Source organism: Phocoena phocoena, unplaced genomic scaffold (assembly GCF_963924675.1).
Source record: "Phocoena phocoena unplaced genomic scaffold, mPhoPho1.1 SCAFFOLD_227, whole genome shotgun sequence".
NCBI classification, from domain to species: domain Eukaryota; kingdom Metazoa; phylum Chordata; class Mammalia; order Artiodactyla; family Phocoenidae; genus Phocoena; species Phocoena phocoena.
Window position 1 is genome coordinate 1 of NW_027077439.1, and position 140,742 is coordinate 140,742.

Sequence of the window (140,742 nt, forward strand, 5' to 3'; positions counted from 1 at the left end):
AGGGACCGTGAGGGATAGTGACGGACAGTGAGGGACCGTGACGGACCATGAGGGACAGTGAGGGGACAGTGAGGGACAGTGAGGGACAGTGAGGGATAGTGAAGGACAGTGAGGGTCTGTGAGGGGACAGTGAGGGGACTTGAGGGACAGTGAGGGGCCGGGGGCCAGGAGGAGACACAGTGGGGACAGCGAGGGCACCGCGGGGCCGGCCCGCCCACCTTGAAGAGGGTCACGGTGGCGCTGTAGCACACGCTGAGCAGGAAGAGGGTGATGAAGATGGAGATGGTCGTCCACAGCCCGTCCAGCTCCCCGTCTTGGGCGTCAGCACAGGCCTCCTCCTCTAGCAGCAGCTCTGCAGAGGGAGGGCGGGGTCAGTGCTGTGCCTGCCCCCGGGGGCGGGGCTGGGCTCGTGGGGCCTCGCCGCGCGGCTCCCAGTGTGGCGCGGTGGTGGCGGGATGCCCCGGGTGGGCCGGGCCAGAGGCACCTGAGGACAGCCGCTGAGCACCGGCCCCAGCCCCCCATTCCTCCAGCCTGGGCCCCCGTCTCGGCCTGGCCAGTGGGTCCTGCTCCCTCCCCTGTGCTGTGCGCTGAGCTGGCGCGCTTGCGGGGAGGGTGCCCGGACCCCCCGCAGGACAGTGGCTCAGGCCCTGGCCGCCTCTCCCGCTGGGGGCCAGACCCGGAGGGCGGGAGTATCAGCAGAGCACGTGGGCTGTGGGCCCAGGGAAGGGGCAGCACAGTGCTGGTCTCTGTCCCGTGGGAGCTGGAGGGTGGGGGCCAGCCTGGGGTCTACGGTGAGGGCTCGTGAGACCCAGCTCTGTGGTCGGGTGTGCGTCTGTGCGGCTGCCCTGTGGGAGGGCCCGTGTGCAAGGCCCGCGTGTGTGCACGCGTGTGGGTGTTGTGGAGGGTGCACTGCACACGTGTGTACGTGGGCAGGTGAGTGCATGTGGATGAAGGCGGTGGTGTGCCGGCTGGTGTGGCTCAGTGGGGGGCTTGTTTGCAATGGCTCTGGGCTCAGTGTCCATGGGTGCGTATGGAGGGTCCCTCCCTGGGCACTCAGGGCTGCTTGCCTCTGCCCCTTGTGGGCACAGGGATGAGTGTCCCCACGAGTGCACTGGTGGCAGGGACAAGCAGGGCAGAGCCACCTGGCCTGAGGGGGGGTCCTGATATCCTGTGCCCGACAGTGCAGCAGGGCCGTCCCCCAACCCTGGGTCGCATGTGGTCCCCGTGAGGGCAGAGAGCCGGCACGCGGACTCTGGAGCCGGGGACAGGAATGTAGGGACGAGGACGGCCAGTGTCCCACTGCTTGGGCTGGAACAGGGGTGGGAAGAAGTGGGTACTCATTCTCCTGAGGGTCTCTGGTGGGCTTCTCCCATTCCGGGCACACACTCCAGCCCCAGCAGCTGCCGGGTGGAGGGTGGCCAGAGCAGCTGTCCCCTCCGGGAGAGGCCCTCCCCGGCCTCGGGCAGCCCCCAAGCGGCCTGCGCAGACCCGCACACTCTGGGTCCGGCCCTGAAGGGGGTCAGCTCTCCCGCACTGGTGGTGACAAACTGTGAGCCAGAGCCGGGTCCGCCCCTGCCCCATGCAGGCCCGGCGTGCCCCAGGGCTCTGCTCGGAAAGAACCATGACAGCATTGCGGGGTCCCAGGGCGGCGCTGGGTGCTTTATTTCATGGCGCCCGGGAGGAATGTACACAGGGCTGGGGCTCAGGCGTCCTCGCTGGACCCTGAGAGCCCACGGGGCGGGAGGGCTCGCTGGGGCAGCACTGCCGTGCGGCTCATTTACCCGAAGACTGGGTGATGGACTTCTGTGCGTTGTGATTGCGTAGAGCCTCGTGCAAAACCACACACGTGTAGGTGTCTCCCTGCTGCCAGCTCTTCTTGTCCACCCTGAGCTTGCTGTACAGGAAGAAGGACCCGTCGGCATCCAGCTGGGGTGGGGTCGTGCCATAGTTGCCCTGTGGCTCCGGATTCCCGTTTCTCTGCCACTCCACGTCGATGTCGCCCGGGTAGAAGTCGATGACCATGCAGGTTATGCTGACGCTGACTGAGCTCTTGGCCAGCTCTTCCTGTGATGGGGCCAGTATGTACACCTGCGGCTCCCGGGGCTGCCCTGTGGGGAGAGGTATGGCTGTTAGCACGATGGTCACTGCTCTTGGCCCCCAGGGACCCTCCTGCGCCCGTCCACCTGACCCACCTTTGGCCTTGGAGATGGTCCTCACGATGGGGGCCGGGAGGCCTTTGTTGTTGACCTTGCACTTGAACTCCTTTCCCTTCAGCCAGTCCTGGTGCTGGATGGGCAGGGCGCTGACCACACGGTAGGTGCTGTTGAACTGCTGCTCCCTTGGCTTCGTCTTGGCCGTGCGCACCTCTACATCGTCCACATACCAGGAGAACTGGACATCGGAGTCCTCCTTGCTCACATCCACCACCATGCAGGAGACTTCCGGTTTTCGGGACATTGTGAGGATGTCCCTGGGTTTCGGGGGGAAGATGAAGACGGACGGTCCTCCTGGGAGCTCAGGGACTGGTCGGGGAGACATGGTGGGGGGTCAGCCCCTGGGTGGACCTCCTCTTGGGCACCCATCCATCCCTCCCCCCCAGTGCCACAGCTGGTCAAGGTCCACCTCCAAGGGGTGGAGGGTGAGGCCGGCTGACTTACGTGGACATTTGGGACACCTGGAACAGGGGTTTGGGCCGTTGATTTCTGCAGAGAACAGACTGGAGGTTACTGGGGTTGGGGATAGACTGGGGCTGGGCTTAGGGCAGGGACAGGTTTTGGCAGGTGAGACCTGTGCCCACCTCTGTGGCCCCAGGGGCTGGGGGAGGCGTCCAGCCTGTGCCCACCCTGGACCTGGTGGAAATGCCCAGAGGACCCCCTCCCTGAGCCTGGGAGGCCTTCAGGTGAGGGAGAGAGACAGGCCTCCCGTGACACCCTGGGCGGGATTCACCATCCCTGGTGTGCGGTCCGTTCAGGTGGGAGGGCTGACCCTGAGCCTGTCTCGTAGTGGGCACCCTCCCTGTGGCCCGTCCTCTCACCGATGCGCTTGTCCACCGTGGTGCTGCTGGCCGGGTGGGCTACGTTGCAGGTGAAGGTCTTGCCGGACGAGATGCTGGCAGGCACGGTCACAATGCTGCTGAGAGAGTACAGCCCCGAGGACCCTCGGACGGATGGGAAGGTGTGCACGTTGCTGGATTGGGCGCCTGAGTTCCAGGTCACGGTCACTGGCTCAGAGAAGTAGCGCGAGACCAGGCAGCCCACGACCACTGTGTCACTAGGTGTGTCCCCACAGCTGTGAGGCAGAGCGTAGACTTCCGGGGCCGTGGCAGAAGCTGTGAGAGAGGAGGCCGTGTGACTGCCAGGGCCTCACCCCTGCGAGGGTCCGGGCAGGGCATCAGGCGTGCAGGCCTGGGGCACCGTTGAGCCCAGAGACTATGTGCTTCCAGAGAGTCTGAAGACCAGCGGCCCAGCATGGCTGTCTCCCACCCCAGGTCCCTGCGTCTGCAGCTGTGGGCTCCAGGCACAGCTGGGGGCCAGTGCTGGGTGACCACTGAGCCCAGGGTCTAACAGATCCCCGGGGCCCCTACCCTCCTGTGGGTGTCTGGCCTGATCAGGCCCTCGGTCTGAGCCCTGACCAGTGGCTACTGCTCCCTGAGCCCACTGCCCTGCTCTGCTCCTGTGCCCTTGTCCTGGCCTGCTCTTTGCCACCCAGGGCCCCTGTGTTCTGGATCAGCTCTGCCCACTGGCATCCCGGGAGCCTTGCACTGCCCCTGGCCTTCTCCGCCTGCAGGGTGCTAGCACCCCAAGCCCCATTCCCCGGCTGGACCTGTCCCCTCTGGCCCTGCTCTGCGCAGCCCAGGTATGCAGACCCGTCTGAGCCCCCAAAGAGCCCCTCGTTTCCCCTCTGCCAGGTCCACTGCCCTGTCAACCCCACCTCGCTTCTGCACATTCACTCCTCCTGTCCCAGCTCCTAGTCTCCTGGAACAGGGTTGGGACCTTGGATACAAGAACTGCGGCCCATTGGGGCCCCTCAGGGTCGCCCATGCCCCTTCAGCCCCAGAGACCTGCACTCCCAGGTTCCCTCTCCACCTGGCCTTGCCATCCACAAAGCCCCTCCCAGCAGATCAGGGCTCCCTTTTCCTCCGCCTTTCTTCCTCTAACTCTGGCGCACCTGGGGCAGCCCCTGCCCTCGCAGCCCCCTGCTGCCCTGCACAACCCCGCCTGCTCCCCTGAGTTCTTGGGGTAGCCCCCTGCGCCCGGCCTTACCAGCCCCCTGAGCTCCAGCGGAAAGGCTGCTCTCCTTTCTCAGGGCACTCAGGTCCCCCTCATCTAGATGCTCCCTCACCTGCCTCCACCCCTCATCCTGGCCCCTCAGCTGAGTGCGGGCTTCCTGTCCATCGAGTGTCTAGCCTCTGCCCATCTGCGCTCCGGTTCACCATCTCAGGCCTGAGTCGTCCCTGCCCTGTGCCCCTTCTCTCCTGCCCTGGGCCCTCCGCACACCCCAGGGGGGCCCCCAGCCCGCTCTCCTGTAGGACTCCCTGCTCTGCCCCCACTGCCAGCTGCCCTGCGTCCTGCCCTCCCAGCCCCCTAGGCTCAGGTCTCTGGGCTCAGCTCAGGGATGCTGTATCCTCATGTCATCTGCTCAGCTGGCGTCAGACTGCCTACTGTCCCTGGAGCGCGGGGCCCACAGCACCAACGGTCCCTGCACCCTATGACACTTGCCTACTCACCTGCTCACCCCAGTACCTGGTCTGCTGAGGTCCTGGGCAGGTCCCTGTCCTCCCAAACCCCTGTTCACCTGCACAAGCTCTCCCTGCTCCCCAAAGCTCCCAGGGCAGTCCCAACCCCTCCCAGGCTCCTTTTCACCTGCACAAGGCGTACCTGCTACCCCAAAGCTCCCAGGCAGCCCCCTGCCCTCCCAGCCCCAGGCTCACCTACACTAGCTCTACCTGCTCCCACATGCTCCCCGGCAGCCCCCCGTCCTTCCAGCCCCAGGCTCACCTACACTAGCTCTACGTGCTCCCCCAGCTCCCAGGCAGGCCCCTTCCCTCTCAGCCCGAGGCTCAGCTACAATAGCTCTACCTGCTCCCCCAAAGCTCTCAGGCAGCCCCCTGCCCTTCCAGCCCCAGGCTCAGCTACACTAGCTCTACGTGCTCCCCCAAAGCTCCCAGGCAGCCCCCTGCCCTCCCAGGCCCAGGTTCACCTACACTAGTTCTATCTGCTCCCCCAAAGCTCCCCGGCAGCCCCCTGCCCTCCCAGGCCCAGGCTCACCTACACTAGCTCTACCTGCTCCTCCAAAGCTCTAAGGCAGCGCCCTGCCCTCCCAGCCCCAGGCTCACCTACACTAGCTCTACCTGCTCCTCCAAAGCACTAAGGCAGCGCCCTGCCCTCCCAGCCCCAGGCTCACCTACACTAGCTCTACGTGCTCCCCCAAAGCTCCCAGGCATCCCCTGCCCTCCCAGCCCGAGGCTCAGCTACAATAGCTCTACGTGCTCCCCCAAAGCTCCCAGGCAGCCCCCTGTCCTCCCAGGCCCAGGTTCATCTACATTAGCTCTCCCTGCTCCCCGAAAGCTCCCAGGCAGCCCCCTGCCCTCCCAGCCCCAGGCTCACCTACACTAGCTCTACCTGCTCCTCCAAAGCTCTAAGGCAGCGCCCTGCCCTCCCAGCCCCAGGCTCACCTACACTAGCTCTACGTGCTCCCCCAAAGCTCCCAGGCAGACCCCTTCCCTCTCAGCCCGAGGCTCACCTACACTAGCTCTACCTGCTCCCCAAAAGCTCCCAGGCAGCCCCCTGCCCTTCCAGCCCCAGGCTCACCTACACTAGCTCTACGTGCTCCCCCAAAGCTCCCAGGCAGGCCCCTTCCCTCTCAGCCCGAGGCTCAGCTACAATAGCTCTACCTGCTCCCCCAAAGCTCCAGGGCAGCCCCCTGCCCTCCCAGCCCCATGCTCACATGCATTAGCTCTAACTGCTCTCCCAATACTACCAGGAAGCCCCCTAACCCTCCCAGCCCTGTGCTCACGTGCAGAAGCTCTACCTGCTCCCCAAAAGTTCCAGGGCAGCCCCCGTCCTCCCAGCCCCAGGCTCACCTGCACTAGCTCTACCTGCTCCCCCAAAGCTCCCAGGCAGGCCCCTTCCCTCTCAGCCCGAGGCTCAGCTACAATAGCTCTACCTGCTCCCCCAAAGCTCTCAGGCAGGCCCCTGTCCTCCCAACCCCAGGCTCAGCTACAGTAGCGATACCTGCTCCCCAAAAGCTCCCAGGCAGCCCCCTGCCTTTCCAGCCCCAGGCTCACCTACACTAGCTCTACGTGCTCCCCCAAAGCTCCCAGGCAGCCCCCTGCCATCCCGGATGCGGGCTCACCTGCAGAAGCTCTCCCTGCTCCCCCAGAACTCATGGGCAGCCCCCTGCTCTCCCAGACCCAGGCTCACCTGCATTAGCGCTACCTGCTCCGCCAAGGCTCCTGGGAAGCCCCCTACACTCCCAGCCCTGTGCTCACCTGCAGAAGCTCTACCTGCTCCCCAGAACCCCTGAGGCAGCCCCTGGGGCCCTGCCCTCCCAGGCCCAGGTTCACCTACACTAGTTCTACCTGCTCCCCCAAAGCTCCCCGGCAGCCCCCTGTCCTCCCAGGCCCAGACTCAACTGCACAAGCTCTACCTGCTCCCCCAAAGCGCCCAGGCAGCTCCCTGCGCTCCCAGCCCCAAGCTCACCCGCACAAGCTCTACCTGCTCCTCCAACGTTCCCAGGGAGCCCCCAGCCCTCCCAGCCCCAGGCTCACCTGCACAAGCTTTACCTGCTCCCCGAAAGCTCCCAGGCAGCCCCCTGTCCTCCCAGTCCCAGGCTCATATACACTAGCTCTACCTGCTCCCCCAAAGCTCCCAGGCAGGGCCCTGCCCTCCCAGTCCCAGGCTCACCTAGACTAGATCTACCTGCTCCCCCAAAGTTCCCAGGCGGCCCCCTGCCCTCCTAGCCCCAGACTCAGCTACACTAGCTATACCTGCTCCCCAAAAGCTCACAGGCAGCCCCCTGCCCTCCCAGCCCCAGGCTCAGCTACACTAGCTCTACCTGCTCCACCAACGCTCCCAGGCAGCCCCCTGTCCTCCCAGGCCCAGGCTCACCTACACTAGCTCTACCTGCTCCACTAAAGTTCCCAGGCGGCCCCCTGCCCTCCTAGCCCCAGACTCAGCTACACTAGCTATACCTGCTCCCCAAAAGCTCACAGGCAGCCCCCTGCCCTCCCAGCCCCAGGCTCAGCTACACTAGCTCTACCTGCTCCCCCAACGCTCCCAGGCAGCCCCCTGCCCTCCCAGGCCCAGGTTCACCTACACTAGCTCTACCTGCTCCCCCAAAGCTCCCATGCAGCCCCCTGCCCTCCCTGCCCCAGGTTCACCTACACTAGCTCTACCTTCTCCCCCAAAGCTCCCAGGCAGCCCCCTGCCCTCCCAGGCCCAGGTTTACCTACACTAGCTCTACCTTCTCCCTCAAAGCTCCCAGGAAGCCCCCTGCCCTCCCAGGCCTAGGTTCACCTATACTAGCTCTACCTGCTCCACTAAAGCTCCCAGGCAGCCCCCTGCCCTCCCAGGCCCAGGTTCACCTACACTAGCTCTACCTGCTCCCCCAAAGCTCCCAGGCAGCCCCCTGCCCTCCCAGCCCCCTGCTCACCTGCTGCCTCCCTGCCACTTGTCCCTGGAGCTCTGGCCCTCAGCACCCCTGCCCCTCTGGCCCACCCCCGAGCCCTCACCCTAGTGCAGCTTCCGTCCTGCCTCCTTTCGTTCCCGGGGCTGAGCTCTGTTCCCTGGAGTCGCTAGGTGCCCACCCTGTCTCCGACCCCTCTCCCCTGGCAGAGCCCCTGTCGCACCGTGGGCCCCTCTCAGAGGAGCTCCTGGCCTTCCGAGCTTCACCCTCTTTCTCCCACCACCCCGGCATCCTGCTCTGGTCGCTTCTCCCTCCAGTTGCTGGGTCACCTGCCCTCTGCCTCCCCGCTCCCGGCCCCCCAGGCCTTGCTCCCGGCCCTCAGGCCCTGGCTCCCCCCGCCCCTTGTGTAGCCTGTTCAGCTGCGTGCTCAGCCCCTCCCCTGTGCGGCCAGCTCGGGGCACACAGGAGCCCAGGCCAGCCCTGCCTGCTGTGCTCCCGGCGCTCCCGCTGTCTTGGGCCCCGGCCCCAGCCCAGAGCCAACCGCCACCCCGCCTGCCACTGCCCTGGGACTCAAGCCGGCCCCACTGTCCTGGACCGGACCCTCAGCCCCCTGCCATGGGGGGGGCCTTTCCTTCCCCTGTGCTAGCCACGATCCTCCCTCTGTCCTCGCTCAGACCCACCTGTCCATCCTGACCTCGTCCTCAGCCCCAGCCCAGCCCTGTGCCTGCAGCACATCTGGCTGAGCGAAGCCCTGAGGCTCCCGTCCCCCAGCCCATCACGGTCCTTGAAGGCCAAGCAGCCCCACCGAGCTCTGCCGCCCCTGGGTTTCCAGCCCTGTTGGTGTGGACACGCCCCTGCCTGGGCTCCCTAGTCCCTGCCCTGGGCAGCACGTGAGCCCTGGGCAACCCGCCTTCCCCGTGCCCGCTGGGCTGCTCCCGCCGCTGTGTGGGTCCCCGAGGCCAGTCTTCCCTCCGTGGCTGCATTCCACTGCCTGCCCTGGTCCTCTCAGACCCCACTCACCAAGGCTTGGGGTGCTGGCCTCACTCCCCTGCAGCCCAGGGCTCCACGCCCCCTCCCTGCTCTGGCCCCAGGCACATGTGGCTCTTCAGGGCTGTGCTCTGTGTCTGTAGCCCTGTTTACTAGGACTGGTAACCAGTTCCTGGAAGTGTGAACTCCTTGCCCACAAGCCTGCAAATATTAAGAAGTGGATTGAAACCGTGTGGCACGACTTGCTTCCTGAAGTTCCCTTTTCTTCTGGGTGGTTTCTGTCTCAGAGGGCCTGGGGGAGTCCAGATGCAGCCGGGGTGTCTCTTGTGGGTGTGTGGGGTGTGGTGAGTGGTGCCCTTGGACCCAGGGGACAGAGTGCACACCCCAGCTGTCACGGCTTTCCACGTTCTGCAGGGATTATGCCTGGTTTGCCCACCGCAGCCCGGGTACCGGGTCCCTCGCTTGAGCCCTCTGGGTGTCCCTACCCTGGTGGGCACCTCTCCTGACCCTGGAGAGTGTGTGGTTGGGCGCAGCCTGCATCCCAGCCCCTGCCTCGTCCTGCCTACCTGCCGGGGTGACCTCCCCTCCAGACCTCTGTCTTCCACCTCTTCCCTCCTCCTCTCCGTGGCTCCATCCGTGGCCTTGATATCTGACCAAAGGCCAGTGTAACGTGCACGGTCAGCGGGCAGTTGTTATTCCGGCCACAGCTGTCCCCCAGGGGACAGAGTTCACGATGGTCACTGGAGCCTGAAAATGGCCCTCTAGGTGAGAGAGAGCGTGCAGCCTGTCCACTGCTGTGTGTGGGCTGAGACTGGTCGTCCCATCTTTGGGGGACACTGACCCTCATACCCTGTGGGCGCCCCCTGGGCTGTCCCGTACCTTCAGCATTAGGTCTGGGATTGGGGATCCCGAGAGACACTGTAGCCCCCAACCCAGAAGTGCCATGGGTGGAGGACTTGTTCTCGGAGAGACAGCAGTGAGCAGTCCTGAAGTGGGATCTTAGTTCCCTGCCCAGGAATTCAACCCGGGTATCCTGGATGAAAACCAGGAATCCTAGCTGCTAGACCACCAGGGGCCGGAGGCTAGAAGGTAAGTTGCCCTGGCTCTTGCCCTGTTTGAAAGCAAGAATGTTTCAAGGAGGCAAAAACTAAAAAGCAGGTATAGTTTCTTATTAGAAGCACAGCACAACATGTGGGCTAGAGAAGTAGCTTATTGAAGACAGGAGGAGGCAGAAATACTCACCTGGAGAGAGAGGGTGTGGACGTCCTCCCTGATGAGAAGTGAAGGGGTGCTCGGCTCGTCTGTACAGCGCGGCTCTCCCGGATCTCTGTCTTCCTCGGGCCCATTACCTCGCTTCTTTACCCACATCTGACCTGCCCTGGGGCCCTCCTGACAAGTGTGTATCTTTTTGACAAGAAAGATTCCAACGCTGGCTTCCCTGGTGGCGCAGTGGTTGAGAGTCCGCCTGCCGATGCAGGGGACGTGGGTTCGTGCCCCGGTCTGGGAAGATCCCACATGCCGTGGAGCGGCTGGGCCCGTGAGCCATGGCCGCTGAGCCTGTGCGTCCGGAGCCTGTGCTTCTCAACGGGAGAGGCCACAGCAGTAAGAGGCCCGCGTACCACAAAAAGAAAAAAAAAAGATTCCAACGCAAAGGCTAACGGGAAGTTTGACAACACATTATGGGCTGGCACGCCCTCCCTTTTTGACCCCCGAGGAGGCTTCCTGCACATGTGCAGTCAGGGAGCTTTCCCTGACCTCAGGAGCGATAGACGTGGTCGTCTTATCTCTTTACTCCAGCAGGGCTCAGCTCCTGCCACTGACTTTGTCCTTGGAGTGTCAGGGAAAACAGAGCTCCAGTTTCCTCTGCTTGGCAAGCTCCAGCTGCTCAGCCCAGGGGCCCATCTATCTCTTACCCCAAATCTCCCCTGAGAGACGTGAACCCCGTGATATTTTATTGGGAAGATGAAGGGTGAACGTCTGTCTTCTGCAGCTTCTTCAGTCTGGCATGGGGCTCGCAGATGCTACCTAGTTGGGGGTCATGGAGCTCTTGCTCCATTCTTTTTTTTTTTTTTTGCGGTACGCGGGCCCCTCACTGTTGTGGCCTCTCCTGTTGCGGAGCACAGCCTCCGGATGCGCAGGCTCAGCGGCCATGGCTCACGGGCCCAGCCGCTCCGTGGCATGTGGGATCTTCCCGGACTGGGGCACGAACCCGTGACCCCAGCATCGGCAGGCGGACTCAACCACTGCGCCACCAGGGAAGCCCAGAGCTCCGTTGTGTTAAGGGGCCCCAGGGTGACTTCTGTTGTTATTTTGGCGGGACCCGTTCTGAGGAGTGGCTGGAATCTTTGCATTATTGTCATCTTGTCTAGAAGACTGCTGTGTTCTAGAGAGAACAAGCTAAACAACTTGGTTAAAAGAAGGCAGGGGTCAAAGATCAGTAAAAGAATTATTGTAACCAGGGGCCCGAGTAGGAGTAAGAACCAGGTTATGTTTCATAACAGTTTTTGATGGTGGTCCAGGTAGTGTCAGCGCTTGGGTTACCCTGTCCAAAGGAATGGAGCACTTGGCATGGTTATATACATTTTTTTAAAAGTTTTTTTTTCTGATGTGGACTATTTTTAAAGTCTGTATTGAATTTCTTACAATACTGCTTCTGTTTTGGTCTTTTGGCCGCAACGTCTTTTTTATTAGCCCATTGTGATTGATGTAGGTATAACAGACCCAGTTAGAAGTAGCTGGGCAACCTGAATGTTAATAGACAAAATCGATCTCCTTTCTTTTCAGGAGAATAAGTCTGAAAACCGGTCTGGACCTGGCATTTCGAAGATACTTGTAGCCAGGTGGCCACTTATCTGGTTTTATCTAAGTAGGTTTTAAAGCTTAGTGTGGTATTAACACATAATTTGTCATCATACATGTTTTTTCATCTTGTTACCATCTGATCTAAAGCAATTTCATTGTCTAAAATGTAGCAGGTACAAGAGGAGACCTTGCAGACATAAGGTTGCAGTTACCAGCTGCCAGCTGATGTTGTCTTGAGAATAGCTGATGGCCTCGAATCTGACACAGCTCATAAAACTTAAGTTCTCAGCAATACAAGGACTGTCTCAAATCACACCCATAGTGTCACCTAGTATTACCTTGGATGTCTGAACCACAGTTCTTCCATCTCGACCTTCCTTAACAGCCCAAACAGTCGTCACCATGAATGACTTCAGTGTTTTTCTAGTATGAGAAGATGCAAGAATCTGGGTTCTTAAAAATCCTCACCTGGGAACATCTATCTGAAGGCCTGTTCCGTCAGTTTCTCCCAGAGCACAGAGGGCCTCTTTCCTGAGCTCCACCTTGAACTACGTGCAGGGGCTGTTGATGGTTGGCAGCCGTAGTGGCTCGTGATTTAGTCCTGGCAGAGGCAGGCAACAAGTGCCAGTCTCCAGCTGGCAGGGCCCCTTCATGGTCATGAATCTGACCAAGGTTTGGGGGGCATTTCACGACCATTTCGTCCCACAGCGCCAGGAATGCTCATCCCCAGTTCTGGCAAAGATTTATTTGACAGGCCACTCAGTGTGCTGCCACTGGCGTAGGCCTTATTAACAGTAGCCCAAAGTCTCTGGACCACCTGTCTTCCTAGTCTCTTACGGTCCAGGAAACTCTTCCCTCTTTGTGTTTCTTCCCATACCTAGAGTTACACTGTTCCAGTCATCGATCTCGTATGGGACTACATATTATCATTTTGTCAGAGGCTCAGTCACACATTTGGTAATGTAAGAAAGAATGATTTTGTAAAACAGGCAATAAAAATAAAATAGCTAGCAGTATTTGTAAGGTCATAAGTAAGAAGGTAAGTCAAGAACTGGCATTAGGTACAGCCCAGTATCTCCCCAGGTTGTCTCACTCAGTCTGTTTTTTCTAGTATTACTAGGCTGGTTGCTTTAAACGTAAATGACCGTAGCCTGGTGTTACTCTCCTGTTTGTAGATAGTGGAGATCTTTATCCAAAGATGATTACAGAAGTTAAGCTTCAGAAACAAACTCAGAGTGTCCTTTTAATAATTTAATTAAATCCTGTAGCAAAATAACATAACATCAAGGGACCATCTGGGAAGTGGGTTTTAGTAAACACCGTAGTTAACAAATCTAGAATTTAATATTTAGTGAAACATAATCCTCATTTTCTTCGCCCCTAAAGTACCCTCATCTCCACTAAACACAGCCAACTCAAGACTAATTTGTTTTTAAAATAAGTCTGGCCCATTGACCACATAGGCTCCTCCACACTGACTCTGGTATAATTCCTCAGAAGGAGTCCAGACTGAATTCACAAAAGGCCCCTCAAGGCCAAGAAAGCCATGCCAATGTCCTGCCGTCACATTTTGCCTGGTGGATCTCTCTCTTCTAGAGGTCCCCCAAATATTTGGAGATTCCTGTACATGTCGGGAGACAGTCTTTTTTAATTTACCTGATAAGGCTTCTCATAACCGAGTGTCTCCAATTTCTGGAGGGACAAGGCAGAGAGAAAAGAAAAACGTTTTCATTTTACCCACAGGTGTAAATCACCTAATTGCTGTAAGCCATAAGTAGCTTGAGGAGAAGGGCTTCTCTATATCTGAAAAACAAAGATTAGAAGCCAGTAATATGTCAGACAAAAGTCATAAAAATCATAATCCTATTTAGCAGTTCGTTGGATCCCATGTAATTAGTTTTGGTTTTGTTTGAGTTCAGTTTTTCCAATAGTGTTACTGACCTTGCCTGATGGTTGAGGGTGATAGTGACGGTGATAATTTTAAGAAATTTGTAAGGTTTTTGGTTAAGGCTTGTATGATTTGTCCAGTGAAGTGGGTGCCTTGATCACCGGAGATTATAGAAAGTGTACCCCCAGTGGAAAACACATTTTCTAACCATTTCCTTTTTCATTGTGAGGGCATCAGCCTTGCAGCCAGGGAAGGCTTTAACCCATCAAATAAAAAATGAGGCTTGCCAGGGAGCCGGGAAAAGCCAAGCAGCCAGCCATCTTGGATTCCCCATAGCCCTGACTGTTTAACTTACAGTTACTGTTGACCCGTTCCAATTTCTCTGATTTTGGAGTAGACCACTGCCATGCTACAAGGACATCAGGATGGCAGAAGTCTGACAATGAGGGGTTAATCTTTTTGTAGAAGTGGAATGAACTTTGTCTGCATGTGCCATAATCTTTACAGATTCTGTTGTTATTACCTTTTATTTGACAATGCTTCTCCTGTAATTGAATCTGTCAAATAATCCCAGTTAGTTTAATATATATTTTTGGAGATGCTCCAGGGGCCCTCTGAAGCACCTCAAAGTTAGCTGGAGGTCAGAAGAATTTTAATTAGAATTTGACTCTTGGGAAGTTTGTTAAAAATATTGAAAAGTTTTAAAATACCGAGTCAAATAGAACCATAGATCATTGTGAAATAATTCTTATTCACTCAACCAAAGTGACAAAAGATTTTAAAAGCAAATATAAATCACTTAAAGTCAAATAAATTCATAAAATCTGTCACCAAAGGCAGCTTTCCAAGGAAACTTTATTCTCTTAACAGAGAGAGAAAACCAAATTCCAGTCTTCATATCTTCTATCACTGACAACATATATTCTACTTGCTTCACACACCGAAATGTTTCCCTTATCCTTTTTTTTTGAATATTTATTTATTATTTATTTGGTTGTGTGGGGTCTTAGTTGCAGCAGGCAGGCTCTTAGTTGTGGCATTTGAACTCTTAGTTGTGACATGCATGTGGGATCTAGCTCCCTGACCAGGGATCGAACCCAGGCCCCTTGCATTGGGAGCGCAGAGTCTCATCCACCATGCCACCAGGGAAGTCTCTCCCTCATCCTTTTAGTAGCTTTAATGATGTATTATAATTTTTAACCCCTAAAAACCTTAACCTCTAGTGAAAACCAAGAAGAAAGCAATTGTGAACTGTTTGTCATGTTGGCATTTTCTGATTAGCGACCTTGAGAACGTATTCCATAACCTCTAAAAACATGCAGTTTCACAAAGCACAATTTCTTTTCTCAGTGTGGTACAAGGCATGTGTCTAATAAAGCGAAACATCTTTAGTTCCCCTCTTGTAAGAAGACAAAAGGTAAATTTAGATTTGTTCAGCAATCAATATTCCAGTATTTTATCTTAAAAATGATTTAGACATTTAATGAGTTCTTCTCATTTGACCTGATTTAGCAAAGCTCTAAAGTTTCAGGTTGCCAAAAATCTGAAAAAACGAAAACATAATTATTTCCAAAGTGTACAAACGTTGTAAGAGATTCAACACTGAATATTTCCCAGATCATGTGAACCTGAAATTTATTTAGCTTAGTATCTCTTCTATTTAGAATTGCTTGATTTGTAAGTGCTTACTTTTAAAAAGCCAAGTAGGGCTTCCCTGGTGGCGCAGTGGTTGGGAGTCCACCTGCCGATGCAGGGGACACGCGTTTGTGCCCCGGTCCGGGAAGATCCCACATGCCGCGGAGCGGCTGGGCCCGTGAGCTATGGCCGCTGAGCCTGCGCGTCCGGAGCCTGTGCTCCGCGACGGGAGAGGCCACAGAAGTGAGAGGCCCGCGTACCGCAAAAAAAAAAAAAAAAAAAAAAGCCAAGTAAATAGAGCTCATTTACAAATTAACCTCCGCGATATTGTCCAAAGACAAAGACACGTAACTGAGGCATAAATACATCCAGACGGAGATCTCATAGTTTCCACTTGAGGTTTAAATGCCTCTTTGTCTCTCTCTTTCTTTTTCTTGGCTTGAAGTTCTACTAATTAATCCAAGGCCGAAGTCTCAGGCGAAGTGGGCTATGTCTGTATTTCAAGGACAGCATAAGAGTTAATTTCAAGTTTTCCCCTAGGCATATTTTTGTCCTCTCAGGGTCAGAATTCTGAAAAAAAGTGTTTTAACAAGCTAGCTTTCTCTAACTGCACATGCAAAAAGAACCAGTTTTGTAATTTCAAGTGAGTTTTACCTTAACCAACTTTCTCTGGAGTCTAAAGAATATTGTGGCCGTCCAGTGTCAAAAAAAATCGTCTTTCTTTTTCTGTAGTCATAGTTTCATAGCTAAAATATAGACCAAATATTGCTCAAATTGGCCCTAATAACAGGGGCAGGCTGGCTGATACACTGTCCCATCAGGGGTTGTCCCTCTGGGGAGGTGGGGGTCTTAGTTTGGCCAGAAGAATCTGGAGGGAATTTGCATGAGTGGGAGAAGCTTGGTTTCCCCCCTGAGAGCTGGGTGCAGGGTGGTGGTGGTTAAAAGAGGATCGTTTAGAATGTCAGGAGAGTTTTTTTTTTTTTTTGATTTCTCAGGCGTTTGATTATAGGAGCCACATTGAGCAGGGTTATGATAAAGGGCCATAAAGGCCTGAACATCGGGAACCTCAGTACATTTTGCCATCCTGTGGCAAAAAGATCTAACTGTAAGAGACACGTTTTAGGCCATTTTCCCAACCCCCAACTTATATAAAGGCCAGGCAGTGTTACAGCAAAACCTAAGCTTCCCCTTTCTCAGCCCATGTGGCTTAGAAAGGGGATCCTCCCATGTTGAATAACCTGCAACGAGAACAGTGCTCCTAGAAATGAAGTCCAGCATCCTGGAAACATTAGTAGGAGGCGCCGGAAGGGGACTCAGAGCGTCTGGATTTCCTTTGACCTCAGTGCTAATGGGATGTGGAGTGTCCTCTACTCCCCCACTGATTTCTGTTCTGTTCTTCTTTTCTTTTTAAATAGACCTTTACTGGAGTATAATTACTTCACAGCACTGTGTTAGCTTCTGTCACACAACAAAGCGAATCAGCCATGTGCACACACGTGTCCCCATATCCCCTCCCTCTTGAGCCTCCCTCCCACCCTCCCTATCCCACCCCTCTAGGTCATTGCAAAGCACCGAGTTGATCTCCGTGTGCTATGCTGCTGCTTCCAACCAGCCAACTATTTTACATGTATACATGTGTATACATGTTTTTTTTTTTTTTTTTTTTTTTTTGCAGTACGCGGGCCTCTCACTGCTGTGGCCTCTCCCGTTGCGGAGCACAGGCTCCGGACACGCAGGCTCAGCGGCCATGGCCCACGGGCCCAGCCGCTCCGCGGCATGTGGGATCCTCCTGGACTAGGGCACGAACCCGCGTCCCCTGCATTGGCAGGCGGACCCTCAACCACTGCGCCACCAGGGAAGCCCCTGTGTATACATGTTGATGCTACTCTCACTTCGCCGCAGCTTCGCCCTCCCACCCCACGTCATCAAGTCCATTCTCTACGTCTACCTCTTTATTCATGCCCTGGAACTGTGCCCATCAGTACCATTTTTTTTTTTAGATTCTCTATATATGTGTTAGCATATGGTATTTGCTTTTCTCTTTCTGACTTACTTCACTCTGTATGACAGACTCTAGGTGCATCCACCTCACTACAAATACCTCAATTTCGTTTCTTTTTTTTTTTTTTTTCGTTTCTTTTTATGGCTGAGTAATATTCCATTGTATATATGTGCCACATCTTCTTTATCCATTCAGCTGTCGATGGACGTTTAGGTTGTCCCGTGTCCTGGCTATTGTAAATAGTGCTGCAGTGAACATTGTGGTACATGACTCTTTTTGAATTATGGTTTTCTCAGGGTATATGCTCAGTAGTGGGATTGCTGGGTCATATGGCAGTTCTAGTTTTAGTTTTTTAAGGAACCTCCGTACTGTTTTCCACAGTGGTTGTATCAATGTACATTCCCACCAACAGTGCAGGAGGGTTCCCTTTTCTCCACACCCTCTCCAGCATTTATGGTTTCTAGATTTTTTTGATAATGGCCAGTCTGATTGGCATCAGGTGACACCTCATTGTAGTTTTGATTTGCATTTCTCGAATAATTAGTGATGTTGAGCATCTCTTCATGTGCCTCTTGGCCCTCTGTATGTCTTCCTTGGTGAAATGTCTATTTAGGTCTTCTGCCCATTTTTTAACTGGATTGTTTGTTTTTTTGATATTGAGCTCCATGAGCTGTTTGTATATTTTGGAGATTAATCCTTTTTTGTTTCACTTGCAAATATTTTTTCCCATTCTGAGTGTTGTCTTGTCTTGTTTATGGTTTCCTTTGCTGTGCAAAAGCTTTTAAGTTTCATTAGGTCCCATGTGTTTATTTTTGTTTTTATTTCCATTACTCTAGGAGGTGGGTCAAAAAAGATCTTGCTGTGATTTATGTCAAAGGGTGTTTCTCCTATGTTTTCCTCTAAGAGTTTTATAGTGTCTGGTCTTACATTTAGGTCTTTAATCCATTTTGAATTTATTTTTGTGTACAGTATTAGGGAGTGTTCTAATTTCATGTTTTTACATGTAACTGTCCAGTTTTCCCAGCCCCACTTATTGAAGAGGCTGTCTTTTCTCCACTGTATATGCTTGCTTCCTTTGTCGTAAATTAGGTGCCCATATGTGCATGGGTTTATCTCTGGGCATTCTGTCCTATGCCATTGATCTATATTTCTGTTTTTGTGTCAGCACCATACTTGTCTTGATTACTGTAGCTTTGTGGTATAGTTTGAAGTTGGGGAGCCTGATTCCTCCAACTCCGGTTTTCCTTCTCAAGATTGCTTTGGCTATTCGGGGTCTTTTGTGTTTCCATAAAAACTGTAAAATTTTTTGCTCTAATTCTGTGAAGAACGCCATTGGTAGTTTGATGTGGATTGCATTGAATCTGTAGATTGCTTTGAGTAGTACAGTCATTTTCACAATGTTGATTGTTCCAATCCAAGAATGTGGTATATTTCTCCATCTGTTTATGTCATCTTTGATTTCTTTCATCAGTGTTTTATAGCTTTCCAAGTACAAGTCTTTCGTCTTCTTAGGCAGGCTTATTCCTAGGTATTTTATTCTTTTTGTTGCAATGGTAAATGGGAGTGTTTCCTTAATTTCTCTTTCTGACTTCTCATCGTTGGTGTATAGGAATGCCAGAGATTTCTGTGCATTAATTTTGTATCCTGCTACTTTAACAAATTCATTGATTAGTTCTAGTAGTTTTCTGGTGGCATCTTTAGGATTCTCTATGTATAGTATCATGTCATCTGCAAATAGTGACAGTTTTACTTCTTTTTTTCCAATTTGTATTCCTTTTATTTCTTTTTCTTCTCTGATTGCTGTGGCTAGGACTTCTAAAACTATGTTGAATAAGAGTGGCGAGAGTGGACATCCTTGTCTTGTTCCTGATCTTAGAGGAAATGCTTTCAGGTTTTCACCATTGAGATTGGTGTTTGCTGTGGGTTTGTCATATATGGCCTTTATTATGTTGAGGTAGGTTCCCTCTATGCACATTTTCTTAAGAGTTTTTATCATAAATTGGTGTTGAATTTTGTCAAAAGCTTTTTTGCATCTAATGAGATGATCATATGGTTTTTATTCTTTAATTTCTTAATATGGTGTATCACATTGATCGATTTGCGTACATTGAAGAATCCTTGCATTCCTGGAATAAACCCCACTTGATCATGGTGTATGATCCTTTTAATATGCTGTTGGATTCTGTTTGCTAGTGTTTTGTCGAGGATTTTTGCCTCTATGTTCATCAGTGATATTGGCCTGTAGTTTTCTTTCTTTGTGACATCCTTGTCTGGTTTTGGTATCAGGGTGATGGTGGCCTCGTAGAATGAATTTGGGAGTGTTTCTCCCTCTGCAATTTTTTTGGAAGAGTTTGAGAAGGATGGCTGTTAGCTCTTCTCTAAATGTTGATAGAATTCGCCTGTGAAGCCATCTGGTCCTGGACTTTTTTTTGTTGGAAGATTTTTTTTGTTGTTGTTGGAAGATTTTTAATTACAGTTTCAATTTCATTACTTGAGATACGTCTGTTTATATTTTCTAATTCTTTCTGGTTCAGTCTTGGAAAATTGTAACTTTCCAAGAATTTGTCCATTTCTTCGAGGTGGTCCATTTTATTGGCATATAGTTGTTTGTAGTAGTCTCTTATAATCCTTTGTATTTCTGCAGTGTCAGTTGTGATTTCTCCTTTTTCATTTGTAATTTTATTGATTTGCGTCCTCTCCCTTTTTTTCTTGATGAGTCTGGTTAAGGGTTTATCAATTTTGTTTATCTTCTCAAAGAACCAGCTTTTAGTTTTATTGAACTTTGCTATTGTCTTCTTCATTTGTGCTCTGATCTTTATGATTTCTTTCCTTCTACTGACTTTGGGTTTTCTTTGTTCTTCTTTCTCTAGTTGTTTTAAGTGTAGGGTTCAATTGTTTATTTGAGATTTTTCTTGTTTCTTGAGGTGAGATTGTATTGCTATAAACCTCCCTCTTAGAACTGCTTTTGCTGCGTCCCATAGGTATTGGGTCATCTTCTTTTCATTGTCATTTGTTTCTATGTATTTAAAAAATTTCTCTTTGAGTTCTTCAGCAATCTCTTGGTTATTTAGTAGTGCACTGTTTAGCTTCCATGTATTTATGGGTTTTTTTTTTTTTACAGTTTTTTTCTTGTAATTGATTTCCCATCTCATAGTGTTGTGGTCAGAAAAGATGCTTGATACGATTTCAATTTTCTTAAATGTTCTGAGTCTTGATTTGTGACCCAAGATGTGATCTATCCTGAAGAATGTTCCATGTGCACTTGAGAAGAAAGTGTATTCTGCCACTTTTGGGTGGAATGTTCTATAAATATGAAACAGATCCATCTGGTCTATTGTGTAAGTTAAAGCTTGTGTTTCCTTATTTATTTTCTGTTTGGATGATCTGTCCGTTGGTGTAAGTGGGGTGTTAAAGTCCCCTACTATTATTGTGTTACTGTCGATTTCTCCTTTCATGGTTGTTAGTATTTGCTTTATGTATTGAGGTGCTCCTATGTTGGGTGCATAAACACTTATAATCGTTATTTCTTCCTCTTGGATTGATCCTTTGATCATTATGTAGTGTCCCTCCTTATCTCTTTTAACAGTCTTTATTTTAAAGTCTATTTTATCTGATATGAGTATGCTACTCCAGCTTTCTTTTGATTTGCATTTGCATGGATTTTTTTTTCCATCCCTTCACTTCCAGTCTGTGTGTGTCCCTAGGTCTGAAGTGGGTCTCTTGTAGACAGCATATATAAGGGTCTTGTTTTTGTATCCATTCAGCCAGTCTGTGGCTTTTGGTTGGGACATTTAATCCATTTACATTCAAGGTTATTATCAATATATATGTTCCTATTACCATTTTCTTTTTTTTTTTTTTTTTTTACCATTTTCTTAATTGTGTGTTTTTTTTTTTTTTTTTTTTTTTTTTTTTTGCGGTACGCAGGCCTCTCCCATTGCAGAGCACAGGCTCTGGACGCGCAGGCCCAGCAGCCATGGGTCACGGGCGCAGCCGCTCTGCGGCATGTGGTATCCCCCCAGACCGGGGCACGAACCTGTGTCCCCTGCATCGGCAGGCAGACTCTCAACCACTGCACCACCAGGGAAGCCCTTGGGTTTGTTTTTGTGCGTCTTTTTCTTCTCTTGTGTTTCCCGCTTAGAGAAGTTTCTTTAGCATTTGTTGTAAAGCTGGTTGGTGGTGCTGAATTCTCTTAACTTTTGCTTATCTGAAAAGCTTTTGACTTCTCCATTGAATCTGAATGAGATCCTTGCTGGGTAGAGTAATCTTGGTTGTAGGTTTTTCTCTTTCATCACTTTAAGTATATCCTGCTACTCTTTTCTGGCCTGCAGAGTTTCCACTGAAATATCAGTTGATAACCTTATGGGGATTCCTTTGTATGTTATTTTTTGTTTTTCCCTTAATATTTTTTCCTTGAATTTAATTTTTGTTTGTTTGCTTAATATGTGTCTTGGTGTGTTTTTCCTAGGGTTTATCCTGTATGGGACTCTCTGTGCTTCCTGGACTTGGGTGACTATTTCCTTTCCCAAGTTAGGGAAGTTTTCAACTATAATCTCTTCAAATATTTTCTCAGACCCTTTTTCTCTTCTTCTTCTGGGACCCCTATAATTCGAATGTTGGTGTGTTTAGTGTTTTCCCAGAGGTCTCTGAGACTGTCTTCAATTCTTTTCATTCTATTTTCTTTATTCTGCTCCTTGGCAGTTCTTTCCACTATTTTGTCTTCCAGCTCACTTATTCGTTCTTCTGCCTCAGTTATTCTGTTATTGATTCCTTCTAGTGTATTTTTCCTTTCAGTTATTATGTTGTTCATCTCTGTTTGTTTGTTCTTTAGTTCTTCTAGATCTTTGTTTAATATTTCTTGCATTTTCTCAATCTGTGCCTCCATTCTATTTCTGAGATTCTGGATCATCTTTATTATCATTACTCTGAATTCTTTTTCAGGTAGATTGTCTATTTCCTCTTCATTTATTTGGTCTTATAGGTTGTTACCTTGCTCCTTCATCTGTGACATATCCTTTTGCCCTCTCTCTTTTTTTTTAATGAGTGGGATTGTGTTCCTTTCTTACTGGTTGTTTGGCCTGAGGCTTCCAACACTGGAGTTCGTAGGCTATTGGGTAGAGCTGGGTTTTGGTGCTGAGATGAGGAACTCCGTGAGACCTCACTCTGATGAATATTTCCTGGGATCTGAGGTTCTCTGTTAGTCCAGTGGTTCTGACACGGGGCTCCCACTGCAGGAGCTTTGGCCTGACCCCAGGCTTGGGTACCAAGATCCCGCAAGCCACCTGGGGCAGCAAAAAATAAAACAACAACAACAAAAAACAATAACAAAGTAAAAAATAAAATTAGGCTAGGAAACTAACAGATATGTTGGGAAGAATATAACAATAGAAATATAGATGAATCAACAACTGGAAGGTACAACAGTACCACAATAGTAAACAAGAGGAGGAGGGGAAAAAAAGAAGGTGGGGGAGACCTTGGCTGTGGAGGGCGGGGCCTAAGCAAGGGTGATGGTTGGGCAGTGGGTGGGGCCAATGCTCAGGACCCACAGGGCTGGAAAAGGCCCTGGGGGCTGTGGGAGGTGGGGCTTAGGCTCAAGGAACAGAAGGGGCCCAGGTGTGCTCCCCACCCCTGGTCTCAGAGGGCAGGGACCTCGCCTGGGAGCCCAGCAGGCTTCCTGGGCCCGAGTGGGCACGGCAATCGTCCTCCTCTCCTGTCCTGCTCCTCCTGGATGGCCCCTCCCGCCTGCCTCTCCTGATCCCCCGGCCTCCCTCCTATGCCCCCAGGACCCACGTGGCTTGGAAGGGGCTTTGGAGGGCAGGGGACCTCACCTGGGAGCTCAGCAGGCTCCCCGGCCGAGTGGGCCAGGCAATCACCCTCCACTCCTCTCCCGTCTTCCTCTTCCCGGAGAGCCCCTCCTGCCTGCCTCTCCTGATCTCCCCCACCTCAGGGGCACAGAGCCTGTCTGGCCTCCACTTCTCCTCCCTCCTCGGTCCCCCTACGTCCGTCCTACTGGTTCACTCTGGGGTTCCTCCCGTCTCTTTGGGGGTCACAGTCCCCCAGAACCTGCTGGCAGGAGCCCTTGTTGTGGGGAGATGCTAACTCTGCGTATTCCCCCACCTCCATCTTGACTCTGCTCCTTCCCCCACTGATTTCTAACAAGATGTCTCTGGTCATCCTTGGTACCTTGCACAAGGTGTCCTCCTTTATTACCTGGAGAGGACATTTGGACCAGTGTAGAGCAGTTGCCATGATGTTTCTGGTGGTGGTGGGTGGGGATCGCTTGTCTATCCTTGAGACTGAGCACTGCGTCCTGCTTGAACGTGGCCAGACTAATAGGCTGAGCGTCGCGGTGTATGGGCTTCCAAGGCCTGGAGTGAAGGGGGGAACTCCTGGAGGAACTGCAGTTGGCCACTCTGGAAAGTGCCATGGGGGTCAGGACTTGAGGATTTTATCTGACACTGACAACAGTGGGCTTGCCTGCGGCGAGGGTGCAGTTAGTCCTTCCTGAAGAGGGTGTTAAAGTATTAGGTAAAAAAGAAACCTTGCTGTGCAAGTAAGGTGGGAAAGAAAATCAGAGGAGCATGGGAGAGACAGTGAAAGTCAGGAGTCTCCAGCCAGCAGTTTGGACGAGACCAGCAGTTTACCTTGAACTTCCGGGTTTCGGAGAGATAGCAGTGAGCAGTCCTGAGGCAGGATCTTAGTTCCCTGCCCAGGAATTGTACCTGGGTATCCTGGATGAAAACCAGGAATCCTAGCTGCTAGTCCAGCAGGGCTAGAGGCTAGAAACAAAGTTGCCCTGGTTCTTGCACCCTCTGAAAGCAAGAGTGTTTCAAGGAGGAAAAACTATGAAAAGAGGTACAAAGTTTATTATCAGAGACACAGCACAACATGAGGGAGAGCTCATAGAGAAGTAGTTTATTTATTTAAGACAGAAGCAAGGCAGAAATACACACCTGGAGGGAAAGGGTGTGGGCGTCCTCCCTAATGAGGAGGAGAGCCGTAAAAAGTGATTTAAACACTTACATCGGACAGTCCTTTCAGGTCTTTGTTCTCCTCTGGCCAATTATCTTGCTTATTTTCCCACATCTGACCAGTCCCAGGACCCTCTCCGATAAGCATGTGCATCTTCTTGCTGAGATGGATTTCAGCCCAAAGGCTAAAACAGGAAGTCTGACAACACCAGAGGGAGTGAACATTGTAGGAGAAGCCATTAGATGTGGAACAGGATCGGTGTCACCATCTGGACAGTCAGTCACTGGCTCTGCAAGCTGCACTCACAACTCCCTGGTGTTGCCCACAAAGCACACGGATCTATGTAAGCTCTGCTTAACTCTGCATTAATGAAGAGTCTGGAAAAAACCTGCACATGACCTGGCTCAATCCTGACTTGACCCGACCTGTTGCAACTGAGTCTCCTGGGCCCACCCCTGCTCACCTCTCTATTTGGCACTTCCTTCTGTTGTTGCGGAGGACACCCACACCTTTTCTCTCCAGGTGCTGGTGTGGCCTCCATGTGCCCGGATCTCACGCCCACTGTCCCGGGATCGTGATGGTTGCTACTTGCAGGGCAGAGACCCGGTGCCCGTTCCACTGTTGAAGTTCTGCTTCCAGAGGACTTTTTACTTATTGCTGGGCAAGTCCAGGTTGAATCCAGAAAACACAAGCCCCTGGAGGCCTTTCAGGCGGGAATTGATGTCACCCAGGAAACCAAACGTGTATAAAATTGTAACAAGAGCAGGCAAAGTGCTCTCAGGTGAGATGGTCGCTGAGGCTCAGGGGGCCCAAGGAAGCTGATGATCTTCTGCCCCAAGAGGTTGCTCAGACCTTGGACAGGAACACTTGCTCAGAGTTTCAAAGAAATGTCCCTCAACGTGATAAAGTCCACATGTGACAAACCTACAGCTAACATCATTCTCAATGGTGAAAAGCTGAAAGCATTTCCTCTAAGATCAGGAACAAGACATGGATGTCCACTCTCACCACTTTTATTCAACATAGTTTTGGAAGTCATAGCCACAGCAATCAGAGAAGAAAAAGAAATAAAAGGAATACAAATTGGAAAAGAAGAAGTAAAACTGTCACTATTTGCGGATGACATGATACTATGCATAGAAAATCCTCAAGACAGTACCAGAAAGCTACTAGAGCTCATCAATGAATTCGGTAATGTTGCTGGATACAAAATTAATACACAGAAATCTGTTGCATTTCTATACACTAACAATGAAAGATCAGAAAGAGAAATTAAAGAAACACTCCCATTTACTATCATATCGAAAAGAATAAAATACCTAGGAATAAACTACCTAAGGAGACAAAAGACCTGTACTCCGAAAACTATAAGACACTGATGAAAGAAATCAAAGATGACACAAACAGATGGAGAGATATACCATGTTCTTGGATTGGAAGAATCAACATTGTAAAAATGACTGTTCTACCCAAGGTAATCTACAGATTCAATGCAATCCCTATCAAATTACCAATGGCATCTTTCATAGAACTAGAACCAAAAATTTAAAAAATTGTATGGAGACAGAAAAGACCCTGAATAGCCAAAGCCATCTTAAGAAAGAAAAATGGAGCTGGAGCAATCGGGCTCCCTGACTTCAGACTATACTACAAAGCTACAGTCATCAAAACAGTATGGTACTGGCACAAAACCAGAAATATAGATCAATGGAACAGGATAGACAGCCCAGAAATAAACCCACACACCTACGGTCAATTAATCTATGACAAAGGAGGCAAGAATATACAGTGGAGAAAAGACAGTCTCTTCAATAAGTGGTACTGGGAAACTGGACAGCTACATGTGAAAAAATGAAATTAGAAAATTCTCTAACACCACGAACAAAAATAAACTCAAAATGGATTAAAGACGTAAGTGTGAAACTGGATACTAGAAAACTCCTAGGGGAAAACATAGGCAGAACACTCTTTGACATAAATCACAGCAAGATTTTTTTGACCCACCTCCTAGAGTAATGGAAATAAAAACAAAAATAAACAAATGGGACCTAATTAAACTGAAAAGCTTTTGCACAGCAATGGAAAACCATAAACAAAACAAAAAGATAACCTACAGATTGGGAGCAAATATTTGCAAACCATGCAACCAATAAGAAATTAATCTCCAAGATGTATATACAGCTCATATGGCTCAATATAAAGAACAAACAACCCAATAGAAAAATGAGCAGAGTATCTAAATAGACATTTATCCAAAGAAGACATACAGATGACCAAAAGGCACATGAAAAGATGCTCAACATTCCTAATTATTAGAAAAATGCAAAATCAAAGCACAATGAGGTACCACCTCTCACCGGTCAGAATGGCCATCATCAAAAACTATATAAACAATAATGCTGGAGAGGGTGTGGAGAAAAGGGAACCCTCCTACACTGTTGGTAGGAATGAAAATTGATACAGCCAGTATGGAGAACAGTATGGAAAAACCTAAAAATAGAGCTACCATATGATCCAGCAATCCCACTCCTGGGGATATATCCAGGAAAACCATAATTCAAAAAGATACACGCACCACAGTGTTCATTGCAACACTGTTTACAATAGCCAGGACACGGAAGCAACCTAAATGCCAATCAACAGATGAATGGATAAAGAAGATGTGGTACATATATACAAAGGAATATTACTCAGCTATAATAAAGAATGAAATAATGCCATTTGCAGCAACATGGATGGACCTACAGGTTACCATACTAAGTGAAGTTAGTCAGACAGAGAAAGACAAATATCATATGATATCACTCATATGTGGAATCTAAAAAAAATAATTCAAATGAACTTACATACAAAACAGTTATAGACTTCACAGACATAGAAAACAAACGTATGGATACCAAAGGGGAGAGGGGAGGGGACGGATAAATTAGGAGTTTGGGATTAACATATACACACTACTCTATATAGAATAGATAATAACCTATAAGGGAAAAGAATCTGGAATAGATACACATATATGTATAATTGAGTCACTTTGCTGTACAACTGAAATGGACACAGCATTGTAAATCAACTATATTTCAAAAAAAAAGCCCCGACACTCCTCGTGTTGTGGTTTGGGTGCCCTTCAGGGTGCCTGCAGGCCCGGCTGTGTGACCAGTCCTGTGAGGAAGAGGAGGGCAAGACCCTCTGTCAGCATCCATGTCTGCGTGGTAGAACACTGTGGTCGAGCACAGCTGTCAAGCACGGCGCTACCTGCCATGGTGCTGCTCTGGCCTCGTGGCTGTCCTGCCAACCTTTCTCTGCTCATTTCCATGGGCGATCACCTCCCTGCCCAGGCCCGAATGCCAGCTTCACCTTTGTCCCTGTTGTGTCCAGGTCTCGGGATGTATTTGGGGCTGTCACTGTGACCCTGAGCTATTGTCACGAGACCTTGTGTCTCCTAAAACACTGGAAACGTTTTAACGGGAAAAGCAGAGGCTGTTTATCTGAGCTGCTGCAGCCAGGGAGCCGTGCCCAGCTGGCTGGGCCGCGACTCGGGCAGCAGGAGAGTGGGTGGCTTTGAGCTTTTATTATGTGTATGTGGCTTAATTGTTACTATAAACATATAACACTATGCCCATGTGAGGGCCTATAACATACTTATTATATCATGTGTGTGTTAGCATGTTAAAATATTTTCTGTGTATAGAAGGCTTCTTTATAGGAAAAAGAGTGCCTCTGGTGTCCTGATGGGGGCTGCGGGGCTGGGGAAGCTGGACGGACAACAAGACGTAGGCACCCCTGCGATGGCTGGGACACGTCCGGTTTTGTCTAGTTAGTCCTCAGTCAGAAGCGAGGACAAAGACCATGGAAGCCATGGGTTATTGATCAAGCCAGGCCATTGCAGGGGATGTCACAGGGCGGTTGTAGGGCTTCCTGGGCTGTCACTAGAGATAGAGGTCTGACTTCCTGCAGGTCTAGCACAGAGGGTTAGGTTTAGGTTAGCATGGAGGGAGCAGGCTGCTTCCTGGGCTGGATCCTGGGATGGTGGCTGGGTGTCCTGGGCTGTTGGCTGCATTCTTGGGTCAGAGTTCCATCTTTATATATGGTTGGTGTAAATTGAGTATCTCACCACAGCCCTGGCCTTAGTGTCTTGTGAATGAGAATGTTCATGAGGCCCCCTTGGGATTTATCCCGTGCATCCCCCCTCCCCCGCCCCAGCACAGATCCCCAGGGCATCCTGCCCGCCTCCGGAGCAGATCCCCAGGGAGTGTCGGTGTGAGGGGGCAGAGCAGAGCAGGGCTGCGCCCTTGACCTTGTGTGAAGTGCTCTACTGCCCCTCTCATGTTCTATTGGAACCAAATACTCGGGCTCTCTGGACAAGCCTCAGAGTTGCCCAATCCTGGGTTCTCTATGCCTGACCCCAGCAGGCTGCATGGTCCGTGTCGGAGTCCATGGGACGCCTGGTTTCCCAGCGCAGATGGCGGCTCTCAGAAGGGCCTTTGCCACAAGTGGACTCTCCTGTCAACAGAGTCTGGGCACTCGTATGCTGGGAAGGAGACCACCGGGCCCTGAAGAATGGTCTTAACTGCTCACAGGCCCTCAGAGGCCAAGAAGGTCACTCACCGCCCCTAGTTTCCTCCTTATTGTACCTTTCCTAATAATTGAAACCTTTTCTTCCTGTTATTGGCCACCCGGTTTTTCCTTACAGTGCAGGACCCACTGCTCACATTTCTTTCTTTCCATTGGTTGCCGAGTGCTCTTTGTATATGAAGGAGTCCTGCCCTGTGTCCCATGTGCTCATGTGCTCTGCCCCGTTTCCATGGGACTTCAGAGCCCCTTGTGGGCGGGCTTCTCCAGCTCTTTACCCTCAGGAGGGGGCTCGGCCCATGCCCACCACTGTGCTTGGCCAGCCGGCCCTCTCCCTGGTGCCTGTGGCTCCTGCCTGCGCGGCTCCCAGCTTTCTTCTCGAGGACGGTGGCGGCCAGCCCCAGACAGCTATCGCTTGTTCATCGGGACGTCCGGGCAGGCTGGCGGGATGGGGCCCGAGGACTGGCCTGTCTGTGTGAGCTCAGTGGGTGGACGGCTGGGTGGTGACTGGGGCCCCAGGAGGCTGATGCCGGCCTCCACCCTGGTGCTTGTGCAGCTGTGTTCCTGCGGCCTCCTGCACTGACCACTGAATGAGCCCCTCAGGGTTTGCCCACGGGGAGTGGGACTGTTGCCTTTACCTTCGTGTGGGGAGGGGCGGTGAGTCTGGGCTGGAGGCCAGTGGCGCAGGCGTGGTGGAGCCTGAACCGGGGTCTCAGTGGGCATTGAAGGACTCGAGGCGGAGCCTGGCTGGACACTTGGGTCCTCGGGGCCCAGAGCGGCCCTCTGCCCCCTTCCTTCTGGCCCCTTGTCCACATCCTCTGGAGTGGGGGAACCTCCTGCTCCCAAGGGACCACAGGCACCTCCCCAAGGTACGCTCAGGTGGCATGGGATTCTTTACTTTAAGGAACTTTAAAAGGAAAAGTAAAGAGAAAGGGGTCGACCTGATTCTGGCAGTGGATCAGCTGGAGGATGGACTTCTGTCCTGCTTCTTTGAAGAAAGAATTTAGGAAAGAGACCAAGATTGTGAAATAGAGACAGTGTTTACTAGAAGGAAGGTAAGAGTGGAAGAGCACGCGGGGAACTTGGAGTGAGTCATGTGCCGTCGGGGTGGCTTAGGTTGCTTACGTGGGGACGGTTTTCCAGGTGGTCTCTGGCCAATCATCGCGGTGTCAGCAGGAGAGTGGCTGCAGCTGCTCAGCCTGGAGCCCATCTATCTCCTACGTCAGGACGAGGGCACGGGGGATGTGGGTGGGTGCTGCAGGGCTGATTTGGCCACACTGTGGACCCCTTGGGAAGCGCCTTCTGCTGTGGGACCCTGCCTCACAGCCTAGGGCCCTGCCTGCAGCCCTGGAAACTCCCCTGGACCTTCCCCAGAAGGTCTTCTCTGCATCCTCATTCTGCACGAACGGTGCCTGGGGGTGGACAGCAGGGAGGGTGGGCAGGGGGCAGGAGCAGGGCATGGGGGGCAGCGCACTTGGCCCTGGGGGCACTGAGGGCGGGACTGAGCCTGGGGAGTGAGCCCGTGGCTCGGCTGGGCTGGACTCAGACGCTGGATCGGGCTGGTTGGGACTCTGAGTCCTAGATCTGGCTCTGGGCTCCAGCGTGGGCTGGGCCACGGGCTCAAGGCCGTCACTGTGTTTCAGGGGTTGTTCAGTCAGAATCGGTGTGGGCCTGAGCTCAGGGGCCTGGGAGAAGCCTGGGGTGGTCAGCACCCACGCCCAGCCCAGGTCTCTCTGTGGAGGGAACAGATGCTCTTCTGGGACTTGCCCCAAAGTGGGGTGGTGTGGGGCTGTGATAGGCGGGCCCCCTGTTGCCTTCGACCTTGGGGCTAGGCTGGAACCTCTGGGCGCCCGTGTGTGTGTGTAAGACACAGATGGAGGTGTGTGGTGGTGAGGTGAGGCACTGACAGGTGTGTGCGGAGCTCATGGTCTGGGGGGCTCTAGGGGTCAGGAGGCAGCCGGAGGCTGATCTCAGGCTCACACAGGGGCAGCCCGAGGGGCTCAAGGGCAGGCGTCGGCCACTGGGCTTCGGGGTGCTCGGGGGGCATGGAGAGGGGAGGGATGCCGTGTGGTGTGGCACTGCTGGGGGAGGAGGATGGGAGCCCTGGGGCCCCGTGTGGGGCAGTTCTCCAGGGGCCCAGAGGCAGCCGTGCCAGGGACGGGGCTCAGCTAGGAGGCCGTGGGGCTGGCCCTCGTGTGACCACCCTGGCGTTCGTGCGGGGCGGGCCGGCTAGCGGCTGCTCGTTGGTCTGGGGGATGGAAGCGAGGGGCAGGGCCCAGGGCTGGGCAGGCGGTGCTGCCCTCAGGCAACTTCAGCCTCTTGGTCACCTGTTTCGGGGGAGGGAAGCGCAGGGTGTGGGCTGACCCCCAGGTCCGTCACCGGGAGCCCCCATGGAGCCCAGCAGGCAGAGGGGGTCCTGTGCCGGCGTGCCCAGCGAGCCTGGCAGGGTCCCCGAGGGCCAGGTGTTCTCCCGGACACTGCTGTGCACCCCTCGGCCATCCTGTTTGCCGCCCCTCCCGGCCTCCCCGTTTGGTGCAGGGACCGCTGAGCGATGCAGTCCCTTCCTTGCATACCATTCTCTCTGTCTCTGCCTCTGTCTGTCTCTGTCCCCCCACAGGAAGCTGCACCGGCACATCGGATGGCCTTGGGGTGCAGCGTCCCTGCTGACCAGACTCCGGCTGCCGGTCTGGGGGGCTGTCCTGCTAGTCCCCTCGCCCTGAAAGGCTGCAACAAACACAAGCGTGGCTTCCAGCAGCCCAAGGCCGCGTCCCCGAGATGAGCCAGCCCTCCTGAAACGCCGGCCTGAGGGAGCCCAGCACGGCCAGCACCCGACCCGGACCCTGGCCCACTTTTTTGGAGCTTTTACTGAGAAGGGCCGACAGCTGTGGATCCTGACTCTGCCCTCTGGGGAGGGTTGTGTCTCCTCTGAGGTGGAATCACCAGGGGGATGGGTCCCTGGTCTCCGTGAGGGCGGAGTCCTGACCCATCCCTGCATCCTTGCCGGCCGGCGGGCACAGCGGCCTCATCGCCTCTGCACGGCCACCCTTCCTGGTCCCTCACCAGAGCCTCTGGAGCCCCACTCCTGCTTCTCCTGTGACACACTGGTCACCTCTGTGCAGCCAGCTGAGCTCAGTGCCACCCGACCCCCTCCCCTCCTGCGGTCCTTCTCACTGCCGTCTGTCCTGAGCCGTGAGCCAGGTCTGGCTCTGCTCCCCTTTGGCAGCCCCTCCCCACCGCTGCCCCTCCTGGCCTGGCGTCCCCCCGGCCCTCCTTTCTCGCACCCAGCTCGGCTGTTTTGGGCTGAATTGTGTCCCCAAATTCCAGCTTTGAGGACCGGACCCCCAGGACCTCAGAATGTAACTGTATTTGGAGATGGGGTCTGTAAAGATGTGGTGATGTAAACTGGGGTCTCTAGGGTGGGTCCTAATCCAGTCTGACTGGCGTCCTTAAAAGAGGAGGACATTAGGACGGAGAGACGCACAGAGGGACGACCACGTGAGGACACGGAGAAGACGGCGTCTACACGGCACGGAGTCAGGCCTTGGGAGAAGCCAGCCCTGCACCTCCAGGATCTGGGATTCCAGCCTCCAGGGTGTCAGACAGTGATGTCTGTTGTCAAAGGCCCCCTGTGGTGTCTGTTACAGCCTCCTGTGCAGACACACCCAACACGTGCGACTTCCCCGTGGCTCCCCCAGGCCCCTGGCTCGCCCCTGCACCCACGGGCCAGGTGGGAACCCCAGCTTGGGTGGTGGCATGGGGGAGACTGGCTGTGGATTTCACGAGGGTAGGCGGCGTGTTAACCTAGGGAGACTTCTCAGCGAGCTAGGCCGATTGTAAAGAACGCTTTATTGTCATTAAGAAAATGAAGACACAGCGAAGAGCATCAGTGGGCCCCACGTTCAGGAAGGAGAAAAGCCTCCCGAGCTGCGATCACGTGGCCCTTCTTTCCAGTCCGGGAGCAGCTCCACCACATGCGCATGCTGACTGCGCTTTTCCGCAGAGACCGGAGAGTTGGTACCGGGCCCTGAGGCGGGGGCCCGGCGTCCGAGGCTGGCCCTACGCGGGTCGCGTCTCTCACCCCCACCCCGGTGCAGGCGGAGCTCCTGCTGTACGTGCCTCAGGCCTTTGGCTGCAGGATGGGCTGGCATGCCTTCTGCCCTCTTTTCCGGGAGCCCCTCCAGCTCAGCCCGCGGGGCACCAGGTCAACAGCGTGCTCCCCCGGAGGCCGGTCTGGCTGGACCTCGTTGCCTCCCGCGCTGGGGCTCCTGCAGCGGCCTCGGGCCCAGGCCCTGTTCTGAGCAGCGTCCTCGGTGGAGGTGACCTGAGGGACTGTTAGCGGCACCTGCAGAAGCTCTCCTGCTGGCAGAGGCGGGCGGCTCCCCTCCAGCATCTGGCACAGGCCCTCCTCCCGGCGACCCTGCGTCTGGAGCCCGGCCGGGACAAGATGCAGGGGCCAGGCCCTGTGCAGAGGCCCGGACGCCGGCCTCCTCCTGTTCGAGGGGGACCCCCCACGCTGACCCGGGCGTTCCCGGTGGTCCCTGGGGCCCCGGAGGTGTCCTGCGGGGACATCAGCTCAGGTTGGGCATCACCTGCGGTCCCCTCGGGTCTGTGAGTGGGGTGGGGGCAGGTTGTGGTGGCCACGAGGCCAGAGGCCAGGGATGCAGGTGAGGGTGCTCAGAGGCTGGCGAGGTCAGCGGGCGGAGGAGAGGCCTGGCGCAGGCTGAGCGGCACAGGGGGATAGACGTGGTCCTATAGGTCAGGGGCAGCCCAGGACGCAGCCCGTAGTGAGCGCTAGGCACCCTGCCCGATCATGTTCCTGTAGTCGGGGACAATCGTCCGCTTCAGCTCCACCACCGACGAGAAGATCCACTTCACCTGAGGGGCGGCTAGGGTGAGCGCAGGCTGGAAACCACCCGGGCCGCCCCCCGCCCTGTCCCCATTCCCCGGGCCGACAGACAGCGAGGAGTTCCGGGGGGACAGGAGGCCATGATGGGGACAGTGTGGGAGAGTGAGGGACAGGGAGGGACAGTGAGGGGACAGTGAGGGACAGTGATGGACAGTGAGGGACAGTGAGGGGACAGTGAGGGACAGTGAGGGACAGTGAGGGATAGTGAAGGACAGTGATGGACAGTGAGGGACAGTGAGGGGACAGTGAGGGACTGTGAGGGATAGTGAGGGACAGTGAGGGACAGTGAGGGACTGTGAGGGGACAGTGAGGGACAGTGAGGGACAGTGAGGGACAGTGTGGGACAGTGAGGGACTGTGAGGTGACATGGAGGGACAGTGAGGGCCCGTGAGGGGCAGTGAAGGATGGTGAGGGACTGTGAGGGGACAGTGAGGGACTGTGAGGGACAGTGAGGGCCCATGACGGACAGTGAGGGCCTGTGAGGGGACAATGAGGGACCGTGAGGGCCCACTAGGGACAGTGAGGGACAGTGAGGGACTGTGAGGGGACAGTGAGGGACAGTGAGGGACAGTGAGGGACAGTGAGAGACAGTGAGGGACAGTGAGGGGACAGTGAGCGACATTGAGGGACAGTGCGGGACAGTGAAGGACAGTGCAGGACAGTGAGGGACCGTGAGGGACAGTGAGGGCCTGTGAGGGACAGTGAGAGGACAGTGAGGGCCCATTAGGGACAGTGAGGGACAGTGAGGGGCTGTGAGGGGACAGTGAGAGACAATGAGGGACAGTGCGAGACAGTGAGGGACAGTGAGGGACAGTGAGGGACAGTGAGGGACAGAGTGGGACAGTGAGGGACAGTGAGGGACAGTGAGGGACAGTGAGAGACAGTGAGGGACAGTGAGGGGACAGTGAGCGACATTGAGGGACAGTGCGGGACAGTGCAGGACAGTGCAGGACAGTGAGGGACCGTGAGGGACAGTGAGGGCCTGTGAGGGACAGTGAGAGGACAGTGAGGGCCCATTAGGGACAGTGAGGGACAGTGAGGGGCTGTGAGGGGACAGTGAGAGACAATGAGGGACAGTGCGAGACAGTGAGGGACAGTGAGGGACAGTGAGGGACAGTGAGGGACAGAGTGGGACAGTGAGGGACAGTGAGGGACAGTGAGGGACAGTGAGAGACAGTGAGGGACAGTGAGGGGACAGTGAGCGACATTGAGGGACAGTGCGGGACAGTGCAGGACAGTGCAGGACAGTGAGGGACCGTGAGGGACAGTGAGGGCCTGTGAGGGACAGTGAGAGGACAGTGAGGGCCCATTAGGGACAGTGAGGGACAGTGAGGGGCTGTGAGGGGACAGTGAGAGACAATGAGGGACAGTGCGAGACAGTGAGGGACAGTGAGGGACAGTGAGGGACAGTGAGGGACAGAGTGGGACAGTGAGGGACAGTGAGGGACAGTGAGGGCCCATGACGGACAGTGAGGGACTGTGAGGGGACAGTGAGGGACAGTGAGGGACAGAGTGGGACAGTGAGGGACAGTGAGGGGCCTGTGAGGGGCAGTGAGGGACGGTGAGGGACTGTGAGGAGACAGTGAGGGACAGTGAGGGACAGTGAGGGCCCTTGAGGGACAGTGAGGGCTTGTGAGGGACAGTGAGGAAAAGTGAGAGCCCGTGAGGGACAGTGAGGGACAGTGAGGGCCCATGACGGACAGTGAGGGCCTGTGAGGGGACAATGAGGGACCGTGAGGGCCCACTAGGGACAGTGAGGGACAGTGAGGGACTGTGAGGGGACAGTGAGGGGACTTGAGGGACAGTGTGGGACAGTGAGGGACTGTGAGGTGACATGGAGGGACAGTGAGGGCCCGTGAGGGGCAGTGAAGGATGGTGAGGGACTGTGAGGGGACAGTGAGGGACTGTGAGGGATAGTGAGGGACAGTGAGGGACAGTGAGGGACTGTGAGGGGACAGTGAGGGACAGTGAGGGACAGTGAGGGAGTGTGAGGGGACAGTGAGGGACAGTGAGGGACAGTGTGGGACAGTGAGGGACTGTGAGGTGACATGGAGGGACAGTGAGGGCCCGTGAGGGGCAGTGAAGGATGGTGAGGGACTGTGAGGGGACAGTGAGGGACTGTGAGGGACAGTGAGGGCCCATGACGGACAGTGAGGGCCTGTGAGGGGACAATGAGGGACCGTGAGGGCCCACTAGGGACAGTGAGGGACAGTGAGGGACTGTGAGGGACAGTGAGGGACTGTGAGGGGACAGTGAGGGACAGTGAGGGACAGTGTGGGACAGTGAGGGACTGTGAAGGACAGTGATGGCCCGTGAGGGACAGTGAGGGACTGTGAGGGCCCATGACGGACAGTGAGGGCCCGTGAGGGGACAATGAGGGACCGTGAGGGACCGTGAGGGACAGTGAGGGACAGTGAGGGACAGTGAGGGACAGTGAGGGACTGTGAGGGGACAGTGAGGGATGGTGAGGGACAGTGAGGGACAGTGAGGGCCCACTAGGGACAGTGAGGGACAGTGAGGGACAGTGAGGGCCCATTAGGGACAGTGAGGGACAGTGAGGGACTGTGAGGGGACAGTGAGGGACAATGAGGGACAGTGCGGGACAGTGAGGGACCGTGAAGGACTGTGAAGGACAGTGAGGGCCCATGAGGGTCAGTGAGGGACTGTGAGAGGACAGTGAGGGACAGTGAGGGACAGTGAGGGCCCACTAGGGACAGTGAGGGACAGTGAGGGACTGTGAGGGGACAGTGAGGGACGGTGAGGGACAGTGAGGGACAGTGAGGGCCCACTAGGGACAGTGAGGGACAGTGAGGGACTGTGAGGGGACAGTGAGGGACGGTGAGGGACAGTGAGGGACAGTGAGGGCCCACTAGGGACAGTGAGGGACCGTGAAGGACTGTGAGGGATGGTGAGGGACTGTGAGGGGACAGTGAGGGACAGTGAGGGCCCTTGAGGGACAGTGAGGGACAGTGAGGGACAGTGAGGGGATAGTGAGGGATTGTGAGGGATTGTGAGGGACAGTGAGGGACCGTGAAGGACAGTGATGGCCCGTGAGGGACAGTGAGGGACTGTGAGGGCCCATGACGGACAGTGAGGGCCCGTGAGGGGACAATGAGGGACCGTGAGGGACCGTGAGGGACAGTGAGGGACAGTGAGGGGCCGGGGGCCAGGAGGAGACACAGTGGGGACAGCGAGGGCACCGCGGGGCCGGCCCGCCCACCTTGAAGAGCGTCACGGTGGCGCTGTAGCACACGCTGAGCAGGAAGAGGGTGATGAAGATGGAGATGGTCGTCCACAGCCCGTCCAGCTCCCCGTCTTGGGCGTCAGCACAGGCCTCCTCCTCTAGCAGCAGCTCTGCAGAGGGAGGGCGGGGTCAGTGCTGTGCCTGCCCCCGGGGGCGGGGCTGGGCTCGTGGGGCCTCGCCGCGCGGCTCCCAGTGTGGCGCGGTGGTGGCGGGATGCCCCGGGTGGGCCGGGCCAGAGGCACCTGAGGACAGCCGCTGAGCACCGGCCCCAGCCCCCCATTCCTCCAGCCTGGGCCCCCGTCTCGGCCTGGCCAGTGGGTCCTGCTCCCTCCCCTGTGCTGTGCGCTGAGCTGGCGCGCTTGCGGGGAGGGTGCCCGGACCCCCCGCAGGACAGTGGCTCAGGCCCTGGCCGCCTCTCCCGCTGGGGGCCAGACCCGGAGGGCGGGAGTATCAGCAGAGCACGTGGGCTGTGGGCCCAGGGAAGGGGCAGCACAGTGCTGGTCTCTGTCCCGTGGGAGCTGGAGGGTGGGGGCCAGCCTGGGGTCTACGGTGAGGGCTCGTGAGACCCAGCTCTGTGGTCGGGTGTGCGTCTGTGCGGCTGCCCTGTGGGAGGGCCCGTGTGCAAGGCCCGCGTGTGTGCACGCGTGTGGGTGTTGTGGAGGGTGCACTGCACACGTGTGTACGTGGGCAGGTGAGTGCATGTGGATGAAGGCGGTGGTGTGCCGGCTGGTGTGGCTCAGTGGGGGGCTTGTTTGCAATGGCTCTGGGCTCAGTGTCCATGGGTGCGTATGGAGGGTCCCTCCCTGGGCACTCAGGGCTGCTTGCCTCTGCCCCTTGTGGGCACAGGGATGAGTGTCCCCACGAGTGCACTGGTGGCAGGGACAAGCAGGGCAGAGCCACCTGGCCTGAGGGGGGGTCCTGATATCCTGTGCCCGACAGTGCAGCAGGGCCGTCCCCCAACCCTGGGTCGCATGTGGTCCCCGTGAGGGCAGAGAGCCGGCACGCGGACTCTGGAGCCGGGGACAGGAATGTAGGGACGAGGACGGCCAGTGTCCCACTGCTTGGGCTGGAACAGGGGTGGGAAGAAGTGGGTACTCATTCTCCTGAGGGTCTCTGGTGGGCTTCTCCCATTCCGGGCACACACTCCAGCCCCAGCAGCTGCCGGGTGGAGGGCGGCCGGAGCAGCTGTCCCCTCCGGGAGAGGCCCTCCCCGGCCTCGGGCAGCCCCCAAGCGGCCTGCGCAGACCCGCACACTCTGGGTCCGGCCCTGAAGGGGGTCAGCTCTCCCGCACTGGTGGTGACAAACTGTGAGCCAGAGCCGGGTCCGCCCCTGCCCCATGCAGGCCCGGCGTGCCCCAGGGCTCTGCTCGGAAAGAACCATGACAGCATTGCGGGGTCCCAGGGCGGCGCTGGGTGCTTTATTTCATGGCGCCCGGGAGGAATGTACACAGGGCTGGGGCTCAGGCGTCCTCGCTGGACCCTGAGAGCCCACGAGGCGGAAGGGCTCGCTGGGGCAGCACTGCCGTGCGGCTCATTTACCCGAAGACTGGGTGATGGACTTCTGTGCGTTGTGATTGTGTAGAGCCTCGTGCAAAACCACACACGTGTAGGTGTCTCCCCGCTGCCAGCTCTTCTTGTCCACCCTGAGCTTGCTGTACAGGAAGAAGGACCCGTCGGCCTCCAGCTGGGGTGGGGTCGTGCCATAGTTGTCCTCTTGCTCCGGCTGCCCGTTTCTCTGCCACTCCACGTCGATGTCGCCCGGGTAGAAGTCGATGACCATGCAGGTTATGCTGACGCTGACTGAGCTCTTGGCCAGCTCTTCCCGTGCTGGGGCCAGTATGTACACCTGCGGCTCCCGGGGCTGCCCTGTGGGGAGAGGTATGGCTGTTAGCACGATGGTCACTGCTCTTGGCCCCCAGGGACCCTCCTGCGCCCGTCTACCTGACCCACCTTTGGCCTTGGAGATGGTCCTCACGATGGGGGCCGGGAGGCCTTTGTTGTTGACCTTGCACTTGAACTCCTTTCCCTTCAGCCAGTCCTGGTGCTGGATGGGCAGGGCGCTGACCACACGGTAGGTGCTGTTGAACTGCTCCTCCCTTGGCTTTGTCTTGGCCGTGTGCACCTCTACATCGTCCACGTACCAGGAGAACTGGACATCGGGCTCCTCGTGGCCCACGTCAACCACAACGCAGGTGACCCTGGGTGTTTGGGATATTGTGAGGGTGTCCCTGGGTGTCGGGGGGAAGATGAAGACGGACGGTCCTCCTGGGAGCTCAGGGGCTAGTCGGGGAGACACGGTAGGGAGTCAGCCCCTGGGTGGACCTCCTCTTGGCCACCCATCCATCCACCTCCCCCAAGCCCCAAGGCCACGCCTGGGCTAGGTCCACCCCCGAGGTGCGTAGGATGAGGCCGGCTGACTTACGTGGACATTTGGGACACTGTTGGCATTCAGGACACTTGGGGACTTTGGGGCGATTGATCTCTGCAGAGAACAGACTGGAGGTTACCGGGGTTGGGGATGGCCCAGGGCTGGGCTTAGGGCAGGGACAGGTTTTGGCAGGTGAGACCTGTGCCCACGTCTGTGGCCCCAGGGACTGGGGGAGGCATCCAGCCTGTGCCCACACTAGATCTGGTGGAAATGCCCAGAGGACCCCCTCCCTGAGCCTGGGAGGCCTTCAGGTGAGGGAGAGAGACAGGCCTCCCGTGACACCCTGGGCGGGATTCACCATCCCTGGTGTGCGGTCCGTTCAGGTGGGAGGCTGACCCTGGGCCTGTCTCGTAGTGGACACCCTCCCTGTGGCCCGTCCTCTCACCGATGCGCTTGTCCACCTTGGTGCTGCTGGCCGGGTGGGCTACGTTGCAGGTGAAGGTCTTGCCGGACGAGGTGCTGGCAGGCACGGTCACAATGCTGCTGAGAGAGTACAGCCCCGAGGACCCTCGGACGGATGGGAAGGTGTGCACGTTGCTGGATTGGGCGCCTGAGTTCCAGGTCACGGTCACTGGCTCAGGGACGTAGCTCGAGACCAGGCAGCCCACGACCACTGTGGAGCCAGTTGTGCTCCCACAGCTGGAATCCAGAGGGTAGACTGCTGGGGCCGTGACGGAGGCTGTGAGAGAGGAGGCCGTGTGACTGCCAGGGCCTCACCCCTGCGAGGGTCCGGGCAGGGCATCAGGCGTGCAGGCCTGGGGCACTGTTGAGCCCAGAGACTATGTGCTTCCAGAGAGTCTGAAGACCAGCGGCCCAGCATGGCTGTCTCCCACCCCAGGTCCCTGCGTCTGCAGCTGTGGGCTCCAGGCACAGCTGGGGGCCAGTGCTGGGTGACCACTGAGCCCAGGGTCTAACAGATCCCCGGGGCCCCTACCCTCCTGTGGGTGTCTGGCCTGATCAGGCCCTTGGTCTGAGCCCTGACCAGTGGCTACTGCTCCCTGAGCCCACTGCCCTGCTCTGCTCCTGTGCCCTTGTCCTGGCCTGCTCTTTGCCACCCAGGGCCCCTGTGTTCTGGATCAGCTCTGCCCACTGGCATCCCGGGAGCCTTGCACTGCCCCTGGCCTTCTCCGCCTGCAGGGTGCTAGCACCCCAAGCCCCATTCCCCGGCTGGACCTGTCCCCTCTGGCCCTGCTCTGCGCAGCCCAGGTATGCAGACCCGTCTGAGCCCCCAAAGAGCCCCTCGTTTCCCCTCTGCCAGGTCCACTGCCCTGTCAACCCCACCTCGCTTCTGCACATTCACCCCTCCTGTCCCAGCTCCTACAGTCTCCTGGAACAGGGTTGGGACCCTGGATACAAGAACTGCGGCCCATTGGGGCCCCTCAGGGTCGCCCATGCCCCTTCAGCCCCAGAGACCTGCACTCCCAGGTTCCCTCTCCACCTGGCCTTGCCATCCACAAAGCCCCTCCCAGCAGATCAGGGCTCCCTTTTCCTCCGCCTTTCTTCCTCTAACTCTGGCGCACCTGGGGCAGCCCCTGCCCTCGCAGCCCCCTGCTGCCCTGCACAACCCCGCCTGCTCCCCTGAGTTCTTGGGGTAGCCCCCTGCGCCCGGCCTTACCAGCCCCCTGAGCTCCAGCGGAAAGGCTGCTCTCCTTTCTCAGGGCACTCAGGTCCCCCTCATCTAGATGCTCCCTCACCTGCCTCCACCCCTCATCCTGGCCCCTCAGCTGAGTGCGGGCTTCCTGTCCATCGAGTGTCTAGCCTCTGCCCATCTGCGCTCCGGTTCACCATCTCAGGCCTGAGTCGTCCCTGCCCTGTGCCCCTTCTCTCCTGCCCTGGGCCCTCCGCACACCCCAGGGGGGCCCCCAGCCCGCTCTCCTGTAGGACTCCCTGCTCTGCCCCCACTGCCAGCTGCCCTGCGTCCTGCCCTCCCAGCCCCCTAGGCTCAGGTCTCTGGGCTCAGCTCAGGGATGCTGTATCCTCATGTCATCTGCTCAGCTGGCGTCAGACTGCCTACTGTCCCTGGAGCGCTGGGCCCACAGCACCAACGGTCCCTGCACCCTATGACACTTGCCTACTCACCTGCTCACCCCAGTACCTGGTCTGCTGAGGTCCTGGGCAGGTCCCTGTCCTCCCAAACCCCTGCCCACCTGCACAAGCTCTCCCTGCTCCCCAAAGCTCCCAGGGCAGTCCCAACCCCTCCCAGGCTCCTTTTCACCTGCACAAGGCGTACCTGCTACCCCAAAGCTCCTGGGGCAGCCCCTTACCCTTCCACCCACCATGCTCAGCTGCAGAAACTCTACCTGCTCCCACATGCTCCCAGGCAGCCCCCTGCCCTTCCAGCCCCAGGCTCACCTACACTAGCTCTACGTGCTCCCCCAAAGCTCCCAGGCAGGCCCCTTCCCTCTCAGCCCGAGGCTCAGCTACAATAGCTCTACCTGCTCCCCCAAAGCTCCCAGGCAGGGCCCTGCCCTCCCAGTCCCAGGCTCACCTACACTAGATCTACCTGCTCCCCCAAAAGCTCCCAGGCAGTCCCCTGCCCTCCCAGGCCCAGGCTCACCTACACTAGCTCTACCTGCTCCACTAAAGTTCCCAGGCGGCCCCCTGCCCTCCTAGCCCCAGACTCAGCTACACTAGCTATACCTGCTCCCCAAAAGCTCACAGGCAGCCCCCTGCCCTCCCAGCCCCAGGCTCAGCTACACTAGCTCTACCTGCTCCACCAACGCTCCCAGGCAGCCCCCTGTCCTCCCAGGCCCAGGCTCACCTACACTAGCTCTACCTGCTCCACTAAAGCTCCCAGGCAGGCCCCTTCCCTCTCAGCCCGAGGCTCAGCTACAATAGCTCTACCTGCTCCCCCAAAGCTCCCAGGCAGCCCCCTGCCCTTCCAGCCCCAGGCTCACCTACACTAGCTCTACCTGCTCCACTAAAGCTCCCAGGCAGCCCCCTGCCCACCCAGTCCCAGGCTCAGCTACACTAGCTCTACCGGCTCCCCCAAAGCTCCCAGGCAGCCCCCTGCCATCCCGGATGCGGGCTCACCTGCAGAAGCTCTCCCTGCTCCCCCAAAACTCATGGGCAGCCCCCTGCTCTCCCAGACCCAGGCTCACCTACACTAGCTCTATGTGCTCCCCCAAAGCTCCCAGGCAGGCCCCTTCCCTCTCAGCCCGAGGCTCAGCTACAATAGCTCTACCTGCTCCCCCAAAGCTCTCAGGCAGCCTCCTACCCTCCCAGCCCCAGGCTCATCTACATTAGCTCTCCCTGCTCCCCGAAAGCTCCCAGGCAGCCCCCTTCCCTCCCAGTCCCATGCTCACCTGCAGAAGCTCTACCTGTTCCACCAAAGCTCCAGGGCAGCCCCCTGCCCTCCCAGCCCCAGGCTCACATGCATTAGCTCTAACTGCTCTCCCAATGCTACCAGGAAGCCCCCTAACCCTCCCAGCCCTGTGCTCACGTGCAGAAGCTCTACCTGCTCCCCAAAAGTTCCAGGGCAGCCCCCGTCCTCCCAGCCCCAGGCTCACCTGCACTAGCTCTACCTGCTCCCCCAAAGCTCCCAGGCAGGCCCCTGCCCTCCCAACCCCAGGCTCAGCTACAGTAGCGATACCTGCTCCCCAAAAGCTCCCCGGCAGCCCTCTGCCCTCCCAGCCCCAGGCTCACCTACACTAGCTCTACCTGCTCCCCCAAAGCTCCCAGGCATCCCCTGCCCTCCCAGCCCCAGGCTCACCTACACTAGCTCTACCTGCTCCCCCAAAGCTCCGAGGCATCCCCTGCCCCCCCAGCCCCAGGCTCGCCTACACTAGCTCTACCTGCTCCCCCAAAGCTCCCAGGCATCCCCTGTCCTCCCAGTCCCAGGTCACCTACACTAGCTCTACCTGCTCCCCCAAAGCTCCCCGGCAGCCCCCTGCCCTCCGAGGCCCAGGTTCACCTACACTAGCTTTACCTGCCCCCCCAAATCTCCCAGGAAGTCCCCTGCCCTCCCAGCCCCAGGTTGACCTACACTAGCTCTACCTGCTCCCCAAAAGCTCACAGGCAGCCCCCTCCCCTACCAGCCCCAGGCTCAGCTACACTAGCTCTACCTGCTCCACTAAAGCTCCCAGGCATCCCCTGCCCTCCCAGACCAGGTCACCTACACTAGCTCTACCTGCTCCCCCAAAGCTCCCGGGCAGCCTCCTGTCCTCCCAGCCCCAGGTTGACCTACACTAGCTCTACCTGCTCCCCCAAAGCTCCCGGGCAACCCCCTGCCCTCCCAGCCCCAGGTTCACCTACACTAGCTCTACCTGCTCCCCTAAAGCTCCCCGGCAGGCCCCTGCCCTCCCAGCCCCAGGTTCACCTACACTAGCTCTACCTGCTCCACTAAAGTTCGCAGGCAGCCCTGTGCCCTCCCAGGCCCAGGTTCACCTACGCTAACTCTACCTGCTCCCCCAAAGCTCCCAGGCACCCCCCTGCCCTCCCAGCCCCAGGTTCACCTACACTAGCTCTACCTGCTCCCCCAAAGCTCCCAGGCAGCCCCCTGCCCTCCCAGCCCCAGGCTCAAGTGCATTAGCTCTAACTACTCCCGCAATGCTACTAGGAAGCCCCCTACCCTCCCAGCCCCGTGCTCACCTGCAGAAGCTCTACCTGCTCCGCAAAAGTTCCAGGGCAGCCCCCGGCCCACCCAGCCCCAGGCTCACCTACATTAGCTCTACATGCTCCCCCAAAGCCCCTAGGCAGCCCCCAGCCCTCCTAGCCCCAGGCTCAGCTACACTAGCTATACCTGCTCCTCCAAAGCTCCCCGGCAGCCCCCTGCTCTCCTAGCCCCAGCTCACCTACACTAGCTCTACCTGCTCCTCCAAAGCTCCCTGGCAGCCCCCTGCTCTCCCAGCCCCAGGTCACCTATACTAGCTCTATCTGCTCCCCCAAAGCTCCCGGGCAGCCCCCTGCCCTCCCAGCCCCAGGTCACCTACACTAGCTCTACCTGCTCCTCCAAAGCTCCCCGGCAGCCCCCTGCTCTCCCAGCCCCAGGTCACCTATACTAGCTCTATCTGCTCCCCCAAAGCTCCCGGGCAGCCCCCTGCCCTCCCAGCCCCAGCTCACCTACACTAGCTCTACCTGCTCCTCCAAAGCTCCCCGGCAGCCCCCTGCTCTCCCAGCCCCAGGTCACCTATACTAGCTCTATCTGCTCCCCCAAAGCTCCCGGGCAGCCCCCTGCCCTCCCAGCCCCAGGTTCACCTACACTAGCTCTACCAGCTCCACTAAAGTTCACAGGCAGCCCCGTGCCCTCCCGGGCCCAGGTTCACCTACACTAGCTTTACCTGCCCCCCGAAATCTCCCAGGAAGTCCCCTGCCCTCCCAGCCCCAGCTTGACCTACACTAGCTCTACCTGCTCCCCCAAACCTCCCGGCCGGCCCCTGCCCTCCCAGCCCCAGACTCACCTGCACTAGCTCTACCTGCTCCCCCAAAGCTCCCAGGCATCCCCTGCCTTCCCAGCCCCAGGCTCACCTACACTAGCTCTACCTGCTCCCCCAAAGCTCCCAGGCATCCCCTGCCCTCCCAGCCCCAGGCTCACCTACACTAGCTCTACCTGCTCCCCCAAAGCTCCCAGGCATCCCCTGCCCTCCCAGCCCTAGGCTCACCTACAGTAGCTCTACCTGCTCCCCCAAAGCTCCCAGGCATCCCCTGCCCTCCCAGCCCCAGGCTCACCTACACTAGCTCTACCTGTTCCCCCAAAGCTCCCAGGCATCCCCTGCCCTTCCAGCCCCAGCTCACCTACACTAGCGCTACCTGCTCCCCCAAAGCTCCCAGGCATCCCCTGCCCTCCCAGCCCCAGGCTCACCTACACTAGCTCTACCTGCTCCCCCAAAGCTCCCCGGCAGCCCCCTGCCCTCCCAGGCCCAGGTTCACCTACACTAGCTCTACCTGCTCCACTAAAGCCCCCAGGCAGTCCCCTGCCCTCCCAGGCCCAGGTTCACCTACACTAGCTCTACCTGCTCCACTAAAGCTCCCAGGCAGCCCCCTGCCCTCCCAGGCCCAGGTTCACCTACACTAGCTCTACCTGCTCCACTAAAGCTCCCAGGCAGCCCCCTGCCCTCCCAGGCCCAGGTTCACTACACTAGCTCTACCTGCTCCCCCAGAGCTCCCATGCAGCCCCCTGCCCTCCCTGCCCCAGGTTCACCTACACTAGCTCTACCTGCTCCCCCAAAGCTCCCAGGCAGCCCCCTGCCCTCCCAGCCCCCTGCTCACCTGCTGCCTCCCTGCCACTTGTCCCCGGAGCTCTGGCCCTCAGCACCCCTGCCCCTCTGGCCCACCCCTGAGCCCTCACCCTAGTGCAGCTTCCGTCCTGCCTCCTTTCGTTCCCGGGGCTGAGCTCTGTTCCCTGGAGTCGCTAGGTGCCCACCCTGTCTCTGACCCCTCTCCCCTGGCAGAGCCCCTGTCGCACCGTGGGCCCCTCTCAGAGGAGCTCCTGGCCTTCCGAGCTTCACCCTCTTTCTCCCACCACCCCGGCATCCTGCTCTGGTCGCTTCTCCCTCCAGCTGCCGGGTCACCTGCCCTCTGCCTCCCCGCTCCCGGCCCCCCAGGCCTTGCTCCCGGCCCTCAGGCCCTGGCTCCCCCCGCCCCTTGTGTAGCCTGTTCAGCTGCGTGCTCAGCCCCTCCCCTGTGCGGCCAGCTCGGGGCACACAGGAGCCCAGGCCAGCCCTGCCTGCTGTGCTCCCGCCGCTCCCGCTGTCCTGGGCCCCGGCCCCAGCCCAGAGCCCACCGCCACCCCGCCTGCCACTGCCCTGGGACTCAAGCCGGCCCCACTGTCCTGGACCGGACCCTCAGCCCCCTGCCATGGGGGGGGCCTTTCCTTCCCCTGTGCTAGCCAGGATCCTCCCTCTGTCCTCGCTCAGACCCACCTGTCCATCCTGACCTCGTCCTCAGCCCCAGCCCAGCCCTGTGCCTGCAGCACATCTGGCTGAGCGAAGCCCTGAGGCTCCCGTCCCCCAGCCCATCACGGTCCTTGAAGGCCAAGCAGCCCCACCGAGCTCTGCCGCCCCTGGGTTTTCAGTCCTGCTGGTGTGGACACGCCCCTGCCTGGGCTCCCTAGTCCCTGCCCTGGGCAGCACATGAGCCCTGGGCAGCCCGCCTTCCCCGTGCCCGCTGGGCTGCTCCCGCCGCTGTGTGGGTCCCCGAGGCCAGTCTTCCCTCTGTAGCTCCATTCCACTGCCTGCCCTGGTCCTCTCAGACCCCACTCACCAAGGCTTGGGGTGCTGGCCTCACTCCCCTGCAGCCCAGGGCTCCACGCCCCCTCCCTGCTCTGGCCCCAGGCACATGTGGCTCTTCAGGGCTGTGCTCTGTGTCTGCAGCCCTGCTTCCTAGGACTGGTAACCAGTTCCTCGAAGTGTGAACTCCTTGTCCACAACCCTGCAAACACTAAGAACAGGACTGAAACCTAGCGGCATGGCTTGCTTCCTGAAGTTCCCTTTTCTTTTGGGTGTTTTCTGTCTCAGAGGGCCTGGGGAAGTCCAGATGCCGCAGAGATGCATTATTTTGGTGTTTGTGGTGTGGTGAGTGGGGCCCAGGGACCCAGGGGACAGAGTGGGAACCCCGGCCATCACGGCTCCACCCTCCTGAGGGAATATGCCTGCTCGGCCCACAGCACCCTGGGTAATAGGCCCCTCGCCTGAGCCCTCTGGGCCTCTGAACTCTGATGGGCACCACTGCCACCTCCCCCAGCACAGATCCCCAGGACATCCTGCCCGCCTCCGGAGCAGATCCCCAGGGAGTGTCCGTGTGAGGGGGCAGAGCAGAGCAGGGCTGCGCCCTTGACCTTGTGTGAAGTGCTCTACTGCCCCTCTCATGTTCTATTGGAACCAAATACTCGGGCTCTCTGGACAAGGCTCAGAGTTGCCCAGTCCTGGGTTTTCTATGCCCGACCCCATCAGCCTGCATGGTCCGTGTTGGAGTCTGTGGGATGCCTGGTCTCCCAGTGCAGATGGTGGCTCTCAGAAGGGCCTTCGCCACAAGTGGACTCTCCTTTCAACAGAGTCTGGGCACTTGTATGCTGGGAAGGAGGCCACTGGCCCCTGAAGAATGGTCTTAACTGCTCACAGGCCCTCAGAGGCCAAGAAGGTCACTCACCGCCCCTAGTTTCCTCCTTATTGTACCTTTCCTAATAATTGAAACCTTTTCTTCCTGTTATTGGCCACCCGGTTTTTCCTTACAGTGCAGGACCCACTGCTCACATTTCTTTCTTTCCATTGGTTGCTGAGTGCTCTTTGTATATGAAGGAGTCCTGCCCTGTGTCCCATGTGCTCATGTGCTCTGCCCCGTTTCCATGGGACTTCAGAGCCCCTTGTGGGCGGGCTTCTCCAGCTCTTTACCCTCAGGAGGGGGCTCGGCCCATGCCCACCACTGTGCTTGGCCAGCCGGCCCTCTCCCTGGTGCCTGTGGCTCCTGCCTGCGCGGCTCCCAGCTTTCTTCTCGAGGACGGTGGCGGCCAGCCCCAGACAGCTATCGCTTGTTCATCGGGACGTCCGGGCAGGCTGGCGGGATGGGGCCCGAGGACTGGCCTGTCTGTGTGAGCTCAGTGGGTGGACGGCTGGGTGGTGACTGGGGCCCCAGGAGGCTGATGCCGGCCTCCACCCTGGTGCTTGTGCAGCTATGTTCCTGCGGCCTCCTGCACTGACCACTGAATGAGCCCCTCAGGGTTTGCCCACGGGGAGTGGGACTGTTGCCTTTACCTTCGTGTGGGGAGGGGCGGTGAGTCTGGGCTGGAGGCCAGTGGCGCAGGCGTGGTGGAGCCTGAACCGGGGTCTCAGTGGGCATTGAAGGACTCTTGAGGCGGAGCCTGGCTGGACACTTGGGTCCTCGGGGCCCAGAGCGGCCCTCTGCCCCCTTCCCTCTGGCCCCTTGTCCATGTCCTCGGGGTGGGGAACCTCCTGCTCCCCAGGTACCACAGGCACCTCCCCAAGGTATGCTCAGGTGGCAAGGGATTCTTTAATGAATTTTACTAGGAAAAGTTAGGAGACAGAGGTTGAACTGATTCCTGTGCTGGGCCCATCTATCTCCTACCTCAAATCGCCCCTGAGATATGTGGACCCAAGAAGTCTTTATTGGCAGGATGTAGGGCGATGGCCCCTCTTCTGTAGCTTCTTCAGGCTGGTATTGGGCTCATGGACCCTACCTAACTGGGGCTACAGAACTCTCGCCCTGCCTTGTTAAGGGGCCCCAGGGTGAGTTCTGCTGCCACCCTGACAGGATCTGTTTCAGGCAGTGGCTGGAATCCCTGCATCCAATCATCTCACATGGAATTGCCTTTTTAAGAGGATAAACAGACATGGGTCAAAGAGGAGAAGAGGAAAGATAGAGGTTCAAGGTCCTATGAGTGGAAGGAACCGAGAGAACAAGGACCAGGTGAGAGCCACCCCTGGGTTGCCTGTTCCCTGAGTTGAGAGGCCTCAGATAAGAAGCCCTGAGTACCTTTTTGGACTTGACCTGTTTGGTTTACCCAAAACCAGCGTTGTTCCTTTAACATGGCGCACATTCCCCCTTGGGCAGCAGCTAGCACGTAGATGGCCTTCTCAGGGGTCACTGTATCTGCAGAGATGTGGTTAGGGATAGGATCTAGCTCCCTCTTTTCATTAGCCTCAGTTAGGGTCAAAATAAGGGGTTGCTTAGGGTCTCCTAATCATAATATGGCCCCAAGGAATCCCAGAAGATCTCTCCCCTGCAGTGGGCTGGGGCTTTCGGGGACAACCAGAAAGGCATGCGAGCTCGAAGGCTGTTGAAGCCGGCAAACGAGAGGCCCAGTGAAGTAACGGGTGAGGGGCTTTCCGCCGACCCCAGTTACAGTGCAGCTTTTAGAGGGAAGAGGCCAGCGTGAGAAATTAGGACAGAGTAAGAGGCTCCTGTATGGACTAAGAAGTCAATCTTCCTACCTGCCACGTCAAGGACGCCCGGGGCCCCTCGATGGAGATGGACATCTTGTTGGGGGAGCCGCCAGAATCCCCGGGCTGACTCAGTCGTCCAGCATGGCCGTCCCAGGAGCAGGAACCCCCCTTCCCCTTCGGGACCGAGGGCAGTCCCACTCTGATGACCCGTCTGCTTGCAGACTGGGCATGGCCTGGGGGGTTCCTTCTGGCATTCATGGGCCCAATGGCCAGTCGGCTTGCATTTGAAGCATTCCCCTTTTCTGATCTTACTTCCGGACTGATGGTTGAACTTTCTTGTGTCCTTTGGGTTCTCCCGAGGTTGCAAAACGTGGCTGACAGCTGGGCTATCAGCTGAGCTTGAGCTCTGGCATGCCTCTACTCATGCTGAGTTCTTTCTCCCCGCTCCGGTTGATCTTGATTATTAAATACCTGCAAGACCACCTCTGCGAGCTGGTGCATAGGGGTTTGTGGGCCTAACTGTGACTTTTGGGGTTTCGCCTAATATCAGGGGCAGGCTGGCTGATGAAATGTTGTCCCAGCAGGGATTGCCCCTCCGGAGTGAAGGGGCCTCTGTTAGTAAACTTTCTAAACGCCTCCACAAGGTCACTTCCTTGACCTTTTCATGGCTGACTGGCTTCCTAAAGTACTTTCTCTTTCCTTCTAATAGGCATTGGACCATCGTGACCTGACAGGTCACCCAGAGGGAGCGGCCAGAAGTTTAAGAGCGCACGCGCGCGCACACACGGAGCTCAGGGTATGTCCCGGCAGGAAGGTTGGCGCTGTTCTGGACAAGTGACAAGACAGAGGAAGGGGACTTTGAGCTCCTGGGCCCGGGTACGTGGGAAGGCAGATGCGGGTGTGGGGAGGCATGAGTCGGGCTTAACCCGAACACCCTCCAGTGGTGACGGGCTGATAAGGGCCTGCTGCGCCCTGAGGAATCGCCCTGCCCTTCCCGGTGGAAGGTGGGAGGCGAGGGTTTTTCTTGTGTTTGTTTTTTAACTTGCCCATGGCTCAAAATAATTCTTACCTCAGAGGAGCACATCTGGGGCTCCCCACGTTCGGCCCACACCCGTGTCAGCAAGCACTCCCCCCCTGCGTCCTTCTCGACTGCTCTCAATCCACTAAGCGTGGGTGGGCGCCGGCTCCTGGGGCTCCCGCTGGGCTGCACCCAGAGTCTTGAGAATCAGAAAACCCCGTCCCCGCCCCACCCCGTAGAGTTTGACGACCAGGGTGCCGTTAGCACCCCCTTGGGCCGGCCCCTCCGCCCGTCACGTAGATGCGGCGGAGGCGGAGTTAGGCCTGGTTCCCCGACCCCCGCTGCACCCCGCCTCCCACGATGGGGCAGCGGCCCCCGCGGCAGAGTCCACCCTGGGCTGAGACCCGCCAGGACACGCAAGCAGGCTGCTTGGTGGGCGATGGCAGCCGCACGGTGGGTGGGCTCTGTCCTGGAGCAGCGAGGCTGCTGAGTCCGCGGTGGGACCCGTAGACGCGCAGGCGCAAGCAGGGCGGTTGCGCACTTACAGAAGGAGACTCGGAGCCCTTGTGTTCTTGCGTGCCCAGCGGCAGCAGCTGCAGGTGGAATCGGCCAAAGGTTGGCCAGATGCTGCTGCCTGGGTCTTGCTCCCCCGGCTCCCTGGGGGTGGGGGCTCTCTCCTGGTGCAGAGGGGGCCCGCCGCTCACTGGGAAGGAAGGTGTGGGCGTGGGAGGGGCTCCCGAGGACTGAAGGAGCAGTGGCCGGGGGAGGTTCCGGGAGAGAATGTGGGTTAACCCCTCCCCGGGGGCTCACAGACGGCTCTGCGCGCTGAGGTTTGTTGTCTGGTGACCTCTGCCTGACTTCAGAGCACTCGCCGTCGCCTGGTGGAGGCTCCCGCCCAGCTAACTGAGCTGGGATTTGTCAGGCGTGGCACTGTTGTTAGGACAGTGGCTCCGTGATTTGTGAGCCCTTCCCCAAGACGGCGCAGCTGCCGTGAAGACAGTGACACGTATCGCGGTGCAGGACCAGCGGTGACCAGGAGAACGCAGCCCCTTGGCTGTGACCTTTGTGGCTGGGCGTGGGCGTGGGGCGTTGACTGGTCCCCTTCCTCTGCCTCAAGCGTGGAAGGTTGCCACATTCCTCCCGACGGCGGGACTCACCTTCACAGCCAAGCCAAGTGCCAGAGCCCCGGTAACACAGTATTCTTTCCTAGGGGAAGTCTCTACATTTTGTCTCTAAAGGTGGAGAAGGGCTCCGGCTGCCCATAGCAGGACCACATGGAGGCCACCTTCTCGAGAAGCTCGTGTGCCTGGTGGGCACCCAGTGCAGATTACAAGTGCCCGCCCCACTTTTCAGCAGGTTTGTGACACCTATCGTCCTTCATATCCAAGATGCAGTGCCTTGCACGGTGCTCTATTACTTTACGCACCATTTAGAAAGGAAAATGCCGCCCAGGGAACAGAACGGACCCAATGCTTAAAACTTAGCATTTTCACATTGTACGTATAGAAACATGGCCTTTAGACTTAATCAGGCATTGGTGCTGGGCTCTCGATCTGGCTTTCCAGTGCAACTTTGACCCCCTCTTCAGGACTGCTGCTAAGTGCATTGGACCTGCCCTCCCATCCTCTCTGGAGTCAGTTGGTTCCTTTGGGTTAGAAGAAAACTCCATTGTGTCTCAGGATATATTCGTCTCCAGGGAAACAGAATCAATAGGATGTACCTATGTCTGTACCTATATCTGTATCTGTCTCTGTCTCATCTGTATCTAGAAGGAGATTTATTATAAGGCAGTGGCTCACACGATGATAATCCACAATGTGCAGGGCGGCCCTCAGGCTGGAGACCCAGGGGAGCTGACGTGGAGAGTTCAGATCTGAGGGCCGTCTGCTTTGGCTTGCTGAGAGAGGATGTCTGGAGGGAAAGGTTTTTGAGATCCCACATGTCTGAGAATGTCTTTATTCTACCCTTACATTTTACTATCAGTTTGGGGGCAGAATTCTGTTAGAAATAATTTTTCTTCGCCATCTGATTGCACGTCCCCCTCAGCGACAGAACATTCTAGAATCACCTAAGGAGCTCAGGTAAGGGGTGACCTCTCCCCACCCAGGCCCACCTCCAAGTGCTGGACTGGAACAAAGGTAATTTGATGGAGAAGGGGTAGTCTTTTCAACAGATGGTGCTGAAACATCTGGATGTCCACATGCACAAAATGAACCTAAGTGTAAACTTAACAGCAGTCACAAAATTAACTCATTGACCTAAATATAAAACATAAAACTATGGAACTTCTAGAAAATAGCAGAAAATCTAGGTGATCATGGTGTTGGCAATGAGATTTTAGATACAACACCAAAAGCACACTTCATGAAAAAGAAAAGTTCATTAGCTGAACTTACTTAAAATGAAAAATGTCTGCCTGTGAAAGACACTGTCAAGAGAATGAAAATACAAGCCACAGATGTCTAGAAACATGCAAAACACGTAGCTGATAAAGGACTTGTGTCCAAAATGTGCAGAGCACTGTTAAAATCCAACAGTAAGGAAACAAACAACCCAATTTAAAAAAGCGCAAAAGATCTGAGCAGACCTCTCACCACAGAAGACTACAGACACAGATAAGTACATGACAAGATGCTCCATATCACGTCATTAGAGACTGCAAATTTAAACAGCAGTGACATACCACTACACATCTTTAAAATGGTGAAAATCTGGAAACAATGAACAAACATCCTGACAATTCCAAACGTTGGAGAGGAGGTGGAGCCGCGGAAACTCTCACCCACTCTTGGTGGAGCACAGCATGGCGCAGCCAGTTTGGAAGCCAGTTTGGCAGTTTCTTAAAAATCTACACATAATCTTACCATACAAACCAACAACTGCACTGCTAGATATTTATCCAAATGAGCTGAAAACTTATGTCCTCCTCAAAACCTGCACACAGATGTTTATAGTTGATAAATGTTTATAGATGCTGTATTCATAATTGCCCAAACTTGGAAGCAACCAAGATGTCCCTCAGTAGGTGAGTTGGATTAATAGTGTGGTACATCCAGACAATGGGATAGTATTTTGCAATAAAGAGAAATGAGTTATCTGTTTCTGTTGAATCGATCCTTTCATCATTGTATAATGTCCTTCTTAGTCTCTGTGACTGTTTTTCACTTTAAAGTCTGTTTTGTCTAAATGTGCCCGTCCCAGCTTTCTTTTGTTTACCATTTTCACGGAATACTGTTTTCCATCCCTTCACTTTCAGCCCATGTGTGTGTTTAAATCTAAAGTGAGTCTCTTGTGGACAGCACATTGTTGGGTCTTGTTTTTCCTCCATTCAGCCACCCTATATCTTTTGACTGGATAATTTAACCATTTACATTTAAAGTAATTATTGGTAGGGAAATGCCTACTATCACCATTTTGTTAATAGTTTTCTCTCTGCCTTGTAGTTATTTTGTTCCTCTTTTTCTTTCTTGTTCCCTTACTTTGTGTTTCATTGATTTTTTTTTTTTTTTTTTTTGGGCTGCATCACACTGCATGCAGGATCTTAGTTCCCTGACCAGGGATTGAACCTGCACCCTCTGCACTGGAAGCAGGGAGTCTTAACCACTGGACTGCCAGGGAAGTCCCTGTGTTTCATTGATTTTTTTTTGTGGTGATATTCTTTGATTCCTTTGCTGTTCAATGGGTATAAAGTCTCAGAAATGCAAAATGAGTTAAGTTCTAGGATCTGCTATACGATATGGTACCCGAGGTAACAACACTGCACTGTGCACCTCGACATGTTTTAGAGAGAAGATCTCATGTTAAGTGTCCTACACACACATACACACACACACACCTCCAAAACAATAAACCCAAAGGCACGAGGAAACTTTTAGAGGTAATGGATATGTCTGTTACCTTGATTGTAGTGATGGTTTCATAGGTGTATGCATGTGTCCAAACTCATGTATACATTAAATACATGCAGGTATTTTATATATCAATTATACCTCCATAAAGCTGTTAAAAAAGAAGTTAATAAAAAATAAATAAGCTATCAAGCCACAAAAACACATGGAGGAATCTTAAATGCATATTGCTAAGTAAAAGAAGCCAATTGGAGAAGGCTACATGCTGTGTGATTCCAACTATATGATTTTCAGAAAGGCACCTCTAGACAGACAGAAAAAAGATCACTGGTAGCCAGGGACTTGCAGGGGAGGGGTGAGGAATGAATAGGTGAAGTACAGGGGATCATCAGGGCAGTAAAATTATACTGTATGATGCTGAATTTGTGGCTACATGGTCTGCAGCTTAAACAGCATATCTGACCAAGGCAGTTCCATGGACAGTAGCCTGGGGGCCTCTGGATGCAAATGACATTGTGCGTTTGTCAAAACTCATAGAGTTGTACACATAAAGTAACTACCGTAACACCATACTGTTAACTATAGACTTCAGGTAATAATATGTGAATATTGGTTCATCATTTATAACAAATAGAGCACACTGATTCAACATATTAATAACAGGTGAGACTGTGGGTGTATGTGGGGTGCACTGGAGTACAGGGAACTCTCTGTATTTCCTGCTCAATTTATCTGTTAACCTAAAACTATTCTAAAAGAACAAAGTCTGTTTTTTAAAAAACATCATTATGCTGTGCAGAAAAACAAAAGCAGAACCACGGACAGTAGCGTAAACAGAGGGCTGGACCAAGTCAACACCACGGACAGCAGCCTCGAAGGCCTTGGGTACAAACATGGCACAGCCGTCGTCTGATGTGGAAAATGCAGCATCGTGCACAGCAAAGTAGCCTTATGTAAGGTAGTTTCAGATTAAGAAAGCATTCTGGACCATCGTCCCGTGACCTCATGTGTCTTAGGGGGTAAACCATGTCCATTTTTGTAACCTGATGGCCCAAGTTCTTGGAGTCATGCATGCATGGACCATGAGAAGAACAGATTGATCCTGAGTAGGGTAGGCGGAATTCTAAGATGTTCCTTATTTTGATGTGAAATTTGTATCTATATATAAATATATTAATATAAATATATTTAAATTAAAGTATAGTTGATTCTCCCAAGTTCAGTTAACATTCTTATTACTAATGCTTTGAATTCTTTGGTACATTGTTTATTTGTTTCATTAGCTGTTTTTTCAGGGGTTTTCTCTTGCTCTTTCAATTGAGACCAGTTACTCTGTCTTTTAATTTTGCTTAACTTTCTCTGTATCTATGAGATTAGGTGAAGCAGTCACCTATCCTGGTCTGGAAGGGGTGTCCTTGTGTGGGAGTGTCCCTATGCGGTCTGTGTGTGCCCAGTGCCTTTGGTGGGAGAGCTGGCTCTGATGTGAGCACCGGTCATGTCTGCCCCTAGGGTGTGCTGGCAGCTACCACCTTGGTAGGAGGTGAGGCTGGAGATGGAGGGGCTGGAGCCCAAGCCACGTGTGAGCCAGAGCTTCTCCTTTGTTCAGGGGTCATCAACCCCCTACTGGGGAAGGGTCAGGTCTCAAGTTTCTGGGGCAGAAGCCCTGAGGGTTGGGTCTGATCTGGTTCTGGTCCCTCTAAGGGCGCACTCTCCCCCCTCCCAGCAATGGCACCTTCACCTCGAGGAGAGCAGAGCTGGAACAAGAGGGGCCAGAGTGGGTGCCCGTTGTGGGCCAGGGTGTGCGCTGGGACAGCCCTTGCACCCCAGCAGACCCGACACAGCTCCCAGTCCACCACCTCCACAAATGCGGGCAGTGGCCGCTCTCAGCCCCTTCAGATGCGGATGTCGCTGGAAACTGGCCGGAGCCCTGGATGTTTCCAGTCTCCTCCCTCCACCTTGTTCCCAGGAGTAAGCAGGTGTGTGCGTGCTCAGCATGAGCAGTCTAGGCTTCTTACAGCCCTCCTCTTAGTCCCACTGGTTTTCAAACCAGCTAAGGGGACTCATATTCCTGGTGGCGGACCCCAGGGCTGGGGAGCCCAACATGTGGGTTGAAGTGCTCACTCCCCAGGGAGGGTCTCCAAGACTGTACACGCCTCTGCCTCTTCTGTGTCCCTCCTAAGAAGTGGTTCCTGACCCAGTCGCTCCTCTTCCTTTCCTACCTGACTCCGTGTGGACCTTTCTTGCAGCCTTGGTTATACGTCCTGCCAGCCTCCAGTGAGTCTTCAGTGAGAACTGCTCTACACGTACATGTGACTTTGATGTGCTCGTGGTGGGAGGGGAGCTTAGGGTCCTCCTACCCCACCATCTCCATCTCCTCCTCCCTTAACCAATTCTTTTCTTTTTTCCACCCTCCCACTCCCTTACCATCTGGCATAAGATGTGTTAGTGGTGATTTACTGTATCACAGTGTATAAGATGCAGGATACCCAAAGTTGAGTGTTATTCATCAAGAAGAGAAATGAACATCCCCCAAAGATATTTAAACTGATATGTTGGACTTCATCTCCTCTTTCTGGAGGCATGTTTTAAGTTGAATGCGAGACAATTTCACTGGATTAGGTGGAAGATAATATTGCTTTTTCTTTTTCTAATTTGGAAACTAAAAGTGGTCCAAAGTGGTTGACAAGGAGTGGTTTGTGGTGGTTTTGGTCTGTGTCAAGTTTCTAAGCTCTAACTGGATTTCTTAGACTTCCCTTCCCTGTGTGTCCCCCTAGATTAGGGTTGGTCTTAAAAAGTTTACAGTTTTTGGAAAGCAAGCATGAAGCAGCAGTCCTGGAAGGCTGGTGCAGAGCCCCAGTGCTGCCAAGGCCCATGCGTCTTGTCACTGACCTGCACACTCACTTTGTTAGTGTGGAGAAGCTGCTTCTGCAGCCCCTGCAGAGACCCTTCAGGTTGTCTGAGTCCTGGGCCAGGCAGAAGTGCAGCTCCATCCTGAGGGTCACAGGTGTGAGAGAGACACAGGCTCCAGATTTTCCTGAAGGGTTTCAGTTTCTTTATGGGTTAGTTTTCTCTTGCTTTCCTCTACTTAAAATTAAAAAAAAAAAAAACAAAAAACTGTCGTAAAATACGCATAGCAAAATTTACCATGTTAAACCCTATGTACAGTTCAACGTGTACAATGATGTTAAATTCATTCATAATATTGTGCAACCATCCCCATCATCCATCCCCATCACTCTTTTCATCTTGTAAAACCAAAATTCTATACCCATTCAACAATAAGCCCCTATTCTCCCCCCACCTCCCACCTGGTAACCACCGTTCCACTTTCTCTTTCTGTGAATTAGACAACTCTAAGTACCTAAATATAAGTGGAATCATACAGTATTTATCTTTTTGTGACTAATATTTCACTTAGCATAATGTCATCAAGGTTCATCCAAGTTGTAACGTATGTCACAATTTCCTCTTTAAGGGGGATAATATTGTATTGTATGTATATACCACATTTTGCTTATCCATTCATCCATCCATGGACATTTAAGTTGCTTCCACATTTTAGCTATTGTGAATAATGTTGCTGTGAACATGGGTATAAAAGTATCTCTTCAAGACCCTGCTTTCAATTCTTTTGGGTATATACCCAGAAGTGAAATTGCTGGATCATATGTAGTTCTTTTTTAAATTTTTTGAGGAACTTCCAAGCTGTTTTGCACAGCAGCTCTGTCATTTTACATTCTCACCAACAGTGCACAAGGGTTCCAGTTTCTCCATATCCTTGCCAACATTTGTTATTTTCTGTTTTTTAAAAAATCGTAGCTATTCTAATGTGTGTGTGAGGTGGTATCACATTGTTGTTTGGATTTGCATTTCTCTAATGATTTGTGATACTGAGCACCTTTCCATGTGCTTGTTGGCCATTTATATATTTCCTTTGGAGAAATGTTAATTCAAGTTCTTTGCCCATTTTTGCATCAGGTTAGTTATTTCTTTGTTGTTGAATTTTAGGAGTTCTCTGTATATTCTGGGTATTAATTCCTTATCAGGAATTTGCAAATGTTTTCTCCCATTCTATGGGCTGCCTTTTTATTCTGTGGATAGTGTCTTTTTTTATTTTAACATCTTTATTGGAGTATAATTGCTTTACAACTTTGTGTTAGTTTCTGCTTTATAAAAAAGTGAATCAGCTATATGTATACATATGGGGATAGTGTCTTTTGATGCATGAAATTTAAAAATTTTCATGAAGTCTAATTTGTCTCTTCTTTTGTTGCCTATACTTTTTTTTTTTTTTTCCGGCACGCGGGCCCCTCACTGTTGTGGCCTCTCACGTTGCGGAGCACAGGCTCCGGATGCGCAGGCTCAGTGGCCATGGCTCACGGGCCCAGCTGCTCCACGGCATGTGGGATCCTCCTGGACCGGGGCACGAACCTGTGTCCCCTGCATCGTCAGGCGGACTCTCAACGACTGCGCCACCAGGGAAGCCCTGTTGCCTATACTTTTGGTGTCATATCCAAGAAATCACTGTCAATTTTAATGTTGTGAAGCTTTTGCCCTATGTTTTCCTCTAAGAGTTTTGTAGTTTAAAGTCCTACATTTAAGTCTGATCCATTTTCAGTTAGTTTTTGTACACAGTATTAGACAAGGGTCCAACTTCATTCTCTTGCATGTGAATATCCAGTTTCCCAGTACCATTTGTTGAAAAGATTGTCTTTTCCCAATTGTATACTCTTGGCACCCTTGTCAACAATCATTAGATCATATATGTGAGGGTGTATTTCTGGACCATATTTTAGTCCATTGGGCTATGTCTTTCTTTATGCCAGTACCACACTGGTTTGATTACTGTAGCTTTGTAGTAAGTTTTGAAATTAGGAAGTGTGAGTCCTAAAACTTTGTCCTTATTTTTCATGATCATTCTCACCATTTGGGGGTCCTTTGAGATTCCGTATAGATTTTAGGATGGGCTTAAAAAATTTTTCTGAAAAAAATGTAATTGGGATATTTTAAAACAACTTTATTGGAGTATAATTGCTTTACAATGGTGTGTTAGTTTCTGCTTTATAACAAAGTGAATCAGCTATACATATACCCCAATATCTCCACCCTCTTGGTCTCCCTCTCACCCCTCCCTATCCCACCCCTCTAGGTGGTCACAGAGCACCCAGCTTATCTCCCTGTGCCATGCAGTTGCTTCCCACTAGCTATCTCTTTTACATTTGGTAGTATATAGAAGTCCATGCCATTCTCTCACTTCATCCCAGTGTACCCTTCCCCCTCCCCGTGTCCTCAAGTCCATTCTCTACATCTGTGTCTCTATTCCTGTCCTGCCCCTAGGTTCTTCAGAATTTTTTTTTAAGATTCAATATATATGTGTTAGCATACAGTATTTGTTTTTCTCTTTCTGATTTACTTCACTCTGTATGACAGTCTCTAGGTCCATCCACCTCACTACAAATAACTCAATTTTATTTCTTTTTATGGCTGAGTAATATTCCATTGTATATATGTGCCACATCTTCTTTATCCACTCATCTGTCAATGGACACTTAGGTTGCTTCCATGTCCTGGCTATTGTAAATAGTGCTGCCATGAACATTGTGGTACATGACTCTTTTTGAATTATGGTTTTCTCAGGGTATATGCCCAGTAGTGCGATTGCTGGGTCATATGGTAGTTCTATTTTAAGTTTTTTAAGGAACCTCCAAACTGTTCTCCATAGTGGCTGTACCAATTTACATTCCAACCAACAGTGCAAGAAGGTCCCCTTTTCTCCATACCCTCTCCAGCATTTATTGTTAGCAGATTTTTAGAGGATGGCCATTCTGACTGGTGTGAGGTGATACCTCATTGTAGTTTTGATTTACATTTCTCTAATGATTAGTGGTGCTGAGCATATTTTCACGTGTTTGTCAGCAATCTGTATGTCTTCTTTGGAGAAATGTCTATTTAGGTCTTCTGCCCATTTTTGGATTGTGGTGTTTGTTTTTTTGATATTGAGCTGCATGAGCTGATTGTATATTTTGGAGATGAATCCTTTGTCAGTTGCTTCATTTGCAAATATTTTCTCCCGTTCTGAAGGTTGTCTTTTCATCTTGTTTTTGGGTTCCTTTGCTGTGCAAAAGCTTTTAAGTTTCATTAGGTCCCATTTGTTTATTTTTGTTTTTATTTCCATTTCTCTAGGAGGTGGGTCAAAAAGGATCTTGCTGTGATTTATGTCATAGAGTGTTCAGCCTATGTTTTCCTCTAAGATTTTACAGTGTCCGGCCTTACATTTAGGTCTTTAATCCACTTTGAGTTTATTTTTGTGTATGGTGTTAGGGAGTGTTCTAATTTCATTCTTTTACATGTAGCTGTCCAGTTTTCCCAGCACCATTTATTGAAGAGGCTGTCTTTTCTCCACTGTATATTCTTGCCTCCTTTATCAAAGATAAGGTGACCATATATGCGTGGGTTTATCTCTGGGATTTCTATCCTGTTCCATTCATCTATGTTTCTGTTTCTGTGCCAGTACTATACTGTCTTGATTAATGTAGCTTTGTAGTATAGTCTGAAGTCAGGGAGCCTGATTCCTCCAACTCCGTTTTTCTTTCTCAAGATTGCTTTGGCTATTCGGGGTCTTCTGTGTTTCCATACAAATTGTGCAATTTTTTGTTCTAGTGCTGTGAAAAATGCCAGTGGTAGTTTGACAGGGATTGCATTGAATCTGTAGGTTGCTTTGGATAGTAGAGTCATTTTCACAATGCTGATTCTTCCAATCCAAGAACATGATATATCTCTCCATCTGTTTGTATCATCTTTAATTTCTTTCATCAGTGTCTTATAATTTTCTGCATACAGGTCTTTTGTCTCCTTAGGTAGGTTTATTCCTAGATATTTTATTCTTTTTGTTGCAATGGTAAATGGGAGTGTTTTCTTAATTTCAGTTTCAGATTTTTCATCATTACTGTATAGGAATGCAAGAGATTTCTGTGCATTAATTTTGTACCCTGCTACTTTACCAAATTCATTGATTAGCTCTTGTAGTTTTCTGGTAGCATCTTTAGGATTCTCTATGTATAGTATCATGTCATCTCCAAACAGTGACAGCTTTACTTCTTTTCCGATTTGGATTCCTTTTATTTCTTTTTCTTCTCTGATTGCTCTGGCCAAAACTTCCAAAACTATGTTGAATATTAGTGGTGAGAGTGGGAAACCTTGTCTTGCTCCTGATCTTAGTGGAAATGGTATCAGTTTTTCACCATTGAGGATGATGTTGGCTGTGGGTGTGTCATATATGGCCTTTATTATGTTGAGGAAAGTTCCCTCTATGCTTACTTTCTGGAGGGTTTTTATTATAAATTGGTGTTGAATTTTGTCGAAAGTTTTCTCTGCATCTATTGAGATGATCATATGGGTTTTCTCCTTCAATTTGTCAATATGGTGTATCACGTTGATTGATTTGCGTATATTGGAGAATTCTTGCATTCCTTGGATAAACCCCACTTGATCATAGTGTATGATCCTTTTAATGTGCTGTTGGATTCTGTTTGCTAGTATTTTGTTGAGGATTTTTGCATCTATGTTCATCAGTGATATTGGCCTGTAGTTTTCTTTCCTTGTGACATCTTTGTCTGGTTTTGGTATCAGAGTGATGGTGGCCTCGTAGAATGAGTTAGGGAGTGTCCCTCCCTCTGCTATATTTTGGAAGAGTTTGAGAAGGATAGGTGTTAGCTCTTCTCTCAATGTTTGATAGAATTAACCTGTGAAGCCATCTGGTCCTGGGCTTTTTTTTGTTGGAAGATTTTTAATCACAGTCTCAATTTCAGTGCTTGCGATTGGTCTGTTTATATTTTCTGTTTCTTCCTGGTTCAGTCTAGCAAGGTTGTGCTTTTCTAAGAATTTTTCCGTTTCTTCCAGGTTGTCCATTTTATTGGCATACAGTTGCTTGTAGTAATCTCTCCTGATCCTTTGTATTTCTGAAGTGTCAGTTGTTACTTCTCCTTTTTCATTTCTAATTCTATTGATTTGAGTCTTCTCCCTTTTTTTCTTGATAAGTCTGGCTAATGGTTTATCAACTTTGTTTATCTTCTCCAAGAACCAGCTTTTAGTTTTACTGATCTTTGCTATTGTTTCCTTCATTTCTTTTTCATTTATTTCTGATCTGATCTTTATGATTCCTTTCCTTCTGCTAACTTTGGGGTTTTTTGGTTCTTCTTTCTCTAATTGCTTTAGCTGTAAGGTTAGGTTTTTTATTTGAGATATTTCTTGTTTCTTAAGGTAGGACTGTATTGCTAGAGCTTCCCTCTTAGAACTGCTTTTGCTGCATCCCATTGGTTTTGGGTCATCCTGTTTTAATTGTCATTTGTTTCTAGGTATTTTTTGATTTCCTCTTTGATTTCTTCAGTGATCTCTTGGTTATTAAGTAGTGTGTTGTTTAGCCTCCATGTGTTTGTATTTCTTACAGATTTTTCCTGTAATTGATATCTAGTCTCATAGCGTTGTGGTCAGAAAAGATACTTGATATGATTTCAATTTTCCTAAATTTACCAAGGCTTGATTTGTGACCCAGCGTATGATCTATCCCAGAGAATGTTCCATGAGCACTTGAGAAAAATGTGTATTCTGTTGTTTTTGGATGGAATGTCCTATAAATATCAATTAAGTCCATCTTGTTTAATGTATCATTTAAAGCTTGTGTTTCCTTATTTATTTTCATTCTGGATGATCTGTCCATTGGTGAAAGTGGGGTGTTAAAGTCCCCTACTATGAACGTGTTACTGTCGATATCCCCTTTTATGGCTGCTAGCATTTGCCTATGTATTGAGGTGCTCCTCTGTTGGGTGCATAAATATTTACAATCGTTATATCTTCTTCTTGGATCGATCCCTTGATCATTATGTAGTGTCCTTCTTTGTCTCTTCTAATAGTCTTTGTTTTAAAGTCTACCTTGTCTGATATGAGAATTGCTACTTCAGCTTTCTTTCGATTTCCATTTGCATGGAATATCTTTTTCCATTCCCTTACTTTCAGTCTGTATGTGTCCCTAGGTCTGAAGTGGGTCTCTTGTAGACAGCATATATACAGGTTTTGTTTTCATATCCATTCAGCCAATCTATGTCTTTTGGTTGAAGCATTTAAAACATTTACATTTAAGGTAATTATCGATATGTATGTTCCTATTACCATTTTCTTAATTGCTTTGGGTTTACCATTTTAGGTCTTTTCCTTCTCTTGTGTTTCCTGCCTAGAGAAGTTCCTTTAGCATTTGTTGTAAAGCTGCTTTGGTGGTGCTGAATTCTCTTAGCTTTTGCTTGTCTGTAAAGGTTTTAATTTCTCCATCAAATCTGAATGAGATCCTTGCTGGGTAGAGTAATCTTGGTTGTAGGTTTTTCTCCTTCATCACTTTAAATATGTCCTGCCACTCCCTTCTGGCTTGCAGAGTTTCTGCTGAAAGATCAGTTGTTAACAGTATGGGGATTCCCTTATGTGTTATTTGTTGTTTTTCCCTTGCTGCTTTTAATATTTGTTCTTTGTCTTTAATTTTTGATAGTTTGATTAATATGTGTCTTGGCATATTTCTCCTTGGATTTATCCTGTATGGGACTCTCTCTGTGCTTCCTGGATTTGATTGACTATTTCCTTTCCCATATTAGGGAAGTTTTCAACTATAATCTCTTCAAATACTTTCTCAGTCCCTTTCTTTTTCTTTTCTTCTTCTGGGACCCCTATAACTCGAATGTTTTTGCATTTAATGTTGTCCCAGAAGTCTCTGTGACTGTCCTCAATTCTTTTCAATCTTTTTCCTTTATACTGCTCTGCAGTAGTTATTTCCACTATTTTATCTTCCAGGTCACTTATCGGTTCTTCTGCCGCAGTTATTCTGCTATTGTTCCCTTCTAGAGAATTTTAAATTTCATTTATTGTGTCGTTCATCACTGTTTATTTGCTCTTTAGTTCTTCTAGGTCCTTGTTAAATGTTTCTTGCATTTTCTCTATTCTATTTCCAAGATTTTGGATCATCTTTACTATCATTATTCTGAATTCTTTTTCAGGTAGACTGCCTATTTCCTCTTCATTTGTTAGGTCTGGTGGGTTTTTATCTCACTCCTTCATCTGATGTGTGTTTCTCTGTCTTCTCATTTTGGTTAACTTACTGTGTTTGGGGTCTCCTTTTTGCAGGGTGCAGGTTTGTAGTTCCCGTTATTTTTGGTGTCTGACCCCAGTGGCTAAGGTTAGTTCAGTGGGTTGTGTAGGCTTCCTGGTGGAGGGGACTAGTGCCTGTGTTCTGGTGAATGAGGCTGGATCTTGTCTTTCTGTTGGGCAGGTCCATGTATGGTGGTGTGTTTTGGGGTGTCTGTGGACTTATTATGATTTTAGGCAGCCTCTCTGCTAATGGATGGGGTTGTGTTCCTGTGTTGCTAGTTGTTTGGCGTAGAGTGTCCCGCACTGTAGCTTGCTGGTCGTTGAGTGGAGCTGGGTCTTGGCATTGAGATGGAGATCTCTGGGAGATTTTCACCGTTTGATATTATGTGGAGCTGGGAGGTCTCTTGTGGACCAGTGTCCTGAAGTTGGCTCTCCCACCTCAGAGGCACAGCACTGACTCCTGGTTGGAGCACCAAGAGCCTGTCCTCCACACGGCTCAGAATGAAAGAGAGGAAAAAAGAAAGAAAGAAGAAGATAAAATAAAATAAAATGAAGTTAGTAAAAGAAAAAATAATTCTTAAGAAAAAAATTCTTTAAATAAAAACAAAAAACGGACAGACAGAACCCTAGGGCAAATGGTGAAAGCAAAGCTATACAGACAAAATCACAGACAGAAGCATACACATACACATTCACAAAAAGAGGAAAAGGGAAAAAAAAAATATCGTTGCTCCCAAAATCCACCTCCTCAGTTTGGGATGATCCGTTGTCTATTCATGTATTCCACAGATGCAGGTACATCAAGTTGATTGTGGAGCTTTAATCCGCTGCTCCTGTGGCTGCTGGGAGAAATTTCCCTTTCTCTTCTTTGCACGGCTCCCAGGGTTCAGTTTTGGATGTGGCCCTGCCTCCGCGTGTAGGTCGCCAGAGGGCGTCTGTTCTTCGCTCAAACAGGACGGGGTTAAAGGAGCTGCTGGTTTGGGGGCTCCGGCTCACTCAGGCCGGGGGGAGGGAGGGGTGCAGATGCGGGGCTGGCCTGCGGTGGCAGAGGCCGGTGTGATGTTGCACCAGCCTGAGACGCGCCGTGCATTCTCCTGGGGAAGTTGTCCCTGGATTCCAGGACCCTGGCAGCGGCGGGCTGCACAGGCTCCCCAGAAGCGGGGTGTGGATAGTGACCTGTTCTCGCACACAGGCTTCTTGGTGGCGGCAGCAGCAGCCTTAGCGTCTCATGCCCGTCTCTGGGGTCTGCGCTGTTAGCCGCGGCTCGCGCCCGTCTCTGGAGCTCCTTTAAGCAGCGCTCTTAATCCCCTCTCCTCGCGCACCAGGAAACAAAGAGAGAAGAAAAAGTCTCTTGCCTCTTCGGCAGGTCCAGACTTTTCCTCGGACTCCCTCCCGGCCAGCCGTGGTGCACTAACCCCTTCAGGCTGTGTTCAGGCCGCCAACCCCAGTCCTCTCCCTGTGCTGCGACTGAAGCCCGAGCCTCAGTTCCCAGCCCTGCCTGCCCCGGCGGGTGAGCAGATAAGCCTCTCGGGCTGGTGAGTGCCGGTCGGCCCCGATCCTCTGTGCGGGAATCTCTCCACTTTGCCCTCCGCAGCCCTGTTGCTGTGCTCTCCTCCGCGGCTCCGAAGCTTTCCCCTCTGCCACCCGCAGTCTCCGCCCGCGAAGGGGCTCCTAGTGTGTGGAAACCTTTCCTCCTTCACGGCTCCCTCCCACTGGTGCAGGGCCCGTCCCTATTCTTTTGTCTCTGTTTATTCTTTTTCCTTTTGCCCTACCCAGGTACGTGGGGGGTTTCTTGCCTTGTGGGAGGTCTGAGGTCTTCTGCCAGCGTTCGGTAGGTGTTCTGTAGGAGTTGTTCCACGTGTAGATGTATTTCTGTTGTTATCTGTGGGGAGGAAGGTGATCTCCGCGTCTTACTCTTCCGCCATCTTGAAGCTCTCCTGTTATTTTTAATAGTTATTAGTGTTGTATATTCTGCATTTTTTTCTACTTAGAAAGTTATCATGCTTTAACATATTTTTGGTCTTGCTGAATCCACCAAGACCTCTAGTACAATGTTGCTTCCAACAAATTCTCTTTAAGAAAAAATATTTAAAGGTTTTTGGTAGATAAACCTTGTCAGGCCAAAGAATTCCATTGCATTTTTAATTTGCCAAAAGTTTTATATCATAAAAGAGTGTTAAATTCTTTCAACTTTTTTTTTCTGTACTTTTGAGATGATCTTAAATTTTCTCTCCTTTAATATGTTAGTGCTTTGAATGACAATGATAGATTTTGTAATGTTAAACTATCCTTATCTTTTTGAGATAAACCTGACTGGGTCATGGTGAATTATCTGTTTTTTATAAGGAGCAAAATTATTTGCTAATATTTTCTTTGGAATATTTGTATCTGTTTCATGAATGAGACTGTCCCGCAACTTTCTTTCCCATGCTATCCTTGTCTGGCTCTGGATTAAGGTTACATTGACTTGTAGAATGAATTGGGCATTATTCCCGCTTTTTCACTTTTTGCGAGTTTCTATAAAATTTGAATGATTTTTTAAAATTTGATGAAACATGGCCCTGGTATTTTTATTTGAAAAGATTTTAAACTACTTCAACTTATTTAATTAATATAGTACTATTGAGCTTTTCTGTTGAGTCATTTTTGATAAGATACTTTTCTAGGATTTTAAAATTTTATCTAAATATTAGTGCAATACATTTATTTATTATATCCTCTTACTACTTTTTTTATCAATAACTAATTTTAATCCCTCTTTTTAAATATATTTTAAAAAACTAAATTTATTTTTGGCTGTGTTGGGTCTTCATTGCTGCATGCAGGCTTTCTCTAGTTGCGGCGAGCAGTGGTTACTCATCGTTGCAGTGCATGGGCTTCTTGTTGCAGTGGCTTCTCTTGTTGCGGAGCACGGGCTCTAGATGCGTGGGCTTCAGTAGTTGCAGCACACGGGCTTAGTAGTTGCTACACGTGGGCTCTAGGGCACGCGGGCTCCAGTAGTTATGGCGTGTGGGCTCAGTAGTTGTTGCTCGCGGGCTCTAGAGTGCAGGCTCAGTAATTGTGGTACATGGGCTTAGTTGCCCCACGGCATGTGGGATCTTCCATGGCTTGAACCTGTGCCCCCTGCATTGGCAGGCGTATTCTTAACCATGCACCACCAGCAAGTCCCAGTCCCTCTTTTTATTACAATTTTTTTTTTTTGCGTTACGTGGGCCTCTCACTGTTGTGGCCTCTCCTGTTGTGGAGCACAGGCTCCGGACATGCAGGCTCAGCAGCCATGGCTCACGGGCCCAGCCGCTCCGTGGCATGTGGGATCTTCCCGGACCGGGGCACGAACCTGTGTCCCCTGCATCGGCGGGCGGACTCTCAACCACTGCGCCACCAGGGAAGCCCTATTACATATATTTTTATTTTTGTTTTTTGCCATCTCTCTTTTATTCTTGCCTAGTTTCCTCAGAGGTCTGTCCCTTTTAAGAAACAATTTTGGATTTGTTGTCCCTCTTTGTTGCTTTGCTTCTTATATTTCATTGATTTTTTGTTTATATGTTTATTATCTACTTCCTTCTTTCTTTGTGTTTACTTTGCTGCTCTTTCCCCAACTTTAAAACTTGGACTCTTTATTAATTCAGTGCTTTCTCCTTTCTAAACATTTAAGGCCATGCATTTCTCTTCTGATTTGACCCACGAGACATGTGGAGTTCAATTATCCTTTTGTCCTGGATGTCTTTCTCATTTTCAGTGCTGTCAGAGAACTTGACACTGTGCCTTTAATATTTTGCAGTTTACCTGTGGCCCAACAGGTGTTGAGATTTACAGGTCGGCTATGTGTTCGGTGAGAGTGGGGCTGGCTGGACCGTGCTGGTGGACCCTGCTCTTAGGTCTGGAGCCCAGTCTAGCCAGGTCCCTGCCACCTCGCCATTGAGACTGCTCTTGGGAGGCCACCTGGATCCCCTCAGCCTCTGCCCAGACCCTTCAGGAGCAGGGATGCAGTGCAGCTCTCCCTCCACATGGCACCCCTCGTGGTGTCCCCGCCAGTCCTGGGTGCCGACCCTGCCATGTGCTGGTCCCCAGTTGGGTCCTCCGCCTCTGAGTGCTTCCCAAGCCCCTAAGTCCTGGCTGCATCGATGCTGTGATGCAGGAGGCCCTGAGGCCACTCTATCTCCACAGGCCCTCAGCCTTCTCTAGACACGTGTGTGATCTGAGTGCTTCTTTAGGTGCACACCCCCTCCCTTCAGGACCTCTTGGCTTCCACCCTCCCTCCTGCACAGCCTGCTGTCCAGTGCAAGATTGAAAAGCACCGCCCCCCCTCCAGATGCCTCCTGGGGCTTCCAATCGACCCAGAATAAAGCCTGGAGCTCAAACAGGGCTGGCATGGCCCCTGAGGTCAGCCCTGCTCTGTTTCCTGACCTCCTTCTCCCCAGACTTCCATCTGCTCATGCAGCCCTGCTGGCCTTCCCACTGCTCCTTGAACTTGCCAAGCCATTTCTGCCCTGGAACTTTTTACCTTCTGCTCCTTCTGCAAGGATGCACCTCCCCAACCCCATGCAGACTGTGCATCCTCTAAGACCACGCCAGGCACTGAGGTGCCCGTCCTTGCCTGGCTACCTTGCCCTTCGTAGGGCGTTGATCAGTTTCTAATTATATCGTTCGCCCCCCGTCAGGACAGTGGTGCCATGTGCAGTCACACAGTGTGCATCTCCACCTTAACACCTGTGTGGCACGCAGCGGGTCGGCTTGAATAGTTGCCACCTGATGGACGCTCTGCTGTTGATAGTCGCTTTTCTTTGATTACCTGTGACTTTTGACAATTTCCTGTGTTTTATTGGTTATTTGTTGTTTACAACTCGCTGGAAATGATCTCCCCCTCCTCACCTTCTGCTGAAAACTTTTCCTTGAAGTTTGTCCCATTCACGTTTTTTTCAACATTCATTTAGTTGGACTCTGTGATGATTAATTTTATGGGTTAACTTGACTCGGCCACAGGACCCAGATATTTGGTCAAACACTAGTCCAAACGGTGAAGGTATTTGAAAAATGGGATTAACATTTAAATCGGTAGATGTTGCATAAAGCAGATTGTCCTATGTGGGTGGGCCTCATCTAATCAGGTGAAGGCCTTAAGAGAAAAAGCTCGAGGTTCCCTGAGGAAGAGGGAATTTGCCTCTGGACTCACTGTGGCATCAACTCTTCCCTGGGTCTCTGGGCTGCTGGCCCGCCCTACAGATTTTGGACTCTCCAAATCTTAACAATCACAGGACCCAATTCCTTAGATTCTCTCTCCCCCGTTATCTGTATATCAATATACGCATGTACGTTCATCTCTCTATCTCGTATATTTATTCTCTGAAGAACCCTGACTGATACAGACTCTTTTGCATGTTATATACTTCAGCCGCTCTCTCTCCCATAGTATTTAACTTTGTTTATTGTGATTTTATCCTCATAGATTAAAAATTTTTCTTTCTGTAGGCAAATCTATCAATATTATTTTTAAAGTTCCTGGCTGTGGTGTCATTCTGAGAAAACGCCTATTCACCCTGACAGAGCATAAATAATTTCCCATAATTTCCTCTGGTCTGAGTTTTGATTTGCATCAAATGCTGGTCCTGACTTTGCTTTTGTCCTGACGGTGAGAGCAGGTGTCCTGTCTCTTTGCTCTTTCCATCTCCCAACTCTTTTGAGGTCTTGGCCCGGTCATATGTCTTCTAGAATAAACTCAACAAACACGGGCCCGCTGTGGGCCAGGAACAGACACGGGCCGTGGCTGGAGAGCACAGCCTGGTTTCTGCCCAGGTCTGGGGAGGCTTCATTCCCAAGCCTTGGGGAGCAGGGATGGCTGAGACCCTTTCCCCCAAGCACCAAGGGAGGGGCGGGCAGTTGGGCCCCAGACAGGGTCTGGGAAGTGAATCCCACACCACGGGGCCAAGATTTTCAGGCCTTGATTTAAGTATGGGAGGGCGGATGTGTGCTGTTTGTTACCACAGCTGGAAACAGATGTTTCTGCCCTGGGAGGAGGGTGTCCAGGCAGGTGAGGCTGCGGGGACTCGGGTGAGCTGCAGAGCAAGGGGGGAAAAGGCCCTTAGCTGCATGTCGCAGGGCTGAGCGGCGGCCAGGGCTGCGGTGCCAGGAAGGCCACAAACACAGCCTTGTCGGGGGAAATGGCCGAGCCCGGGGCCCCAGGGCTGTCACATGCCTCCTGCAGAGAGGCCTCTGTAGTGGCAGAGGTGGACTGATGGTTATTTAAGATAAAAAGGGGAAGTCTGCGGACAGGCGGCTCGCTGGGTTTTTCTGTTGAAGAACTGGGTGAAAGTGTGCGGAGTCCACCTGGCAGGCGCCGAGGGCTGAGGGCTGGCTGCGGTCAGGGGAGCTCGGCCGCTAGGCGGGGTGCAGGGACGTTTGTGGGTGACAGCACACTTCATGCCTTATTTTGGGGCTTTTCGTGAAAGTGTTTCCTGGACAGAAGAAAGGTCGAGTACAGACCCCCTGGCCCAGATCAGCACTCACCATGCTCAGGGGATCACGGTTGTAGGCTTTGGTGCCTGACAGCCCTTCTGGCCTCCCAGGGCCTGCGGGTGGGTCCCACGGCACAAACCCCAGGGCAGGGCGGGGAGCCTGGAGCGCGGGTCTGGGGGCAGCCGGGAGATGCTGTGGCCACACAGGGGCCTTCCGTGGAGAGGTCGGCTGGGGGCCCAGGTGCGTGCCCTCCTTGGAGGCTCTGAGGCCTCTCGCCCCACCAGCCAGACTGCCCCTCCCTCCCTTCACACATTGCTTAGCTGCTGTGCACGCCGGGGCTGTACCATCCGGGCTGTCCGGGCTGGAGATAGGCAGCCCCAGGGGCCCCAGAGGTGGGGAGGTGCCGTGAAAGTGCGACACGGGCGTGGGGCAGGGCGGCTTGGCCAGTCTGGGTCAGCTGGGTGAGGCGTGGAAGTTTTGATTTCATTCTTGGTGTGACAGGAGCCCATCACTGGGTTTGGGCTGGGGCTGCCAGGACAGATGCGAGTTTTGAAAGACCGCCCTGGCTGCGGGCCGGGGAGCGGGTGAGCGGGAGTCGTCTGGAGATGACCCTGAGGTGTCTTTTGGAGGCCACTTGGCAGGTGGTCACTTACTGAGGTGGGAGAGAGGGGGCGAGGGGTTGATCTCAGAAGGGAAGTTCCTTTGGGGCCGCTCCATCCGGTCCACCTGTGACCTTGGGACTTGCTCTGTGCCAGGGGCAGCCCCGGTCTCCATCCCCTCAGTGAATGTTTGTCGGCACCTCCTGCATGCGGGCTTTGTTCAGGGAGCAAGGGAAAACCCTGTGCTCTCGGGTTAACTTTCTGGGTGAGGACAAAGAAACAACCAGCTAGTGTCATGAGTACGTGAGCCGTAGAATGTGCCAGAAGGGCCAAAGAAGAGACCTCGGCAGGGAAGGGGGATGGGTGTGGTGCTGTTCTCATTAGGGCAGATGGGGTGGGCTTCATGCAAAGACTTGAAGGGGGTGAGGGAGGGACCCTCCAGAGCCTGGGAAGAGGTCTCTTCGAGGGGACAGCCAGTGGGGAGGCCCTGCCCGGAGGAGGGAGCAGGTGGGGTGGAGGGACGGGAGGCTGGGGCAGAGTGGGGCCACCACGAGGACCCCAGGACCTGCAGGTGAATTTCTGATCAAATGTGAGGCCCTTTCGGGCTGTGGACCAGCTGAGGCCTCATCCAAGATCTCGAGACAGGGCTGCCCTCGCTGCTGGGCTGAGGGGTCTGCAGAAGGCAAGGGGGGTGCAGAGAATGCCACCAAGGACCCCGCAGGCATGGCGACTGCCCTGGCCAAGGTGGCGGGCCGGCCAGTGTGGGAAATGAGGCTTCCTGGATGGATATGGCAGGCAGAGCACAGGTCTGCTGCTCGACTGGGACAGGCTGCAGAGAAAGAAGGGAGTCAATTCCCAGAGTTTGCACCCAAGCCACTGGCAGGGCAGGGCACCCTTGGCTGGGACGGGGAGGATGCTGGGGATGGGCTGGTCTGGAGGGACTGTCGGTGTCTTAGTTCCTGCGGCTGCAGCAAATTACCACAAACGTGTGTCTGCTCACGGTCTGCAGGCCAGACGTCTGAAACAGTCTCACTGGGCCTCGAGCAAGTGAGGGCAGGGCTGCGCGGGGAGGGCCTGCTCCTGGCCTTTTCCAGCCGCCCGAGCGGCATCCCTTGGCCCGTGGCCCTGTCCTCCGTCTTTGAAGCCGGCAGGGTAGCCGGCCCTGCCTCTGTGTCACAGGCCCTTCCTCTCTGTGCCAGGTCCCCCATGCCTCCCCCTTGTGAGGACCTGGTGATGACGCTGGGCCGAGAGGCTAGGACCCTTGCACATCTCAGGATCCTGGGCATAGTCATCTGCACAGTCCCCACTCACAGGCTTCAGGGATCAGGACGTCTTCAGGACCGTGTCCAGCCCGCCAGCCAGATGTTCGGTGGCGGGTGTGTTGAGGGTGAGATGTGTTGTTGACTTCCAGCGCCAACATGTGGAATGAGGTCCACATTTGGGGACAAGAGAGGAATGCCAGCCGTGGACAAATGCTGTTGGGCCACAGGCTGGGTTGGGGGCTGCAGGGCACAACCAGTGACAAGGGGAAGCCGGCAGCGTGGCGTCCAGGAGCCAGCGAGGGGGGCGAGAGCATAACGCCTGACACGCAGACCGGCCAGGGAGGGCACGGCCTCGGCGCCGACCCCTCACCCCCGCCCTGGTCCGCGGGTGGGGAAGCAGGGAGGACATGCCTGAGGCTGGCACCCGGGCAGGTGTCCGCCACGCTGGCCGCCCTTCCTGGCGGGGCGAGAAAGCCTGCGGTTGATCGGGGCCAGGTCCACTCCCTCGCCTGCCGTGGGGACTCCGGGCAGTGGTGGGGAGTGACCAGGTGCTGGCCAGGACCAGCGTCTTCTCCAAGCCCTGTGAGGCATCACTTTGTCTACTCCCCAGCCCGCCCTGCGTGAGGGGTGCTGTCGCCGCGTCTGACGGAGGGGTGGATGTGTGGAGGGCTCGGGGGCTGCCCGAGCCGTGCAGATGGTGAGGGCGGCTCTGTGCGCCCAGCTGCTCCCGCCACCCCACTCAGTGCTGTCTCCTGTGCGTGTGCGTGTGTGCGCTGCAGGAGCACACGTGTGCCTGTGTGAACCCGTGTGTGTGCGTGGCTGCAGACCCGCACAGTGTGCCCGCGTGCAGACGCCCTGGCCTTTGCGTGTGTTTGCACACGTGCGTGTGCTTGCAGGGTGCGGACCCACGTGTGCACTGCATGTGTAGGCGCACACATGCTCATGTGTGTGAGGAGTGCCTGCATGTGCACATGCATGTGTGCACGTGTGCCTGCCTGTGTGGACGGGCACATGTCTGGTGTGGGCAGCAGGGCCTTTGGTGCAGGGAGCTCTCCCAGCTTCCTTGTCGTGGCAGCTCCCCGATGCATGCCCTGACCCTTCCGACCCCCGTCCTCGGATGTTTGCCCTCAGCCTTCTGGGTTCTCTGACCTGGGGAGACCCGAAAGGCTGGGACACAGAAACAGGAGGCAGGTGACATGAGCCAAAGCTGTTTATGGGGCCGGACGGTGGGCGGGAAGGTAAGGGGGCCACAGTCAGGACCGCTGGCTCAGGGCCAGCTGGGGGAGCCACCCACCTCCCTGTACCGTGATGCCCTCCTCTCTGTGTCGGGGGCTGGGCTCTGCCGTGGGCAGAGGAGGGTGAGTGGGGTCAGGGGTGGGGCTGGAGGCCTCTGTGCACAGGGTGGAGTCCTGCCCTCTGGCAGCAGTGGGCGGCGTGGAGGCCAAGCTTCCCCCGCTGCAGTGCCGGCACCAGCTCTCTGGGACTACTTCACCTGTAGCAAGAGCCCCAGGGTCAGGAAGGCGGTGGGGTCCCAGAGGACAGGGTGCAGGCCCCCAGGTCAGGGCCCCCCCGCCCAGCTGAGTCAGGGACCCCACCTCCCTGACCCCCACGAGCGCAGGTCCAAATGCCTGTCCTATGCTAGGGCTGTGGGTGGAGGGAGGGGAGCTGCCCTGCCGGGCTCCCTGCTCACAGGGCGCCGGCTGCCTGGGCCACCCTACCTTGATGAAGGTGACGAAGCCGCTGTAGAGCAGAGTGACAAGGAAGAGGGCCACGAAGGTGAGCCACAGGCGGCCCGTGTCCTCCAGCTCGGAGTAGTCGTCACCGCTCTCGTCCTGGCTCCGCGGGGGCAGGGTGGTCAGACCTGGGGAAGCGCCAGTGCCTCTGAGACCGCGCCAGTGCCGGCACACGGTGGGACCCCAACGCGCACATGCAAACGGCCTGCTCCCTGCTGGGCCGCGCTGGCTGCTGGCGCTCCTCAGAGCCCGCCGGGTCACTGTGCCTGGTGGGGCCGACGGTCTGGAACCAAACTGGCTCACAGCTCAGTTCATGCCAGCGTGACTGGGCGCAGGGAGTGGGGAGCACTGACACTGATGTGGACACAGGGGGCCCGGCCCGGCCAGGCTGGACCGCGAGAGCCTCCCTCAGAAGTGGCAGCTCTGTGACAGGGTGAAAGATAAGATGGTGCCAGCCAGGCAGAGAGAGCTGGGAACAGCGTCCAAGCAGGAGGAACAGCGTGACGAGTGCCCTGTCTCAAGAGAGCCTGTCCCGGAAAAGCGGACGGGAGCTCCGTGTGCCTGCAGTGGGGACCTGGGGCCAAGCGGCGGGAAAGGAGGCCAGAGTGGGGCTGGGGTCGGGCCCTGCTGGTGACTTTATCCTGAGAACAAAGGGCTTTAAGCAAGGGCATGTGAAGGCCAAGTTTGAATATCAAAAAGTCATTCCTGCTGGAGTTGGAGTGGTTGGCGTGCAAGGCAGGATGAGAGGGACTTGCTAGCGTCCAAGCCCAGGTCAACACACTTGTGCAGAAAGCGCCCCAAAGTCCGGAGGGAGAGCCCGGGGGCAGGTAGGAAGTACTGGGTCCTGGGACCCGTCTCATGCCCCGGACTTTCCTAGTCGTTCATTCCATGAATGTTTATTGAGGGTCTTCCTCGTGCTTGACCAGAGTTACCGGAAGTGGGGTCTGTACGTGGTACTGGCCAGGAACCACTGGTCACAGGGCACAGGAAATAGGTACGGAAATTGTGTACATTGGAAATTTTTATAGCAGTCTGTTGAATCTAATAATAAAAAATCAGCACATTTGGGTTTCTGTTTGTCTCAGATTTCTAGTAATTAGTTCATATTGTATTCTGCAAAGGTATTGGTCCATGATTCATTGGAAAAAATTTAAAAGGCAGCAGCCCTTTGCCACAGAAAACTTGAAGGAGCCTGTTCTACACACATGGAACGCAGGGGTGAGCAGGCCGGGGGTCAGTGAGATGGGTAAACATGACGACAGGTTCCCATGGACCTGCTCCATCCAGTTAAAGGCCAGGTGTACCAGATGCCCCATGACCCAGCCCTGGGGTCAGGAATGTCTTCTCAGTTACACAAGAGAGCTCGTGTGAATAAGCAGAAGTTGGCGGGATGGGAAGGTGGGAAAGATTTAGGGTGGGGGAAGCAGCCTTGGGAAGAATTGCAGGTGAGAGAGGTCATGCCCATTCACCCCTCTGGAGCGGGGCAGGAATGTGTCAGCGGGCAGCCCATGGGGCACAGTCTGAGAAACCCTGGGACAGGGTTTCTGTCCTGTCCTGACAGGGACAGGATCTGGAAGTTTTCCTTAGGGCAAAAGAAGCCATGAAAAGAGCTTAAGCCGAGGGGTGACATGATTGGCATTGCTTTCAGTTCCCACATCTGGGTCACCTGTGGGTCTAATTCTATTTGCTAGTTTAAAATCTTGATTACGGGTGAAGGTTTTCGCTCATTTGCATGCCTAGGAGATTTTGATTGCATGTTGGACATTGTGCACAGACAGACAGTGAGCCTGAAGTAGATGATACATGTGTATTTTCCATGAAGTGGGCGCACACTCTCCTCTGTTGGGAAGGGAGGATGAGGGGCTCATTGTTTTCACCAGGAGTTGAGCTGGGCTGGGTAGCAGGATCGTTGGCTCCTGGGTCTGAATGTTTGGGTGGGGTCAGGTCCCTCCAGTGGGGCTTTGGGATCTAAGCCTCGTCCAAGGCTGGAGATCTCTTGCCTTGCTCTGCTCCCAGACACTGCTCACTCAGCAGAAGTCCTGGGTGGGGGGATCAGCGGGTGGGGGGGATTTGTCTGGGGCTCATCTGTATTCCCACTCCCCAGGCCAGCCCACACAGACGCTACATCTCGGCAGATTCCCTCGCGTCCCTCTCCTCTCATGGATGCCCAGGCCTCTCTGTCCACCTGTCTGGGATGAGGATAAAGTGGCCAACAGCCTCTTCTGGCCTAGGGATCTAGGTCAGTTGGACACTGAGTCCTCAGCTCTTCAGAGGCTTTAAATAAACCTGATTTTTACTGTCTATTCGATGTTGTCCTGTTACCGCATGAGTGACCATCTCACTAGCTTCTACATCCTAAGCGGAAGCAGAACCTCGATGGATGTTTAAAGGTCACCTTGGCTGCTGAGTGAAGGATGGGCTGTGGAGGGGGCGACGCTGGCAGCGAGACCAGCAGGGAGCGCGGAGGTCTGGGGTGGGGTCAACAGAGAGAGGCGTGAGGACTCGAGGTATTCAGGAGTTGGGGGGCTGCCTGGCTGCGAGGGTGGCAGAGGGCCGAGGTCCCTTGGCTTCACTTTGGCGGATGGGACGCATGGCTGAGGAGTGCTGGGGCCGCAGAGCAGGCCAGGAGGGAGAGGCGAGGCACCCCGTGGGAGGCAGCGTTCCAGCTGCCGTTTTGTAACAATAACGAGGACCACAGGTGCTGGCCTATGCTGAGCATGCTGCAAGCCTCCCCTCCTTTGGGGAGAGGCGGACGGAGGTGGGCTGACCCTAGAGCGTAGGGGCATGGCGTGGCCTACGGATGGAGGACCGGGGGGACCCTGGCGGTCCTTGGAGGAAAGCAGCAGGACCCGTCGAGGCAGCAAGCCACAACTCGGGGGGCATGCAGCTGGCCCAGCGAAGAGAGAGGCTGCAATCCAAGCTGTGCAGGGGCTGAGGAGAGGCGGCCGAGGCTGCCTTAAGCAGGAAGCCGTCCTGGCTGCCCTCCACTGGTCGGGAGGAGGGGTCGGGGCAGGGAAGGCCCAGCTGCCTGCCGTCTCGGACCCGGGGTGGGATGGTGCGGGCTGCGGCCTCCTGGACGAGGCCTTTCTTCCCCTCACTCCCAGGGGGCCCTGCGGACTGACCAGGCCTCCTGCCGCCTCTGCCACCCACCCTGTCTCCAGAGTGTGTGGCCCTGGCGGGTGGACATATTTCTGGCCCCTGTGGGAGGTGTGGGTCAAGGCTCTGAAGGTGGCCGGTCCAGGGTCTCCTGGGACACGAGACCACGGAGAGCCTGCGCTGTGCCTGGGGGCCCGTCTGCCCAGGGGAAGAGAGAGGGGCAGGGGCAGGAGGCCATTTCAGTGACCCAGGAGCAGACAGGCCCGAGGGGCGTGAGCCGTGACAGGTGGCCCAGCACAGACGGCGCCTGGATGGGGAGGGGCAGTGCTGTGAATCGGGCTGTGCCCCAGGCGGGCACTTCAGGAGGACACCTGCTGGGGCACAGGTAGGCGGGCCGGGGGTGCAGCCGCTCTCCGGGGGACCCTGCAGGGCCAGCGGGGGCACTGCTGCCAGGCCCGTCTGTGTGAGGGCTGCTGTCCGGGCGTCTCCTCCACTCCGAGGGGTGCCCATGGTGAGGGCCAGGGCCGTAGGCAAGGTCCCGACCCCAGTAGAGCAGGAGCCTTCCTGTCCCCCTCGCCTTGCCGACTCGGGCCCCCCAGCTGCCGACACCTTCCTCTGCCTGGCTCCCGTCGGGTGGCCTGGGGCCTGGGCCCCCTGCTACAGCTCCAGCTGGGCTGTGTGTGCTGCTGCCTGCCCGGCCCAGGGTGCCCACCACTGTCCCGTGGGGCTGGGCTGGGTAGGGAGGGGGCGCCGGTCTGGGTGCTGCCCTCTGACGGGGCGGCAGTGGGGGCCTGGCAGGATGCCCCAGAGGGGAGCGTGAGCCCTGGGCCCCCACCACAGCCTCTTCTCTGGCGCTGTCTGTCCACTCTTCTCCTCTGAGTGGCGTGTGGTCAGGGCCTGCCGTGGGTGTGTGCCGGTCTGACTCCCTTGGGTGCCCTAACCCAGCCCCCGCTTCCGGGCATATCTGGCTTCCCAGGTGCTGACCGTGCTCCCGGATGGGCGGAGGTCTTGGGGGCTAGGGAGGCTTGGATGCCCCCAGGGGGGCCGCTGTCTGGGGTGATCACCCTCACACCCAGCCCAGGGGAGGCCCTGCTCTGCACCCAGAGGCGGGTGCACCTTGGAGGGAGATGGCTGCTCCTCAGGGACTGGGGTGGGGGGGCCCACCTCCCACCCTTCGTGGGCCAGCACATGGTGTGTGGACACGGGCCCGGGCCCGATGGGGCAGCTTCCAGGGCACCCAGAGCCCCCAGGGCAGGGAGGCGTGCACTCCAGACGTGCAGCAGCCTGGTCCCCGCTGCCCGGCTCCTCCAGGGCTGCCCCTCCGCCCCTGGCCCAGCGTCTGCCACCGGCTCGGATGGAAGCCCCCAGCCCGCGTGACTCACCACCAGTGTCCAGGTTCCAGCTGGCGCTGAGCAGCGTCCGGGAGGCCTCGTGTCTGACCACACAGGTGTAGGTGGCAGCCACACGGCCCGGGAAGGCGGGGACGCGCAGGACGCTCCAGGTGCGGAACGAGGAGTTCCCAGGCTGGGCTGCGGGGCGCGCTGTGGCGGACCAAGAAGGGTCCACCTCGCGCTGCCCCTCCAGCCAGGCGAGGAGGACGCCCAGCGGTGAGAAGTGGGACACCTCGCACAGGAGCCAGGTGGCTGCCTCGGCAGCAGGCAGTGGACTGGGCGCCGTCAGGACGCGGACGGCAGGCTTGCTGGGCGCCAAGGCCTCTGTAGCGAGAAGCCTGGTCACGCTTTGGGCCGGGGGCATCGGGAGAAGCCAGGCGGCCAGGGGACGATGGGCCCCACCCCCCGGGGTCCCCTGGTGGAAGGAGGTGGCCAGGGGCGCTGCCGGCTGTGGTGTGGGGCGCAGGGGGCCCGCGGCTGCCCTGTCTCCCCGGCCTGGGAGCTGCCCTCACCGTGTTCTTTCTGTGCCACCAGAGTCACCGGGGACTGCAGGCCAGGGCCACTCAGCGTGCAGGTGACGGGTGTCCCATTGACCCACAAGGCCCTGGACAGGGCCAGGTGGCTGCTCTGGCTCCAGGACCCGTTGGTGTGCTCTTTGGGCTCCTCCTCCGTGTGCCCGCTCTGGGGCTGCCCAGCCACCTCCCAGGACAAGCGGGCCGCCTGCAGGTCGCCTCCCACCGCCAGGCAGGTGAAGTTGGCCTGAGCCTGGAGCCACAGGCCCTGCAGGGGAGGGCGCAGCAGGTAGACCCTGGGGGGCTGGGTGTGGTTCCGGCACTCTGCAGGGGACAGGGACAGGTTGGCGAGGGTGCGTGGTGGTCCCTGGCGCAGTGGATGCGAGCGGGGTCGAGGGGTGGCCAGCGGCTCCTGGTGTCTTTAGTCACCGCCCAGCCCCAGGCCTGCCCTCTCCCCAGAGCCACCGGCCCTTGCTGCTTTCAGAAGGGCAGTGGGCCGGTGACCTCCCGTTGCCCACAGCCGGGCTGGGGTCTCACTTGCAGGCAGGCTCTCTCGGCCGCTGAAAGTTCTCCACCCTTCTCCCCCCCCACACTTGGTTGCCCCAGGGACTGACCTCTGCAGGGGTCCTTTGGATTTTCTGGCATCCGGGCTTCTGTCTGGGTGCGACTGGTGGACAGCACTGTGCGGGAATGGGGTGAGTCAGGGTCTCCTCCCAGCTCCACAGACGGCTGGCGCTGTGGCCTGCCCGCACTGCCGGCCCCCTTCCCGCCCTCTGGGGGTCGTCTCCATCAGCCCTCCCCGAGTACACCTCCAGGCTCTGGTGGGACCCTGGCTGTCTGCTGCTGGTCACGAGTACCTGTGCTCAGTGCTCAAGGACCGTCCCCAAGACAGCCACCTCGACAGTTTAGGGTGATGGTGACCAGTAAGTTATTGGGCCATAAATTGCGACAGCCCAGGGGTCAGCCAACTTTTCTGTCAAGGGCCAGAGAGCAAATATCTTTAGGCTTTACAGCTGCACGGGGTTTCTGTCTGTCCTCTTGCCCTCCTCCTCCTGGTCCATCCCTCTAGAACTGGAAAGGCCAGTCCTAGGCTGTAGAGATCAGGCTTTGGGCCGCATCTGGCCTGTGGGCCGTGCGAGAGCCGGGCAGCGTCTGGGTCAGGGGGCCCTCCCTTTTCGGAGGGCTTGGCTCGTGCGGTCAGCACACCTTAGGCCCCAGGTGGGTCATCTTCCATGGGAGGGCAGTCCGGCCCCAGAACAGGAGGGCCCAGCCTGTCCTCTTGAAGCTCCGCCCTCTACCTGCCAAGGCTGCCAGGTGGATGGTCCGGCTGCAGGAATCACGGCTGGGGCTGAGTGCTGACACACGCTGGGAGGGTTGTGGATGTGCACAGCCCTGCCGCGGTGACCTTCTCATCTGGAGGACTGAACTATCTCCTGATTCCCCACGCCCTGTGTGCCCAACCAGGCCACCCCGAGCCTGGGAGACACGCACGGCGGGAGCAGATTCTGCCCTGGGGTGTGAGCTTCTTGACCAATGAGCTGGGCAGGGCCCCCACGGAGATGCCACAGCGGGTCGCGGCTGCTGTCCTCTGCTTGGAGCTTCACTAGCACTCCAGAGGGCTGGCGAGGGGGCTGCCATTCTCTGTGTGACCAGCACACCTCCAGTGGTTTCTGCCCTTCTCAGAGCGAGGACACGCTTCCCAGGGTGGCAGACAGGGTGAGGTGTGACCCTGGGCCCCAGCCGGGCTCCCAGCACTCAGAGAGCCTGGAGCCAGGTGGAACTGGGGGTGAGGTCGGCTTTCGCCGGCTGCCACGGCTCCCCGGCCCTGTGGGTGGCACCCTGCTTCTGTGAGGGTCTCGGGGCTCAGTTCCATACTCCTGGCTGCCTTGGGAACGTGTGCCCGCATGAGGCTCCACAGCGAGCTCACGGTCAGCGGGTCTGCTGGGCCAGGTGAGCCTGGAGCTGGCCTGTGGACTCTCCCTCTCACAGTGCCCCTCACGTTGTGACCTGACCACATTCATGAGGGGCTGATGGCCACACGGGGACCTGAGGTGGCCTCTGCAGTAGGTGCCCCTCAGGTCAGTACCGACTTCCTGGCTCAGGCTGTGACTTAAGGACTCATGGGAGAAGTCATGGAGGGCTGCCAGAGGGAGGCAGCTGGAGGCCGGGCAGGCAGGTGGGGGTGTGCGTGAGCGGGGGCTGCTGACCTGCGATCCTTGGAGTGGTTAGGGTGAAGTCCTTTGACTGGGACGCCACAGAGGACACCAAGCGGTTTGGAGTCTGCTTCGATGCTGAAATCAGGGAAGCAGTGAGCAGGTGAGGGTCAGAGTGCAGTGTGTACCGGGGGAGGGGTCGCAAGGTGAACAGGAAGGGCAGGGGGTGGGGGGCGAGCAGGGTGATGTAGTGGGGACGCGCCTGGCCTGACCCTGCCCCCGGCCGCGGGAGGAGCCCGGCTCACCTCGGACAGGCACTTGCACGGACGGGTCGCCGTTGGGGTGCTTGACTCTGCACAGCAGGTGCTCTTCGGAGCCCTGGGGGATGCTTGAGAAAGGCAGGAGCACCTGGGAGGAGGCCGCGTACTTGCCCTCCCGCAGGACGGCCGGGAAGCTGTGGATGTTCAGGCTGCTGATGTCGGTGCTGTTACTGTAGCTCCAGGAGAAGCTGATGGAGCTGGGCAAGAAGTCCCGGGCCAGGCAGCCCAGGGCCAACGGGTTCTTATCAGACAGGAGGTTCGCGCAGGAGACCAGAGGGAAGAGAGTCGGGGCAGACGGGCTCCCTGAGGACCCGAGAGAGAAGACAAAAGAGAAAGGGGGCGTGAGAAGTGTCTCTCGTGCCCTGCCGGTAGGTCGGGGGTCCGGGCGGCCCCGCCTTCCCTCTGGGACAGTGGAGCCGGCGCGGCCTCACTGCCCCTGGCTCAGCCACACTGGGCCCAGCCTCGGGGTCTGGGGTCGGAGGGAGGGTCTGAAGGTCATTGGTGAGGATGATGCAGACTCAGCTCCACCGACCCTCAGCACAAGCAGGTCACTGAGGTCGGCCCAGAGCAGCCAGGACGGCCCAGCGTGACTCCCAGGGCTCAGCTGAGGTTAAACCCTCCCAAAGCAGCTCGTCCAAGTCGAGCCAGCCCAGCCAGTCCACTTCTGCGGGACCCTTCTCAGTCCCCCTTGGTTAGCCCAGCCCAGCTCAGCCCAGCTCAGCCCAGCGCAGCCCAGCTCAGCTCGGCCCAGACCAGCTCAGCCCAGTCCAGACCAGCTCAGCCCAGCTCAGCCCAGTTCAGCTCGGCCCAGCTCAGCCCCACTCACACCCGTTAAACCAGGCTCAGCTCAGTCCAATCCACCTCAGCTCAGCCCGGCTCAGCCCAGCCCAGTTCAGTCCAGTTCAGACCACCTCAGCACAGCCCAGCACAGCTCAGCTCAGCCCAGTTCAGCCCCACTCAGCCCCACTAAACCCGGCTCAGCTCAGTCCAATCCAGCTCAGCTCAGAAAGCCCGGTTCAGTCCGGTTTTGTCCAGCTCAGCTCAGGCCTGCTATGGGCAGCCCAGGGTAGCCCTGCAGAGTCCTGAAAGCCCAGTGGTTCTAGCCAGAAAGCACCAGACCCACTTGCCTCGGCTAAGGTACCCGGTCCAGGAATCCCGCACAGCTGGGCTGGGCCCGGGGTCAGGCCCCTTTGTGCCCCTTGCTCTCTCCTCTCCCCGGAGTCCCTGCCCTCCCCTTCCCACTGGGTACCCGATTCCTCCGTGCCTGCCCCGGGCCCGGCTGGCTTCGGCTCCCAGCAGTGTCAGCCACCACCTTCCTCGGCTACCTGGGATAATGCTTGCTGGCGACTTTACATCCCCTGAAGCATCTTGCAAGAGCCTAGGCGCATTTGCCATCATCAGAAGGACGGTCCCAGTCCCTCTGGAATGGGCAGCGTGGCTTCTCCGGGGAGAGGAGAGCCTCAGGGACGCTTCCCTCGGCGCCTTGGCCTTCCCGGGTACATGCCCGTGGCCCCAGTTCCTCTCACGCCCGAGTCTCAAATGAGTCCGACTTGACAAAATCCCCTCCAGGAAAAATCCTCGTTAACAATGACGGGAAACGCATTTTATGTGAATTGCCGCGCACAGTTGTGCTCTTTATCCCAAAGCTCTGCAGAAAGCGGAGGCTGCTTTCCAGTGCACAGCAACGATCTAAAACCCAGAGCCGCCTTTCCCGCTTAAGCGAGGACACGGTAAGGGGTGCCCTGGTGAGTGAAGCACCCGGACCCACACAGGCGATAGTCAAAGACTGATTCCCCTTCAAGGGAAAACAAAAACGTTTCATACAGATTTCCCGGAGCCGCAAATCTGGCAGCGCTGGCAGCCTTCCTCTTACCTTTCCAGGCTCCCGGTCACTGGCAAGTCCCGGGGAGTCTTTGGCCTGGAAGAATTCCTCCAAATCCCTTAAAAACGGCTGACTCACCACTAGCCCACTGGCCGGCGGCAGAAGCCAGGACTGCCATCCCCTGCTCCGGGCGGTCCCAGGAGACCCCCAGCCACGGCGGGCCTGGAGGCACCCGCTCTCGGACCCTCCACGGGAGCTCCTTCCACTAAGATGCTGGCTGGGCCGATGACTCAGAACAGAGACGGCCCTTCCAAAGCGTCCTGAGTCCTTCCGGACTCACACCCGCCTGCGTCTCCTCAATCCACCAACCAACATGGTTAACTGAAATAATTCATGACGAATGCACACATTTCACCTAAACTCTGTCCTGAGCTGGATACCTGCAAAGTGGTCTTGAAAAATACTGAAAGGAGGGCAACCGTATCAGAATACCAGAGTGTTTCCTAGTCACGAAGAGAAAATCGACCGGCTACAGACTGTGGGCACACTCATAGTGAAAACAGTGCTTCGGGGCATCGGAGGACGGTTTGGGATTAATTACCTTGAAGGAATACCCCATTAGAACATTATACGAATGCACTGATAAAATGCACCTAAGACTATTTACTTTCTTAAATATTTACTTTGAAAATGAATATAAACGAGCAGTTGATAAGCTAAAACTGAAATAGATCCAAATAGTTCAAATAGGAAATAGGAGCTGGCAACCCCAGGAGCACTGAACGGATCCTCTCACAGCCTCGGAAGGACCAGCCGTGCCGGCACCTTGATCTTACTTCCAGCCTCTAGGCTGTGAGAGAATGAACTTGTGTTGTTTAAGCCTGGCCTGTGGTTCTTTGTTGTGACAGCCCTCAGACACTCCTACAGGTGCTGTCCTGAGCTGTCAGCCCCGTGGCCTGCATAAGAATCCCCCCATTCCCACTGGGGGTGGCTGTGCTCTGTGGGACCCCTCGTTGAATGTCCCACAGCCTGACAGTGTGGGCTGCAAAGGGCACCGTTTAATCAGAAATATGCACCGGGAGCCCACTGCCAGGGGAAGGGTTTCTCTGGGGACCCGCGTCCACTGCCAGCTCTCTTAGGCAGTCGCCTCTTCAAGCCCCTGCCACCCCTGTGGGCCCCCAGCACCCTGAAATTGCCTCCCAGGGGAGATGGCTCCCAGACCACCCTCACCTGGGCCACCTCCTCTGGTCCCTGTGCCTCCTCTCCTATCCCACTGCCTGCTGCCACAGCTGGCCCGGACTTCTCTGCATCGCCTGGCTCAGCTCCCGTCTCCGAGTGTTAATCCCTGGCTTCCCTACCTCCTGCCAGCTGTCCCCCTTTCTGGGCCTTTCCTCTGTGTCTCTCCCGGCTGTTTCACCCGAGACCTCTGTGCCCGCTTCCAAGCTCCATCACTGTCTGCTGGGCAGTGGGTGAGGGCCCGCGCTCCTGCAGGGCACACAGCGGCTGCACACGTGCCGGGTGCCCCTCCTGAGTCCCACCCGCACACACCAGGCACTCCCAAGGTCGGACAAGCCCTCCTGTGGTTGGGCTTGCTAGGAACAGAGACAGAGTGACAAGGCCTCATGCGGGGCTCGTAGCGGCGTCCCCGCTGACGCACACAGGGGTCCCAGCTCAGGCTGCGCTGGGAGACCAGGCCGGGGGTCCTCTCCAGCTCAGCTGTCTTTCTTCCTCTGGACCAGCCCTGAGACCCAGCCTGGCACGTCCCCTATGGGCCTGGGAGGAGACGCACGGCCCTTTCCAAAGAGTCCTTTGGAATTGGGGTCAGCTCTCGAGATACACAGCACACAGGAGTGTGGCTTGAGAAAAACCCTTCACAAGGAAGCAGTATCACAAGATAAAATGTACACATTTATTTCAAGGCCACAAGCGAGACATTGCAAAGCAGGGCCGGGCGGAGCCCACGGCTGTGGGCTCCATGCTTGGCCACGGCATTTGGCCACATCGGGAGAAGCTGGTTTCTTAGAGCTCGAAGCTGGAGAGGGACACGGGGAAGATTTCAGTACAAGTGGACAAGCCACACAGACCCCCTGGCCCCAAGGCGGCTCCCCTCTCGTTCCGTCTCTGGTCCCCCATGTCCTTGGCTGGCCGTCACTTCACCTGCAGGCGACAGAGACCACGTGAGTGGGGGTGGGGGTCCCCGGGGGTCGTGTGCCACCCGCTCTTCACGGCCAGGCAGCCCACCTTGAACAGGGTGACCGTGGTGCTGTAGAAGAGGCCCAGGAGGAAGAGGACGATGAAGGTGGAGGCCATGGTGTTGAGGTTCTCGAAGCCTTCTTCCTCGGCGCTCACTTCGCCCTCTGCAGGAGACACGGCACAGTGGGTCAGCTTGGCCGTGGCGCCCGCAGGGCCCACCCTGTCTGCCCCTCGACCATGCGGCCACCGGGAGCGCTGGGGGCACGGCAGAAGCAGGCCGGCGGGCGGGAGGGCACGTGCACTTCCGCGCCAGCCCTGCTGTGGGGCTGGGAGCTCCCGGGCTTGCCAGGCGGGGTCTCGGGCAGGCACGGCAGGCCACTGACCACCCGATCCGGGCGGGCAGGTGCAGGGTGTGGCCCAAGCTGAGCAGAGAGGCGACCCCAAGCACCTTGTCCCAGGAGACCTGGGGTGGCAGAGAGCAAGACCGAGCAGCACAGTACGCACGGGGTGCGGCCTGTGCCAGGGCCAGTGGAGTGGCCCCTGGTGTCCTGGACTCCCCTGGAGGTCGTAGGGCCACTTGGGGCTGAGAGGCAGGGGGTGGGCCTCCTGTCCCCTGCGGTTTGGGGTGGGCCCCGCGGCCAGTGAGGACCAGCCCCGGGGGCAGATGGCTGTCTGTGCCGAGGGGCCTGTCCTTCCAGCCTCCCTCCCTCTCCTTCTTGGGGCCAATGGCACACGGGGGAGGCCGTGTGGGGCGCTGGCTGGCTTGTCTGCCCCACCAGCACTCAAGGCTGGGGGGCCAAGGGGCCAGACAGACCCTGAGCCCCCAGGGAGGGAGACATTAGGACGACAGGCGGAGGACATTCTGTGGGGTCTGCAGCCCCCGCACTGAGAGACCCTGGGGTCATCTGGGGCTCAGGCCCCTAAAGGGCCAGGAGCCCGGGAGGGTCGGGAGGCGGCCTGGAGGGGCGGTGGTGTGCTGGACCCAGGAGACCTGCTCGGCCCCCGCTTCCCTCCCTGCCCACCCGGCTCTGTGCCCACCATTTCCAGGCCAGTGTTTGCAGACAGGGCCCCTGCAGCTTCCTACTCCAAGGAGGCCCCTCCTGGGACAGCCTCTCGCTGCCTCTTCACAGGGGGAGGGGATGGGGGCGCTGCCGCCCTCACAAGGGCCTGGACCGGGAGAGGCACCCCTCCGGGGCATGGGCCCACGCCATCCTGAGGAACTGCAGCTGGCCGGGCCATGGTGGGCCTCAGAGCCCGCTACCCTGGGGCTGGGGACGGTGGCCATGGCAGGAGTCCAGGATGGGCCAGCCCGTGGGCACATCCCCAAGCTGAGACAGAAGGACAAGCAGAGCTTGGGCGCGACGCCCGGCAGCCAGAGTGGTGCAGGGGAACACCGCCGGAGGGGGCGGGCGCGTCTGCCAAAAGGCACCGAGTGGTGATGGCTGTGCGAGGGTCGGCATCTGTGTCCGTGTGTGCAAGCCTGTGCGTGTGCCGTGGTTCGTGAGTGTGCACGAGCATGAGTCCATCGGTGTGTGTGTGTCCATGTGTCTGTGTGTGCATGTCTCAGCGTGTCTGCATGCCCACGACTTGTCCACGAGCATGCAGGTGTGTCTGTGTGAGCGCCCATGTGCACGTGCCTATGTGCGTGCATGTGTGAGTGTGTGTGTACCTGTGTACCTGTGTGTGTCTGTGTGTCCACGTGTGCATAGTGTGTGTGTACCTGTGTACCTGTGTGTGTCCACGTGTGCATGTGTGTGTGTGCCCATGTCCATCACCTATGTGTCTGTGTCACATGCGCGTGTGTCTCTGCATGTGGCTGTGTGCGTGCATGCGCGTGCATGTGTTGCACACCCGTGTGCCCCCGGTGTGGCTGTAGAAGCAGCTAGAGGAGCAGTGAGTATAGGCTTGGCTTGCGGTGAGCATTCCGCAAGGGGCACCAGGGCTTCCAGGGGGGGTCGGAAGCCTGTGTGGAGGCGGGGCCGAGGGCGGTCTGCTGGGCGGGGGCAGCACAGCCATGGCCCCCGCGGGGAGAGCACTGCTCACTCACAGCCAGCGTCTTTTGAACGGATCTTTTATTTCTAATTTTTATAAAAGGCGACATCTCACCCACTGACACGGTTAGTTAGCACACACGCAGGCACACACACAGCGACGGCCACCCAGGGGCTCTGGTCCCGGCCTGCGCGGGCGGCCGGGTGGTCAGTAGCAGGTGCTGGCCGTGTCGGACATGACCAGTGACACGTTGTACAGGGTGGGTTTACCGGTGGACTTGTCCACGGTCCTCTCGGTCACCATGTGGGGCAGGGCCTCGTGGCCCACGACGCAGGTGTAGGTCTCCCCGCTGTTCCAGTCCTCTTCGCTCACCGTCAGGATGCTGTACACGAAGTAGAGGCCGGGGGCCTGGGGCTCGGGCGCCGGGGCACTGGTCACGTACTTGTCGGAGGACATGGGCTGCCCCTTCTGCAGCCACTGCACGAACACATCCGCGGGCGAGAAGCCCTTCACCAGGCAGGTGACGGAGGCGGACTCCCGCAGGCTCAGCTGTTCCCGCGTTGGTGGCAGCACGTACACGGACGGCATGTGCTTGGCGACCTCTGTGGGGGGAGACACGGTGGTGAGATCGGGTTGTGGGCGAGAGGGATCCATCCTGGACGGCGGGGAGCGCAGGGGCTCTCCTGGTCCCGCCTCGTTGTCCTCAGACCCCAGAAACCGTGGGAGAGCCCGGGGCGGAGGGAAGGAGGCCAGCGCAGGCTCACCTGTGGGCCTGGAGATGTCGCGCTTCAGTGGCGAGGGCAGGTCTGTGTGGGTCACCGTGCACGTGAACCTTTCTCCAGACTCCCATTCCTCTACGCAGACAGAGGCCTCACCCATGGCGCTGAATGTGCCATTGGCGTGGCTCTCGGAGACGTTGGTGTGGGTCTGCAGGGCCTCGCCATTCTGGCGGGTCCAGGAGATGCTCAGGCTCTCATAGGTGGTCAGGTCTGTGACCAGGCAGGAAAGCTTGGCTGACTTGGTGAGGAAGATGTCAGCGAAGGATGGGGGGATGGTGAAGATCCTGATGTGGGAGGTCGGGACTGGAGGTGGAAGAGAGTTGGTTGGAGTGAGATCAGGCAGAGGAACAGTGCAGCCCAAAGAGCAGGCGCCGAGTTGGCTGCATCCCTCGTGAACCCAGGGTCCCGCTGCAGGGGGACGGTGGGCCCCCAGCTGCCCCGAACACAGCCCCTCCCTGCCCTGGGCCGCTCTGGGAAGCCAAGGCTCAGGACGCTGCTGGCACGTCGGGAGCGGTGTATGCAGGCCTGTGTGAGGGTCCCCACCCAGCCCGGGGGCTGCACTCACGGGTGCCGCACACAGAGGACACGTTCTTCTGGAAGGTCCCCGTTTTGTGTTCCACCTCACAGGTGAACACGCTCTGGCTGAGCCACTGGCTCTCCGTGATTGTCAGCATGCTGTAGGTCCTGAAGGTCACGGACGAGGACTTTACAGTCTCCACTGGGCCTTGGCTGATGCCAGACACCACCTGCTTTCCGTCACGAAACCAGGAAAAGGAGATTTGCTTGGGGCTGAAGTCAGTGGCCTGGCAGATGAGCCTGGACGTGCGCTGGGGGTTGCCGGAGAAAGCGTCTCGGGGGGGCACGAAGATGCCCACGTTGGGTGCCTTAGGTTTCAGCACTTCTGCAGAGAAGGACAAGGCATCAGCTGCGCCTGGCCTGACCCCGCCCCCGGCTGCGGGAGGAGCCCGGCTCACCTGGGAAAGGCACTGGCACGGACGGGTCGCCATTGGGGTGCTTGACTCTGCACAGCAGGTGCTCTTCGGAGCCCTGGGGGATGCTTGAGAAAGGCAGGAGCACCTGGGAGGAGGCCACGTACTTGCCCTCCCGCAGGACGGCCGGGAAGCTGTGGATGTTCAGGCTGCTGATGTCTGTGCTGTTACTGTAGCTCCAGGAGAAGCTGATGGAGCTGGGCAAGAAGTCCCGGGCCAGGCAGCCCAGGGCCAACGGGTTCTCATCAGACAGGGGGTTCGCGCAGGAGACCAGAGGGAAGAGAGTCGGGGCAGACGGGCTCCCTGAGGACCCGAGAGAGAGGACAAAAGAGAAAGGGGGCGTGAGAAGTGTCTCTCGTGCCCTGCCGGTAGGTCGGGGGTCCGGGCGGCCCCGCCTTCCCTCTGGGACAGTGGAGCCGGCGCGGCCTCACTGCCCCTGGCTCAGCCACACTGGGCCCAGCCTCGGGGTCTGGGGTCGGAGGGAGGGTCTGAAGGTCATCGGTGAGGATGATGCAGACTCAGCTCCACCGACCCTCAGCACAAGCAGGTCACTGAGGTCGGCCCAGAGCAGCCAGGACGGCCCAGCGTGACTCCCAGGGCTCAGCTGAGGTTAAACCCTCCCAAAGCAGCTCGTCCAAGTCGAGCCAGCCCAGCCAGTCCACTTCTGCGGGACCCTTCTCAGTCCCCCTTGGTTAGCCCAGCCCAGCGCAGCCCAGCTCAGCTCAGCCCAGCTCAGCCCAGCCCAGCTCAGCCCAGCTCAGCCCAGCCCAGCTCAGCCCAGCACAGCCCAGCTCAGCCCAGCCCGGCTCAGCCCAGCCCAGCTCAGCCCATCCAGCCCATCCCAGCTCAGCCCAGCTCAGCCCATCCAGCCCATCCCAGCTCAGCCCAGCTCAGCCCGGCTCAGCCCAGCTCAGCTCAGCCCAGCTCAGCCCAGCCCAGCTCAGCCCAGCTCAGCCCAGCCCAGCTCAGCCCAGCTCAGCCCATCCAGCCCATCCCAGCTCAGCCCATCCAGCCCATCCCAGCTCAGCCCAGCTCAGCCCATCCAGCCCATCCCAGCTCAGCCCAACTCAGCCCATCCAGCCCATCCCAGCTCAGCCCAGCTCAGCCCATCCAGCCCATCCCAGCTCAGCCCAGCTCAGCCCGGCTCAGCCCAGCTCAGCTCAGCCCAGCTCAGCCCAGCCCAGCTCAGCCCAGCTCAGCCCAGCCCAGCTCAGCCCAGCACAGCCCAGCTCAGCCCAGCTCAGCCCATCCAGCCCATCCCAGCTCAGCCCAGCTCAGCCCATCCAGCCCATCCCAGCTCAGCCCAGCTCAGCCCGGCTCAGCCCAGCTCAGCTCAGCCCAGCTCAGCCCAGCCCAGCTCAGCCCAGCTCAGCCCAGCCCAGCTCAGCCCAGCACAGCCCAGCTCAGCCCAGCTCAGCCCATCCAGCCCATCCCAGCTCAGCCCAGATCAGCCCGGCTCAGCCCAGCTCAGCCCAGCCCAGCTCAGCCCAGCACAGCCCAGCTCAGCCCAGCTCAGCCCATCCAGACCATCCCAGCTCAGCCCAGCTCAGCCCATCCAGCCCATCCCAGCTCAGCCCAGCTCAGCCCATCCAGCCCATCCCAGCTCAGCCCAGCTCAGCCCGGCTCAGCCCAGCTCAGCTCAGCCCAGCTCAGCCCAGCCCAGCTCAGCCCAGCTCAGCCCAGCCCAGCTCAGCCCAGCACAGCCCAGCTCAGCCCAGCTCAGCCCATCCAGCCCATCCCAGCTCAGCCCAGATCAGCCCGGCTCAGCCCAGCTCAGCTCAGCCCAGCTCAGCCCAGCCCAGCTCAGCCCAGCTCAGCCCAGCCCAGCTCAGCCCAGCACAGCCCAGCTCAGCCCAGCTCAGCCCATCCAGACCATCCCAGCTCAGCCCAGCTCAGCCCATCCAGCCCATCCCAGCTCAGCCCAGCTCAGCCCATCCAGCCCATCCCAGCTCAGCCCGGCTCAGCCCGGCTCAGCCCAGCTCAGCTCAGCCCAGCTCAGCCCAGCCCAGCTCAGCCCAGCTCAGCCCATCCAGCCCATCCCAGCTCAGCCCAGCTCAGCCCATCCAGCCCATCCCAGCTCAGCCCAGCTCAGCCCATCCAGCCCATCCCAGCTCAGCCCAGCTCAGCCCATCCAGCCCATCCCAGCTCAGCCCAGCTCAGCCCGGCTCAGCCCAGCTCAGCTCAGCCCAGCTCAGCCCAGCCCAGCTCAGCCCAGCTCAGCCCAGCCCAGCTCAGCCCAGCACAGCCCAGCTCAGCCCAGCTCAGCCCATCCAGCCCATCCCAGCTCAGCCCAGATCAGCCCGGCTCAGCCCAGCTCAGCTCAGCCCAGCTCAGCCCAGCCCAGCTCAGCCCAGCTCAGCCCAGCCCAGCTCAGCCCAGCACAGCCCAGCTCAGCCCAGCTCAGCCCATCCAGACCATCCCAGCTCAGCCCAGCTCAGCCCATCCAGCCCATCCCAGCTCAGCCCAGCTCAGCCCATCCAGCCCATCCCAGCTCAGCCCGGCTCAGCCCGGCTCAGCCCAGCTCAGCTCAGCCCAGCTCAGCCCAGCCCAGCTCAGCCCAGCTCAGCCCATCCAGCCCATCCCAGCTCAGCCCAGCTCAGCCCATCCAGCCCATCCCAGCTCAGCCCAGCTCAGCCCATCCAGCCCATCCCAGCTCAGCCCAGCTCAGCCCAGCTCAGCACAGCTCGGCTCAGCCCAGCTCAGCACAGCTCGGCTCAGCCTGGCTCAGCCCGGCTCAGCCCGGCTGAGCCCGGCACAGTCCAGCCCAGCCCAGCCCAGCCCAGCCCAGCCCAGCTCAGCCCGGCTCAGCCCGGCACAGCCCAGCCCAGCCCAGCCCAGCCCAGCTCAGCCCAGCTCAGCCCAGCCCAGCTCAGCCCAGCTCAGCCCAGCTCAGCCCAGCCCAGCTCAGCCCAGCCCAGCCCAGCTCAGCCCAGCTTGGCTCAGCCCAGCTCAGCCCGGCTCAGCCCAGCTCAGCCCAGCTCAGCCCATCCAGCCCATCCCAGCTCAGCCCACCCCATCCCAGCTCAGCCCAGCTCAGCCCAGCTCAGCTCAGCCCAGACCAGCTCAGCCCAGTCCAGACCAGCTCAGCCCATTTCAGCCCAGCTCAGCCCAGCTCAGTCCAGCTCAGCCCCACTCACACCCGTTAAACCAGGCTCAGCTCAGTCCAATCCACCTCAGCTCAGCCCAGCTCAGACCAGCTCAGACCAGCTCAGTCCAGTTCAGACCACCTCAGCACAGCCCAGCCCAGCTCAGCTCAGCCCAGTTCAGCCCCACTCAGCCCCACTAAACCCGGCTCAGCTCAGTCCAATCCAGCTCAGCTCAGAAAGCCCGGTTCAGTCCGGTTTTGTCCAGCTCAGCTCAGGCCTGCTATGGGCAGCCCAGGGTAGCCCTGCAGAGTCCTGAAAGCCCAGTGGTTCTAGCCAGAAAGCACCAGACCCACTTGCCTCGGCTAAGGCACCCGGTCCAGGAATCCCGCACAGCTGGGCTGGGCCCGGGGTCAGGTCCCTTTGTGCCCCTTGCTCTCTCCTCTCCCCGGAGTCCCTGCCCTCCCCTTCCCACTGGGTACCCGATTCCTCCGTGCCTGCCCCGGGCCCGGCTGGCTTCGGCTCCCAGCAGTGTCAGCCACCACCTTCCTCGGCTACCTGGGATAATGCTTGCTGGCGACTTTACATCCCCTGAAGCATCTTGCAAGAGCCTAGGCGCATTTGCCATCATCAGAAGGACGGTCCCAGTCCCTCTGGAATGGGCAGCGTGGCTTCTCCGGGGAGAGGAGAGCCTCAGGGACGCTTCCCTCGGCGCCTTGGCCTTCCCGGGTACATGCCCGTGGCCCCAGTTCCTCTCACGCCCGAGTCTCAAATGAGTCCGACTTGACAAAATCCCCTCCAGGAAAAATCCTCGTTAACAATGACGGGAAACGCATTTTATGTGAATTGCCGCGCACAGTTGTGCTCTTTATCCCAAAGCTCTGCAGAAAGCGGAGGCTGCTTTCCAGTGCACAGCAACGATCTAAAACCCAGAGCCGCCTTTTCCGCTTAAGCGAGGACACGGTAAGGGGTGCCCTGGTGAGTGAAGCACCCGGACCCACACAGGCGATAGTCAAAGACTGATTCCCCTTCAAGGGAAAACAAAAACGTTTCATACAGATTTCCCGGAGCCGCAAATCTGGCAGCACTGGCAGCCTTCCTCTTACCTTTCCAGGCTCCCGGTCACTGGCAAGTCCCGGGGGGTCTTTGGCCTGGAAGAATTCCTCCATGTCCCTTAAAAACGGCTGACTCACCACTAGCCCACTGGCCGGTGGCAGAAGCCAGGACTGCCACCCCCTGCTCCGGGCGGTCCCAGGAGACCCCCAGCCACGGCGGGCCTGGAGGCACCCGCTCTCGGACCCTCCACGGGAGCTCTTTCCACTAAGATGCTGGCTGGGCCAATGACTCAGAACAGAGACGGCCCTTCCAAAGCGTCCTGAGTCTGTCCGGACTCACACCCGCCTGCGTCTTCTCAATCCACCAACCAACATGGTTAACTGAAATAATTCATGACGAATGCACACATTTCACCTAAACTCTGTCCTGAGCTGGATACCTGCAAAGTGGTCTTGAAAAATACTGAAAGGAGGGCAACCGTATCAGAATACCAGAGTGTTTCCTAGTCACGAAGAGAAAATCGACCGGCTACAGACTGTGGGCACACTCATAGTGAAAACAGTGCTTCGGGGCATCGGAGGACGGTTTGGGATTAATTACCTTGAAGGAATACCCCATTAGAACATTATACGAATGCACTGATAAAATGCACCTAAGACTATTTACTTTCTTAAATATTTACTTTGAAAATGAATATAAACGAGCAGTTGATAAGCTAAAACTGAAATAGATTCAAATAGTGAAAAGGGGAACCTTCTAGTTTCTGTCAACATCTTTGCCTTAATTTAGAAATGCAAATTTTCCAGGTGTTGTTGCGTTCAGTGGAACATTTTCAGTTTTCTGGGCGAGCAACACCCTCACCAAACCACACCTTGGTGGCCATGAGCTATAAATTTACCAACTGTGTTTTCTTGCTTCCTAAAATAGACTCTCGGCTGATCTGCTTCCTGCCACCTGCTGCAGGGGGCCAGCCCCACATGCGCCATCTTGACTAACTCAGCACCACCAATTAATTAAAAAAATAAGCCGAATTTATTGTTGCCAAAGCTCAGCCTTGAAACAGGGCAGGGGGCCAACAGTACTGAGTTACTACTTCTCGGCCAAACTTGCACCCCTATCAACTCCCCAAAGACAGGATTCACAGTTGTTAATTGAATGATAAAATTTAAAATACATTAAAAGTCTCTCACATTCTAAAGTCACAATTTTCCTAATCATCAGGACCCCCTTGAAGCATATCCTGTCTTTTAGTATTTCATAAGCGTGCCTCTCATGATGAACATGTATCTTTCTCTTAGCAAGTGTCCCCACAAAGCCCGGTACCTGTAACCTCCCCAGGCTCTTCCTTTCGGGGGGCTGGGGCACACCGCTTTCACCAAGATCGGGACACTACACATCCATCCTCACCCAGACAATTCTAATCCTAACAAATAAAGAATTTGAAGTACAATCTAGCACAGAGCACACCTCATATCTGAAGGGGATATTTCACTATGCCTTCCACATGTGGCATTCCTGTGGTTCTAGAAACACAATCATCAAGGCACAGTCCTCAACTGACTCAATGATTGTAGCAGCCAAATTATCTCTTGCCATAGACCAAACTGTCCTGCCGCCGAGGGGGTCCTGGGACTCCCCCACAGGTGGCCCTTCCCGCCTGCAGCCGCCTCTTGAATGTTGGCAGTATTCCGATTTTTGAAAGACATCAGAAAATCCAGAGGCTCTGAAATCCCTAGGGCGCCTGGTCCTGGTCCCCTCCTGGCCAGTCTGCCCAGTCCCCCGGCGGACACAGACGGCGATGCCCAGAAACCCCAGAGACAGGAGCAGAAAATAAAAGCCCTGGAGGGGCCATTCTTACCTGAGGAGACGGTGACATAGATCCCTTGGCCCCAGGCGTCTATACCGTAGTAATCACTGTGGTGGGATCTCCAGCTTCACCTCACAAAAACCTCGGGGGCCCGGCACGGCCCCATGGCGCCCGGGGAGCCGACGGTCCGAGTCACTTATCCGGAGGACCCCGGAACCCTCTGATGGCCCTGCCCCCTCCAGGCTGACCCGGAGACCCCACATCCCAGCCTGGTGCACAGAAGCCAGACCACTGCCCGCCGAGGCTGCCTGACCATGAATCATGAATCCTTAACTCAAACTCAGAAGTCCAACCAACGTCAAACAGCCAGCCGCCTGCCCTAGAAAGCTGACGGAAGCCCCTGGTGATGCGGTGATGCCCGCATCAAATGGCCAGATCAGCCGAAGGAGCTGCCTTGGCTGTCCCCACACTGCGGCGTCCCTGGGGCAGGGAGGTCCATCTCTGGGCCCCTTTTATGGGGACCCTCTCCCTGGCTCCCTTTCCGGTCCTCCAAAGTGCCCTGCGCCTCTGACATTGAGACCCTGACACCGCGGGTCTCCCCAAGTGTGGTGGAAGTGTGGAGGCGGTGAGGACTCACCTGAGGAGACGGTGACCAGGAGCCCCTGGCCCCAGGCGTCATACCAGTTGTCACACTGTGACAACTATGCCGGGACCCCGAGCAATAACTGGTGGCCGGCCAAGACCGCCAGGCCACCTCGCATAACACCTACTGTGGCCGGCAGGGCTGGGGACCTTGGGAGCCCAGAGCCCCCGGGTGGCTGAGACCCCCAGGGAAAGCTCTGGCTGCAGAGCCCATCCAGAGAGGGTGTCTGGAACCTCTGCTCCCTGCTGGGGTGAGCCTGGGCCCCCTCGGCCCTCTTTCCGAGCCCCCCAGGCTGCCCCAGGCCCTCTGGACCTGAGACCCAGACAGCCTCGTTTTCCCTCCGGATGTAGCAAAAAAGTCTCAGAGAAAGTGAGGCAGGAGGGCTAGTGAGGACTCACCTGAGGAGACGGTGACCAGGACTCCCTGGCCCCAGGTATTTGGTGGTCACAATGCCATGGGCCCCTTTGGGAGGTGTACAAAAACCCAAGCCCCTGGCAGCCTGCTGGTCCCACCTGAAGCCTTACCCCCAGGTCCCTGCGGCCCCGGGTGCAGAACCCGCTCGGCCCAGACTGTGTTCCACCAGCAGAGGTCCCATTTCTGCAGGACGGGCAGGCAGATGGCCTCAGGAGCAGCCTCCCCCCGGCCTCCTCCCCCCTCTCTGGAGGTCTTCCCCCGGCCCAGGACAGAGGAGGCAGAGAGCCATCTCACCCGAGGAGACGGTGGCCTGGGTGCCCTGGCCCCAAGCGCTGAAGCGGTCCTGGTCGCCCTGACGCACACAGGCCCCGGCCCTGGGGAAGCTCTGCTCAGGGCTCCTCCCTCCCAGCCACCCCTGTCCCAGGGCCTCTCAGCCCAGCTCTCAGCTGGCTCACCTCCAGGGGCTCTGCCAGCTCCCAGGCCTGGTCCCGAATGGCACCGCTGGCAGTGGTGGCGCAGCCACAGGCCGCAGGGACCTGGCCCACGGCTCAGGCGGAGCAGCCGTGGGGGACCCTCACCCAAGGAGACGGTGACCAGGGTCCCCTGGCCCCAGAGGTCAAAGTTAGCATATAGACACGGTGAGCTGGCCCCGTGCTGGGGGGCCCAGAGACCTGCACCCAGGCTCCCCAGGGAGCCCCCAGGAGCTGGAAGGTCTGCTCCCTGCTTGAAGAGACCGCCCAGCCCCTGCCCCTGCAAGCGCCCTCCTACCAGAACCCCGTGGTCTGGGACTGGACGTCCTCCAGACCCTTGACTTGCTTGGCTCCCACGAGGTCATGTTTTCCCTTTGGCCTTCTGTGCAGCCTGCTGCTTGGAGGCTCAGGGCCGCCCAGCCCTCCTTGATTCCCAGCTGGGCTCCCCTCAACCCAGTACCCCTTCCCCAGGCCTTGGGGACCCAGTCCCTTGCCTGGAATGCGTCCCATCTCGTGCCCTCCTGGAAAGTCCCTTCACCTTCCCGGATGGCGCATGTGACACTCCTTCTTCAGGCTCCCTACCCGCCCCCCTTGTGTACCCAACTGTGAGCCCTCAGGGCGAGGACCCAGCTGCCCTGGGGCCTCTCTGCCCAGGGGTTTTGTAAAGTCGTCAGTCACTGTGGCCCTAGTTAGCACTGTGGTTCCTGGCTCGGCCAGAGCCCCGAGGGCGGGCAGCGGGCGAGGTGGATCTGGGGCAGGTCAGCCACAGGGCCCACGGGAGACCCCTGCCCACCAGTCCCCACACTCATTCCTGGGCTGGTTACAGATTACTTGCCGCTTTGCTAATAATCCTCCAAGTGTTGAAGGCTGCCTGCGTGGTTTCCTTTTTCTTTTAGAAATGAGAGCATATTCAAGGCTGTCTCGCGCCCACCTGCACTGGACCTATGTTCTCAGGTGGAGAAAGCCCTGCCATGGCAGTGGGCGGGGTCCTGGGCCGTTGCTGACCGCAAGGTGGCTGGCTCCTGCCGGCGTGCCCTGGGGGGTCTGTCAGGGTCTCTCTGGTCGCAGCTGTGGCGCTGGCAGCAGCCCCCTTGTTAGCACTGTGAGGACTTTCGCTGCCCTCTGTGGTAATGGGGCTCCAGGGGGGCTGGGGCTGTGCTGATGCTGGAGCACTGTGTGCCCACATGGCCGGATCCCTGCCATGTCCCCCGGCTGCTGGTTCTCGGGGAGGGTCTCAGCTCTTTTGATGGCCCTGGCTGGAGGGAGGGTGCGAGGGGAGCGGCACGATGGTCTAAAGGAGTGGATTCCCCCTCCCAGACCTGCGTGAACCCTGGGGGGTCCCAGGGGAGGGGAAGAGGAGGCCTGCATTCAACAGTGTCGAACCTGGGGCTGGGGTGCCAGGACCCACAGGTGTGCCAAGTGTGGGCCCTCACGGAGGGGAGATGCTCACAGGTGCCCAGAGGCCAGGTGTAAGTGTGGTGGGCATGCTCGCCCATGGACCACTGCCAGGGGTGGACAGAAGGGCACAGACATGGCTGGGGACTGGGACGGGGTGATGATGCCCTGGAGGCTTGCTGCGGGAGGTGTCAGTGGATAGCATGTGGGGAAGTCTGTGTGTGTGTGTGTGTGTGTGTGTGTGTGTGTGTGTGTGTGTGTGTGTATGTGAGTCCAGCTGACCCCAAGACCCAGAGGCTGGGCCCTGTGCCTGGAGGAGAATGGCAGGTGGTTGGATGTAGCCTGATTTAAAGGTGGCCTGTGTACTCAGCAAAGAGGCTGAAGGATGGGGAGCCTTTTTGAGAGTCTCTCCCTCTGCTCCAGGGCCTCTGATCTCCCTTTAAGGAAATGGGGGGTGGGGCTGTCCCAGGCCCTCCAGGAAATGTCTGCTCTGGCTTTCCAGCCATCTGGTTTTTTGCCTGGGGGAGGGGAGGTGCCCACCGTGCCCTGCCAGCCCCTCTCCTCCAGCCCCATGTCTCAGGCCCCACCCAGCCTGGGCCCTGTCTCTTCAGCACAGCAGAGGATCAGCCAGTCTGCAATATCGTGTACCCTGTTGAGAGTGCAGCTCTGCCCTTGGGGGCTGGCATGTCCTCTTGGCCCCCAGGTGTGGCAGGATCTGGCTTCGGCAGAGCTTTTTGAGCCCTTCAGAGAAAGTCTGCCCTGGCCCCCCTTCCTGGCAATGGTGTGCAGAACTTGGGTCAGGGCAGCAGTGGTGGGTCTGGAGCCTGCAGGCCACGTGGCTGGCTGTGCTCATGCCCAGGCTGGGCTCCTGCTATAGCATCCCATGGCCAAGTCCTGGGACGCTGCTCCTGCCTCCACCCACTTCAAGCACGTGCCAGAGAAAGAACATGTGTGTTACAGGTGTGCGTCCCAGCGAGTGCCAGGTGAGGCATCTGGATCTCTGTAATGGGGTGGCCAGAACTGGGCCCATTGGCCATGCTGAGTCAGTCTCCCAGCTTCTGCCCACAGCTGTGTCCCATAAGGTGCCCCCACCCCACTCTGGAGCAGGTGGCTGGGAAGGTATCTCCCAGGACAGCTGGGCTGTCCTGAGCAGGAGTTGCAGTCGAGCTGAGGACTGGACCCCTGAGGCCAGGGTGCCCTGGTCACTCAGCTGCCTCATTAGAGTCAGGACACATCCATGCAATTACCTCAGTAAACAGCCAGTGAGCTACAAATTGCTCTCGGCCTTGATGTCCATGACGGGAGGCAGGTGGGAACACCATTCCCTGTGCTCCTTGAACATCTGGATCACAGTGTCCAGGAGATGGAGAAGTCAGAGATGACATGTGCTTGGGTGATCGGAGGCCTTGCTTAAGGGCGGGGGCTGCAGCTGGGCCCAGGGCTCTCCATGGCCCTGCAGCCTTGGTGAGCTAATCCTACTCCAGGGTCCTGTTTTCCTAGAGCTGGCACTGTGGTAGACCAGATGGCCAGAATGCGGGTGCACTTTGGCAAGTGAGGAGGACCTTCCTCACGTTTGTGCGGGGAGTGCTTTGTATCTGAGATTCGGCTTCTGACGGCCTCCACCCTTGGGGAACTGGTCTCTGGACATTTTGCTCCAGAAGGAAGGTCCTTATGGGCAAAAACACAAGAGGAAAAAGTGCTTGGTGCTTCATTTATCAGTTCAGAAGGCATACAAGGGCATGTGGTTGCTTCAGTCAACAAATCAAGAGTTGCAAGAGGTTACCAAAGGGAAAAGAAACAGGGGGATCTCCCTGGCGGTCCAGTGGTTAAGACTTCACCTTCCAATGTGAAGGGGGTGCGTGTTTGATCCCTGGTCGGGGAGCTAAGATCCCACATGCCTCACGGCCAAAAGAACAAAACATAAAACAGAAGCAATATTGTAACAAATTCTATAAAGACTTTAAAATGGTCCACATCAAAGAAAAATCTTAAAAAAAAGGAAAAGAAACAGGAATTACCTCTTTTAATACCCAAGGACATGAGCAAAAAAGGGTAAAAACCAGAGAAAAAGGTAACAACTTACAAAAATTTTTTAATAAGTGTGGGGGGACACCAACACATGCTATAAATTTCAAAAGGCAATAGTCAAAAAATGAACAAAAGATTCTAGTGCCTGCTGGCCTGTTCCCCCCTCCACCCCTACAACCCAGAAGAGGCAGTGGCGGGGTGGTTAAAGTTTTGAGAAGTCTCCTAAGTTCCCCCACGGTCCTGGGAGGAGGACACTCACTGGGAGTGTCACCACACTCGACGGGAAGGACACCTCCAGCTACAGGGGACAGCAGGCCTGATCTTCAACAGGACAACCAAAGCTGGCTGGCCTCCCCACGGAACGAAGAGCTGGGGTGGGAACTTGCTCAGTGCTGAGGATACGGGGGTGGTGGGCTGTGTCTCTGAGGATGTCTTGGCCATTCCCTCATGACTGCAGAGTTGCTGCCATGGTTAGAAGCATGAAGGGCTCCCACAGCACCTGCGGCAGGAAGGAAGGGCAGGAACAAATGCACTCTCATTGCAGCCTGGCCTTTTATGCAAGAAGGGAAGCCCCGGCTGCTCCCACACCTCCATGTCAAGAACAATGCTGCGTCCACAGCCTCCCCTGACTGTGCAGTCCCTGCACCTGGGAACACCCTCCTCTGGGAGATCTGGGGAGGTTGAGCTGCTCTACGAGCACCTCATTTTAGCCTCTTCTTTCTGCCTGGCACAGGCTGGTTGCCCCTGGGAGCTGCCACAGGAAAGGGGGTGAGCAACATCAGTGGGTTTTCAGTGATGGGCGCAGGAGCTCCTGGGGTTCAGATCCTGATGGCAGCGTGCCTTTGACAGAGGGACATGCCTGTCCCTTCAGTACAGTGACCTGGATCTTCAACAAAGTCTCAGGGATCATGACACCCCCTTCACCCCTCCTTTGCCCTAAGGTTACAGTACATCAGGTCAAGGTCAGTGGTTGGCCAACAGTCCCCAAAGGGGGCATCCATAGCCTTAGGTGGGGCCAAGGGTGTCAGGCACTCCCCCTCCCCATACAGGACAGGGAGGGGTGCCCGACAAACGGCCCTATCATTGCTGTGTGCATTTGCTTGCGTGCATTTGTTGGCACTGCCAAGCCTTATGCATGTTTGAGGCAGTTTGCCAGCTTTTCTCCTGAGGGCTTTCTTGACTTGGAGTTTGAGGTTCTTTCCTGCCATGAACTCTTTCCACATTGTTCCCACAGACTCCTGCCATCGTAAATTTCCAGCTGAAGGTGAAAGGAAGGGAGAAGAGCACATCGCCCTTGGAATTCTTGGAAGGCTCCCAATGACCGTTGGTTCTGGCACCCACACTGTGCTGGAGAAAGTGGCTTTTCTGTGGATGAGGTCTACGGATGAACAGAACCAGGAAACATGGCTCCCTCAGATTCCAGAACAGGAAGAGCCCCCTCTGAAGACCTGATGATGTGCTGGCCTTCATATCCAAATGTGCCACCCCCTCCATCACTGACTCGCTGCAGTTAGCCCACATATGGTGAGTTGCTTTTCTGCTGGTGGTGCTGCACCTGCTCTGAGCCACCAGCTCCCTGCAGTCCCTGCAGTGTGTGGACCCGACCCACTCCTCTTGCATCAGGAAGGATCAGGACTTCTGTGTCTGCAGAGTTGCAGCCAACTCCGGGTCCACATTTACTACAGCCTTTCCCTGGAAAACTCACATAAATGCCCTGAGCCTTGAGTTCCCTCGTCTATAAAAAGACGGATAGCAAAGAGGGAATCAAGATGGTGGAGTAGAAGAATGTGGAGCGCACCTCCTCCTACAGATACATCAAAACCACCTACATATGGAACAATTCTCACAGAACACTTTACTGAGCACTGGAAGAAGACCTCAGACACATGAAAGGACAAGAAAGACCTCCACATAACTGGGGAGAACAAAAGAAGAGAAGAAAAGAGGAAGTGGGTTGTGACCTGCACCCCTGGGAAGGAGCTGTAAAAGAGGAAAGGTTCCCACACCCTGGGAAGACCCCTCACCAGTGAGATCAGCTGGCAGGTAGTGGGAGGTGCTTCAGAGGTTTGGAGGAGAGCACAGCAACTGGTCTGTGGCAGGCAGAACAGAGGGAGACCTGTACAGACAGACCTTGCCATTGCTCTGAGTGTCCCAGTCTGAGACGTGCTTCTGTTGGTATAGGCAGGGGCTGGATGCTGAAGGTCAGGCTTTGGAGGTCAGACCTGGGGAGAGGACTGGTGTTGGCTGTGTGGAGACAGCCTGAGGGGGCTGGAGTGTGGTACGGCTGCAACCAGGGTGTATGCGGAAGACTGGGTCTGCCATAGAAGCTAAGCACCATCGTTAAGTGGGACGTGAAGGGAAGAGTGGGGCGGAGTATTCCATAGCAGCCTCTTTCTCCATGCACTAGACAGGATGCCACCTCAGTGGGCTCCAGGAGTGTGTGCCAACGGGTTGCCCCCTCACAGAGGTGAGCCCCAGGGGCTGCACAATGTAGGAAGCAGGGCTGAAACCTCTTCCCGCGGCTGTGTGAGCTGTGACTTTACCACCACCACAATCTTTGTAAACTCGGTGCCTGTAGGCAGACAACTGGTGCTCCCATGGCTGCGGTGGGTCTGGTCTTAGCAGCTGTGGGCTTTGTGGGCACATGCACATGGGGGCTGGGCCGGCTCTGGGTCTGAGCTGCCTCCATAACACTCACAGTGGGTCCAGGTGCATGACCACTGTGGTCCTGGGACCTGACTGCATTGGATCTGTGCTGGTGACCTTATGAAAACAATGCCTGAGCGACCCCAGGGCTGATTGCTGGCATCCCCACAGTTGAGGTGGGGCCAAGGGCAGTGCCAACAACTGTGTACTTTGTGAGCCAGCACAACAGGTGACAGGTGACACCACAGAGCACACTACTGGTGGACAGCTCCAGTGGAGAAATACTCAGTGGCTCCTCTCGCAGTGGGCACACTCCAGTACCTCCTACCTTAGATTGCAGCTCAGAAACAGATCTTGGGGCTTCTACTCCAACAACTAGGGAGCAGGCCCTTCCCCCAACAGGGCTGAGACAACCACAGAGCAAAAACAGGAAGCCCTGCTCAACATCCAGGGCAGGCTTTGGTCACCACAACACCAGTCACACTTCCTATCAAGGAGAAAACAGCCAACACTTACTGAGGAAAGAGGTGGCAGGTATCCACACTAAAAACAGCCCTTGTTCCCAAAAATATTAAGCCCACACAAAGTACACAGAGACGCTCCCACATATATAGCCCTCCGAGACTACAGTAGATAATTGTTTCTCCTAAACTCACAGAGTAAGAGAAATATAAGGCAAATGAAGAAGCAGAGGAACCACTCTTAGGTAAAAGACCAAGAGAATTCCCTTGGAGGAACAAACAATGAAACAGACTTCTTCAGTCTAACAGACACCAAGTTCAAAAAGTCAGCAATGAAAATATTGAAGGAATTAAGAAAGGCTATTGACAGAAATGCAGATTACTGTAAAAAGGAACTAGAAACTAAAAGGTGAAGCAAAGAAAAATTAGAAAATTCATTTGCTGAGATGAAAGCTGAGCTCAAGGCAAGGAAGAGCAGAATGAATAATGCAGAAGAAAGAATAAGTGAGCTGGAAGACAGAATAGTGGAAATTACCCAATCAAATCAGCAGACAGAAAGCCAAATGAAAAGAATGAAAGCAATATAAGAGACATATGGGATAATGTAAGCAGGCCAATCTACACATAATAGGGATTCCAGAAGGAGAAGAAAGAGAAAAGGGGATTGAAGTTGTATTTGAAGAAATTATGGTTAAAAACTTCCCAAACCTAAAGAAGGAAACAGACATTCAGATACAGGAAGCACAGAAGGTTCCAAACAAGATGATAACAAACAGACCTACACCAAGATATATTATAATTAAAATGACAAAAGTTAAAGATACAGAGACAATTCTAAGGCAGTAAGAGAAGAACAAAGAGTTAATTATGAGGGAACCCCCATGAGGCTATCAGCTGATTTCTCTACAGAAACACTGCAGGCCAGAAGGGAGTGGCAAGTTATATTCAAAGTTCCGAAAGGGAAAAACCTGCAACCTAAGATACTCTACCCAGCAAGATTATTTAGAATAGAAAGAGAGGTAAAGTATTTCCCAGACAAGGAAAAACTAAAAGAATGCAGCAATACTAATCCTATCCTAAAAGAAATATTGAAAGACCTTCTCTAAATAGAAAAGAAGTAAGAAGCTATAGGAAAGAGAAAAATCACAATTGGAAAGCAAATTATTTAAGCAAGTATACAGATTAAAAAATCAAAAAATTTTTGTGAAAGCAATGATAACCACAATGAACAGCAAAATGATAAGTATGAAAATGTAAAAGAGGACATCAAAATCATAAAATATGGGGCTTCCCTGGTGGTGCAGTAGTTGAGAGTCTGCCTGCTGATGCAGGGGACACGGGTTCATGCCCCGGTCCGGGAAGATCCCACATGCCGTGGAGTGGCTGGGCCCGTGAGCCATGGCTGCTGAGCCTGCGCGTCCGGAGCCTGTGCTCTGCAATGGGAGAGGCCACAACAGTGAGAGGCCTGCGTACCACACACACAAAAAAAAAATCATAAAATATGGTGGAGGAGAGTAAGAAAGTGCAGATTTTTTTAAAAAAGAAGTTGTTTGAGCCTACATAACTATCAGTCTAAAGAAAGTAGATATAAGAAGGGGTTAACATACTCAAAAAACAGGGCAACCACAAGTCAAAACCATAAAGTAGGTTCACAAAAAACAAAAAGAAGAGAACACAAGCATAATATAAAGGGAAATCATTAAACCACAAAAGGGAAGACAAAAAGAAAAAAAAGGAACAAAGAAGAAATATAGAATCAACTGGAAAATGAAGTTTAAAATGGCCACAAATACATATCTATCAAAAATTTCCTTAAATATCAATGGATTAACTGCTCCAATCAAAAGACACAGAGTGGCAGATTGGATTACAAAACCAAAATCCAACAGTATGCTGTCTACCAGAGACCCACTTTAGGGCAAAGGACACACATAGATTGAAAGAGAAGGATGGAAAAAGATATTTCATGCAAAAGGAAATGACAAGAAAGTGGGGATTGCAATACTCATATCAGACAAAATTGACTTTAAAACATAGGCCATAAAGAAAGATGAAGAAGGACACTATATAATGATAAAAGGATCAATACAAGAAGAGGATATTACACTCATCAACATATATGCACCTAATATAAGAGCACCTAAATACATAAAACAAATGCTAACAGACATAAAGGGAGAAATCAATGGGAACAGAAAAATAGTAGGAGACTTTAACACCCTACTCACATCAATGGACAGATCTTCTAGACAGAGAATCAATAAAGCAACAGAGATCCAAAATGATACAATAAAACTGTTAGACTTAATTAATATTAAGACATTACATCCAAAAAAACCAGAATAAACATTCTTTTCAAGCGCACGTGGAACATTCTTTAGGATTGATCATATACTAGGGCACAAAATAAGGCTCAACAAATTTAAGTATAGAAATTATTTCATGCATCTTCTCTGACCACAGCAGCATGAAACTAGAAATCAATGACAGGAAAAGAAATGAGAAAAAAATGATTATGTGGAAACAAAACAACAAGTTACTACAAAACTAGTGGGTCAACAATGAAATCAAAGAGGAAATTGAAAGATACCTTGAGACAAATGCAATGAAAGCAGAGCCATACAAAATCTACGGGATGCAGCAAAAGCAGTTCTCAAAGAGAAGTTTAGAGTGATACAGACCTTCCTCAATAAACAAGTAAAATCTCAAATAAATAACCTAACTTACCACCTAAGAGAATTAGAAAAAGAAGAACAAACAAACCATATATGACAAACCCACAGCCAACATCGTTCTCAACAGTGAAAAGCTGAAACCATTTCCTCTAAGATCAGGAAGAAGACAAAGTTGTCCACTCTCACCACTATTATTCAACACAGTTTTGGAAGTTTTTGTTTTGTTTTGTTTTTTCTGAATGCGGGCCTCTCACTGTTGTGGCCTCTCCTGCTGTGGAGCACAGGATCCAGATGCACAGCCTCAGTGGCCATGGCTAACGGGCCCAGCCGCTCCACGGCATGTGGGATCTTCCCAGACCGGGGCACAAACCCGTGTCCCCTGCATTGGCAGGTGGACTCTCAACCACTGCACCACCAGAGAAGCCCAGTTTTGGAAGTTTTAACCACAGCAATCAGAGAAGAAAAAGAAATAAAAGGAATCCGAATCAGAAAAGAAGTAAAATTGTCACTGTTTGCAGATGTCATGATGCTATATATAGAGAATCCTAAAGATGCTACCAGAAAACTACTAGAGCTAATCAATGAATTTGGCAAAGTAGCAGGATACAAAATTAATGCACAGAAATCTCTTGCATTCCTATACACTAATGATGAAACACCTGAAAGAGAAATTAAGGAAACACTCCCGTTTACCATTGCAACAAAAAGAATAAAATACCTAGGAATAAACCTACCTAAGGAGACAAAAGACCTGTATGCAGAAAACTATAAGGCACTGATGAAAGAAATTAAAGATGGTAGAACCAGATGGAGAGATATACCATGTTCTCGGATTGGCAGAATCAACATTGTGAAAATGACTATACTACCCAAAGCAATCTACAGATTCAATGCAATCCCTGTCAAACTACCACTGGCATTTTTCACAGAACTAGAACAAAAAATTTCACAATTTGTATGGAAACACAAAAGACCCCGAATAGCCAAAGCAATATTGAGAAAGAAAAACGGAGCTGGAGGAATCAGGCTCCCTGACCTCAGGCTATACTACAAAGCTACAGTAATCAAGACAGTACGGTACTGGAACAAAAACAGAAATACAGATCAATGGAACACTATAGAAAACCCAGAGATAAACCCACACACGTATGGTCACCTTATCTTTGATAAAGGAGGCAAGAATATACAATTGAGAAAAGACAGCCTCAATAAGTGGTGCTGGGAAAACTGGACAGCTACATGTGAAAGAATGAAATTAGAACCCTCCCTAACACCATATTCAAAAATACACTTAAAATGGATTAAATACCTAAACATAAGGCCAGACACTATAAAACTCTTAGAGGAAAACATAAGCAGAACACTCTATGACATAAATCACAGCAAGATCCTTTTTGACCCACCTCCTAAAGAAATGGAAATAAAAACAAAAATAAACAAATGGGACCTAATGAAACTTAAAAGCTTTTGCACAGTAAAGGAAACCATAAACAAGACAAAAAGGCAACCCTCAGAGTGGGAGAAAATATTTGCAAATGAAGCAACTGACAAAGGATTAATCTCCAAAATTTACAAGCAGCTCATGCAGCTCAATATAAAAAAAAACGCAACCCAATCCATAAATGGGCAGAAGACCTAAATAGACATTTCTCCGAAGAAGATATACAGATTGCTAACACACACATGAGAGAATGCTCAACATCACTAATCATTAGAGAAATACAAATCAAAACTACAATGAGGTATCATCTCACTCTCTTCAGAATGGCCATCATCAAAAAATCTAGAAACAATAAATGCTGGAGAGGGTGTGGAGAAAAGAGTACCTTCTTGCACTATTGGTGGGAATGTAATTTGATACAGCCACTATGGAGAACAGTATGGAGGTTCCTTTGAAAACGAAAAACAGAACTACCATATGACACAGCAATCCCATTACTGGGCATATATCCTGAGAAAACCATAATTCAAATAGAGTCACGTACCACAATGTTCATTGCAGCCCTCCTTCAATACCCAGGACATGGAAGCAAACTATGTGTCCATTGACAGATGAATGGATAAAGAAGATGTGGCACATATATAAAGTGGAATATTTCTCAGCCATAAAAATAAATGAAATTGAGTTAGTTGTGGTGTGGATGGACCTAGAGTCTGTCATACAGAGTGAAGTAAATCAGAAAGAGAAAAACAAATATTGTCTGCTAACACATATGTATGGAATCTAAAAAAAAAAAAAATCTCAAGAACCCAGGGGAAGGACAGGAATAAAGACACAGATGTAGGGAATGGACTTGAGGACATGGGTAGTGGGAAGGGTAAGCTGAGGCAAAGTGAGAGAGTGGCAATGACATATATAAACTACCAAATGTAAAATAGATAGCTAGTGGGAAGTAGCTACATAGCACAGGGGGATCAGCTCGGTGCTTTGTGACCACCTATAGGGGTGGGATAGGGAGGGTGGGAGGGAGATGCAAGAGGGAGGGGATATGGATATATATGTGTACGTATAGCTGATTCAATTTGTTATACAGCAGAAACTAACATAAAAATGTAAAGAAATTTTACTCCAATAAAGATGTTAAAAAAAAGGAACGAAAGAGGAGAAATCACTACTGATACTGCAGAAATACAAAAAACCAGGAGAGAATACTATGAAAAATGATATGCCAAGATATTGGACAACGTAGAAAAAATGGACAATTTTCTAGAAACATATGGCCTACCAAAACTGAATCAAGAAGAAATAGATAATTTGAACACACCAATTACTAGATTTGAAATAAAATTGTTAATTAAAAAAAAAAAACAACTCCTTACAAATAAAAGTCCAGGACCAGATGGCTTCACAGGTGAATTTTACCAAACACACAAAGAAGAACTTATACCAATTCTTCTCAATCTCTTCCAAAAGATTGAATAGGAAGGAACACTCCCAAAGTCATTGATACCAAAACCAGATGAAGACACTACATAAAAAGAAAATTAGAGGCCAATATCTTTGATGAATAAGGATGCAAAAATTCTCAACAAAATATTAGCAAACCAAATCCAGCAACACATAAAAAAGAGCATACACCACAACCAAGTGGGATTCATCCCAAGTTCACAAGGATGGCTCAACACACACAAATCAATTAACATAATACACCACATCAACAAAAGAGATGACAAAACCACATGATCATCTCAATGGACACAGAAAAAGCATTTGATAAAATTCAACATCCATTCATGACAAACAATTTTACAGAAGTGGGTATAGAGGGAACATATCTCAACATAATAAAAGCTATCTATGACAAACCCACAGCCAATATAATACTCAACTGTGAAAAGCTAAAAGCCTTCCCACTAAAATATGGAATGAGACAAGGGTGCCCACTCTCACCACTTCTCTTCAACATAGTATTGGAAGTCCTAGCCACAGCAATCAAATAAGAAAAATCAATAAAATGTATCCAAATTTGGAAGGGAAGAGGAAAAATTGTCATTATATGCAGATGACATAATATTATATATAGAAAACCCTAAAGACGCCACACAAAAACTACTAGAACTCATAATGAAATCAGCAAAGTAGCAGGATACAATATTAACATATAGAAGTTGCCTGCATTTCTTTATGTTAACAATGAAATATTAGAAAGGGAATGTAAAAAAAAACAATACCTTTAAAAATCACATCCAAAAAAATAAAATACTTAGGAATAAACCCGGCCAAGGAGGTGAAAGACTTATATGCTGAGAACTATAAAACATTAATAAAGGAAATTAAGATGAGTCAAAGAAATGGAAAGTAATCACATGCCCTTGTATTGGAAGAATTAATATTGTTCAAATGGCCATACTAACCAAAGCAATCTACAGATTTAATGGGATCCCTATCAACTTACCCATGACATTTTTCACAGAACTAGAACCAATAATTGTAAAATTTATATGGAAGCATAAAAGACTCAGAATTGCCAAATCAATCCTGAGGAAAAAGAACAAAGCAGGAGGCATAACCCTTCCAGACTTCAGACAATATTACAAAGCTACAGTAATCAAAACAGCATGGAATTGACACAAAAATAAACATATGGATCAAAGGAACAGGATAAAGAGCCCAGAAATAAACTCACACACCTATGGTCAATTAGTCTTCAACACAGGAGGCAAGAACATATAATTGGAAAAAAGACAGTCTCTTCAGCAAGTGGTGCTGTGAAAGCTGGACAGCTGCATGTAAATCAATGAAGTTAGAATACACCCTTACACCATACACAAAGATAAACTTAAAGTGATTTAAAGACTTAAACATGAGACATGATACCATAAAACTCCTAGAAGAGAACACAGGTAAAATATTCTCTGACATAAATTGTACAAATGTTTTCTTAGGTCAGTCTCCCAAGATAAGAGAAATAAAAGCAAAAATAAACAAATGGGACCTAATCAAACTTACAAGCTTTTGCACAGCAAAGGAAACCATAAACAAAACGAAAAGACAACATACAGACTGGGAGAAAATATTTGTAAATGATATGATTGACAAGGGCTTAATTTCCAAAATATGGAAACAGCCCATACAATTCAAAAACCAAAAAAAGAACAGAATCAAAAAATGGGTAGACGCCCTAAACAGACATTTCTCCAAAGAAGATATACAGATGGCCAACAGGCGCATGAAAAGATGCTCAACATCGGTAATTATTAGGGAAATGCAAATCAAAACTACAATGAGATCCTACCTCACACCAGTCTGAATGGCCATCATTAAACATTCTACAAATAGCAAATGCTGGAGAGGGTGTGGAGAAAAGGGGACCCTCCTACACTGTTGGTGGGAATGTAAGTTGGTGCAGCCACTATGGAAAACAGTATAGACGTTCCTCAAAAAACCTAAAATAGAGTTATCATATTATCCAGCAATCCCACTCCTGATAATATATCCAGACAAAACTATAGTCCAAAAGGACTACATGCACCTCTATGTTCATAGCAGCACTATTCACAATAGCCAAGACATGGAAGCAACCTAAATGTCCATTGACAGATGAATGGATAAAGAAGATGTAGTACACATATACTCTGGAATATTACTCAGCCATCAAAAAGAATGAAATAATGCCCTTTGCAGCTACATGGATGGACTAAGAGATTATCATACTAAGTGAAATAAGTCAGAAAGAGAAAGACAAATACCATACAATATTACTTATATGTGGAATCTAAAATATGACACAAATCAACGAATCTACAAAACAGAAACAGACTCACAGACATAGAGAAGGACTTGTGGTTGCCAAGGGGGAGGGCAGGTGGGGGAGGGATGGAGTGGGAGTTTGGGATTTGCAGATGCAAGCCAGTATAATAGAATGGGTAAACAACAAGGTCCTACTGTAGAGCACAGGGAACTATATTCAGTATCCTGTGATAAACCACAATGGAAAAGAATGTGAAAAAGAATGTATATCTATGTATAACTGAATCACTTCGCTGTTCAGCAGAAATTAGCACAACGTTGTAAATCAACTATATATTTTAAAAAAAGACAGATAACAGTGTCCTGCTTTCCAGAATCTTGTGGAATTAAAAGTGGAAGCAAAAGACCTGGTACAAAAGTGGGGGTGCTTCTGACAGACTTCCTCTCCTGAGAGGCAGGAGGTGATCCAAGGAGTGTCACCTGCCCAGGACATGGAGCTTCCCATTTTATCACAGAGAAAACAGCTGAAGTTTCCTGGCATTCATTTACTCAAGTCTTCCAACTTTTCTCATTTTTTGTGGCATGCTCATGTGCTATCAGAGTTGGGTTTTGTTTGATGGTCCAGTTTGAATGTCTCTTCCTTTTCATAGGCATGTTAGGACCACTCACATGTACTGATAAGACAGAAGGGTATGTTTGGTGTCAATCCTGTTTTACCATTTTATGCCATGCTTTCTATTTGTATTTTTTAAAGATTTATTTATTATTTATTTATTTTATGTATTTCTGGCTGCATTGGGTCTTAGTTGTGGCACCCAGGATCTTTGTTGAGGCATGTGGGATCTTTTGTTGCGGTGTGCGGGCTTCTCTCTAGTTGTGGCTTGCAGGTTTTCTCTTCTCTAGTTGTGGCACATGGGCTCTGTAGTTGAGGCGCACAAGCTCAGTAGTTGTGGCACATGGGTCCCGTTGCCCCGCGGCTTGTGGGATCTTAGTTCCCCGACCAGGGATTGAACCCTCATCCCCTGCACTGTAAGGTGGCTTCTCTACCACTGGGCCACCAGGGAAGTCCCCATGCTTTCTCTTTGTAAATTTCCCAAAGCAGCTGTGCGCTTCAAGTTGTCTTTGCTGCTTTGTGTGTGCAGTGGTCACCTTCCCCGGTGTCCTCTGCGCTGCTTCCTCAGATGGCACGCATGGGTCTGTGCCCAACACATGTGAAATGTGAGTGGGTGGGCTCCTCTTCATCCCTTTTCCCCATCCCTCCCACCATGTGGGTCCAATCCGCGAGGCCACGTTCTCAGTATGTGTTTACACTGCCTCACATGCTTGGCTGCTAGCCCATGGTTTGGCTTTACTGATGTTTGATGCCTGGCTCCTAGCAGTGAAGCAACAATTCACAAGACCTCTAACGCCCAAGTTCCTTTCCCTTCTCCCAGTTCTTGACAGTTGTGAACCTTCTGCCTTGTCAGAGTGTTATACTGTTTCCTTTTTGCTCTACTTCAGAGTTAAACTCCACTGGGTACCCACTGCAGGTCCTTTGGCCCCAGCTTCTCTGGGCTTCTTTGGTGGCCGAAGTTTTTCCACTGGTGGCTGCACCATGTAGGGGTCATGGAAACCTACTGAGATGTAACTGACTTACAACACTGTGGAAAGTTTAAGGACCACATGTGTGGATTCAAGACATTTACATATTTGCAAAATGAGGCCACCATAGTCTTAGCTAACACCTCTATCACCTCACATAATTATGTGAAATAAAATTCATATTTTATGGCAAGATAAGAAAAATTTGAACATAAAAACTCTTCTCTGCCCTTTGGCCTCCTCACTTCCCGCACTGTGCACTGTGTGTCTGCGTTAGGCATCGACCAGACCTCCCCCTCCCCCATCAGCAGGAATACCTGCTCAACCGTGAAGAGGAACTTTCTTCTAGCGACGACAAGACAACTCCTCAAATGGTAACATTCCTTCTTGATCTTGTAAGAGGTTCACATGACTCACCAGGATGACGCTTAGATCTGGATTATGTAAACTGTCAATAATACGTCATCTGGCGTACAGCCTTCTGTCTCAACAAATTATAGAACTGTGCCTTGACTTCTAATGGGCAGAACAGTTCTCAGAGCTTTCTGAGATGCTCTTCCTGGGTTATAATCCTTGAATTCAGCTCGAATAAAAATTTCCACTTCTTTCTCAGATTGACTAATTAATTTTTCCTCGACAATTTTCATTGCTATTTTTTGTGGTGGGAAAAATTAAGATCCAGTCTCTTAGCAACCCTCAAAACTATAACACATCATTGTTGCCTATAATCTCTATGCTGGGTATTAGATCTCCTGGATTTATTCACCTACTGGTTGCAAGTTTGTACCTTAAATAACATCTCCCCATTTCTCCCACCCCCCAGTCCCTGGCAACCACCTTTCTACTCTCTGCTTTTACAAATTTGGTTTGTAAAATGCCACGTATTGGTGAGATCATACAGTATTGGTCTTTCTCTGTCTGACTCGTCTCACTCAGCGTAATGCCTGCAAGGTCCATCCATGCTCCACGGATGGCAGGTGTCCTTCTTTCTTGCAGCTGAACAGTATTCCAATGCACACACATGCCACCGCTTCCGTATCATTCATCTGCTGCTGGATGTGTTGTGGGCTGTGTCCACACCTTCAGGGGTCTTTATGCTTGGAGGACAGACCAGCATATATGAACTCCTAGACGCCCCCTCCCCTGAGTATCCTTCAGGTGCTGTTCACGGCTCAATGGTGCTGAATGTGGCTGCTGAGAAATCCAGGACCAGCCAGTCTTCTCTCTTATGGGTGATTTGGTCGTCTTGAATGCTGCCTAAATTAATTCTTTCCAATTCTCTCCATCCTGAAGTAAGGTAATACTAGCCCTGAAACTGTTGTCGAACCCAAGTTTGTGTGCCCAACGCACAGTGAGACCAAGCAAACTGAAACACTGGAGTTTGGAGCAGAGAAAGGTTTATTGCAGGGCTGTGCACGGGGACGAGATGGCTCGTGCTCAGAAAGCCCAAAGTCCCCACTGGTTCTCGGGGAAGCATTTCTATAGGCAAAATTTAGGGGAGGGCTGCAGGGTGTGTGGCTTTCTTCTGATTCGTTGGTGGTGAGGGAACAGGCTGGTGTTCCGGAGTCTGTGCTCAGCGTGGAGTTAGCATCCTCCACCTGGGTGGGGGCCTTAGTTCCTGCAGAAGAGCTCAAGGGTACATCGTTCTGTGTGTCCCTGGAGGAGGAGCCCAGGACCCTGTTGTTTCCTGACTGCTCCTCCTTGGTTCCTGCATTCTCTTACTTCCCTGGTTAGTAACTGAATCTGCCTTTTAGGGCTCAGGGAAGGCATAGGAGTCTGAAGCCTTTTCCCTACAAACCAGAAATGGGGGCGCAGAAAAGGCTTTTGTACCTGGGATGGCCCCACAGGGTCCTGCTTGGTTTTAATCCCGCTTTTTCTGGATACTCATCAATCTTGAGGGGAGCAGGTGTTGGACAAGAAAGGGAACGATATTTTGGATAGAGAGCTTAATCGGTCTTAGGGGGACTCAGTTTCAAAACCACACCCTGTGCCTTAAACACTCAAGGCCCTTAGGTAGAAACCAAGTGATTAAGGGAGACCTTCAAGCTTGGTTTGCAGAACATGGGGGAAAGCAAACCGCAGATCTGGAAATCTGCTGACAGCCCCTCGGACGGAGCATCCTGAGGGGCTAGGATGACTGATGGTGAACTTTGGACATCGCAGGCCGAAAACCCACCACGCGTGACACATGGCTGCTCACGTAACCCCCAGATTGCACCTGCGACCCACAGAGAGCGTGCAGTGCGGCCACACCTGTGCAGAGAACCCGTGAAACTGACTTTTACTTTCCACCGGTTGTTTCGAGCACCTTCCCTCCCCCTCCCCACTTCTCACAAGCGATCGGAGACAAAGCTGAACACATTGCCTCCTGTCTCCTTGCTTGGCTGCCGGCTATAAAGCCTCTCTCTGCTTGGCCTTCCAAGGAACCCACTCGCTTGGTTCCATCCACATACTGGGTGGGACACGGGAGCTGGAGAAGATCCACCCGGAAAGGCGACTCCTGGGAAGCACTGAACTTCCTCCTATGTGGCCTCTGCCTGATGCCAGCTGCTTCGGGCCCAGTTATTTATTGATTGAAATGGAGCTGATGTGCAGCATTGTGTTAGTTCCAGGTGCACCACAGAGCGACTTGGCGTTCGTGTCCATTAAGGGTGATTGTGGTCCCCACGGCCAGACTGTTAACCGCGCCAGCACAAAGTTATTGCAATACTATTGCCTGTGTTCCTTGTGCTGACTTACTTATTGTGTAACGGGAGGTCTGTACCTCTAACTCCCCTTCGCCTGTTTGGCCCCCTCCCCACTCCCCTTCCCTCTGGCAACCACCTTTTTGTTCTCTGTATCTGAGTCTGTTTCATTTTATTATGTTTGTTCATTTGTTTTGTGTTTTTAGATTCCACGTATAAGTGAGATCATGTGGTATTTGTCTTTCTCTCTCTGACTTATTTCACTTAACATAAAACCCTCTAGGTCCATCCATGTTGTCACAAAAGATAAGGTTTTTTTTATGGCTGAGTAATATTTCACTGTATGTATATGCACCACGTCTTCTTTATCCATTCATCTGTCGATGCACATTTAGGCTGTTTCCATGTCTTGGCTATTGTGAATAGTGCTGCTGTGAACACTGGGGTGCAGATCTCTTTTCAAGTTACTTTTGTTTTCTTTGTACGAATACCCAGAAATGGGGTTGCTGGGTCATTTGGTAGCTCTATTTTTAGTTTTTCGAGGAACGTCCATACTGTTTTCTACAGCAGCTGCACCAGTTTACATTCCCACTGACAGTGCGCGAGGGCTCCCTTTTCTCCACACCCTCGCCAACACTTGTTACCTGTGGTCCTTTTTGATGATAGCCATTCTGACAGGTATCAGGTGATATTTGCTCCTTAATATACATTTTGGATTCTGTGGGTTATATCAGCTTTCCTAATTTCATAAAAAATGCAAGTTTCCATTAAAAAATTCTACATTTTGCTTTTGCACAAATTCTGAGAGCAAAAGGGGAAACTGCTGTGTGGGGAGGTGGGCCTGGAGGAGGCCTTGAACCCCCCAGGGGTTTCTGTGACTCAACCCACCTCCTCACCTTCTCTGGCCTGCTCGGCAGCCGGAGGTGCCAGGCCGAGCACAGGCTGCTTAGGGCTGTGGATGTGGTGTGGATCTCAAGGCCAGGCCGGTCCCACATTCTGGCCTCACTCCCTGGCAAGGAGTGGGGGGCTCTGGGGAACCCAGCCGAGGACACCCTGCTGCTCCTTCAGGCTCGGATGCAGTGGTCCTGGGGATGGCCGTGGCCCCCGGACTCTGTCTGCACCACTGTCGAGAGCTCTCCCCACACGTGGGCCTCTCTTCCCCTTTCCCGCTGGCTTTGCTCCTTCCGTGCTGTTGCGAGCACTTGCCCTAGAGGCTATAATGCGCCTGGTCACCCAGACCTGGCTGCCGTGTGTGGAGATGGCAGGTTCGTGTGCCCAGGCTGCGAGTGGCCCTCTCCCTTCCTTACACCACAGTGCCGGCTCTTAAGTTGTACTTGAAATGGTTATTTCTTTTGTGTCAGAGTCTTTCCATTTTTGTCTTGGTTGGATACTGTTTGTCTTTATTAAAATAAATAATTTTGATTTTAAATAGTCTACATTATACTTACTGAATATTGAATGTATGTGTATATATACACGTATTCATATATATTCGATATGTACAATATAGACTATTGAAGATAAAATTATATTTTATTATAACTAAACATATATATAGTTTATTCAGTTGGGAAGGGGACAATCTCCCAAGTTCATGCCTGTGGAAAGTATATTTGAATGCTAGTTGCTAGTTTTTTGGGCGTAAGAGTCTTGGATTATATTTTCTCTCCAACAGGGTTTTATAGGCATTGATAAACGTTTTTTAAAGAAGTGGTGCCAGAATGTTCCCCTCTTACGCATGGTCTGATCCTGTGTAGGTGTTTGCTTGGCTTATTTTGAAGTCAAGTAACTCCAATAAAATCCATTTGTTTAGGATTGCTCTGGTTGTTTTTTTTCTGGGGATTTTAAGCAATTTCTGAAACGTTGTTTTGAGCTGCATCTCAGAATACTGGTTCTGGGTTCCTGGCTGCCTCTCCCTGCAATTGGCAGGTGGTGTGACCAGTGTCCAGTGTCACACTCCCGGGAGGATCTTTTCTGGGAGAGGTGAGAGCACTGTGGCCAGTGTGGGCAGGACATGTGATGGGCCTTAGGAGGGTGTGTGGGGTTTTCTCTGAGAAAGGAGGTGCTGCAGGGACCCAAGGCCGGGGGCCAGGTGAGTGACTTGGAAGGCCCATTGTGCTGTTATGAGGAGCTGGGTGCAGGGGAGGTGTGGGGTGGACAGGCAGTCTGTTTGCAGACAGCCGTGCGGGTCCTCAGAAGGCGGCCAGCAGCGGGAATGGTGAGCTCTGCCCCGGCTGCCCGGGAGCACAGTGGGTAGATGTGTGGTGTCCAGTCCACCAGGTTCGGGGCTGGAGCTCTCTCTTTGGGACTAATCAGCCTGTAAATGGCATTAGAGTCAGAGGACCAGGGATGCCTGCAGAGAGGAAAGAGGGCACGTGCTGTCCTAGGCACGGCCTGGTCAGCATCGGGGACGAGAGAGGGAGTAGAGGGGACAAAGGGCACCTGCCACGGGGGATGGGGTCAGAGAGCAGATGTCATGGAGGCCGGGACCTAGCGGGCCGCAGGAGGGGTCACTTGTCTGCAGCTCATGTACTTGAACGTCCCAGAATCTTTTACCAAAACCATGACTTATTTGGGATCCAACTTGGATTTCAGAGGTTCAAGGGACCTCTGTGCTTTAGACCTATTTGTTCTGAGAAACTCTAGGGGTCTAATTCCGGAAGATGCCCGATGGGCATGCAGACAGAGGGAGCCAACACGAAGCGTTTATAAATGCAAAGGACCTGGCCGATGGGCAGTCGGCACCAATGCTAGCCTTGGATACAAAGAGCTGGAAACCGTTTCTGCAGCTCCAAGGACCTGCCGTGCCAGCCCGTCGGGACCTGAGGGCTGCGCACTCAGACACTTTGGCCAGGAGGCTAGACGTCGTCAGCACACTGGATGCCCTGGGCATCGGGGCAACTGAGCTGTGTACCAGAGGAGGGTCAAGTCATCGTGAGTCTGATGGCTGCCCACCTGCAGTCTTAGTGCTGCAGAGAGAGAAGGGGGTCCCCTGGGGCTGGCAGCACAGAAATGTGGGAAAAAGAAACAGAGAGGGTGAAATTGTCAGCATGGGACAGAAACACATCTTATTTTTATTAAATGTACATAATACCTGTCTAATTAACCCTATCGTATTTACTTTCTCCTTTGAAAAAGTCTTGCATTTAGGTGTCTTAAGAACATACACTAATATAGCTTGCAAAATGTAAATAAAGCTCTAGAGAGTTAAACAAAACCGTTACAATAAACTGGTACATCAGAGGTCAGAAGAGATGTGATAAAAATACTGTTATGTTTTTATACATACCATTTGTTTAATTAGTCCTGCTATTACCACTAACTGGCACTAGTCCTAGTGTTTTGATTAAATAATAACATTCATTTAACAAAAGGGAAACAAATACCACATAATCTATAAGTTCAAATAGATGCCCACCCTTGTTTCTGTGTTACGGTGATAACAGGTGTGTGCATCCACAAGGACAGGAAGTCCCCTACATACGAACGAGCTCCGTTCCGAGAGCACATCCGTAAGTCCAACAGAGTTAGCCTAGGTACCCAACTAACACAATTGGCTGTATGCTGCTGCCTTTACGCTTGCTTCCAGACACCCTGGGCTTGAAATAAGGACACTGCACTGTATACAGTGCTATACAGTAGAGTGCACAAAAGCAGAACCACTTCTAGAGGATGCACGCACGTGACATCGTGTGCCAGTCTCGTGAGCTAACTTACGTGATGGGACGTGAGCACGCACATTCCCGCCTTTGAAAGTCCACAGCTTGAAGGTTCGTATGTAGGGGACTTACTGTGCTCTCTCTTACGGAATCACGTTACCTTTTGCCTGGTGTGGCTGTGACCTTGTTGGCTGCCTGCAAGGGCGACCTCCCTGGGGCCCCGCACACGCGCAAGCACATTGTGGCTGAGGTGGTAGGGGTGGGGAACCCTTTTCTATTATCCTGGTCAACTAGAAGAGGGCCTCAGCCGGGCAAACAGGCACGGCCGCCTGGGACTGGGGAGGGTGGATGGGACGTAAAGTATAATTGCTGTGGGGATGGTGGCTGGGAAGCTCTTCAGTGGGATTCAGTCGGGGTGGGCAAAGCAGGAGCCCTGCTACTCTGGCAGACCCAGATAGAGCTTATTCCTCCTGTGTGACAACAGAGGAATCTCAAAACACTATCGCGGACCAAGGTTGTGTCTATATTTTAGGTCTGCTGTCTTTCATTGGTGTGCAAAGGGGCTGCTCATCTCCAGACGCTGCATCTGCATCCCAGGATGAGCAGAGAGCAAACCACACTCCGGAAGCCCTACCCTTGGACCCCAGCTGCACCTCACTATCAAGACGAGGGCCACGTGGCTGCCCTTAGCCGCCAAGGAGTCTGGGCTGCATTAGGAAGGGTGAGGGGAGGACGGGTATCGGGTGGGCACTGGGATAGTCTGCCCCAGAGACAGACAGAGCAGGATCTGGGGGTGGGGTGAGGACCCCTGGTGTGGACCACGCTGAGCCGGGGCGGGAGGGAGAGTAGCGTCGGCCTTTCTGGGTAGGGAGACCCCAGGACAGGGCTAGGGAGGGGAGCGGCAGTGGAGGGGGTTCAGGGAGAGAAAAGTGAGGACGTGAGGGGTGGCGAGGGTAAAGGTGAATGGCTGAGGGTCACGGGTGCTGTAGGCAAGGAGCTGGAGAGAGGGGAGTGGGCGGGCGAGGGTCGGATGATGCAAACAGCGATTCTGGGGACAGAGCGGTGGGTGCTGAGGGGTCCAGAGGTTGGCCTGGGGCAGGCAAGAGGGAGAGGAGGACAGGACTGGCGAGACGGGGCCAGGACCTGAGGGCGTACACGCGGGTGACAGGCAGGAGAGCAGAGCAGCAACCCTCCAGGGCCCAGGGAGGGGGCGGGCGACTGGCATGCACGTGTGAGCGTGTGTGTGGGTCTGTGTGTGTGTGCGTGCACGTGCATGTGAGTGTGAGAGTGACTGTGAGTGTTGCTCTGAGGCCGTGGCTTCCAGGGAGGGTGGGGCTCTTGGACAGGAGGGAAGGGGCAGCCGTGTGCCCTGGCTCCTCCCGGTGGGGGTCACTGCCTGGACCTCTGGGAGGTCGGCGTGCGGTTCCAGGCGAATGGTTGTGTGGCCAGGGAGGGAGATTTCGGGGCTTTGCTGTGGGGTGTGAAGTCTGGGTGGGGGCCGCGTCTTCTGGGGGGCGGCGGGGACCTCCCGGTGGCTGGCTGGGGTAGGTGGGGAATGGTGCCCTCCACAGCCACCTTCCCGGCACGCTCGCTGTCCAAGCAGTGTGTCCTTGTCCAGGTGCGTCCAGGACTCTCTGGAGTCCCCTTCACTGTGGACCAGCGGCTCAGGGTCGCCCGGGCTGCCCCCGCCCGAATGCTGCATCTGTTTTTGCATTTCGACGAGATTCTGGGTGATCCTGGTGCATTCAATCTTTCCCGTGTGGATCTTAGGGACCCGGAGCGGGTGTGGGGAAGCTTAGGCGTCCCCTCTGCGGTCCCAGTCCTCCCTCGGGCCCTTCCCACCGCCCAGGGTCAGGAGCATGGGCTTGCTCTGGTCTGAGGAGCCCCTGCCCTGCTGGGGACTCTTTCTGGCTGAGCGTAGGGTCTTGGAGCTGTGAACCTCTGGCGCTGCCAGCTGAGTTTCCTCGTCCTCCCCAGGGCCCGTCTGTGCAGGCAGAGTTCTGGCGTGTCCTTGCGCATCCCTCTGTCCTGTCACCAAGTCCTAGATACTCCTCTCCAACTGTAGCTAAAAGTGCCGCCTCCCCCAGGAAGTCACCCTGACTGACCCCAGACCAGATCAGGCAGGGAGACCCACACTCCGAGCCATCCCTGCACCTCCGCTCACGGCCTCGTGCTGCACCAGTGCGCAGGCTGCAGCGTGGCCTGTGCCTGCCTGCAGCCACACCCCAGGCCCCGTTCAGGCACCCTGGGATGACGAATAAATGGATGAGTGAAGAATGAAGGAAAACAGGGCAATCTTCTCAGGGCAATCCCAGCCCTATGTTGAAGCTATCCGAGAACCTCCCAGGTCTGTGTGTATCGCGGGTGGGGCAGGGCAGGAAGCTGGGGGCAGGAAAGGGCTCTGTGGTCAGACACCTGAGCTGGCCCGGAGCTTATCTGCTTCCTGCAAGCCGGGCAGCCGGGTGGGCGTGGGCTGCCGCACAGGGAACAGGCTGCCTGGGGCTTGGCTGTCCTCAGGTTGCCTTCCAACCGGTGACCAGCGCTGGCCGTTGGGGCCCGGCTCGCGGCCTTTACCATGAGGGGGGCTCCAGACCCTCCTGGAGACAGACTCGGGGGTGATGGGGGGCGCAGGTAGGTGGGCACACCTGTGAATGTAGGGTCCACCCTGCCCTGACCCACGGTGGGCTCAGGCTTCTGGGGGTCCTGCTGTGGGCTGGGGTACCCCAGCTGCCTGGCATGGCTGAGTTCCCAGAGCTGGGACAGAGGCCTGTGAGGACCTGGGAGCGGCCATGTCATGGGGCTTCTGTGAAGGGCGTCGCCTGGAGGAAGGTCCCCACCCAGGGGAGGCCCGGAGGCTCGGCTGTGGGTGCGTGGAGGGCGGGATGGTCCCTTTCTGGGGTGGTCTTCCCGGGGCCACTTTCTGAAATGGGGCCTGAGTGCTGGCTGGCCTCCAGCCCATGGTGGTGTCCTCCAAGTCTGCTCCCCGTGAGCCGGCACCCTTGCTGACCCCGGGCAGTGGGCAGAGCGTGGGAGGGCTGTGGTCCTGGTGGATGCACGGGGCCAGTCCAGCTCTGGGTCTCCTGGGGTGTCTGTGAGGGGTCAGTGGTGGCAGGATGTGACACTCGGCAGCTCTGGCCAGGGGCTCCAGAGCCATGGTGGGAGGGAGGGCGGGGACAGGTCCAGGACCCCATGGACTAGCCCAGCTCCCTGACCTCACCACGAAACGGGGCACTGGGGGGCATGTGCTGCAGTCGCCCCAGGGTCCGAGGACAGCGCCTGGCCGGCTGCGCTCTGCCCTCTGCCCTCTGGCCCGGGCCTGGGTCTCCGGAGGCCTGGGGGCCGGTTTGGCCACAGCTTCTCTCACGGTGTCGTTCCCATCAGCTCCAGCGTGACCCAGGGCTGCTCAGCATATCCCCGGCTGCACTCTGGGCCTCGAGGCCTCTGCCATGAAGGGTGTGCTGCTGGGCTGGGCTGGGGGGTCTCCTGTCAGGGCGGGGCCGAGGGCCTGGGCCTCTGAGCCTGTGGACTCCCCCTGTGGGCAGGTTTCGCGAGTGGCCCGAGGCAATGTGAGCTCCAGCCAGAGGGCCACCCTGCATCAGGCCTGCGCAAATTCCATTCTGCCAGGGGCCCTGTGGCAGGAAGCTGCTGGGAGACCTGCCGGCTGCGTCTCCTCTCAGGCAGCCCGCCTCCGGGCCCAGGACCCTTCCTCAGGCTGCTGCTGCCCCTTGCGAATGCAGGGTGAGGGTGTGCGGGTGTCTGCTGGCCGGGAGGGCAGGGCTGTGCCACACATTCAGAGGGTAGGCTCCTTGCTAACGGGCCACTTGGGGGCGGGGGTTTCTGTCCCTGAGCGTGTCGCCGTGGTACCAGCTACCATCATACCACCGTGGCACAGACAGGTGCAGAAACCCCCTGGCTGCAGGGCGCTCAGCGCCCCGCTGGTCTTGTATGCTGCAGGGTGGTGTCCTGTGGAGTCCCTGGGTGCTTTCAGCCTGGTCCACGTCGGGACGAGCCCACGGGGGGCGGACTCTGAGGCAGATGCCCCTGTCCCCAGCCCAGCCTGCGGCCACGGAACGTCACCCCTTCAGGCGCGAGGCATGGCCATCCCGGACCTGAGCGGCTGCCCGAGCCCCGGTCTGGCAGCCTTTGGGTTCCGGGCCTCCTTGGGGCATGGGGTCCGACCTGAAGCCAGGGTTCTGCCGCCCCGCTGGCCGGTCACCACGCCGGCCGAGGGAGGACTCCTGAGGGCAGGGGGGCAGAGGGCTGACGCGGGGCTCGCTCCCGCCGTGAGAGGGTTCTGCGCTCCCCCACCCCCAAGCCTGCTCCTGGGTCGGGGTAGCATCTGCAGCTGGACTCCCCTCCCCACCCCAGCCGCCCCGGCCACTCCACTCCGCCCACACCCACCCTGCCGGGGGCTGGGTGAGGGCAGCTAGGCCTTGATGGCAGGACGGTGCCCTGGGGTCAGCGGGGAGGGGTCCTGCACGGTCCCCACCGGGCCTCAGCTCCCCGAGGTGCCAGCTGGTCTGGCTGTGCAGCCAGCTGCAGTGGTGCCCAGGCTGCAGTCTCAGCATGAGAGACCCTCCTCCCAGACCCTCTGTGACTTCCCCTCCACACGGAGGGCGCCCTGGTGCATCTGGAGGGAAGGAGGGGCAGGCAGACGGGCGGAAGGGGAGACTGGGCCCCGGCCCTGGGGTGGGGTGCACACAGCAGCCCACCCTGTCCCGCCAGGGCCCCGGTCCCCACCTGCTTGCCCGGGCTGCCAGCCTCCTTCCTCACTGGCTGACCCCTTCTGCCTGTGGGAGCCTGGGGTGGGCTGGAGGGGCTCACGGCTGGGCTCAGGGCTTGGGTGGCCATCTGGGTGGCGTCCTGATGCCCTGTGTGCAGGGTCTGAGGGGCATTGGGTGGGGCGGGCAGCCCCTGAGGGACCCTGTGTTTGCCACATGAGAGGCTGGGCTGTCCCCCGGGACCGCGCCTGCCTTTGCAGGGAGGTTTGGGAAGCATGTCCTGTCGAGGGGAGCTGTCTGGTTCGGAGGAGCAGAGGTGGGGCAGTGGGCAGGGGAGCAGGGTACCCCCAGCCTGGGCAGAGGGAGGCCCCAGGGCTGGGCAGTAGGGGAAAGTCATGGCTCTAGATAGGCACTGGGGGAGGGACAGTCCCTAGTGCCCCTGCTGCCACCTGAGGGCCAGCAGGCTGGGCCTGTGACATGGCCTGACTCGGGCTGCCCTTCTGGAGGGTCTGGGCTCCAGCTTCGCTGCCATGTCTGTAAGTCACGTAGGGGACACGGAGACACACCCCCACGGTGACAAAAGTCCCTGCAGCCGCCCTTCCAGGAAGGTCTGCCCAGCAGGGCAGGCCGGAGGCCCCGGCCCTGGACAGCGCCCTGCACCAGGAACCTGGCGGGTGGGGAGGCCAGCCCAGCTTAAGCACCCTGGCAGGGCCTGTGGGGGTCAGGCGGGCAGCTGTGCTGTGGGCTCAGAGGGAAACGTAGGTGGGCCAGCTCCTCCGAGGGGCTCTCCCCAGAGGCTGCTCACTCTGGGCAGGCTTCTGGTGCAGCGCACCTCCTGGCCGTGATCTCAGGAGACACTCGGCTACACTAGGAGCCTGTACAGCCCTGCTCCCAGGGAGAGGCCCCTGGACCCCCCTTGGGCCAGGCCAGGAAACGGACCCACCTGCCTTGGGACCGGCAGCAGGCTGGAAGGTGCTCCCACCTGCCCTGAACCCTACCCACTGCGCTCACCAGCGAGCTCCTAGGCAACTGAGTACAGGCCCAGTTCCAGCGTCCACTCCTGTCAGTTTCTCTGAGCTCCCAGCAGAGTCAGGAGGGTATCTAGGGGTCCTGCCTACTGGGAACTTGACCTGATGGTTTGCCCGGTGTGAGCTCTGTCCTTCCTGGTTCCTTTGGGTGTGGGTGTTGATAGTCTGGGGGCTTCTGCCAGCTGGCTGGGCTCTGGGCTGTGGCTCTGTGGGTCAGTGTAGTCGCCTAGAGCCCTTTGAAGCCTCCGGCTGCCATGCCTGGACACAGGCCCGTGGGCCAAGCCAGCCAGGAGTGGTGCTGGACACTGAAGGCCTGGGCTGTGACCCTTGGGCCTTGAGGCCCAGCTGTCCCGACCAGCGGGTTTTTGCTGCCCCGTCTGTCGCTGTGGTATCCAGCATAGTATCACAGTAGTAGGGACCTCGGCAAAAAGCCCCTGCTTGTGGTCACAGGCCCTTCCCTGCTGGAGGCCCCGGATGCAGGTGTCCGGCAGGCTGTCTCCACTGGTGCCCAGCACATCCTCCCACCTGCACCCTCCGCAAGCGTGGTCAGGGGGTGGTCTGCACCGTCTCCCCAGGAAGGACGCGGTGCCCCCCACTGAAGGCGTGGACAGAAGCAAGCCTCTGTGGAGTGGGCGCACGGGAGTGGGGGCACCCCAAGTCCTTTTAGGGGTCCAGGTGCACTGGGTTGAGGGGCTGCCCTGGGGGCTGGCTCCTCTCCTCAGGTGTCTCACACAGGCTCACAGGGGGCTGGCCCCTCTCCTCAGGTGTCTCACACAGGCTCGCGGGGGGCTGGCCCCTCTCCTCAGGTGTCTCACACAGGCTCGCGGGGGGCTGGCCCCTCTCCTCAGGTGTCTCACACAGGCTCGCGGGGGGCTGGCCCCTCTCCTCAGGTGTCTCACACAGGCTCGCGGGGGGCTGGCCCCTCTCCTCAGGTGTCTCACACAGGCTCGCGGGGGGCTGGCCCCTCTCCTCAGGTGTCTCACACAGGCTCGCGGGGGGCTGGCCCCTCTCCTCAGGTGTCTCACACAGGCTCGCGGGGGGCTGGCCCCTCTCCTCAGGTGTCTCTCACAGGCTCGCCAGGACCTGGCCCCTCTCCTCAGGTGTCTCACACAGGCTCGCAGTCTGCACCTGAATCTGGCTGAGCATGGGCGGGGTGTGTGTGTGTCTGGGAGGTGACCCCTCTGGAGGGCTTCTTGTGTGCCCGTGTGCAGCGAGGGTCCTGGGTGGGCCGCAGGGGGAGGTGCCAGGCCAGGAGCACTGCTGGGCTCTGGGTAGACAGTTTAGTCGGGCCAGTCCCAGGGACAAGGGCAGGTGGGTCCACCCTCCTGGAAGAAATGGCTCCAAAACCAAATTCAATCAGCTGCCCCCGAAGGGGAGAGATCCTGCCCATATTCCTGTATCCACAGGGCAGGGCGCCTAGCCTACTCGGAGCAACATGTGGAGAGTGGGCTGCAGAGGGATGCGGGTGGTGCGGATGTGGGGTGCAGTGGGGTGTGGGGCAGGTTGGGGGCACAGTGCTGTGGGCATAGGTGATGTGGCCAGGAGGCCCAGTCTCCGAGTGGCAGGGGCAGTGCCAGCCCACCAGGCCAGCCCCTCCCTTGTGACACGCCTGCCCAGACTTGGGGGCTCACAGGGTCCTTGCAGAGTGGGGTCTTTGTGTCTCCAGCTGTGGCCCCCAGGTGACTCAGGGAGGAAGCTCCCAAGCTGTTGGCCGGATGCCAGGACAGTGGCCTTGAGACCTTCTTGGTGTTGGGAGGGCCAGTGGGGTCGCAGTCCTTGGAGCGTGTCTGGCTAGGACCTGGCTGGCTTCATGGTCTGATGGGCTTGGATGGGAGCCAGGGGATGGTGACTAGTCCGCCTGTGGCGTGAGGGGGGCACGGTGCTGGGGGCCTTCCCTGTGCTTCCGCCCCAGTGGGTTTGTGTTACAGGCTGTTTCCCTGTGGTCGCCGTGGTACCCATGGTGATGTGGCCCCATTCAAAATCCTGGGGACAGGGCCATGGCTCGGGCTCCCGGGGCGGGGTTTCTGATGGGTGCTGTGATGCTGTGGGTATAATACCAGCTACACCCCGAGCAGTAGTAATACCACAGTGCCACAGACCCTTTCCCAATCCCTGCTGCCAGGGGCTGGGCTGGGGGGCTGTCAGGTGGAAGCAGGGGCCCGGAAAGCTGTGGGACGGTCTTGCCGCTGCACGTGTCCTGCTGGGAGCACGTGGGAGGCCTCTCCCGTCGGTGGTCAGTGACCACGCCCAGCTCTATCCTGAGGCTCCGAGGCAGGGCACTGCTGAGTGAGCTGGTGTCAGCGTCTGGTTTGGAAGCCAAACCCATTGTGACGGTCTCCTGGGTTGACAAATTGTCTGCACACGGTGTGTGGGTCACCTTGGGGCCCTTGGTACCCCTGGGGCCAGCAGGTGCCTCCCCCTCCCCCCCCGCCAGGAAGGCCAGGAGCAAAACAGGGGTTGTTCCTGCTGCCGCCAACCCTGGGGCTCCAGGTCCGAGGTGTGCCTGCCTGTCCCCAGATGCAGCTCTGAGCAGCTTCAGGCCTTTTGGTTGCAGCAGGACCTAGAGCAGGTGTGTAGGGGTGCCCAGTGGCCTCTCCTCTCGGGCCCCACTTCCCCCTGCCCTGACCACCAGGGCGTCCAGAGCTCCTGGGGGAAGACATTCACTGCGGTGGCCCAGGGCTCTCCTTCCCCGAGTCCACGCATCCTTTCTGAGTCCTCACAGCTCCAGGCCTTGGAGCACGGCCGAGTCAGTGGCCTCTGGGCATCCATTCCGGGGTGACTAGGGGTGACTGAAAGCTCTGAAAGCTCCAGGCCTGAAAGCTCTGGCGAGTTCTGCGGTGTCCCCTCTGGAATGTGGACGCTGCTCTGTACCTGGTCCCACCTCAGTACCACGGGGCATTGAGAGGGTGCCAGCACCACCTGCTGGGGGTGCCCGGGCCTGGGGCCGGGGCCGGGGCTGGAGGGCTAGCCCTTTACTGGCACCCCTGCCCTGCTGGCATCCCTAAGTCTCAGGCCCCGGGGGGTGCTCTCTGCAACTGCTGCCTCATCTGGACCTTGGTGACCCCACATAAGGGGCCTCGGCAGTGCCTCTGCTCAGGGGCCTCAGCAGGTGGTGGGCCGAGCCCCAGGCCCCAGCCCCGAAGGGGGCAGAAGCTGCAGGTCCCGGACTTGGTGCAATTTCCAGCACCGTTATGTGTTGAGTTTTAAGAATACATTTGCATCAGTTTAAACCCTGCTCATGCAGGCAGTGTCTGCAGGTGGTAACCGCCGAGGAGGGAGAGGGTGCAGGTGTTTTGTCCTCACGGCCGCCCTCCCGTGCCCCTGCCGTGCCCCTCCCATGCCCCTGCCGTGCCCCTGCCATGCCCCTGCCGTGCCCCTCCCATGCCCCTGCCGTGCCCCTCCCATGCCCCTCCCATGCCCCTGCCGTGCCCCTCCCATGCCCCTGCCGTGCCCCTGCCGTGCCCCTCCCATGCCCCTCCCATGCCCCTGCCGTGCCCCTCCCATGCCCCTCCCATGCCCCTCCCATGCCCCTGCCGTGCTCTCGGGCCGGGTCTGCTCATGCACGCCCGCACAAAGCGAGGCCGAGCCCTCCCTCACACACACCCCCAACCCCATCTTGCTCGGTGTCCTTCACCTCTGCCTTCGGACCCGTGGGGGAGACTTCCCGGTCAGGCGCTGGGGTGCAGCGCCAAGCTCCACTTCCTGTGAGCGAGTGCAGGTGGGGCTTCCGGACAGGGGCCGTGTCACTGCGGGTGTAGCAGTCACCGCTACTACAGTACCATCACGGTGACACGTGCCCCTCAGAATCCTCCCTCCGCGGCCGTGTGTCCGGGGCTGCCCTTGCTGGCTCGGGCCGGCTCTGAGGAGGGGACCCTGTGTTTCCGGTGGGTTTGGGGGGCGAACAGGGGGCGGGGTCTGACCCAAACCTGCATGGCACCCCCTCTCCAGCCTAGGCGACCCTGCTGGCCACCGTGGTCTGTGCAGCCGCCGGTCTGCCTGGCTCAGGGGTGCTCTGGTTGTGTCCGTCCTCCTCAGAGCTTCTGTCCCCAGCGTGACCAGTGAGGGTCTGGCCTCCCCTTGCCCTTGTCTTGCATCTGCTGGAAGCCGCCGATGGTTTGGGGTCAAACCTGTGACATCTGTCGGTCGACTGGGGCCTGGGGACTGCTGACTTGATGTGAGAGGCTGTCTGCCATCTGTGGGCGTGTGGAGTGGTCCCCCCTCCACCTCTCAGCACCTGCCGCGGGGGGCCCTCCCCGGGCATGACGCGGGTGTTTCCGCAGTCGGTTGGGGTGTCTCTGGAGATCAGCCTTCCACAGTGCTGTCCCCCAGCTCCGAGTGAGAGGTGCTCTTCCTCCTTGGGGGTCCTCACGGCCCCTGACGAGGGCACCTGCCCCCCCAGGAGGCCGGACGTCCAGGTGAGTCGGGGCCTGGCCTGCAGCCTTTGGGCCGCGGCAGGCTGGGCTCGGCCTGAGGGCCAGCCTGTGAGGGGTCTCAACAGCATGGGCTCCACGTTCACTGTCCTGGCCAGCCGTTCATGCAGCTGCTGTCCATGGGCCTTTAACGTGAAAGTGGTGGAAACGGCCTTTATTCAGTCACTCTTGACAGCAGGGGAGAGCTGGGTCCACCCACTGTGAGCAGAGGTGACCAGTGTGTCACAGGAGAGCAGGGGTGGGGCTCCAGGGGCTCTGGTGAGGGAGCAGGAAGGGTGGCCGTGCAAATGCGATGAGGCCGCTGTGCCCGCCGGCCGGCAAGGATGCAGGGATGGGTCAGGACTCCGCCCTCACAGAGGGCTCCGTGTCTCTCTCTGCAGCTGAGGGGCGTTGGGCAGCTGAGGACTGGCAAGGCTGAGCCTCCAGCGCTTCTGGGGGAAGGTCACGGCCAGGACCACTGACAGACAACCCCTATGGGTATGCAGTGCAGTGGAAGCATGACAGAGGCATCTCAACACCAGGCTCTCTGCCACTGGTGTCGGGCCACCCCTGCATTCTCGGAGCGGGGGTACACACCTGGTTAGGAGCCGGGTCCTCCCAGCAGCTGTGCTTACTGAGCAGCCACCAGGATCGAGGAGCTGGGCGCCCGCTCTTCTGCCTCTTCCTTTCCGTGGGGCAGCTGGGGAACTCCAGGCGGGAAAGCAGCGTGGCCGCTGGTGGGCGAGTCAAGGAGTCAGAGGGTGAAGTGCAGCTGCTGCCCACTGCGGGCCCCTGGGAGCCACGATGAGATGGGCCAGCGGTGAGTTAGGGCTCTCTGCCTGCGGTGAGACCTGGGAGTCGGCGTGCTGTGAGGCTGCGAGGGGGCGGGAGCCTCACGTCTGGGGCGGGGGCGGGGGAGCCAGGCCCTGGGGGTGCTGGATGTGGCCCAGCATCCACGTGGGGTCCTGTGTTTGCTGCCCGCAGGCACTCGGGGTGCCCGTGCATTGTGTGGAGCTGCAGGCCGGGGACTGACCAGGAGCCCAGCCTCGCAGGCTGACCCTCTGGAAAGAACCTCCTCTTGGGTGCACGGTGTCGCCAGCTTTCTCCTGGGGTTCGGAGGTGATGCTGTGAGGTCAGGGCTCGGCACTCACGCCCGCAGTGGGTGGCGTTGGGAGCAGGTGGCCTGCCAGGAGGCTCCAGCCTGAACCGGGCCTGACTGAGTCTGACCTTGCTGCCACGGCCACTGCTGCTCCAGGCTCTCCCTGGGAGTTCTGTGTCTCCAGCTGTCCTCGAGGCATGGACACGGGGTCATCGTCCCACCTGCCGTCTCTAGGGTGTGAGCTGCCCCCTCTGCCCTGCTGGCTGGGGGGCCTCGGGGAGCAGAGCCCAGGTGTCTCCCAGATGGGCCGTGGAGCTCAGAGCTGGGGGGCCTCCGAGTTGTTCTCTGGACTTTGTCAATGAAAATTCAAGGAGCTATCAAGTTAAGAAGAAGAAAGGGAACTTTATTCAAGCCAACTGAGGATTCTAACTGGGGAAGCAGATTCTCAGAAGCTCTGAGGACGGTCCTGCTTGCTCGGAGTGGAAGACACAGTCACGCACATTTTCGAGACAAAGGATTGTACGTCAGAATGACATGCGGTATTTTACATAAAGGTCACCAAGGAGGCACAGCCCAGGGAAGCACGTACAAAGTGGGCAGCGGGTCACCGTGACCCCTACAGAGCTGGGAAGGAATGCTATTCTTTAAGAGGTTGCACTGCCAGCGTCAGAAGAAAGGAAAAATCAATCTTTACAGGGGGGCAGGCAGGCCCACCTTTGAGGAGCTCTGGCTAAGGTGTGACACAGACGCACACATTTGGGGAGGGCCTAGTATGGGTTGGGAACACACCATGCTTAAGTTTTCCTGCCCTGTCTTAAATACAAAATTTATCTCATCAACTTTTCAGGGTCACCTCAAGTGTAGAGAGGAGAGGGGCGACCCCCATGGCATCCACGTGGGCCCGCAGGGCTGCTGTCTGATGGGGACTTTCCGTTGGGAAGATTGCAGGCCATCATTTGCCTGAATGCTGGGATGAGCTAGACGTGGTTCCTAACGTCTGGTCTGAGTCTGTTCAATGAACCGGACAGAATTCAGCTTCCTAGAATTGCGTTTATGACTTCTGGCTATTGGCCGGTCTGTAAACCAGCCCGTGTTCCTCCTTTTAGGGGCGTTGGAGCAGGGTTCATACACGTGGCCGAGGCCAGTTTTGTGAAAGTCTGAAAGCTCACCCCAAAGCCACCTGGGCCCGGAGTGGCCTGTGCAGGTAGTCACACACCCGATAATCTGAATGCTTTCCTGAGGGTTAGCGCTCTAATTACGATTTCCACTTCTTCCTGAGTCGCTTTTGTTAAGTTTTATTGCTAGAAGAGGAACGCTCCGGGCGACGTCATTGACACTGTCAGTGTGCTGTGCTAGCAACTGTGCTCTGTGCCTGCTTGGTCCTCCCAGCACGCGCTGTGTCCACGGCACCAGGAGCAGAGCCTGCTGGATGGGAATGGGCACGGGGGCTGGGTGGGGGTGGGTGGGGGAGGGGCGGGAGAGCCCAGGAGAGGGGGCGGAGTCTCAGGGACAGCACTGTAGACACAGGTGGATGGACAGGCTGCTGGCTGCTGGCTGCCTGGTGAAGCACCGCCTTGTGGACTGCAGTGAAGCAAGACCAGAGGAGCAGGTCGACTCTAGCTTGAAGATGTGTGCTGTGTCCTCCTGTGTCCTGCTAGAGGGGCGCGACTGCTGGGGTGAATCCCAAGGCTGGGCTTTGGCTCCACAGGTGTGGACCCTCTTGGGGGTGTGTGCACAGCTTCCGGAGCTTTGGGTTGGGGCGGTTATGTCAGGTGCAGCAGACGAAGGATGCTCAGGGTGGAGGAATGTGGTGGCAGTAATTTAAAAAGAACGGCTTGTGTGGCTGAGTGCTTGGTGCAGGCTGGACACCATGCCAGTGCCTGTGGGTCACTTTGTTGGGTCCTCACCATGAATCCCCATGGAGCCGTGATTGCTATGGTGATTAATTATTCCACAGGCTGGGCACAGGCAGCAAAGGACCCAGCACAAGGTCGCCCACCAGCTGCCCACCGAGCCAGGTCTCCATGGAAGAATGGAGGCTGTGATGTGAAGATGGTAGTGTGGGCAGGTGGTTAGAGCTGGCTCTGGTCGGGGATGGAGCAGGACAGTGGGCAGAGGTGCGTGGAGTCCAGGGCAGGGTTCATGGTGCGTTCAGGCTTGGAGTGTAGATGACGGAGCCTCCGCTGGGTCTGGACGGACGACTCTCCAGGTCCTGTGGTCTGTGGCCAACGGTGTCCAAAAAACCTACACCAAGATAACCAGGAACTTTCCTCCTGTGTGTTTCTAGGAGAGTGTTTCCAGTCTATGCCTAAGTCCTTAATTAACTGTCATGAATGGAGGAAGAGAGGGGTTTAATTTAATTTAATTTCATTCTCCGAGAAGTGGATATCAGTTTTCCCAACACCATTCGTTCAAGGGAATATTCTTTCCACACTGAGTATTCTTGACATTCTTGTCCAGTATTCACTGACCATATATATGTGGGTGTATTTCTGAGCTCTCCATTCTGTTCCATTGGTCTGTGTCTGTTTTTATAGCAGTACCATACTGTTCTGATTAGTTGAGCTTTGTAGTAAGTTTGAAATCGAGAACTGTGATGCCTCGCATTTTGTTCTTCTCAAAATTGTTTTGGCTATCTGGGGGGCGTTTGTGGTCTGTACAAATGCTAGGAATTTTTTGGTCATTGTTGAAAATCCCACTGGAATTTGGACAGGGATGACATTGAATCCATAGATGGCTTTATGTAGTACGGATGTTACAACAATACTGACTCTTCACACTTATGAATGTGGGGTGTCTCTCCACTTTTTTGTGTCTTCTTCAGGTTCTCTCCTCAATGTTTTATAGTTCTCACATCTAGGTGTTTTACTTCTTGATTAAGTTTATTCCTAAGGTTTTATTGTTTTTGATATTACTGTAAAAGTAATGATTTTCTTTCATTCTTTCTTAGGAAGTTCATTGTGAGTGTACAGAAACGCAACCAATTTTTGTATGTAGCTTATTTTTTTTGCCCCGAAGCTTTAATTATGTCGTTTATTCATTCCAGTATTTCTTTGCTGGAGCCTTTAGGACTTTCTACATGCAAGCTCGTGCCGTCAGCAAACAGACACAGTTTCACTTCTTCCTTTCCAATCTGGATGCCTTTTATTTCTTTTTCTTGTCTGGTTGCCTGATTGTGGGATACTGAATCCCAATACTCTGTTGAATAGGGGTGGTGAGAGTGGGCACCCCTGTCTTGAAGCTGATCTTAGAGGAAAAGCTTTCAACCTTTCAGTATTGAGTATGATCTTAGCTGTGGTTGTGTCTTGTATGCCCCTTACTTTGTTGAGGTATTTTCCTTCTCCACCCAATTTGGTGAGTGTTCTTATTGTGAAGGAATGTTAACTCTTGTCAGACATTTTCTCTGCATCTGTTGAAACGGTCACATGTGATTTTCGTCTTTAGTTTTATTCATGTGGTGTATTACATTCATTGATTTCCACACGCTGAACTATCTCTTCATCTCAGGAATCAATCCCATTTGGTCACGGTGTATAATAGCTTTAATGTACTGTGGAATTCAGTTTGCTGGTGTTTTGTTAAGAATTGTTGCATCTGTGTTCATCGGGGCTACTGATCAGCAGTTTCCTTGGAGTACCCTCAGCTTATAAAATGAGTTTGGGACTGTTCTCTCCTTTCCAATTTTTTGGAAGAGTCTGAGGAGGTTTGGCGTTCATTCTCTTCAAATGTTGCTGGAATTCACCAGTGAAGCCATCGGACATGACACCAAAAGCGTAAGCCACAAAAGCAAATACCAACAAGTGGGACTATATCAAAACAGAAAGCTTCTGCACAGCAAGAGGAAGAATCAACAAAACAGAAAGGCAACCTACAGAATGGGGAAAAGTATTTGCAAAAAATATGTCTGACAAGAGGTTACTATGCCAAATATAATAGAGAAGACATACTCCTCAAAAGCAAAACAAGCCAACAAGGGATGCTATTCCAAAAGAGGCAGGCAGAGGACTCGAATAGACACCTTTCCAAAGAAGACACGCAGTTGGCCAACAGGACATGAATAAGTGCTCAACATCAGTCAGCATCAGGGGAACGCAAATCAAAACCTCACACCTGTTAGAACGGCTGTCAGCAAAATGAGGAGAGATGGCAGATGCTAGTGGGCTTGTGGTTTGGTGGGAATGTAAACTGGTGCAGCCACTGTTGCAAGCAATAGGGCGATTCCTCCCAAAAGTAAACTTAAAAGCCTCTCATTATCTAGCAAGCCTGCTCCTGGGTATATATGTGAAGATGATGAAGCCAGCATCTACAAGAGGTGTCAGCACCCCACAGTCATTGCAACAGTGTTCTCAATAGCCAAGGCACCGAAACAATCTGTCTCTGTCGATGAGTGAATAAAGATGAATTAAAATATGTCGACACACACAGTGGAAGGTTCTCCATCCGTGAAAAGGAAGTATTACCGTTTGCGACAGCATGGATGGACCGCGAGGGCATTATACTTTGTGAAATAGGTCAGACAGAGAAGGACATATCCTGCAGACCTCACTCGTACCTGGGATCAGAAAACATCCAACCTGCAGAAGCAGAGAGTAGCATGCTGGTTACCAGGGCTGAGGGGTGAGCCCGTTTACTACAGGCCTGCTGACTTCCTTTCCCCTCCACGAAAGAGTTCGCCCTTCCTTGCCACCTGTGGACTTGAACCTGTCTCCCTGGGGTTGCAGACCCCAAATTGCAATTGTCTGCTGATCCCGAAGAAATCCATCTTTGATGGAGAAATGCCTGGCAGAGTATTTGCTTCAGGACAACACGAGTTAGTCATTGTATGTGGCTACTCACAGCATCAGCTTGTTCACCTAAGTCCCCATAAAGTTCACTGAACCCAGGAGTGAAGGTTTAGAGAATCCTTTGGAAAAACGAGGTCAAAGGGGGTTAATCCATGTTTCGTCTTTGGAGCCTTACTTTTTTAAGGGCCAAGGGCAGTGATTCTGGCCATGTAGGTCCACTTTCTTGTTTATATTTATTTTTTTGCAGTACGCGGGCCTCTCACTGCCGTGGCCTCTCCCGTTGCGGAGCACAGGCTCCGGACGCACAGGCTCAGCGGCCATGGCTCACGGGCCCAGCCGCTCCGCGGCACGTGGGATCTTCCCGGACCGGGGCACGAACCCGTGTCCCCTGCATCGGCAGGTGGACTCTCAACCACTGTGCCACCAGGGAAGCCCTAAGTCCACTTTCTTGACAGATGTTTCCTTGAGTCCCTTTTAGGTCTAGATGACAATGCTGCAGTCACCCTGATGATGGAGGGTGGTAGCGTAGGACGTTCCAATGAGTACCCCAGAGTTTATGGAAGCAAGTGGTTTATCTCTGCTGTAGGATGATTCCTGGGTCTGATCCAATCCGTCAAGGAATAATCTCAGCTGTGCATTTCTTTACCACGTCGTGGCATCGCATGTTATTTGGATGGCACGTGGTCCAGGCCCTCAGCATCAGAGCGTCCCCCAAAGGTGGAAGTCTTGGATAAAGCTGGAGCCAAGTCTATGAGATCCAGCTGGAGTGCCGCAGGGCCAGGGCGGGCCCAGGAGGGCTCCCTGACGCAGGCTGGCTTCCTGCAGTGATGTGCTCAGATTCACATGCCACGTGTTGGCAAAGAGTGTGGCCCGGGGTTTGTGGACAGTGATCATTTGTGGGTGCCAGGCAGAGCCCCCTGTCTTACAGCTTCTTTGTCTTCCCCATCTGCACGGGTCCCCCGCGCTCAGGATAAGTGCCAGACACAAGATCAGAAGACAGGGAGCCACAGGAAGACCCCTCGGCTCAGGTGTAATGCGTCTGTTCATTGTTTCCACCCTTCTGAACGTACGCCCTTGTCTTTTCAGCGTGTCGGGAAGCTACCTGCTCACCAGTGCTCTCTGTCAGGGATACAGGCAGGTTCTTGAACTGGGTGGGAAAGGATGGGGGTCCATTCTTGGCTCTGTGTTTAGCAGCCCTGTCGGCTCCTTGGGTCCCTAGAGACTCAGTGTCAGCCTCCCGAGTATGTGCTGGAGAGGGAACTGTAGTAACATCAGCAGGAGCTGAACAGCCTGTAACAGGGCAGCCATCACACGCCCATGGGCGATAGGAGAACCAGCAGAGGCCAGGGCCCCATGGGGTTTCCGGATGGGCCCACAGCAGGGCAGACTCCAAAGGCACGTCTGCAGCAACTGTAAACAGTGGTCGCCTTCCCTCTGCCAATGCGTGAGCCCCAGGGCTGGGAGCTCGGGGTCTGGGGCAGAGAGCGTGCTGAGAACATGCATGTGGGGACCTGTGGCCGGCGTAACCGGCTATTATGTTTCCCCCAAATGTCGTTTACATTAGCGGTTGCAAAAGAGAAGTCGGGGTTGACGGAGGCGTGTCCGAGAGACCATTTCTGTGGCTGCAAGGAGCCCTGTGGAAGGGGCCGGGTCTCCCTCCCCAGCAGGGACGGGAGTCGCAGATCAAGAGGGTGAAGGGGACCTAAGAGGATGGAGGCGTGGGCCAGGGGGGCTTGCTCCTGGGTCACCCGCCCCGAGAGCAGAGTTGGGCGTGGGAGGCGTCGCCCGGGAGCGGGCACAGCGTGGGGAGCACAGAGGGGAGCGGGGCAGCCTCGGGGGAGGGTCCAGGCCTGGCCGCTCACGGCAGTGGTCGTGGAGGTGCTAGCAGAGGGTACGTCCGATGCCACGGGCCTAACGGACGTGGGGAGGGAGACGCAGGACATACCGAGAGGCGGAGGTTGTCCCAGGACACCTGCGGCCACGCCCTCATTTTCATGGCAATGCAGAAAGGCAAGCCTTAAGCGTAAGCTGAGAGCTGGGGTGTGGACCCTGCCGGGGTTCAGGCTTCAGAGCGGGTTAGAGCCTCGAGGGCCAGGAAACAGACTCCGAGGGGGCGTCTCGGGTGGGGCGTACCAGAGATCGCCAACAGCAGCAGAGGGAGGGGGCCCGGGTGCAGTAGCCAGCCGGCCCTGGAGCTCGACAAGGCTGCTTTCTCGTGGGGACAGGGAAGGACGAAATTGACTCAAGGCCTTGGGGCGAGCCTTTGAGTGCCCGGAGACACCCCGTGTCCTACTAGGTACCAGCTGTTCTCACCCGCTGAAGGGCGGATCCAGGGGCTCATGGCCTCCTTCAGCTGGAGACCCAGGAGAAGGAGGGGGTCTCTAGGACCACCCTGCCCAGTCTGGTTCCGGGGAACTTGTCAGCCACACGCCGACTGAGAGTGGAACCCTGGGGGAGGCTGCAGAGTCTAAGTCGGCTTCGAGGGTCTGGATGCTATTGACAGGGCCCCCGGTACCCGGAGGTGGACCAGTTCGTGGGGACCGTCTTGCTCCCAACGCCAGTGCGAAGGCAGCTTGCGCGTCGGGGCCGCGGGAGCGAAGGCGAGCGCTCAGGGCTGTTCCTGGAAGCCCGCTCGCTGCGGCAGCAGGAACTGAGGTGTGGACGGCGCCTGGAGGGGGTCTCGAGATGAGAGGCGTGGCTAGAGAGTACAGGGCCCTTACGATGTGATTCCGTCTGGCTCAGTCCCCCTCTTTGTTTGGTGGCAGGCGGGGGTGTTACCGGGTGAGGAAGTCAAGATGGGAACACGGCTGTGAAAGCGTCGCCAGGGGTTCGCGTCCTGGCTCTGCCCAGAGAGGGGCTGGCCCGGTGCAGGCAGCGTGTGCTGGGCTCCGCGCTCCGTAGCCGCCGGCACCGCCTGCCCGTGAGGCCGGAGAGCAGGCGGGCGTCTCCTTCAAGGACGGGTGGCTGAGATCTGCAGGTCGAGAGACCCCGACAGCTGGATCGGAGCCAGAGGTGTCAGGTAGAGACAAGTCCTCTGATCGCATGGCGTGGTCCCTCAGTCAAGACGTCCAGTTCCCAATCCTCTATTTCAAGTTTGATGGTGGGTTCTGGGGTGCAACTGAGGACCAGCTGCCCCTGTCAACTGGTGGGAAATTGTCCCTCAGGAGCAGAAATGGACCCTCTGAAGGAGCTGGTGTCTAGGGAGACTGATTTTCAAGTTTGCATTCTCATATGAGAACAGAACGCAGGACAATTGTTTTTTCGACGTTCTGGCTTTCACAGTACCTGCATACTTTTGGAGGGCTTGGGAGGCTCTCTGGTTATTGAGAGAAGAGGATAGGCTTGGACTTAATCCAAGTGTCACACCTCTGTTTCTGCAGAGACTCAAGTTGTAAGCCCTATTCCCTCTTCTTCCCCTGCAAGCTATTTGGAAAGACTTGCGTGAGAGCATCTATAATATCACCAGGAGGTTGTCCTGGCCGTGCAAGAGCAGTCTCTGGATTTTCCTCTTTATATCAGAGACAAGGTTTCTGGCTCAGCAGAAATTAAATGATTTCAGTGCCCCAGGACCTCGGGTTTCCATGCAGCCCTTGAAAAGTCTGCACATTCTTCTCTCGATGGATATTGAGGTGGCTTCCATGTCTTGGCCATTGCAAACAGCACTGCAATGAACATTGAGGTGAATATATCCTTTCGGACCACGTTTTTCTCCAGGTAGATGCCCAGGAGTGGGATTTCTGGGTCCTATGGTAGCTCTATTTTTAGTTTCTTAAGGAACCTTCATACTGTTCTCCATAGTGGCTACAACAATTTATGTTCCCACCAACTAACACAACATTGTTAATCAACTGTACTCCAATATAAAAAGTTTTTTTTTTAAAGAAAAGTCTGCACAGAGCCTTGCACAAGCCCTAGGACATGCCCCTTCTCTCTGTGCAAAGAGGGGTTAGAGGGTGAATGGCCATTCACAACCCACGTGTGGGAGTTTCACACAGAAATGAGGCTTGCAGAGGCAGCCAGGACACTGAGGCTGAGGTCTCACCCTCTGCTAAAGGAAACGCCTTCTGGGTGGGGTGTGGTTCTGGGGAGGTGAGGCGGGAGATGTGCCGAAGCCTTGTCTCTGGGACAGAGTCTGCCGGGCAACGGGTGCTGTCTCCTGAGAAGCTCTCCGCTTGGTATGGAGGTGGCTTTACAAACCTGCATTTCTTTTATAACTGAATATCATTTGCAAACATGGGATGGGATGCTCTGTGTTTAGACAATTGGGGGGGGGGGTCAAGAGCTGTCCCCGCCTCTGCTGGTTCTCCATCACCTTCGCCTCAAGATCATCCAAAGTGACCTATGTGGGGGGCACGCCCAGCCTGACTCTGAGCGGCCACTCGGGGGACAGGGGCTATTTCTCAGGGGACCTCTCAGACGGGGTGCCAGCTGCCTTGGCAGGGATTGTGCCCTCTGGGCTCTCCCTCCCTCCCTGGGATTGTCACCAAGGGACACAGGGCCAGAAACCACTGGCCATAGAGCTGAGAGCTGACAAAGACTGTCTCCTCCACCAAACTCCACGCAGGGTCCCCTGAGCTCCTTTTCAACTGGGCCTGGTTCTGGACTTCCTTTCCACATTCTGGACTGGACTTCCTTTCGGCATTCTTGTTCTGGACTTCCTTTCCACATTGTACAATTTTGGCAGGAATCTTGCTGAGTCAGCTCAATCAGAATTGCCCAACATCAGTATCTGATCACCTTCATACCTGACCAGTTCATCAGCCCCTGACACCCCCAGGTCATGTTCAAGCACCCTGTCTCACCTTCAGCAGGAATCCTGTGAGGTCGGTTTAGCCAGAGCCCACTACCCTGATGCTTCCTCTTAGTAACTTTCCACCCACCAACCCCCACCGGCTTCTTGGCTGTCAGTATCCACCTGCCCAAGCTGTATGTAGAGCTGGTCCCACTCAGGACCCCTATTGCATGGCCCCTCCACCTGTCGTGTTGTTCTTTCTGGAATAAGGTCTGTCTTACCATCTTCAACAAGTGTCACAAATCATTTTTTCTTTAACAGGTTCAAATCTGCAAGCCAGGGTGGGCCATGCTGCCCCACTGCCCCCTGACCTCCAACCTTTCTCTGGACACTGGCAGAGCTGGAGAAGAGGAGGGTGAGGGTCTGTGGGAGCTGTGGCTCGTGCCCCCCACCCCCCAGCCAGCTCCTTCAGCTTCAGCAGCACAGCACACATGAGGACAGGTGCAGCCTCCACGGACACTTGCATGCTGCCCCAGCCCTGTGCCCAAGTCGCCGAAGTTCGGGCGGCTGCTCCATGCAGGTGCCTCAGGCAGAGGGGACTTTGTAATCCTTCTGTCCTCCCCCCTGGCTGCTATTGAGGTGACAGAGGTTGTCCTGGGACCATGATAGGGGGCCTTTGTGGCGGGAAGGGCCTCTCGGTCCACTCTGGCGTATGCATGAAAGAGCTGGACTTCAGCAGGAGGGTCTGGAACCCTGTGCTTGTAACCTGTGCTCTATGTGGGCCCACTCCCCTTCTGTGAAGGGTCACGGTGCAGTGGCCTTTCAGGAGAGTGAGGGTCCGTCCCCACAGGCCTGGAGTCAACATGTCTGAGAGCATCAGGACCAGAGAAAATCCAGACCCTCCTCGATAGCTCCGCCCACCCCCAGTCCCGCTGCTGCTGGCTTATTAGAATGGCTAAAATCCGCCAGTCTCACAACGCCCACTGTTGA

The 140,742-nt window shown here is 54.9% G+C and overlaps 4 gene segments (V, D, J or C); all 4 read right to left on the reverse strand.

Moving 5' to 3' along the window:
- Window positions 1-218: 218 nt before the first annotated feature.
- LOC136143276 (immunoglobulin heavy constant gamma 4-like) lies at window positions 219-29,649 on the reverse strand (the record flags this gene model as incomplete). The annotated part of the segment is given in 6 exon segments: window positions 219-352; window positions 1,782-2,108; window positions 2,193-2,522; window positions 2,658-2,702; window positions 3,035-3,328; window positions 29,613-29,649. Coding segments are annotated over 6 exon segments (1,167 nt in total), but the record flags the coding sequence as incomplete, so codon positions are not given.
- A 3,629-nt stretch (window positions 29,650-33,278) lies between these two features.
- Window positions 33,279-49,159, reverse strand: LOC136143280 (immunoglobulin heavy constant gamma 1-like). The segment is given in 8 exon segments: window positions 33,279-33,362; window positions 36,614-36,747; window positions 38,177-38,503; window positions 38,588-38,917; window positions 39,060-39,119; window positions 39,451-39,777; window positions 40,347-40,392; window positions 48,950-49,159. Coding segments are annotated over 8 exon segments (1,518 nt in total).
- Window positions 49,160-75,907: 26,748 nt separating this feature from the next.
- LOC136143281 (immunoglobulin heavy constant delta-like) lies at window positions 75,908-85,366 on the reverse strand. The segment is given in 7 exon segments: window positions 75,908-75,978; window positions 78,421-78,750; window positions 78,939-79,262; window positions 81,146-81,229; window positions 81,397-81,773; window positions 84,592-84,718; window positions 85,318-85,366. Coding segments are annotated over 7 exon segments (1,362 nt in total).
- The window catches only part of LOC136143277 (immunoglobulin heavy constant mu-like), an 84,773-nt gene continuing 29,254 nt past the window's right edge, over window positions 85,224-140,742 (reverse strand). The window contains 8 exon segments of the C gene segment in view: window positions 85,224-85,390; window positions 85,475-85,590; window positions 87,688-88,020; window positions 88,183-88,500; window positions 88,763-89,095; window positions 89,163-89,489; window positions 95,770-95,818; window positions 121,633-121,644. Of these exon segments, the coding sequence occupies window positions 85,382-85,390; window positions 85,475-85,590; window positions 87,688-88,020; window positions 88,183-88,500; window positions 88,763-89,095; window positions 89,163-89,489; window positions 95,770-95,818; window positions 121,633-121,644 (1,497 nt within the window).